The sequence below is a fragment of the Melanerpes formicivorus genome, unplaced genomic scaffold (genome assembly GCF_026170545.1).
Source record: "Melanerpes formicivorus ecotype bairdi unplaced genomic scaffold, bMelFor1.0.p_v2 SCAF_247, whole genome shotgun sequence".
NCBI lineage: Eukaryota > Metazoa > Chordata > Aves > Piciformes > Picidae > Melanerpes > Melanerpes formicivorus.
The window spans coordinates 46,950-191,128 of record NW_027142599.1 but is presented as its reverse complement, the minus strand read 5'-3'; the positions used below and the strand labels follow the sequence as shown (position 1 = coordinate 191,128).

Sequence of the window (144,179 nt, the reverse complement as noted above, 5' to 3'; positions counted from 1 at the left end):
TCAGCTTGTAAGAAGAATAACTTTAAGCCATTCAACTTGTAAGAAGATGCCTCCTTTAAAATGTTGCATTTTTAGTAAAATAGTGAAAATGTTTTAAATGTCACTGAGAAGTAGGAGACCTTTCTCCTTTTATTCTTTTTGTTCAAAATAAGTGAATAAGAGTAAACTTGTAATGAAAGGAAGGTTTGTAATGTTAAAAACTTCAACCATTTTGTTTGCTCTTATGTACAAGTGTTACTGTAAAGAGAAGCCACCCTAGTAACAGACCTTATTGCTGTCTACAACTTGCTGAAGGGTGGTTGTAGCCAGGTGGGGGTTGGTCTCTTCTCCCAGGCAACCAGCACCAGAACAAGAGGACTCAGTCTCAAGCTTCACCAGGGGAAGTTTAGGCTGGAGATGAGAAGAAAGTTCTTCACTGAGAGAGTTGTTAGCCATTGGAATGTGCTGCCCAGGGAGGTGGTGGAGTCACCATCCCTGGAGGTGCTCAAGAGGGGATTGGCCGTGGTACTTGTGGCCATGGTTTAGTCATGAGGTCTGCGGTGACAGGTTGGACTTGATGATCTTTGAGGTCTCTTCCAACCTTGGTGATTCTGTGATTCTGTGATCTAGAAGCCTTCTATACCAGGGAGAAGCTGGTGTTACCAGTGCCTGCTGTAACTCATACCTCAGACCTGGGGTGTGTGCATGTGTATGCACACACACAAACACAGAGAAGAGAATTTCAATCCTGCAAATATCAAAGCTTACCAAATGGCTCTAGCTGGTGTACAACCATGGTGGTTTGGCTCCGGCTAGGGGCCCACCAAAGCTGCTCTATCAAGCCTTTTCTTAGGAGTATAGGGAAGATGGGAAAATGTAACAAAAGCCAGTATACAATAGAAGCAATTTAATAATAATAATAAGCACAAGCAATAGACTGCATGCAGAAGCAAAAGCAAAGAGAGATGTTATTCTCTACTTCCCATCAGTATGTGGTGGTCGGTCATTCCTGGAAAGGAGAGTTCAGAGGGCTGGAGCACCTCTCCTATGAGGACAGACTGAAGGAGTTGGGGCTGTTCAGTCTGCAGAAGAGAAGGCTCCGAGGTGACCTAATTGTGGCCTTCCAGTATCTGAAGGGGACCTACAGGAAGGCTGGGGAGGGACTTCTCAGGATCTCAGGTAGTGATAGGACTAGGGGGAATGGAATGAAGCTGGAGGTGGGGAGATTCAGGCTAGATGTGAGGAGGAGGTTCTTCACCATGAGAGTGGTGAAGCCCTGGAATGGGTTGTCCAGGGAGGTGGTTGAGGCCCCGTCCCAGGAGGTGTTTAAGAACAGGCTGGATGAGGCTCTGTCCAGCCTGATCTAGTGTGGGATGTCCCTGCCCATGGCAGGGGGGGTGGAACTAGATGATCCTTGTGGTCCCTTCCAACCCTGAATGAAACTATGAAACTATGAAACTACACATAGTGGTTCCTCTGGAGGACAATCGTCATGGATGAATACCCCTAACTTTCTTCTTTCACTTCATTCTTTTATCTGAGCTGATGTCATATGGCATGGAATACTCCTTTAACCAGTTTGGGTCTGCTGGCTCAGCTGTGTCCCCTTCCAAGATCTTGCCGAGCCCTCAGCATACTTTTTGGGGTGGGGGGTGGAAAGCACAGCCTGGATGTTTTTTCAGCAGCAGCCAGAACGCTGGTGTGTTATCAACACTCAGCTACAGTACTGCTAAACACAGCACTAGAAAGATGCTTTGAGGAGAACTGAATCCAGATCAGCCAAACCTAATACAACTAGGTGCACAACTAAGACCAATCTGTCTGGAAAAAGAAATTAAATGAGGACAAAAAGGAGATATTTCTTTCCTACCATATGTGTGCTGTAATTTCATGTCTCCCAGACACTAAAGAGCTATGTATGCAAGTGTGTAGATACACTGTCAAGCGGTGCCAGGGGAAGTCTATACTCGAGGTGAGGAGAAAGTTCTTCACAGAGAGACTTGTTAGCTATTGGAATGTGCTGCCCAGGGAGGCGGTGGAGTCACCGTCCCTGGAGGTGTTCAAGAGAGGAAGGGACGTGGCACTTGGTGCCATGGTCTAGTAGTCAGGAGGTCTTGGGTGACAGGTTGGACTTGATGAACTTTGAGGTCTTTTCCAACCTTATTGATTCTATGATTCTATGATTCAGGCTTCAGTTTAGCTTACTCAGATGAACCTGAAATCAGTTATGTGCTGTTTCTATAGCTCATCATACTTAGTCTGTATCAAAAAGGAAAATCTGGGACTAAACATGACTAAATAAAATTTAAACCTCTGCACCACTATGGCTATCCCAGTCTTAGCTGCACACACCGAAGTCTGATTTCTGCAGTGTAGGAGTTGGACCTCTGTGTATTTTACAGTTTGTGACCATAGCATGTTTCACAATACATTGCTACCGAATCACATCATTTTATTATTTCAGCACCTCTTCACAAAAAGCAAGAAAAAAAATATGAGATCCTGCAGTAGTAACCTACCAAATCTGCATTCCTGAAAACAATGCCTGTAACAGTTCAATTATTCTGTTCTTTCTTAAATCTTCCTGCTGAGAATTTATACTGGATTAAGTATTCAACACCAAAAGATTAAAGATGTATATCCCTGTAGCTACCACTGCACATATCTCCACATAATCACCAGGATTAGCTGTGTGAGGAAGTAGATCAAAGCTTTATTTCCTTGTGGCTATCCAATAATAAAGGCTAAGAATAAACCAAACTCTCATCACTTCTGTGTTATCCCTCCACTACCAGATTAAGACTAAATAAGAATGTGAATAAAGATAAAGCAAGTGTAGAAAGCTGAAGTAATAAAAGGAACCAGAAGGATGGTGATTTACGTAAGGCTTTAAGGGTATATAAAGGAAGACAATATACTGCAAGACCTTTTGGAAGTAGCTGAATAACTATGCACATACTTCTTGTATACAGATCCATGGAGCCTGTGTCCAGGAATTACCAAATCCTCTATTCATTATGATTTGTACTTTGAAAGCAATATTTTATATAAACTATCTGTACCTGATAGGGAGCAAAGTGCTCATTCTAAGAAGCAGCCCCAGGGAGCTCTATTGTTAATGCACAGTAAGCACATAACAATTCAAGCTGGCACATCGCAAAAAGGCAAGTGCACTTTTGATTGGTTTTCTGGACAGTTTGGAGAGTTCTTGCCCAATAAAAAGACATGTATTTGTACATAAGTTCATTAATATCTGTAGTGATGCATGAAAGTAGATGCTATATCTAAGGGCCAAAATCAAGGCATTCAAGGAAGACTGCTAGAATATTCTCCTACTTGGCTTATCTGGGAGTAAATTTTGAGGATCACAGGATGTTAGGGATTGGAAGGGACCTCTGGAGATCTTTGAATCCAACTGCTCTGCCGGAGCAGCATCATAGAATCTAGCACAGGTTGCACAGGAACACATCCAGACAGGTCTTGAAAGTCTCCAGGAAGGAGACTCCACAACCTCTCTGGGGAGCCTGTTCCAGTGCTCTGTGACACTTACAGTAAAGAAGTTCTCACGTTGAGGTGAAACTTCCTGTGATGTAGTTTACATCCATTGCCCCTTGTCCTGTCACAGGGCACAAGTGAGCAGAGGCTGTCCCTTCCTTCCTGATACCCAGCCTTCAGATATGTATATACATTTACTAGATGATGATGATGACTATATTGTTATTAACTATAGAATACATAGAATAGACCAGGTTGGAAGAGACCTTCAAGATCATCGCGTCCAACCCATCAACCAATCCAACCCACCTAAACAACTGACCCATGGCACCAAGCACCCCATCAAGTCTCCTCCTAAGCACCTCCAAAGATGGTGACTCCACCACCTCCCCAGGCAGCCCATTCCAATGGGCAATCACTCTCTCTGTGTAGAATTTCTTCCTAACATCCAGCCTAAACCTCCCCTGGTGCAGCCTGAGACTGTGTCCTCTTGTTCTGGTACTGGGTGCCTGGGAGAAGAGACCAAGATCCGCCTGTCTACAGCCTCCCTTATATACATTTATTACATCAGTGGGTTTTTTCCAAGCTAGAAGAAAGGTAGAACTGTTACAGATATGCATGGTACCTGTCATTTTTAAAAGTCTTAGCTCAGATAAGGCACTTGTACTTTGTATTGCCAGGTAGCTAAAGTTCATGTATATTCTGCCTTTCTTGTGGCCAGTCTTGCAGTCAAAGCCTTCAGGTGAGTGCTGTGCTTCCACTCTGTTTAGTTATCCTGTGGCTAAAAACATTCCTTTTTGTCAGCAAAACCACTGAAAGTCAAGGCTTCTTGTGACTTTGAAAAATCATCTACTCAGTCTGATCCCTATTTCACCCACAAATACCTACCTCAGAGAAGTGTTGTGAAGCTTGATTAATGGTTACAAAGCATTCTGATGTACCTGAAGGACAACACTGTAGAGAAATATTCTAGTACTTTCTTCTGCTAAGAAGAATCCATTTAAATTTCTGTATTTTTAGTAAAGCACATAAAACATAACACATACACAATGTTCAATTAATAGAGGAAAACAATTTGCAATCTACAAATTGAGGATTAGTTTTGTTATTCTATCACTTTCTTGTAGGTTAAGGATTAATTGTAAAACCATAGAGATAAAAGTCCTCCAGGGGCTGGAGAATCCCAAGGGGTGGGCACAGGGTATTGTAATTTATTATTCTATTCACTTTTCCTGTACCCAAATGCAAGGTTCTACATCTGGGTTGTGACAATCCCAAGCACTGATATAGGCTAGACAGCGACTGGCTTGAGAGTAGCCCTTGGGGGGGAGTGAGGTCTAGTATAGGGTCTACTTTGGACCTAGTGTGGGAGACATTTGGCTGGTTGGGGTTATATTTTTCTTGTGCCATTGAATCATAGAATCATATAGACATAGCAGATGCTTAGCTGAGGCATGGATTTGGGCTTGGGGGGAGAGTGGAGGGGGCTAAGCCCAGTTCAATTCTGACTGTGTATATCATTTTGCCTTGGTACCCTTTATATTTGATTTACTTTTGTAAATAGTATTTCTGTTTAACCTCCCATTCTGTGAGAGTGTGGTTATTTACTCCCTTGAGGTAAATTTATTCTGTCCTAAGTCCAGAGCTCTTTCAGCTCAAACCAAGACACACCTAAGTACCCTACTGCTCACTACACCTTATTGCTCTCTACAACTACCTGAAGGGAGGTTGTAGCCAGGTGGGGGTTGGTTTCTTCTCCCAGGCAACCAGCACCAGAACAAGAGGACACAGTCTCAAGCTGTGCCAGGGGAAGTTTAGGCTCGAGGTGAGGAGAAAGTTCTTCACCAAGAGAGAGTCATTAGTCATTGGAATGTGCTGCCCAGGGAGGTGGTGGAGTCACCATCCCTGGAGGTGTTCAAAAAAGGATGGGACATGGCACTAGCATCTTTTCAAAGTTGTAAAGACAAGCTATAAAAGAGACCCACTTAAAACACTTCAAACTGAATATATCCTGTACAGTTAATCTGTTTCTGTCCTGAAGAAAAGTTACCTTTCAGAAACACTATTACATAAGAAACTTTTAAGTGTCTCCTGCAGTGTTTATTTTGTTGATCATATTATGAAAGAAACCTTTGTGATTGGAATTGCTGACGTTAGCTTGTATGGGCAAATTAAAAGAAAACTTTGGTTTTTGTCAAGTAAAATGCTGGTACTTTGCATGTATATTTTTACAGTTGAAAGATTTCAACACTTCCAAAATAGCTAGTGATACAAAAGTCAAAAGTAATTTTTGCTTTGTTTCAATTATAAAGACAATACATTTATTTCTCACCAAGTCCATTAAACCAAGTCCATTTCTTACCAGGTCCATTAAACACCAGACAGAGTTTGATACCTAATCAAAATGCTACAGCTAAGTAACAACAGTAAAATGACTGTGAGGGTGGTAAACATATTTTTTCCCATCTTCCAATACTTTCCCAGTCATGTTCAACATTGTTTTGTTCTTCCAGCTTTTCCACAGTCTCACATTCTAAAATACTAACTTTGCCTTTTCTAAATGAATAATGAAAATCATTATCTTAATAAAATGAAAGCTACTTAATTTATTTTTGTGCCTTGACAAACTTGATAGTAGGAAGTATATTTTGGCTTCATGGTATATTTTTGAACAGTGTAAGTAAGTGCAAACAAAAAAGACTGAGGAATAAATGACAAGTAGAAGAGCAACACACAGAAAACTGCTACTGACATCTTATGCCCAACCTGCCGCCACTGACTGTGGCACAAATTTTATCTTACAAGTGCTCACTAAAAGTTAACAACCTTGTAACAATTAAGGTCGTGGGAGTTGATTAGAGAAGTTCCTCAGAGTAACACTGGTATATGGTTAGCTATGACATGTCAGTGGATTTCTCATCTTCATGGGAACACAGGAATTCTTAGTAAAAAGGTAGGCCAGACTTCTGTGATTCACTGGGACTAGTGAGGCAAACACAAAGGATGAACCACAGATACCTTTAGTTAGTCCAACATGGGTTTTGCTGAATATCATTATTCAGTGATGACTCTTAGCACCAGCAAAATCAAGATTAGACTGCTGTAATTTATTGTATCTAAAATCAGAAACCACCATTACTGTGGAAAGATATTAAAATGAAACTAATTAAAAGACTCAGAGTTAAAACACTCCAAAGAGTGTATCATCACAGTTGTCCCTCCTCAGTATTGTTCTCAGTCATTACAGACTCCGGTTCAGATAAATGTGATCACAGACCTCATTAACTCCATAGCTAAATTAATCTTCACTTGTCCTCAAGATTATAATATATATACCTTGCTCATGTAATTTTTATAGGCTTGAGACCCTCTTGAAAAGACATCCTGAAAAGCACCAGCAAGATCAGTTTGCATAATGCAAACAAAAGAAACGGAAAACAGATGTATAAAATATCAAGACATGTTTTATCTTCATAGAAGGGGGAATGACTCCACACAGGATTTGTAGAAATTCTCTATTGGAATAAAATATGATGAAGTAAATTGCTGAATTAGTTCCCCTAAGTTTCTCCCCATTCTCTTGCCAGCTACCACCACTTGTCATTCGTGTATTACTTCATCTATTTCCAGCTGACTTGTGACGCTAACAAGAACGTGAAAAGAGGAGGGTGTGTTAGCACCATGCGATTATCTAGGTCTTTATGGACTGTGACATGATGTACTACATACCACCAGCAACATCGACCTACAGTCTGAAAACAGATCTGCTGTCTGAAATAGATCTTTTATCACTACAGCTCATTTCATATGAGGTGTACAGATAACCCCTTTTTTATATGTAACGCATCAGAAGCGCCTATATTGCTTTCATATTGCCTGTTCATGCCAATGAAGTGTCAGCTCAGGCAATTTGGGTCTGATCTTCAAGGACTTGAGTATTTGCAATCTATATTGATTCCAGCTGGAGTCCTAGGTGTTCACCACTCCTCCAGCAGTTCCATCAGTGCTAGCAACAATGGCAGTTCTAATGCAGACAAGATGTTTGTCTTTCTATCACCAATGTTTACTATATGGCAATAAATCTATGCAGTGAAGTAGAGCAGCTGCCAAGAGGTTTTGCATTCTTGAGCTGAAGTCACCACTAGCAAGAGTGGAGCTGTGTTCATGTTAGTGTAACGGTGGGAAATCCTGCTAAAAGGTTTGTTGTAGACACGCTTCTCTGTACTATGCCTCTGCTCAATAGATCATTCATGAACACCCAATCCCACCTCCAGAGAGAGAGCAGAGTTGGGTTGTGAGCAGGAAGAGAGGGAGACAAGGCTGAGTTTCTTACTTACAGCTCAGACTCAGAGCTGGTTTATTGTTGTCATGGCTACAGGCTCCACACGCCTCTAGTCCCTGCTTTATGAAAAGAATGATGCAGTGTCTAGCCTTACAGCTGAATATATAAACCAAATTAGTCTACCATGCCTCTACCTGTTTTGTGGCTCACAATGAAAGAAGTAATATATCATGCAATGAGTCTTGCAGCAGTTATATTCTGTAAACACTAAGTCATTACTCTCAGACTTTTTTATTTGCTCTTTAGGGTCCCTTTTCAGCATAATAAGCTGCAGATTTCAGTAAGAAAGCTAATTCAGAAGAGTCCTCTGTGACTTCTCAGAATGTCTGTAGCATATAAGTTAAAAAGTGCATTTCAATTCCCTTTTTGCACTCCATTTATGCATAATTCCACTTGCTAAACAAGAAGAAGAAAGACATGATTAATGTCTATTCCAGAGCTGCAGTATCAGGGTATTACTAGAATCGAACTATTCCTAACATAAATAAAGAAGAGTTATACAGTCCTGCAGGGAACTGTTAACTTTTCCTGAATAGAAAAAGAGCCTCACACAGTCCTATTTCTACTACAAGATCAAGTAAACTTTTAATGACACTGGGGTAAAGCACTGAGGGAAAACATGTCCTGTAATGCCACTGTTGTCAGTGTCATTTATAAGAGGGGGAAGGAAAAAAAAGCTTTAAAAGTGTGGTCTCAGTTGAAAAATAAATATATAAGGGAGGGAAAAAATGGGTATCAGAATAAAAATGTGTAAATCTCAGCATACAGCCTGCATACCAAGGATTTGGAAGAGAAGGTGGCAACAGGAAAAATAACTAGCATAAGGGGTAGGGAAAGTGCAAATTGACTTTAATTTCCACCTTCTTACACATTCTTCTTCTTTTCCCCTCCTAACTTGTAAATTCCACTAGTTTGGAATCTCTATAGGCTCATTTAGACTGTACAATGTCAAAAAAGGGAGGTGTGTGGTCACATAGTTCACCATCATTTTACACCCTATCTCTGTTTAGGAAGATGAACCTTATCCTCACTTACCAGCAAAATTCCATTAAAGCATTCTGGCAGTGCCAGCTGTTAATTACATTTAGAGCCCAGGAAGTTTAAAGGGATCTCAGGGCAGATAAAGAACAGGAAAACAAACAAAGCATGTTAGGTTTTTACAGATCTGAAATATCTCTTTAAAAATAAAGACAGACAGCTTTATTATCTATCAGGGAAAGAACAATGTAACAAAACATAAATTGAACATAGTCCCCCAAATTAAATTCACCTTGGCTACAGCAAGTTTTGACTCATCAATATATCCCCAGTATTTCATGCTACAAAAAGTCCCCCATGATATTTTCTATTTCTTGCTGCTGTGGGGAGGATTGAAAATAAAGAAGTGTGTTCCAAGAGGGCCAATGGCATCCTGGCCTGCATCAGGAACAGTGTGGCCAGCAGGAGCAGGGAGGTCATTCTGCCCCTGTATACTGCACTGGTTAGGCCGCACCTCGAGTACTGTGTCCAGTTCTGGGCCCCTCAGTTTAGGAAGGATGTTGACTTGCTGGAACGAGTCCAGAGAAGAGCAACAAAGTTGGTGAGGGGTTTGGAACACAAGCCCTATGAGGAAAGACTGAGGGAGCTGGGGTTGCTCAGCCTGGAGAAGAGGAGACTCAGGGGTGACCTTATCACTCTCTACAACTACCTGAAGGGAGGTTGTAGACAGGCAGATAATGGTCTCTTCTCCCAGGCAGCCAGTACCAGAACAAGAGGACACAGTCTCAGGCTGTGCCAGGGGAGGTTCAGGTTGGATGTTAGGAAGAAGTTCTATACAGAAAGAGTGATTGCGCTATGGAATGGGCTGCCCGGGGAGGTGGTGGAGTCGCCGTCATTGAAGGTGTTCAGGAGGAGACTTGATGGGGTGCTTGGTGCCATGGGTTAGCTGTTTGGGTGGGTTGGATTGGTTGATGGGCTGGACACGGTGATCTTGAAGGTCTCTTCCAACCTGGTTTGGTTTATTCTAATAAAGGTTATTCTAAAGGTTCAAAATAATGTAACTGTGTGTTGCAGAACATCACTACAATTCTCATCAAGGCTGCTGCATACTCTGCAATCTCTCACTTGAAGGGTTTTAATGACTTGGCCATTTCAGAAAACATTAAGATTGATAAATCAAAAGAAAACTCAAATAATGTTTGTTTGTTTGTTTGTTTGTTTGTTTTTCCTGGGATTATGAAACATTATGAAACATTTCTGCTTCCTAGCTCTGAAGTGACCAGCACCAGAACAAGAGGATGCAGTCTCAAGCTGCACCAGGGGAAGTTTAGGCTTGAGGTGAGGAGAAAGTTCTTCACAGAGAGAGTTGCTGGCATTTGGAATGGGCTGCCCAGGAAGGTGGTGGAATCACAGTCCCTGGAGGTGTTCAAGAGGGGGTTGGATGTGGCACTTGAAGCTATGGGTCAGTCAGTCATGAAGTGTTGGGTGACAGGTTGGTCTTCATGCTCTCTGAGGTCTTTTCCAGCCTTATTGATTCTATGAAAAAGTCAGGTTTACTTTTTGTTCACTTTTGGAGAAGCTTTAGTCACAAAAATTGCTTAAAGCAAAATAGTCACTCAAGGAAGAACATTTAACTAAGACCCTTTATGGCTGTGTACAGCTGCAGCATATTTACTTCTTTAAGAGATGCCTACAGCATCGAAAGAAATTATAAACCCAATGGGAAAATATCCATTATTACCATGAGTTACATTTATGTGTGTTTGAATGGGTGTGAATATTCTCCATTATGTATACATATAATATAGATGCTGACACCTTCTGTAGAAATAAAGAGAAATAAAAGTAACTTTATTTCCACATTTATTGAGTGCCCAGTTTCACATATTACTTGGAAAGAGGCGCTTAGTTCATACACTCTTAACCAGTGTTTTGTGTGTCGCAAGGGTGGGTACTACACAGGACTTTCTGTACAGCCCCTAGGAGACAAGAAATACTTTGTACAATTTATTCAGTGCCTTTTTTCTTTTTTTTTTTAATTGCATGAAACTTCATCATGATGCTTTTAATTATTAGAAATTACATAATCTTATTTAAACAAAATCCAGGGCATTGGGGTGACCTCATTGCCCTCTACAGCTACCTGAAAGGTGGTTATAGCCAGGAAGGGGTTGGTCTCTTCTCCTAGGCAACCAGCACCAGAACAAGGGGACACAGTCTCAAGATGCACCAGGGGAAGTTTAGGCTCGAGGTGAGGAGAAAGTTCTTCACCAAGAGAGTCATTAGTCATTGGAATGGGCTGCCCAGGGAGGTGGTGGAGTTGCCATCCCGAGGTGTTCAAGAGGAGACTGGTCGTGGCACTTGGTGCCATGGTCTAGTCAGAGGTCTGTGGTGACAGGTTGAGACTCGATGATCCTCGAGGTCTCTTCCAACCTTGGAGATACTGTGATACTGTGGAAAGCACTTAGTGAATATAAGCAAACACACAATATATGTTATTGAGGAAAGTGTTTAATCATATGGACAGAGCACAGTGCACAAAATCCTATCTGTGAGGAGTGTGAATCCTGGTATTTGGGCCTTGGAGCAGGAAGTGATTTAGACTCCTAAACAGACAGTGAACTTCCCATTAAAGCTTCTCTTCTTTTGTATACGGTTGATTCGTTTCTTGAAGACCTTATAGTGGCCTTCCAGTATCTGAAGGGGGCCTACAAGAAAGCTGGTGAGGGACTTGTTAGGATGTCATAGAATCATAGAATCAATAAGGTTGGAAAAGACCTCAAAGATCATCAAGTCCAGGTAGTGGCAGGTAGTGACAGGACTAGGAGGAATGGAGCAAAACTAGAAATGGGTAGATTCAGATTGGATGTAAGGAAAAAGTTCTTCACCATGAAGGTGGTGAGACACTGGAACAGGTTGCCCAGGGAGGTGGTAGAAGCCCCATCGCCGGAAGTTTTTAAGGCCAGGCTGGATGTGGCTCTGAACAACCTGATCTAGTGTGATCCCCCATGGCAGGGGGGTTGGAACTGGATGATCCTTGAAGTCCCTTCCAGCCCTGACAATTCTATGATTCTGTGTGTTACAGAATCAGAATCATAGAATGCATTGTACTGGAAGGAACACTCAAAGTCGTCTTGTCCAACCCCCCTGCATTGAGCAGGGACATCTCAAACTAGATCAGGTTGCTCAGGACCTGATCAAGTTTGACCTAGAATGTCTCCAGGGATGGGGTCTGTCCCATATCTCTGGGCAACTTGTTGCACTATTTTAACACCCTCACTGTAAAGAACTTCCTCCTTATGTGTTACCTAAATCTACCCTGCTCCAGTTTAAAAACATTGTCCCTCATCCTATTTCTACATGCTTTTCTAAGTAGTCCTTCCCCAGGTTTTCCGTAGGTCCCCTTCAGATATTGGAACGTAGTTATAAGGTCTTTCTGGGGCCTTCTCTTCTTCAGACTGAACAGTCTCAATTCTCTCAGCCTGTCCTCATAGGAGAAGTGCTCTAGCTCTCTGATCATCTTCATGGCCCCCATCTGGACCTGTTCCAGCAGGCCCATGTCTCTCTTTTGTTGGAAGCTTCAGAGCTGGACACAGTACTCCAAGTGAGGTGTCAGCAGACCAAAGCAGAGGTGCAGAATCCCCTCTCTTGAACTGCTGGCCATGCTTCTTTTGATGCAGTCCAGGATATTTGCCTTCTGGGCTGCAAGTGGGCATTGATGGCTCCCTTGCAGCTTCTCATCCACCAGTACCCCCAAGTCTTTTCTGCAGGGCTGCTCTCAAGCTCATCATCCCCCAGCCTCTATTGATATCAAGGGTTGCCCCAACCCAGGTGAAGGACCTTGCACTTTGCCTGGTTGAACCTCAAGAGGTTCTCCTGAGCCCACTATTATCCTTTTTCATGAAAAATAATGAAATCATAATGACAAATTTAGTAACACACATTTGCCAGCTAAATTTGATATAGATAGTAGGCTGTAACTTGACTTCTTGTCCTGAAGAAAAAAAAATCAGTTTTGTTCTAATGATTCCAAGTGATATTGTGTTTGCTGCCTTTATACTGTAAGCTATTTGTACGTTTAGCTACCACTACTATGGTATATTTAACGTTCAGCTTGCCTGATCTGAGCCACATTTCCTAGGCCTTTAAACATTTTTCTTCTCATTTAGTATCCCAGCTTCCCTCCAGATCACCTGAACACAAGGACTGTCTTTTATGACCAAAGAATTTCACAGAAACTGAGCTCCTTTTAATTTACATTATAAACTCTCAAGCTAATCTTCAAGACTGTCTGAATTTTTTTGTATAACCACCTTTTAAGTATAGGTGATAGTGCTGATGTGCTAATCTAGAATCATAGAATTGTTAGGGTTGGAAGGGACCTCAAGGATCACCTAGTTCCAACCCCCTGTCATGGGCAGGGACGCATCACACTACATCATGTTCCTCAGAGCCACATCCAGCCTGGCCTTAAAAACCTCTAGGGATAGGGCTTCCACCACCTCCTTGGGCAACCTGTCCCAGTATAGTTGTGCTAGGTATGGAAGTAATACTGCTTTTCTCCTTCCACTGCTACCTTGGTTATCTCTTAACTAAAATTCACATAGATCTTTTTTACCATAGTGTGCTTTGAACCCAACAGTCTGCTGGTAGAATGAAATCTATTGCCTAAGTTTCCTGGGAATACACTACAGGAACAGATGAAGATAATGTGGCTGCATATTATGTGATAATGATTATTCTGACATATATTCACCCCAAGGTATAATTGAGCATCTGTTGTTTATTTAGGCAGGACATGTCATTCCTACTTTTAAGATATTTAAGTAGGCAAACATATTGTTCCTTAAAGACTATCAAATAGCGAGAAAAACTAACCAGAGGCACATGGGGTGCCATGGGTTGGCACTGGATGATGTGAAACATGAATTGAGGTGGGAGATGTATTTGATTGTAACGCTCTTCACTGTGGCTGGGGGAAACTTCAACCCACTGCACATTGCCTTAGGAACTAAGGGTCTATATTTAAGGAAGATGTACATTTGGCTTGTATTGGCTTTACCAGTGAAGCCACACTAAAATCAAGTGTTCTGGCCTCTAAGCCTTACTCAGTTCTGCACATATTTAACAATAATGTTGATAAATCACTACTAAAATGCAGTAGATTGTGGAGTGGTATCTCCTCTGTCATATGAAGCCTTAAAATCAGATTTTGATGATTCTCAAAGATACTGTACTTTGTCAAGAAATTATGTGTTGCATGGAGTAAATTATATGATCAATGGTTCTCTTCCATTTTACACAGGAACTCAGACTAAGTGATATGATGGTTCTTTTTTTCACCCAAAAGTACAGGACTCCATGTGAGGTCTCACAAGTGCAGAGCAGAGTGGCAGTCTCACCTCATTTGACCTGCTGCAGCCTAGGATCTACTTGGCTGTGCAGGATGCAAGCACACATTGCCAACTTCTGTCCCCCTTTTCATCCACCAATATGCCCAAATCTTTCTCTACAGGGCTGCTCTTAATCCCTTGGTCCTGTAGTCTGTACTGATACCAGTATTTGCCCTGACACAGGTGCAGGACCTGGCACTTGGCCTTGTTATACCTCCTAAGAGCCACATGGGCTCACTTCTCAAGCTTGTCTAGATACAAATAGAATAGAATAGAATAGAATAGAATAGAATAGAATAGAATAGAATAGAATAGAATAGAATAGAATAGACCAGACCAGACCAGACCAGACCAGACCAGGAGATCCCTCTGGAAGGCCCTCCATTCCTCAGACATGTTAGCTGCATCACTAAGCTTGGTGTCATCTGCAAACTTGATCTCTCTCTCTCTCTGTGTCATTGATGAAGATATTAAATAGTAGTAGTCCCAGTACGGACCCCTGGGGAACACAAATCTCCAACTGGACATTGAACTGTTAACCACTATCCTCTGGATGCCATCATCTTCATCCACTGAAGAATCCATCCATTAAATCTGTGTTTCTCTAATTTAGAGAGAAAGATTTTGTGGGAAATCATGTCAGAGGCCTTACAGAAGTTCAGATAGATGACACCCATAGCTGTTCTCTTATCCACTGTTGCAGTCCTGGTTGCCTCCAGCTCACATGCTTTTGCCCAAAATTCAGTGCTGGAATAAAGCTCCTCACATTAATTATGACGAGTTACAGTTACTTTCACTTCAGTTCTTCACATATGTCAAGCCTTCAAGGGGTCATGTGGGTTTCTGTACTCCCTGGTTTAAGCTGCTACTGTTCTTTGCTTTTTAGAGTTACACTCTTTTTCCAACAGTAATATTGTTAGCATTTTTGGCAAGAGAGGATATGTCTTGTGTCAACTACTCCTCAAAGGTAAATGCTGAATCCTGAGGTTGTCCTCCCTCTCTACTCTGCCCTGGTGAGGCAGCATCTGGAGTATTGTGTACAGTTCTGGGCCCCTCAGTTCAAGAAGGACCTCAGGGAACTGCTTGAAAGACTCCAGAGCAGAGCCACAAAAATGATGAAGAGAGTGGAACATCTTCTTTATGAGGAGAGACTGAGGGAGCTGGGGCTCTTTAGCTTGGAAAAGAGGAGACTAAGGGGTTACCTCATTAATGTTTATCAATACATTAAGAGTGAGTGCCAAGAAGATGGAGTCCGGCTCTGCTTGGTGATGCCCAATGACAGGACAAGGAGCAATGTGTGGAAGCTGAGGCATAGGAAGTTCCATGGAATCATGAGGAAAAACTTTTTTCCCTGTGAGGGTGCCAGAACACTGGAACAGGCTGCCCAGGGGGGTTGTGGAGTCTCCCTCTCTGAAGATATTCAAAATGGGCCTGGATGCATTCCTGTGTGACCTGGTATAGGTGATCCTGCTCTGGCAGGAGGGTTGGACTGGATGATCTTTTGAGATCCCTTCCAGCCCCTAACATTCTGTGATTCTGTGAATCAATACACCACTTCTAAATGAGGAAAAGGGGGCCCACCCTCCAACCCCATACCATGAACAACATTTCCAAAACATCTCCTCAGCTGAGATGTATAAACAAGTGTTGCAAGGAACTTTTTCAGAAGTATGTGCATATTAAATTGTGCATAAACTCCACCTATACGGCACTGCTGTGTTCAGCAAAGGTCCAGTCCTGTAGTCTAAATGCTGTTTGATTGATGTTGCTCCCCCATGAGCCTCCCTCTCACCCAACTTTGAATTTAGCTGTCTGCTAAATCCATTTTCATTCTCACTTCTGTGGCCTTTCCCCTAATCCTTGGGAATAAAGTATTTTCAGACAGATGTAGCTTTTATTTGCTTTCTGATGCTTCTGTTAATAGAAGATACCAAGAGAAGACTATGAGAAAAAGGAAAATATACAGTGATTTTTATCTCAAGGAGAGTATAAATCCCTTTAGAATGACAGGGTTTGCACTTAACATCTATATAACTTTATTCACACGTTAGTTGTTAAAAGTTTTCTTGACACTTGCTCACAAATGTTTCACTTCCCTTGTTCCTTCCATGATGCTCAAAGTAGCCCCAGGCATGGCCATTTGATTGCAAACATCTGGTCTCTGCACAGCTAAGAGAGGAAGCTGAGAAAGCTGTTTTCAGAACCCTTGCAAATATTAAGTATATGTATGAAAGGCAAGAGCAACAAACTCCAAAGACACTGGGGCAGTGGCAACTGCTTGGGAAGCTAGAAGTAATGAAGGACTCTGAGGAAGTTTTCAGATGGCTGGAAAGATTTTCTTGTTTTGTTAGTTAAGAAAAACTGCAAAATTCTTACCACCCCTACAGAGTAAATTGTCAAAACACAGCCATGAGATCAGGGCTGACAATTTATTCGGGCTGAACCATTCACAGTGAAAATGAAGGAACTTCAAGACCACTTTGCTGCTGTGGGCAATAAGAATTATATCAGACTGAAGCCCAGATGAGAGAGAGCTTATTTATTTTGTTCTTTCCACCATTGTTCTTATTCAGCATATTTTGTCACATTGTAAACCATGCACTGATGAAAGCTGTTCAGCGGTGTCTGGCAGAAACTCAAGCATCCATGCATCCAGAGCACTAAACACCTGACTCCTAGTATTTGCTGACACATTGGGTTTTAATGCCTTAGGGCATTTCAACTGCATTTATGGACAGGTAGACAGGCCAAACACTTAATGCAAGCCTGAATACACAGAAGAAAACATTCCTTAAACAGGGAGTCTTCTTTCCCCCCCATCCTCACTGCCTTTTCAAACTCAGTTTTTTTCTACATGGTGACTTGTTGAGAAAATGAAGATTGCCTAAGAGGATCCAGGGAAAAGTTTGTGGGTAATTTAGTTTGGTTTATGGCATTTCAGAAAACACAGAGACCTCATTTCCTCAAACTCTGTAAAAAAGGCAGAACTCCTTAAAACTTCAATGGTATTTTAAGAGCAATTTAAAATTATTATTTAATTTCTATCTTAAAACCCTTTTTTAAAATTATGCTTCAGAACAGTGAAGTCCTTTATCCCTTATGATTTATAGCTTTAAAAGTTAAGCATTCTAAGAGTGTTAGGATTATTGGTTGAAACAGAGCAAACTCTTCTAGAGGTCATCATTACCATGATCTGTAATGTCATAGAACCATAGAATCATAGAATCATAGTATCATAGTATCAGTCAGGGTTGGAAGGGACTACAAGGATCATCTAGTTCCAACCCCCCTGCCATGGGCAGGGACACCCCACACTACATCAGGCTGGCCAGAGCCTCATCCAGCCTGCTCTTAAACACCTCCAGGGACGGGCGCTCGACCACCTCCCTGGACAACCCATTCCAGGGTTTCACCACTCTCATGGTGAAGAACCTCCTCCTCACGTCCAGCCTGAATCTCCCCACCTCCAGCTTCATTCCATTCCCCCTAGTCCTATCATTACCCGAGATCCTGAGAAGTCCCTCCCCAACCTTCCTGTAGGCCCCCTTCAGATACTGGAAGGCCACAATTAGGTCACCTCGGAGCCTTCTCTTCTGCAGACTGAACAGCCCCAACTCCTTCAGTCTGTCCTCATAGGAGAGGTGCTCCAGCCCTCTGATCATCCTCGTGGCCCTTCTCTGGACACATTCCAGCACATCCATATCCCTCTTGTAATAGGGATCATAGAATCATAGAATCAACAAGGTGGGAAAAGACCTCAAAGATCATCAAGTCCAACCGGTCACCACAGACCTCATGACTACAAGACCACAGCACCAAGTGCCACATCCAATCCCCTCTTGAACACCTCCAGGGACAGTGACTCCACCACCTCCCAGGGCAGCCCATTCCAATGTCTAACAACTCTCTCTGTGAAGAACTTTCTCCTCACCTCCAGCCTAAATGTCCCCTGATGCAGCTTGAGACTGTGTCCTCTTGTTCTGGTGCTGGTTGCCTGGGAGAAGAGACCAACCCCCTCCTGTCTACAACCACCTTTCAGGTAGTTGTAGGCAGCAATAAGGTCTCCCCTGAGCCTCCTATTCTCCATGTCACTGCAACAAACCTCAGTTGATAAGTTTGGTTAAGTTTCTGTACATTCCTCTTTGATACAGAGGAAGTGAACAAAAATCATGTCTCTGCTGGCCCAGTTTAATATACCACTTGAAAAAAAAAAATCACCACCAAACTACATTCAATATACAAGCAGGGTAATATGACCTAAATGAATACAATAAAACCCAGTCCAGATAAATAAAAACAGAATTGCCAAGGCTCAGCATGCCTAGACATAGAAGCTGTATGCTCATGCCTCTAGGGAACAGCAAAGAAATTATTTTCAAGTTAAAATTTCATGTTCATGCCAAGACATGGAAGTAAGTCTGGTATTCATATCCAGGACTTAATGAAGAAATTTCCTTCTCTTGTCAGAGAAAACTTGGAGGTCAATATATGTATGAAACTTATAATACTTAGAATAATATACTCAAGATAAGCTCAGCCTCTGCTTAGGATCAGACTAAGTGTCCATTATATGAAAAGTTTAGATCTTGGCAAGTGTCTTTGACAGCCTGGTATATCAGTTTCTTAGTTTTTAGCACTGCTCAAAATCTTACATTTACTGGATATTATGCAAGAACTGAGCTCTTTTGAAACACTTGGCTGAAGCAGCTGAGAAATGCCTGTTAACATTAATAATTATGAGGACCTTAGGTAGTTGCTGTTGACAGTGGTGAGAACTTTCCTGTGCATTCTGCATCTGATGAATTTCTGGAGGGCCAAGAACACCGTGCTCAGCCCTTTCCTCTCATGCATATGGGCAAGGAGAGAGATGGTTGGGGAAAACTGAAGTAATATGTGAATACCAGAACTGAGCTTCATTTGCATTTATTTGTCCATGAAAACAAAACTGACAGCGTTTTCCAGGGTATTTTGGTTGGGGTTTGTTTGTTTCTCTGTTTTTTGGGGGGTGTGTGTGTGTGTGTGTGTGTGTGTGTGTCTATTCCCAAAGCAGGTGATTCCTGGATCCTAAAAGCTGAAAGCTAAAAGCTTTTATTTACATGACTATGACAGATAACTTCAGCTCCTGGCCCAAGCTTAAAATTAGTCTAAATCCTTAATAATGCAAAATGAGGAAGAAGATTTTTGGCATCATTAATTGATTTCATAATTTTCAAAGTGGTTTGTGTTCATTAAGGGGAAAGAGGCAGAGGAATGTAAGAATTAACTGTAGCTTCTGTAGCCAAAATAAGTCAGGGGCTGTAGCCAACAGTCTGCACCACGCATTCCCAGGCATGTTGATCATACTTTCAGAGTGGAAAAACAAAGGTACTGTAATCAAAGAGGAGAAGGTTAAGGAGAAGTGTTTTAGTGAAAACAAGGAAACATGGATGACAACAGGAAGAAAAAGGAGAATGAAGATCCCAGACATTTTGCAGCAAAGAGTAAAAAGAGAAAGATTCCTCCTGTATAAGTCTCTCATTGTTCACTGCTTTCTCAACATCTTCAAATGTATTTGTGTTGTATCAGTTGCCACATGCTTCAGCTCATTTGTCACATTATTGAGTTCTCTTTCATTTGGCCTTGATCAGCCAAGCTCCCTAGTCATAAACTTTCTGACTCAATTTCACACATCATCCTTGTTTTTATAGCGTAGGAACACCAAAGAACAAAAGTCTAAGGTGATAATCCCTGCTCTTCACACTTAACTTCTACATTAAACAAATTTTCTCAGCTCTGAACCTTCCTTTGCCTTCTAGGATATACAAATGTCTGTTCAAAATCTTCACATACTAATGTCCTCCTTAAATGAAGAAATCCCACCTTCATGCCAGAAATTTCCAATCACTGGCAATTTACCACTGAAAGCCTCAGAAGACTTTCAATGCTGGATGTCAAAAAGTAAGAACAGAAAATGCTACTGCTCTGCTTCTGCTCACTGGAGTGAAAGAACTTCATATTAGAGTAAATTGCTCGGTGTGGACATGTATTGACCAGAGAACACAGAACTTTTGTGATTTTTTTGCCCTGTGTTCCTTGTAGCATCAGAATCAAATGAGGAAAAGAGCAGTCAAATGAAATGGATCTCCAGAGATTAAGGCCTCAATACCATTATCTGTATTTCTCTATGAAGATATACACTGCCACATTATCTGCACTCTATGCTGGTTACATCATTTGTAGCCATTGTTTCTAAGACCCATGTTTGCTCTGGACTTCCTGAGTCTTCACAGTAACTCTACAAAGCCTCAACTCTGACCTTGTCACCAACCACTCGTGATGTTAACAGCTGGTTATCATGGAAGTAACAAGCAAACCAGTTTTACCTATGAAGCAGTTTCAGCCTTATATAATCTCTTTTATGTAATTAGATACTTGTTTTCAACCATGGGCAAAGATTAATCTCCTTCCAATGATCTAAAGTAACTGGCATACATAATCCTAAGAGATCAATGAAACTTTGGGCAATTTTGTTTAATTTTAATTTCTTTGTAGATGAATCATTGAAATTACTGATAACAGAACACTTCTACTGAATGACTTGGCAAAACAAAACTTCAAAATCAGATTGGCTTGTCTCAGCATGAAAGGTGGAAAACTGTCAATGCTATGGGTTCAGAAGTATTAGGGTGGATATGGAACACAAAGAGATATGTACTAGAAAAGAGTCAGGATAATTTTTTTCTTACTGACAAACTCTTCAAAACTCTCCCAGGTAATCCTAGAGTTTCAATAAGGTCTATTGATTTAAAGAATGATTCACACTTGGACTGGAAATGAAGGAGCTTTTAAAGTGCAATCACCAAACCCATAAGGTTTATTTCACAATATCTTACCGCTCAACTTTAAAACGAATATAACTCGAATCACAATACAATGATGATTGATGTTTTTCATCAACACCCAATTATCATTCCATCATGGCACAAGACTTTAAAGCAGAGTTGTCTGAGCCAAGTAAAACACAAAGTGAGCATCTGAAAAGCCAGATCTGTGCTCTTACAAAATGACTTACCAAACCTCATTTATTATTTTCTAACGTGTTGGGTCATGTTAATTGCATATGGGTATACAAGGTGAGGCGTATAGTTTAATCTTATACTCAGGTGCTCAGGTAGCTCATTTCACTTGTTATTGAGTAAGAATCATATCTGCAATGAGATTTCAGTTTTGTTTTAAACAGGCCTTGAACTGGAATGCTTTGCAATGGTGAGATCAGTTCTCAGTTTAGTTTTTTTTTTCATTTCACTGGACTTTTCTAAATATTTGATACTGAGAATCCAAAGAGCTACCCACTAATGTAGCTTTCGTGGGTATTTCATGGTCTGACTACCTGAAGGGTGGTTGTAGCCAGGAAGGGGTTGGTCTCTTCTCCCAGGCAACCAGCACCAGAACAAGGGGACACAGTCTCAAGCTGCGCCAGGGGAGGTTTAGACTCGAGGTGAGGAGGAAGTTCTTCACCGAGCGAGTAATTCGTCATTGGAACGGGTTGCCCAGCGAGGTGGTTGAGTCATTGACCCTGGAGGCATTCAAGGGGAGATTGGACGTGGCACTTGGTGTCATGGTCTAGTCATGAGGTCTGTGTTGATAGGTTGGACTTGATGATCCTCGAGGTCCTTTCCAACCTAAGTGATACTGTGATACTGTGATACTGTGACATTTAGACATCCCCTAGCATTAGGGATCCCCTAACAAGTAACAGAGAAAGAGGTATCTCTTGCCGTTTCTCTGCACTGTCTGACATGACCTGACATGATTTTAGGTGGAAATTATGCTCCATAATTCAGAAGCAGGTTGTTTGGGGTTGGGTTTTTTTTCAGCATTACCTAGTAACAGCAGCAAAATGATGGGTGGCTGTGGGAATAGTAGGAAGTGGTTTAAATATGCAAATACTTTAAAAATGCACATGTTAAAGGACACACCACTCATCTATGCAAATTGTTACAATATCTAAGGTTCTGCTTTTCTTTTAACCAAGGTAAGTATTACCTTATTTTCATACTATATGTTATTCATAGGCTTTACTTGGGGCACAGTACATATTTTGTCCTCAAGGACTGTAAAATAGCTAATATACAGTTCACATAATGAACACCTCCCGTTCTACTAAAATGCAGTCACCTCGAGTGGGCATAAAAACAACTGTTTAGTAATGTTCAAAATGATACACACCAATCTTAAAAACAGACACTGTTATAATCACTTAAAAACAACACAAAACAAAAGCAAAAGCAACCCTCTAATGCATGTTAGCTACGTGCAAAATAATAACCAAAGATAGAATGATCTGACACATTTTGCCTGACGCAGCTATTTCAAACAGACAGAATTCTTTTCATTTGTAGAAAGGATTTTGGTTTTATCCTGTAGCTCAAATTTCAGTTCACCTATAGTGTACTTCCTAATCATCAGAACATATTATTATAGCTTCACACCAGACATAGGACACACATCTTCTATTCTTTTCAGATAACAATTGGGGAAGGGGGGACAGGAATCAAACATCACGGTCTCAGGCTGTGCCAGGGGAGGTTCAGGTTGGATGTTAGGAAGAAGTTCTATACAGAGAGAGTGATTGCCCATTGGAATGGGCTGCCCATGAAGGTGGTAGAGTCGCCATCATTGGAGGTTTTCAGGAGGAGACTTGATGGGGTGCTTGGTGCCATGGGTCAGTTATTTAGGTGGGTTGGATTGGTTGATGGGTTGGACGTGATGATCTTGAAGGTCTCTTCCAACCTGGTTTGGTTTATTCTAAATAATGGTTTATTCTAAATACTTCTACACAGAATTCTACAAGAATGTTCCTGAATAACTGCTTGGGTGACATTTTGATTTCAAATCCATGTTGCTTTTGTTTGTGTTGTAATTCCACTATTTTACCTTGAGGAATAAAAGATTAAAGATAACACCTGCTAAATTTGGATTCATGTTTTATGAAAGCTCATGTGAATGCAATATATTTTCCCTTAATGACTTTGAAATTTTCTTCAAGGATTCCTGAAGGCCCTTTAATACCAGTCTGACAGTATAAAGTAGACTTAAAGTGGATGCAAATAGAATATTCATCCCCTTTAAAGACAATTTGCATTGTTTACGCATAGTGTAAATGAGAGACATTTCCCAAACCATTTGTTTACAACAGGACTAATTTTTTTTGTTTTATTTGTTCATAATTGAATTGAAACAAAATTATCCCTAGAAAAGGAAATTTGTTGACATGAAAGAATTCTGTAACCCAGAACTCTAATTTTTATTACTTACCATTTCACATATACATGTGCATTACACCTGAAGGAGGAATTACCTTTGGCTGGGTTTTAGCTTTCCTCTGTAGCCCCAGCTGCTCAGCATGAAAGTGTGAAAGGACTTAAGATACCTTATAAAGATTGCCATGTGGTCTTCAGTATGGTCAGTAGGTTGCTTGGAAGGTCTTCTCTCTCTCATGCCCAAAATGGAAGAAATCATCTAAAAATTCTTGGTAGAAGTGTCACTTGTCCACACTGTGGGTACCTTTATTAGAATAAAAACCTTTATTAGAATAAACCAAACCAGGTTGGAAGAGACCTTCAAGATCATCGTGTCCAACCCATCAACCAATCCAACCCACCCAAACAGCTAACCCATGGCACCAAGCACCCTGTCAAGTCTCCTTCTGAACACCTTCAATGACGGCGACTCCACCACCTCCCCGGGCAACCCATTCCAATGGGCAATCACTCTTTCTGTATAGAACTTCTTCCTAACATCCAACCTGAACCTCCCCTGGCGCAGCCTGAGACTGTGTCCTCTTGTTCTGGTACTGGCTGCCTGGGAGAAGAGACCATCATCAGCCTGTCTACAACCTCCCTTCAGGTAGTTGTAGAGAGTGATAAGGTCACCCCTGAGTCTCCTCTTCTCCAGGCTAAGCAGTCCCAGCTCCCTCAGCCTCTCCTCATAGGGCTTGTGTTCCAAACCCCTCACCAACTTTGTTGCTCTTCTCTGGACTCGTTCCAGCAAGTCAACATCCTTCCTAAACTGAGGGGCCCAAAACTGGACACAGTACTCAAGGTGCGGCCTAACCAGTGCGGTGTACAGGGGCAGAATGACCTCCCTGCTCCTGCTGGCCACACTGTTCCTGATGCAGGCCAGGATGCCATTGGCCCTCTTGGCTGCCTGGGCACACTGCAGGCTCATGTTAAGCCTACCATCAACCAGCACCCCCAGGTCCCTCTCTGCCTGGCTGCTCTCTAGCCACTCTGACCCCAGCCTGTAGCACTGCATGGGGTTGTTGTGGCCAATGTGCAGAACCCGGCATTTGGATGTGTTCAATCTCATGCCGTTGGATTCTGCCCATCTGTCCAGCCTGTCAAGGTCTCTCTGCAGAGCCTCTCTACCCTCATATACATATGCATATGCATGCATAGACACAAAAATTGTCCTGGAGTGCCAACACACCCTTAAGTAATCACTTACCTGTTTGCTTTTGCATGTTGCTGCTTGATTTTGTGTTGATCTTTTGCATGCATTGTTTATAATTTTGTTATGATTTTTAGACCAGAAATGCATAATACTTTGAAAGGTTACTGTAGAAATGTAAGCTTCAGAATAAGGGTTAACAACGTTATGCCAAAGGAAGACACTAGTTGTGTCTTCTGGTATTTCCTATTTTTAAGGATAAGCACAATGGGCATGCTAGAAAAGACATATCTTTATTCAGTATCTTATGAATGAGGAATAAAGTGCTTGTGAAAAATTATCATGATTTAGGCTTTCAGGTCAATACTGACTCTTTAGGTCTTTGAGACCAAAGATGGAGTGACTCTGGAAGGTGTGACTCAATATTCTGGATGATGGTTTTACTTGGCTGCCATGGTAGGATACAAAAAAATATCCCATTACTCATGCTGCAAATGCTTAAATAGCAGTGGATTATTTTTCAGAGTTCATGTTGTATCCCTGATCATGGCCTGTTAATAAAACAATCACTGAAGTGACAAGCCCTTCTTCTGGAGTACTCTGGCTACTGATCACTGCTCTAAGGCAGTGGAATTTTGAATACCAGTGTGATACTATGCTTTAACTTATGAGCAAATACGAAACAGCTAAGTCTTTCCAGCTCATTCCCAGCAGATATGATGGAGAAACAGAATAGAATAGAATAGAATAGAATAGAATAGAATAGAATAGAATAGAATAGAATAGAATAGAATAGAATAGAATAGAATAGAATAGAACAGAACAGAACAGAATAGAATAGACCAGACCAGGTTGGAAGAGACCTTCAAGATCATTGTGTCCAACCTATCATCCAACACCACCCAACCAACTAAACCATGCAACTAACCACCCTATCAAGTCTCCTCCTGAACACCCTCAGCGACGGTGACTCTACCACCTCCCCAGGCAGCCCATTCCAATGGGCAATCACTCTCTCTGTGTAAAACTTCCTCCTAACCTCCAGCCTAAACCTCCCCTGGTGCAGCCTGAGACTGTGTCCTCTTGTTCTGATGCTGGTTGCCTGGGAGAAGAGACCAGAGATCAGGTCATTAATCCCAGCCCTGGCCTAATCATAGGATAGAAGTAGAATCTGCACTCCACAGCAGTACACTTCAGGGATGGCTGTTAAATTTTGCACCACATGAATTCTACTCTCTTTAAAACACTTTGAGAGCAGGTTGTCTGTCTTCTGCCTCTGTCTGTCTCTTCTTGGCTACTCATAGCTATCCCTTAGTTACTTACTGCAGGAGGTTCCTGTACATCCACACTTTCTAACCCTGATTTTTTTCCTGCTCCAGTCAGGAAGAGCTATGTTAGTTTGAGCAAGTTGTATAGTGACTTTTAGACAACATAAATCATTTTGACAGAGGATGTGGTGAGTACTGGTGGAAAAGCAGGTGTGGTCCAGCCAGAACCAGTGTTGTCTCTGTCATGTGCTGGCCCAGATTTCCCAAAATGGAATTTAACCCATGCCTTTTATAAACAAGCAGAGGTTTTTCAACCAGCTTCCTGATTATAAATACAAGGAGAAGGCAAAGAAGGCATAAAAGTGCGTAGTCAGACAAATTCCAGTGACAGCAAGGAAATCAGCAACTCACATATGGTCAGGATGGGTAAATATGTTGAAGAAAAAAAAGAAGAAAACCAAAACCAAAACAAAACCACACCAAAACCAAGAACCAGATATGTAGAGAGGCTCTGCAGAGGGACCTCGACAGGCTGGACAGATGGGCAGAGTCCAACGGCATGAGATTTAACACATCCAAGTGCTGGGTTCTGCACATTGGCCACAACAACCCCATGCAGTGCTACAGGCTGGGGTCAGAGTGGCTGGAGAGCAGCCAGGCAGAGAGGGACCTGGGGGGTACTGGTCGATGGTAGGCTTAACATGAGCCTGCAGTGTGCCCAGGCAGCCAGGAGGGCCAATGGCATCCTGGCCTGCATCAGGAACAGTGTGGCCAGCAGGAGCAGGGAGGTCATTCTGCCCCTGTATACTGCACTGGTTAGGCCACACCTCGAGTACTGTGTCCAGTTCTGGGCCCCTCAGTTTAGGAAGGATGTTGATTGGCTGGAACGAGTCCAGAGAAGGGCAACAAAGTTGGTGAGGGGTTTGGAACACAAGCCCTATGAGGAGAGACTGAGGGAGCTGGGATTGCTTAGCCTGGAGAAGAGGAGACTCAGGGGTGACCTTATCACTCTCTACAACTACCTGAAGGGAGGTTGTAGACAGGCGGATGATGGTCTCTTCTCCCAGGCAGCCAGTACCAGAACAAGAGGACACAGTCTCAGGCTGCGCCAGGGGAGGTTCAGGTTGGATGTTAGGAAGAAGTTCTATACAGAAAGAGTGATTGCCCATTGGAATGGGCTGCCCAAGGAGGTGGTGGAGTGGCCATCATTGGAGGTGTTAAGGAGGAGATTGATGGGGTGCTTGGTGCCATGGTTTAGTTGTTTAGGTGGGTTGGATTGGTTGATGGGTTGGACATGATGATCTTGAAGGTCTCTTCCAACCTGGTTTGGTTTATTCTAATAAAGTTTTATTCTAATAAAGCAGAAAACTGTTAAGTAACAAATTCATAACTGAAGATGTGATACCCATGACAAGAAGATGTCACATTTCACTATTGAAATACTGCCCCACCATTGTATTTACTTTAGTACATAACAGAGGCTTTGTGAGCCAGCTGAAACCTGGAATGAAATTAGTTAGAAAAGCAAATTCTTTTATCTTCTTATCCCTTTAATTCATACAAATTAAGTCAGGCTTTGTTTCAGAGCAATTCAGATAGTAGGTGTAAAAGCCAACTATGTTTTTATCTAAGAAATATTAGGTTTTCCCAAGCTTAAGGATCTCAAGTCATGTATACATCTAGAAAGAGTTATGTTTTCAGATTCAAACAAACAAACAAAAATCTTCATTGTTGTTGATGTAGTTTCTTGGGATTAAGGGTTTTTTTTTTTTCCCTGGGTGTTTGCATGTGTATGTGTTTTTGTTGTTGTTTGGTTTTGGTTTTGTTTTGGACGGTTTGGCTTGGTTGGGTGTGGGGTGATTTTTTCGTGTCATACATCTAATAATGCTACAGAAAACAAACCAAAACACTCCTGTTAAAATGATTGTACAGAATTCAAAGCTTCTTGCAGGGAAAATTCTCTCCTCTGACAGATGCACACAGTCATCCTAGGGCAGAACAAACTCCTCTGAGAAGGCATATAGTTTCAGTAAGACAAAGCTCATCTGGAGAAAGGAAAAAAAGGATAAAAACAGTGAAACTTCTAAGTGACAACTTGTTAGTGGGGAAAATTTGGCTAGAGAACAATTGCTATTCAAGATCCATTGCCCAGCTACTGCTGTGTTGGCCTGACCTGAAAAGGAATGAAACCCAACTTTGAAGCTTTGCTTCATATTCTTTGAAACAGAGGATGTGGGGGACACTGCAAGCACATGAAAAAATTCAATACATGGAGTAAACTGGGCATGCAATTGCATTAAAGAAGGCATCATTAATTTGGCAAAATGCTAGAAAAGGACATACCCTCTTCCTGCCCTACCTAGTTGTTTCCATTTATGTTTTTAAGAAATAAATTTGATGTCACAGTAACAGGAGATGCTCGAAGAAAGTAAAGGAAACAATTGGAAAATAGAAAGTGAGCTTGAACTTAAATTCCACTAATCCTCTCACTGAGCTGTTCAACTTTTCCTTCAGCTGCTGATGGGGGAAAGTGATAACTGCAGGGTTGGGGATTTTCTTCACGTTTAGATGTATTAAATGGCAAATACATAAAGCACAGCCTGGAAAAGAATCCATCAGTTTCTCATAGGGGTTTCATTTTCATCCTTTTGTGAAGTCACCTGGCTATGGGCTAGTCCAGTGTAATAGCAATATTGATTATTAATAATCAGAATCAAAAGACCATGCCAGGCATTCATCCTCTTATCTCAAACTCCAACAAAATATTATTTCCTCATCTCAGGATTGTTTCATCTAATTGCCAATTATGTTAACTATGGCAAAGTGTGGTTATTTTCTTTTTCATGGAAGCCTTTGATACAGCTCCAACTTCCTTAATTTTTAATCCTTGGTTGGAAGAGCAGCACTTTTGGTCCCAAAACTTTTACTTACAAACCCAGAAGTGCTGTACTTGGAGGTAGACTTGCATATGGATTTGGTAATTGAAAAGTGTGGGGTGAGCATACATAATTGGATTTTCAATGCTAAACTCTTTTCCCATCAGCTTGCTCTAGCAAGCAGACACTAAAAATGCACAGAGGGGAGTTTTATAGCCAGTGGAAAGAGATTTCCGTGGTCTTGCTAATGCTCTCCATTGACCATATCATGAGCTTGGTCAGCTTACCTAATCTTGTTAGATTCCTGCTTTTAAAAAAAAACAGCTTGAACACATTTCAGCACTGTCATCTGATGTATATATGGTGGAAAGTCTGGGCCTAAGTTAGTTCTGTAAGTCGCTCTTCGTGGTTGTCTACATCTTTAGAAGGTGAATACTTCTCAGACTCAGTATCCTTGTTTGAAAAGTTCATAAATGTATCTAGAAATGTATTACACAAAAGTGAATTTGGAAATCATTTGATATTGGTAAACAGTTTGGGGGTTTGGTTTGTTTGTTTGTTTCCTCACATCTTTTGGCAGTAGACTGTCCTTGTTGGTCTCTTCTCCCAGGCAACCTGCACCAGAACAAGAGGACACAGTCTCAAACTGCACCAGAAGAGGTTTAGGCTGGATGTTAGGAAGAAGTTCTTCACAGAAAGAGTGATTGATCATTGTAATGGGCTGCTCAGGAAGGTGGTGGAGTCACCATCATTGAAGGTGTTTAGGAAGAGACTGGATGGGGTGCTTGGTTCCATGGTTTAGTTGATTAGTGTTGGATGATAGGATGGACTTCATGATCTCAAAGGTCTTTTCCAACCTGGTCTGGTCTATTCTATTCTATTCTATTCTATTCTATTCTATTCTATTCTATTCTATTCTATTCATCCTATCCTACCCTACCCTACCCTACCCTACCCTATCCTATCCTATCCTATCCTATCCTATCCTATCCTATCCTATCCTATCCTATCCTATCCTGTCCTATCCTATCCTATCCTATCCTATCCTATCCTATCCTATCCTATCCTATCCTATCCTATCCTATCCTATCCTATCCTATCCTAAGATACAATAATGTGAGTGTGTGGGTTCACAGCAAGCACTCCAAGGCACCTGCACCTTTGTATGCACTGATGCTCCCACTGCCACCCATGGTGGCACATGCAAGGATCAAATCAGCTTGTCCCTTCTGGATGTTCCAGCCCATTTTCAGGTGTGAGACGCTCAGTGAGTTGCTGACCTGGATGCTTTATCTTTCAATTCCAGCCTTTGTTGTTCTCTTGATGAATTGCTTACTTAGTGTCTAGAAAAAATAAAGCCATCAATATCAATGATAGTCCTAATGAACTGTGTCAAACTAAAGGATACAGCAGATTAACAATCATTGCATGTCAGAGGCTCATAATTTGATGATTATTACAACATATATTTGTGTCTACAAAAAAATAATGTTGTAATGAATCAGAACAATGAATTAAATTCTGTATATATTCTGTTCTGTGCCTGTCAGAGAATTAACAATAAAGTTACAGAGGGAAAAAAACCCAATATTTTAATTGTTTATGCTAGACAGATGCAAGACAAAACCTAACTTAAACCTCTTTCTGATATGCATGGGGAATGTGTATTTTAAAAGACAGTATATTTGATGTAGAAGACTTGGATTGAACCTTAATTAAAACAAAGTTCATCCAACTAATATTCACAAAAGATCAAGAAAATTCCTTGGCTTTTCCAGGAAGGTTATTTCTTCAATCTGGGAATTAATGCTATCTATACTGTACCAGAAGGCTTTGTAAGCTAGACATGAAATAGTCTTTTATAAATCTAAAGAAATTAGCCCCATTGATGTGATAAATACACTTTTATTTCTGCTGCTGGTGTGATGAAGTAAGTTATCTTCTTTTGCCAACTTCCACTCATTCAGTACACAAAAGTTATTAAATGATTTAAAAGTCAGTCCACATGGTTGTATAGTCACTTTCCAGCCAAATGAAACCAAAGCCTAAAGCATGTATTAGCTCTCTCTCCTGCCACACAGTAATTGGGCTAACCTCTCAAATGAAATTAAATTTAACTTTCTTTTGATGACTCAAGTCTGAAAGGAAATAAGCATACCCATATTTAAAGCTCATATTTACTTTTCCCTTTGTCTTCTGAACAGAGATAGTCTGAAGCTTTGTCCTAGCAATACAGATGCTAATTTTCCTATCTGGGAAATCACCACCTGTGACTCTATCAGACCACACAGAAAACTCCTCTCCTACTTTTCCATTGTTAGCATCGAAGATAAATTTTTGTGAATATTTTCCTTTCTTTCCCTCTTTGACTTTTATACAATTCATATTAGTGAGGTCTTTCCTTCTTAGAACAGAGTACAGAAAAATGCATGAAGGCTGAAATGACAGCAGGAATCTGGGAAAGCTTCTTTATCTCTACAAAATAAATATGTATAAGGTGAGTGCTAGCAAATATGCTAAGAGTTTTCATTAAGGAATCTATAACCTGCAGGTAACAAACCCAAAAATACACCCTTAGAATTTACTCCAGGATATCTCCTTCTGAAATTGCTTTATATTAGCAAGATGTAGATTCATGTCAGCAGTAACATTACTTGCACGTGGAACTGACATTGCACTTTCCCTTCTTGCCAGAGTTCAGCCTGGTCATAATTTTTTTGGCATCTACTGCTCATTTTACCCCAAGCTCCACCTCCTCTTTCCACTACACCCTTCAGATCCACCAGGATAAAATACTAAAGTAAGTAATTTATAACTGGCTAACTTCTGGCTACAGCACTTCTGATGCATCCCAACCCATCCCCATTTCTGTTTTCACTTCCTCGGTCTCCCTTAGCCCTGGAAGAACTGGTTGAAAGTACTGAATCAGAAAACAGTCCGGTGGAGGATCAGCCAAAGACCAGAGCAGGTTAAAAGGAGGTGACAAGAAAAAGTAACGTGAGGGAAAGAAGGTGAGGTTTAAAGAGGATGGCAGGTTCTGGGTGCAGCAGAGGTTGCTGGGGACAGGGGCTTCCTCAGACCACCTGGAGGCATCCAGAAGAGCAGAACATTTGTCCCTAAATCTTGGCAATAATTTCAAGGAGGCCAGAACTGGACTTCAAGTGAACAAGAAACAAGACATACTTAGTGAAAGCTATGATGAATGGACTATGCCAAAGAGGGATTTACATGTCTCAGAGATTTTGAATCCATTTTGTCAGAGATTTCAGCATGGAGCTCTGGAATAAATGGAGGAATCTTCTGCCTGAAGTATTTTTAGCTTTGGACTTCCTCCTAAAGGTAGGGCATAAGCATATGTTTTCTCTTTTCCCCACCTGGAGATTCCTGCCCCAGCCCACCTGTGGCTGATTCAGTCTGTGGGGCAACTCCCTGCCTCACCCTAAGGAAATTCAGCCAAGTTCATGCCAACAATATGCACTATGTGAGCTGCTCTCCTTTGTTGTGCCTGAAGCAAATTAGTGTGTATGTGTTAACAGCCTGAAGAAGAGTAAGGATGAGAGCTGCTGTGAACCAGAACTAGTACCCCTGGACCCAGCAGAAAGTATCTCTCCTTGATTGCAGGTCCCTAAAACAACCCTCTTCTCACAAAGCAAAATAGCAGGATTGTATTACTCCTCTCTTACTCTCTAGTGGAATGATTAAAGTCCTCACCTCAGATGGAGGAGACTGTTTTAATACTTGTCCTGAGCAAAACAACATGCATTCACAACCTTTGGATGTCCAGTTTTCAGATGGCTAAGTATTTCAAAGCAGTATACTTTGTCCTTCCTTCTGCAATGAAATCTAAAGCATGGAAATTCTTACCATCTAGTGATCTTGTCTTCTAGAGGTTGGCATATTCACCCCAGATGTGAAAGATCAAGAGCCTAGGCTCTCTCCACCTCTCCAGTAAGCACTCACACTGTAACTGAAACACAAGTCCCATCCTACTGACCATCCCAAAATGAGTCCTCAGACTGTGACTCTGTTCAGAACAAACACCTCATTGTTTGCTTGCTAAGATAAGCACTCAGCCAGAGAAGGAAATTAACTGCAGGATAATGCTACAACCGCAAAAGTCAAAGGGGTATTGCACCTTCTCATCTCATTTTGAATGAAGAGAAGAAATTAAGATTTGATCTGAGTCTGCTGACTGGATTAGACCCTGCCACCCAGCCAGGCAGAACAATGTTTAGTACATAGATCTCAAATATGTTTGAAACCTAAGACAAAGATGCTCATGTGATGATGTTTTGGCAGCTCTGGGGTATGAACAGTTGCAAACACTTAGATGTAGAAGAAACTTAAGTGATAGCTTCTGCAGAGTTAAGTGACAACCAAGAAGGTACTTTAAGGCTCTGTATTTTTGACTTAGCAAACTTGAAAGGCATTCAGATACCTGAATATATTTTGTATATTGAGGAGAAAATCCGTAAAGTAGCCTTTAGCGGCATCACCTTGGAGGACAGCGGTTGTACAACATCTACCCTCTAGTGCACAGTTTCAGAGAGGTCAAGGTTAAGGGAAGACCTTGCTAATGTAGTCCATCCTGCAGAAGCACTGGCTGCACAGCTCCTGTCTGCCTTGGTCCATCCCCCCTTCAAGGCCAGCACTTGAAGTTGCACTGACCAACACTAATCCCACCCTTTGGAGCTGGAGTTGTGTCTGAGCAGCCTGTTTACTGAATTTCCAGCCCTGGCTTACTTTCTGCTGCCAGGAGTTTGGGGCCTGTTTTCCACCAGTATTCATTAAGTTATCATGCAGAGTGCCAAGTTTCCATCAACCCAGCAAAAACATTCTCAATTCCAAACCCTGTTTTCCCCATGGCAGCACTCTATGCTGTAGACTTTCTGAGCTGTCTTGGCCAGAGAGATAGGTTTATGCAGTTCAATTTTCCTAAGAAGCTGATGGGACCATACACACTTTAATATAGCAGAAGATTGCAGTGGCCACTGAGGCTAGTACTTCCTAAAATCAGAATATGGGGAGGAGGAAGGATATGTGTGTGATGTGTGAAATCCCCAACCTAAAAACATGAGTACATTAAAAGAAAAAATAAAAGGAAGAAAAGTAAATATGTATCAGAGATGGCCAAGGTTTCCAGTTCTATAAATCCAAATCCTAATTCTAACACTGTGAGCCTGAAATCAATTTGCTTTTCATGAGAACTGGTGAATCAAACCTCTTCAGGTCTTACTCAGAGGTGAAACAGGAATCAGTGGCAATAAATGCAGCAAATTAAAATCTTGCCTGGCTGAAGACTGGAGATTTACTTTGGCAAATTGCAGTCCTTCTCCACATATTCTGTGAGTTTGCAGGTATCCAACTCCCAGTACAATTAAGTGAGTCCTTAATTCCTGCCCTCTGAAGTAAACAGAGGTGAAGTCATCAAATCAGATGGGTTCTCAGCTTGCCTCGGCTTAGAGATTGCAATGATGTGACTGGAATGAACTGCATTACTAATAGCTGGGAAAAACTGCTCAGTGGCTACTCAGTGGGACAATGTAGCTGCTCTAAATGAAAAAATAACAGAAAATAACTTCATTCATACTTTTACCTCAGAGAGGAGATCCAGAAACCTGCATCTTATTTCAAATGGCACGGCACACTTAAAGACACATCCACATTTCTGCCAGGAGAGCTGAAATGCTGTTATTACATATGAAGAGCTAACATGTGAAATGGTCTCCACAGTAATGAGAAATTACACAGATTTTTTTAAAGCCTTCCAAAATGGATGTAAGAAACTGCAGAGGAGGAAATCTTTTGTTCCTATTACAAAAACCTGCGGCAGCTTGAAACAGAAACATCCCATCACCTACTAAAAAGCGCTAAACATTTTATAATAGGGAAGAGCATACGCTATTTTTTTTGCACAGGTTATGCCTTGTGAGTTTACCAGAGTTTTTGAAAGGTACTCAAGAGCAGGCAGATGTGGGAAATCCTGGTTATATAGTGAGTGCAGAACTCCAAACTATTTTACAGCACTTCATAGAATTATAGAATCAATAAGGTTGGAAAAGACCTCAGAGATTATCAAGTCCAACCTGTCACCCAACACCTCATGACTACTAAACCATGGCTTCAAGTGCCACATCCAATCCCTTTCTGAACACCTCCAGGGATGGTGACTCCACCACCTCCCTGGGCAGCCCATTCCAACAGCAAACAACTCTTTCTGTGAAGAACTTTCTCCTCACCTCGAGCCTAAACTTCCCCTGGTGCAGCTTGAGACTGTGTCCCCTGTCCTGGTGCTGGTTGCTTGGAAGAAGAGACCAACCCCCTCCTGGCTGCAACCTCCCTTCGGGTAGTTGTAGAGAGCAATGAGGTCTCCCCTGAGCTTCCTCTTCTCCAGGCTAAACAATCCCAGCTCCCTCAGCCTCTCCTTGTAGGACTTGTGCTCGAGGCCTCTCATCAGCCTCGTTGCCCTTCTCTGGACATGTTCAAGAGTCTCAATGTCCTTCTTAAACTGAGGGGCCCCATGAAGCTAAGCTGGCACTGTAGCATGGAAAATTCCTTCAAAACATCAGATCTGATAAAAAAGTAAAAATAAATTCAGATCTGATCTGAAACAAAGGCCAGAAATAACCAGCTGATTGTACAGGAAAAGGACATCCTCAGAATCTGTGCTGTTCAATATACTATTAGTTGTTCAATATATTAATAAGTTATTTAGAAAAGAGAAGATTGTCAGGCAGTGACTTTTGCTGGCAATTCAGAGTAATGAACTGGGTAATGAACTGCCAGGGGAAATGTAATACTCATAAATGCAGGATCACAAACACAATCAGTCCTAAAGAGATCTGTACAGTGGTGGGTTGTAAACTGTTACTACTATAGAAAGAGAAGATGGAGTTACTGAATAAGTCTGTAAAAATCTCTCCATGCTTAGTATTGGTTATGAAGATAAACATAAAAAGTCTTCAAATGGAGACCAGAAGAAAAACTATTCTTATGCTGCTGCTATAAATCTGTGGTAGGTCATAATTTTGATTGTTAATTGCTGTTCTGATGAGATTCATGTCAAAAGAATAGGGTGACACAAAAACAGAGATACAGAGGCAACCATTTTAATCAAAATTCCTGTTTTCCTTCCATGTCAGCAGAGGTTAAGTAGACCAAAACTTGCAAATTTGGTGTAAGTCATTGGTGATAATTGTAAGTGGGAGAAGACAAAACTCAATGGCAACAAATTCAGTTAACAGACACTAGTTTGGAAGCAACGAGGTGAGTATTCGCTGTGTGCAACTACTTAGGTCACAGAATTAACTATGAAAAAAATTATATAAGCCAAAATCTGAAGCGGTTAAAAAGCAACAGGAAAAAAAAAAATCAATCAGGAAAATGGTGCATCCATGGCCTTAAATTACATAGACACAACTGGTAGTTCAGAAAATCTACAGACTGGAGAAGGCTGGAAGAAAAGGCAGAGGAACAGAGCATGATGTGCTGAGGAATCCACCCCTCTTCCCAGGGAGGGACAGCATGCTTCTATCTGAGCCAGTTATGTGCATAATTATATCATGTCAAACCTCTGAGCTTTTGTGGGAAGCCCATACAAAATTATTTCCTCCTGACAGTAAAATCAGTCTGTGAAATCACAAGTGCCTTGAGTGTGGACATTTTCTTCTTGAGCTTCCAATTCAGCCCACATGATGGTAGGCTGAACATGAGCCTGCAGTGTGGCCAGGCAGCCAAGAGGGCCAATGGCATCCTGGCCTGCATCAAGAACAGTGTGGCCAGCAGGAGCAGGGAGGTCATTCTGCCCCTGTACACTGCACTGGTTAGGCCACACCTCGAGTACTGTGTCCAGTTCTGGGCCCCTCAGTTTAGGAAGGATGTTGACTTGCTGGAACGAGTCCAGAGAAGAGCAACAAAGTTGGTGAGGGGTTTGGAACACAAGCCCTATGAGGAGAGGCTGAGGGAGCTGGGGCTGCTTAGCCTGGAGAAGAGGAGACTCAGGGGTGACCTTATCACTCTCTACAACTACCTGAAGGGAGGTTGTAGACAGGCAGATGATGGTCTCTTCTCCAAGGTAGCCAGTACCAGAACAAGAGGACACAGTCTCAGGCTGCACCAGGGGAGGTTCAGGTTGGATGTTAGGAAGAAGTTCTATACAGAAAGAGTGATTGCGCTATGGAATGGGTTGCCCGGGGAGGTGGTGGAGTCGCCGTCATTGAAGGTGTTCAGAAGGAGACTTGATGGGGTGCTTGGTGCCATGGGTTAGCTGTTTGGGTGGGTTGGATTGGTTGATGGGTTGGACACGATGATCTTGAAGGTCTCTTCCAACCTGGTTTGGTTTATTCTAATAAAAGGTTTATTTTTTTATTCTAACATCAGATGAATTTACTTCCAATAAAGGCAGCTGGAATATTTCTAGTTGTTCCAATACAGAGATCATCATTCTTACTTTAGTATTTCCATCAGTCATAGGTCCATAATGCTTTAAATAATACTGAATGGTTTTGAAGATGTGAAACACAGAACTACTCACCGGTAATGTGGCAATAATTTAAAAAATTAATGTAGCTCTGTCACACAAAGGAGAAGATGAGAATTGCTTTTAATTGCTTATAAAAACTAAAATAATCTTACAAGAGACTGACCTCTGAATTGGGTGGTCAAATATGAGCAGTCTTGGATAACAGAGTGAGAAGGAAAACTAAATTGAGCTATCACAGGACATTAGGGGTTGGAAGGGACCTCCAGAGGTCATTTAGTCCAGCTCCCCTGCCAGAGCAGAATCATAGAATCTATTGCAGGTCACAGAGGGAGGTATCCAGACAGGTCTGGAAAGTCTCCAGAGAAGGAGGCTCCACAATTTCTCTGGGGAGCCTGTTCCAGTGTTCTGTGACCCTTAGAGTAAGGAAGTTCTTCCTCAAGTTGAGGTGGAAGATCCTGTGCTGTACTTTACATCCATTGCCCTTTGTCCTATAACAGGACACAAGTGAGAAGAGGCTGTCCCTTCCTTCCTGACACCCAGCCTTCATCTATTTATATACAGTTATTAGATCCCCTCTCAGTCTTCTCTCCAGAAGCTGTGGGAAATATTAGCTGTAATAATGTCTCTTAAATGTTTTAAACACTATTCTCTTCAGATTTCTTGGGCTGGAGGAGCCAGGTGGAGCTACTGGAAGGACTGGGAAGGCTCTCCTTGGAGCTCTTTACAAGTAAGAGACTAAATTCTCATTGATTGCTTTTGGACCAAACACTGTTGACCCATTAGGAATGGATGGGCTTTTCGACAATCAATTTAAAGACAGGGAACTGGAATATGCAAGTGTTTTTGTTTCACTGCTAGTTCTGAGCAACTATTATCATAATATTTTACTACATTGCTTTCTTATTAATAACTGTGGGCAGAACTACAGGGTGCCTCAAATGCTATGACACTTTCTCACCAAAAATTAGCATCACTCTTTTTTATCTGGGAGATTTGCCACTGATTGCTGAGCAGATTACTCTGCTGAGTACATTCTGTACACAAGGAGTGACTTTTACGCTACCAGGCTGCCTAGCAGTATTGCTTCGGTCATATCAGATCTGTGAAGAGGCCATCCCACATGGATACATTCTCACAACTCTGTATAGATGAGACTACAGTATTTCAATGTTAGCTTTCTGTTAAAAGCATCAGACTTGAAGATATACTGAATAACCTCTATTCTATTTCTTACCTAAACATGACTTAATAGCAAAGGAAAAAATCACATAAAATAAAACCTCCCTTCTCATCATTTGAGTGACAACCTCTTACTCTCGGGAGTAGGCTAATACCATTCATGCTGACAGCTGCAAAGTGAAACCTCAATCCAGTCTTATATTCAAGCCCTGTGGCTGCATGCTTATTGTGGACTGAACCTCTCTTAGTATCCCATGAGCCCACCACCACTATGCCAGATTTCCTTGTGCACCCTGGAATCTCATGCTCCAACCAATAAACTGCTGCACACACCAACATCTGAATCATCTGGATTCAGTAAGGTGTCTGTTCACCGAAGCATCGATATAAGGACTTCATGGGTGATGTCAATAGAGATGATCCTTTGAGTTCACAGAAGAAACTTTGTAAGGATTTGGGGAAAGATTTGTTATCTTGTAAAGTCCTTCATGTCCCATTAACAGGAAAAAAATAAAAAAAGAAGAAAAAAAAGATGACTGTCTCAAAATAATGCTCACTGCGACTTCATTTATAGTCTCATGATTAAGAAGATTTAGAACAGAATTAAGCAGGTTGGAAAAGACCTTTGAGATCATCGAGTCCAACCTATCACCCAACACCATCTAATCAATTAAACCAGGGAACCAAGTGTCCCATCCGGTCTCTTCCTAAAAACCTCCAGTGATGGTGACTCTACCACCTCCCTGAGCAGCACATTCCAATGGCAAATCACTCTCTCTATGAAGAATTTCTTCCTAACATCCAGCCTAAACCTCCCCTGGTGCAGCTTGAGACTGTGTCCTCTTGTTCTGGTGCAGGTTGCCTGGGAGAAGAGACCAGAGTAACAGTATGCTTTACTGATCAGTGGGTTTAGATTCAATAGACTTTACTTAGGTCTCTCACATAAGAGAGGGAATTATCCTATGCAAAGTCTTACAGGTCACATGAACTGCCTGGAAGCTGCTAATATTGCTGCACAGTGAATGTAGCCACTACCTTATAACCTCACAGTATTTCTTCGGAGAAATACCAATGCTTCAGCTGAATGCATCATAAGCCAACAAAATGCATGTCAAAGTAGGTAGGAAAACACTTTATGACCCCAGAAAAGACATCTAATTCATCAAAAGTCCTTCTTTGTAGAATCTTATTAAGCATAAAGCTATTTGCAAAGTACTAAATCACACATATTATACAAAGGCATGGTGATTTAGAAGACACTGAGGAATGAGCTAAAACAATAACTGTCATTTGGCAAAACTAATGGGGAATTCAGATTAGGATTTGTGGAATATTCCTGCAGACAGGCCAGGCTGTGAATACAATGTATTACATAAGATAGCAGACATCCAAAAAGCCCATATGAATTTCAGAAGGGCAAACAGAGAAAGAGTGGCCTTGTATTTATGGGGCTGATCAAAAGTTTCTATCGGTTCCTACTGCAGCTGGTTAAACTGTGGTTCCTGGCAGTCCTCTCCATTTCTCTGCTGCATGTTAGAATGGCTCTTTCTGTTCAGACCAGATTCTGACTCGTGTTTATAACCTACTAGCTCTAAAGTTCAGCAGAATTACTGTTCTTTTCCAGGGATCCTAATTTATTGGATTGGCCACAGTGCAGCTTTCATGCTGGAGAGTCTCGCTCCTACTCAGGGGTAAAGAGATACAGAGTAAACAGACCGTAAGACAGTCAACAGCCCGCACACATCTGAAGTTTGCTGTGAGGTGTGCCAGTAGCTGTTAACACAACTTAAGAAACTGTTCTAGTCTGATTCTTTGCCTGTCCTTGACATTCCTCTCCAGCCTGGGCTCCTGTTCCTAGCCTGTCTCTTTAAAAAACATCATATATTTATCTGACTTTGTGAACTAGAGCAACTTTCCCAGAGGGTGGTGCTTTCCCAGACTTGTTTACCTGTTTGAGGAATTTGCATTGAACTCTCTCTCCATTGACCTGGGAATGTAATTCAGCATTGGAAAAATAACCCTTTTGTTCTTCCTCCCCACCCTTCCCCCCTTTCTTTTTTCTGTTTTGGGTTGGGATTTTTTTTTGTTTGGTTGGTTTGCTTTCTGGTTTGGTTTGGCTGTTTGGGAGGTGTGTTTTGCTTTGGGATTGAGTTTTGCTTGTTTGTTTGTTTTAGCATTTACTGCTCTTCCAGTATCTAAGATATCTCAGTATAATTGTTTCTGGATTTCCAAGGCCTCCCCATCTGACACAAGTTATTACTGTTTAGTATAGATGATACAGAAACACTTAAAGGCTGAGGAGAACTGGATGGGAGTTTCAGTTTCACTACCCACTAGTATCTACTCTTTGGCAAGGAAGCAAGCAGTACAGCCAGTGGACTAAATCCATGCATGTATGAAGATCTAAAGCATATCAGAAATCTGAAGAAGGAACAATGTTAAAAGAGATTATATCATTATAGTGAATATACATTTGTAACTAGTGGAGGAAAAGCATAATACTCTTAGTTTTACCACTGATTCTCTTAGATCAAGTCTGAAAAGGTGCCATCTAAAATGTGAAATGTACATCCAAATTTCAGCATAGCCTCAGAAAGAAATATAGTATGTCTTACTTCCCAGAACTGTCTCATGTATAGCTACATAAATTCATTAGGAGCCTCCCTTCTTAGCTTGAAAACTTCCGAGGTATTTACCTCTAGTCTCCCACACATGCTCAGAAGTGGAAAAATGGATGCTTATCTCCTACCTACACCTCTCACTTAATGGGCTACTTGGACTGGCACTTGAACTCAGTTAAAAGTCCCTTGAGAAGACTGAAATGTTAATTGTGGCCAGGACTTAAAATTAACCACATCTGATGCTGTGGCAGCACTGGATGTATAATTGTTTAGTTGCTAGAATATTTACCCAGGAAGTGAGAGAACTAAAATTAAGTTCTTAATTATCCCAAGGGAGTAAACACACATCTCCAGCACACCAATGACTACGTACCATGCAACAGCATAACTTGGAGAAAATCATATCCCCTGGGGAAGTTATGCTACTGGGCAGCTAGAAGTGCCAGGGATAGAAGAAGAGTACATTGGAGGTGTCCCTGCTGCATGTGCCCACACCCCAGTTTGGAAGGGCAGGGCTTGGCATCTAGCACCCACTTCCAACACTACTTTTATGACAGTTTAGTATGAAACACCTACACATTTCAAGGTACAGCTGCATAATACTAGCTATTCCCTGACCACTGTTAGCATCTGATGCAATCACTGTTCATCTCTTCTTAGTAATATGGAAGCAAGGAGACAAAATATCCACTGATTTCAGTGGCAGAGCTCCAATTCCAGTGAGATCAGCTACTCGGCTTAAATGATGGACTCAGACCCACAACATAAGTTAATGGCAAAAGGGAGATTAGAATAGAATTGTAGAATCAGCCAGGTTGGAGAAGACCTCAGAGATCATCAAGTGCAACCTATTACTTATTACCTTACACCTCATGACAAATAAACCATGGATTCAAGAGCCACGTCCAAACCTTTTTGGAACCACCTCCAGGGACAACGACTCCACCACCTCCCTGGGCAGCACATTCCAATGGCCAATTAAACTTTCTGTGAAGAACTTTCTCCTCACCTCGAGCCTAAACTTCCCCTGGTGCAGCTTGAGACTGTGTCCTCTTGTTCTGATGTTGGTAGCCTGGGAGAAGAGACCAACCCCCTCCTGCATACAACCTCCTTTCAGGTAGTTGTAGAGAGCAATAAGGTTTGTGAAATTGGCTGACTTGTGAAATTACATGGTCCAACTCCAACAGAAGGGTTGATGAACACTTTGTGAACCTTCTTGCTGCTCCCCTCACCATCCTTTGCCAGTGTGTGGCCAGGGGGGGGCTCACAGAACAAGAGGACACAGTCTCAAGCTGTGCCAGAGGAAGTTTAGGCTCGAGGTGAGGAGAAAGTTCTTCACTGAGAGAGTCATTAGTCATTGAAATGGGCTGCCCAGTGAGGTGGTGGAGTCACCATCCCTCGAGGTATTCAAGAGGAGACTGGATGAGGCACTTGGTGCCATGGTCTAGTCATGAGGTCTGTGGTGACAGGTTGGACTCGATGATCCTCAAGGTCTCTTCCAACCATAGCAATAATGTGATACTGTGATACATTTCCCTGAGGCACAGCAGATAGATACGAATGTGAATTCTTTCAGACCAAGCTAAAATTAATTAAGTGCTTCCTTTGCAACTGCTATAATCCCCAGGCTGTTATGTAAAAAGATCCTTGACCAGTCAATTACTTTCAGAAGAAATGTGCAAACCCTGCACCACAACTTAAGGGCATGGTTTCAAGTTTCCACTGGAGGGGGAAGGGGAGCAAGTGGCAGATCTCAAACAAACAGAGCCACTTTTGGCACAGATGCATCAAGCATCTCAGAGTATGTAATCTTAATATACATACCCGACTTCTATAATGACCCTGTGAGATCTCTGCACAGCCTACAGGACTTGGGGTTCCATGTGTGGCATCTACTTACCCTGGACAAGAAATTAACTAAGACTTTTGGGTTTCTCTCTAAATTTTGGACTTAGAACGGTCAAGCCTCATAGACAACTACCTACTTTCTTCAGTTTAGCTCTGTCCTCTTCTAGTGGATATTAAACACTGGTATTTTAGGGAATCAAGGCAGAGATAAGAATATAATTCATGGCAACTCCTGTGACGAACTTTTCCACATTTTCACTTTCTGAGAGATAAGGAAGGAGAAGATAAAACATGATGACATGAACTGGCTGTACTATTTGCCATGTAAAATCCTCTAACACAGAGGCCAGCTCAAGGAAGCAGGATGCACCACAATGATTCAGTGATTTGTAGATAGAAAGTCATGCTTAGACATTGTTCAGGAACAGTATATTTTAAAGGCAGGTAGCCTTGGCTGCTTTTTTAATCAGGAAGCTAAAAATAGCAATTTTCTGCTCTTCAAGGTGACTAATGAGAGCCACATCATAATAGAAAAACACACAAGAATCATGTTTTACAAATGGCTTTGCACTGTTGACTTGGAATACGTTGTCTCAATAGCTCTTCATCCTCAGGGTGTTGTTTGATGATACAGTAAAACCACATTAAACATTTTTAGAACCTTGTTCTAAAACCTTCTTGGTCACAAAATTTAAAACAAAATAAAACCCCCTACTTCTACTGTTGCCCAAACTCAATTCACTGCAAATTCATATACTAATAATAACAACAACAATAACAACAACTACCACCTAAAGGGATTTTATGCTGTCAGGCTTCAAGCAGGATCAGGTATTGTCTGTCACCCCACTATAAATTCGTGCCTGATCAAGTAGCATCTTGCTGCACCTGCTGCTGCCAGGAAGCCAGCACAGAAGCAGAAAGTCAACATAATTTGTTTGCTGTGTGCTCTGAGTAATTCAGCATAGATGTGATCATTTGCCCATACCTAATCTATATCATATTTGTATTGCTGGGTCACTTGGTAAAGCAGACTCGGTAAGAGTTATCATGAAGCCAGTATCTTATTTGCCCAGCAAGAGAAGGGAAAGGAAATACAACAGAGTGTAAACAAAACAGAAATTAAATAGAAAACCTGCAGGAGGGTAAGGATGCTAAAGACACCTTTAAGAATATGTGCACTCAGTGAAACTGCACTTAGCACGCATTTGGTGCACATATTCATAGCCACTACCTATAGACAGAGAAGGTCCAAAGACTCAGTCTTGCCATGAGTGGATGTCATGGCTTCCTGAAAGCATGTCTGGCATGGAACTGACTATATGCTGACCCTGAGGATCTTGTCAGAATAGCAACCCAGGCCTTTGCCTTCATGAGTTACCAGTTGGAGAGCACTGTACAAAATGTCTGCATGGTTTGCCCTTCACATGTATGTGTGGTATACATTATTTAGCTAAGTCCAGCTTGAAATAACAACACCACCTTCCTCCCTTGGAGGGGAAAACAAAAGAAAAGGCATAAATGGAGTGGGGAAAAAACCCCAACATTTTCATAGTTATAAACCTTCTGATATTGGTTGTGCACTGGAAGAATTAATGTGTTTCTCTTTATTCTGCGTAGCTGGCTTTTGAAAATGCTTTGAAGCCTTGATCCATTTGTTCTGTCAGTCCCCTTATTTTCACATCAGGCTTCTCACAGTGGTAGCACAGCAACTCATCTCCTTCATCTTCTTCCTCCTCTCTCTCTACACAAACACGTCCCAGGACCTTTCTTATGATCAGGGAAGCCAATGCATTACTCCAGTACTCTAGTGTAGTTTCTAATGTGCAAAACTTGGAAAGTGCCTTAGGCTGGCATGCTGCTGGATCTCTTCCCTTCTAGATGAAGCAAACCAAAATGAGACGAGCTTCAGTGCCCTACTGATGTAGCTTTTGATCACTCCTGCATTCACAGAGAAAAATAATTCTGCACAAAGTTGCTTGTGGCAAAACGAGCAGAGAACATATATTGAAGGGCATTAATGAAGCCAGTAAAAATAACCTACCCAAAGAAAACAGATGTTTTTTTTCCAGCGTGCTGCATTCATTGAGGTTAGTGGTTAAATACAGAAGATTTGTATCAGAGTTTCCACTTAATGGAAGTGTTACTGTTGGTAGGGATTTTGCAAGATCTAATTTTCAGAAAAGCAGCAATCTACCTTATGACACTATTACCTAAAGTTCACAATATCAGGGAGTGTTGATTGTGATACAACATAAATGGCATTCTTGATTTCTTATGTTTTTCTAGGCTGGAAGAGTAATTAATTTCTGGAGGAACAGATATGTCTGCTGTTCCCAGAGCACAAATTGAGTTTATGACCTGAATATGCTGTACATGAAGAAAATAAGCAACCTTATGATCCTATCACATGGTAGATATGATCATTTAAAGGAAATATACAACTGGATGCAGTCGTTAGAGGAAGCCAGATTGAACACAGGAGACAAAGGTAAGGAATCACACAGACTTCTCTTTTAGACTCAGGAATTAGTCACAGGTAATCATAGAATTGTCAGGGTTGGAAGGGACCTCAAGGATCATCTAGTTCAAACCCCCCCGCCATGGGCAGGGACACCTCACACTAGATCAGGTTGCTCAGAGCCACATCCAGCCTGGCCTTAAAAACCTCCGGGAATGGGGCTTCTACCACCTCCCTGAGCAACCTGTTCCAGTGTTTCACCAACCTCATGGTGAAGAACTTCTTCCTAACATGCAATGTGAATCTACCCATTTCCAGTTTTGTTCCATTCCCCCTAGTCCTATTATTACCTGACACCCTCTTGAAGTATTCCTCCCTGCCTGTCAGGTGGAGTTGCTGCCTCCTCATTCCTATCAGCACCACAGCACTTCCTCTCTAGTGCTTCCCACAGAACCAAGCTGTTAACTTGGGCTTCTGTTTAAAGTGCCCTGTTAAAGCCCTTCATTGCCCATACTTTCCTCACTCATATCCTTGCCTTTGTATATTTCTCAGGTTACTGCCTTGACACAGCTCTTGGATATCACCTCTGCTTTCTCTCCTCTCTGCAGAAAAAAATGCCAAGGGGCAATTTGTCTTCAATGGCAATTATTCAATAGCAAGTAAAATTGTGGATTTGAGAAAGGTAACAGCGTAAATAAATAAAATATGTTTTGGCAGGACACCACACAATATTATGAACAATAAACTAGAATGCTATGTAATCAACAGGGCACACTATAAACAGTAGAGAAACCAGCAGGTCTTGAAATGCAACTATAAACACTGAATATTTGTTGAGTGAAGTTCCACATGTACAAACTTTGACCTTAATTTCAATTTACATTTTAATTAATTAATTAATGGGAGGGGAAGACAGGAAATGTAAAAATAAATATCATTATGAGGTTCTTTTGGCACAAATGTGAGAACAGTGGGGGGGAAAATGGCTGATTTACTGCCTTGTTTTATTTTGATTGCTTAGGCAATGATATTACTTCTGTCACGATTCAAAGTAAAGTCATGTGCTTAATCACAAAGACCAACAACTGCTCTCCCAGGGCTAGCAGAGAGGAACCAAGAGGACAGTACTTCTTACTGGATCTGAGCCCCTGGAGGATTAGTCCTCCCAGAGTAATGATGGTACCAAAAAGGATAATGGAGCTCATTGACATAAACAAGTAGATAATGGTTTGAGGTGGGAAGATTCCTCAGCGGTATGCTACAGTTGCATCAGAGCTACCTGACTTGAAGCAGGAATTAATACAGAGCAAATCAGGTGCCTTTGTTATGTATGAGGTCAGATGAGCAGTCCCTTCTGGTATTAAAATATATTAATTTATGTATGGGTGGGAAAAAAAAAATAGCCTCACTAAAGCTTTGTACATCCCAAGAGAATCAGTGGAACATACAAAGAATAGTAATTAAGTTTTTTGTTATTATCCTAACAAGAACATTGCAAATAAATTTCAACAATCTTTCAGATAGCACAAGGTTGAAAACTGTTAAAAATGGCAACTCTTTAAAACTTTGCTTTCCCTTTTCTCCCTCCCCTTCATCAGCACATGGTGAATGCTTGGGGGTTTTGCTTCATTTCTAGTCCTTCCCCACCTCCCCGCTTCTCCCTTTGTTACTCTCAGCAATTCATCCTTTTGAAACCGTTACAGAGTAGTTCAAGGAAAACTGAAGGTCTCGGCTCTGGCAGGCCCTGGCTGGTTCCCCAAGCATTGCTCCAAGCAGTCCTGTCTCTCACCAGCTGCCAAGACCCACACTGGGGAATAGCAGGCAGGCAGCAGCCAGACACCCACAGCCCCAGCAACATTTTCTCCCTCCCCTCTGCACCCTCTCTGCCGGTGGTCGGGGAGAGCTTAGCTTAGGAGCAACTCTTGCAGCCCACCACCACCTGCACTTTTCCCCAAGGAAAAGAAGTCTGGAAGTTTTATGGGGTGAGTCAAAGTAGGCAGAGCAGTTTGGAAAATCTAGACATCTGCATTGCTCTCCTTTGCAGTGAAGTGTTGCACGGCAAGCGCAAATTGTCTTGAACAGAAGACTGTGGAGTGAAATCCAGACTACCTGACTAAAAGATCTACAATTGCTTAGATGATTGTCACAAACCAGCATTCAGTCATGTTCTCAGGGGTTACTAAAAAACTAAACTAAATAAATAAGTATCACAGTGTTGTCTTTATATGGTTTGCTGATATTCACTGTGGAAAGTTTTCTTCAGAGTTGTTCCAGGGAGGAGGGTGAGTGGAATGCAGAGCATACCATCAGACACACTTAGGAGTAGTTTTATCAGCAGCTGGATTATGAATCTGACAGAAAAATCACTCCAATCCTTTCAAATTGCTGTGTAATTAATAAAATACCAGCCATTTAAAAGGAGAAAAGGTATCATAGAAAGAATTTTCTTGAACTAGCACTATCTGGCGTTGAGGAATTTGGAAGGTGTTTTATATGGATTTTTGTGGTTTTTCACTGGGTGGCCAAAGTATACTACATTAATTTTAAGTCTGCACTTGCAGACTGCAGCAGAGTGGAGAGTAAACAATTAGGTTTGTTTGCTCTCTGAATTGTGATACTCTGGGCCCTTTATTAATGCAAAGGAATGTTGATCTTGTTTTACTCTTTGACAGCACCTGCCAAACCAAGATCTCAGATGCTTTACAGCAACTGATCAGTGGAAGCCGTAGATCCTTCCTTCCTCTTTAAGCCAAAATTCCATAATGCTGAAAATCACAGTATCACAGTATCACTTAGGTTGGAAAGGACCTCGAGGATCATCGAGTCCAACCTGACACCGCAGACCCCATGACTAGACCATGGCACCAAGTGCCATGTCCAATCTCCCCTTGAACGCCTCCAGGGTCGATGACTCAACCACCTCCCTGGGCAACCCATTCCAATGCCGAATGACTCGCTCGGTGAAGAACTTCCTCCTCACCTAATGAATGAAACTACTTGATACCTACTATGAAACTACTTGATACCTACTAATGAAAACAAAACAAGCAAACAAACAAATAAACAAAATAATGAAAACAGTCTCACAAAATAAGAATATTTTTCCTATTATTGTCAAGTGTTAGGTATCCTATTTGTATACAAAGGAATAAAATGGTGGAGAAGTTGATAGTCACTGCCAGTTAGCAGCAATGCCACATGTGAAAACTACAACCATTCTAGCAGTAATCACAACAGGACCTGGATTTTAAGAGATGCCCACTACCTAGTAGTAACTCCTGTGCTTCTTCAACTAAATGCCCAAACAAAAACAACAGGAGTAATAGTTCATACAAAAAAGCTGTCTCCTAGCTCCCTTCTTTAGCTTCCAGACAAGGTTCCTCCCAGTCAGAGATTACAAATGGGAAAATGTGGTAAGGAAAAGCTGAGAGAGAGCATATGCTGCTCTAGGCAATGCTAATGAGGAGGCCACTCATTAGCACAGTAGCCTTCCCTGTCATAAATCTGCCCCTGATTTGTTAGTGTTTGCTAATGTGTAGTTTACTGTAATAAATTAGAATAAATTGTACTAGCTAAATTGCTTGTGAAGCTGCAGTCTCCCTTTGAAAGACTGGAGCTGCCTGCTTGGTTTCTTCTGCTCTGCTCTGTGTGGCTCCTTGTGTACCTGGCCCCAGTTCTTGTACTCTGGAGGTCTGAGCAAAACGAAATCACCACCACTGAGTTTCACTTCATGCTGAAATCATGCAAAACCAGGCACTTTGTTTTTAGAGAAGGTAATGAATGAAGTTACCCAAATGTGGTTTCTAAGAAGATTCCAGCCAATATGGGCTGAAATCTGGAGTACGTGGGTTCAGACCAAGCGAGTACCGATCACAAGCACTTCAAGCTCTTTTACCACTGGGTAAATTGCTAATACACATTAGCACTGCCTACCACACAAAATCTACCTGGATGCACAGAAAAATTATGCAGTTGCTCCTTAAACTGTTCCTTTTCTTAGGGTGAAGTTCAACATGGTGGACAATAGCAAAAGGAAAGGAAAAGTATTTTCTGCCACTGGCTACGAATTCTCCTACACCATTGACACTTACGTGATGCACAGGAGCCTGTTCAAGAAGGCAAACAAGAAGAAAATTCTTCTCTTTTTCTTTTTTTTCCCCACAAGTTTGACATGCTGCTGACCCAGAAAGCTGAAAGTTCATTTAAGAAACAACTCACTCAAGTCAGTGATTATGCAAGAGAAGCTGAGGAAGAACTGGACAAAAAGTAAAGCAAAACTGTAAAGCAAAACTGTGCCCTCAAAACTTCTATGCATTATTTAAATAGTTTGTAATCACCAATATCCTTATTTTAAAATCATCAACAGAACCCAGAACAGAATCATAGAACTGTTGAGGTTGGAAGAGGCATTTGAGACAGGTGCGTGGTTTAGTGTTGACCCTTCAGTGATGGGTCGAGGGTTGCTCTGGAAGATTTTTGAGGTCTCTTCCAACTGGATGTATTCTGTGATTCTGGGAGATCATCAAGTCCAGCTGCTCACCTAGAACTCCAATCCTACCAGTACTGCTAAGATACTAGCACTAAAGTATGTCCCTAAGCACCACATTCATGTGTCTTTTAAATACCTCAAGAGATGATGACTTCACCACTTTCCTGGGCAACCTGTTTTCATGTTTGATAACCACTTCTTATTAAGAATTGTTTCTTAATATGTGGCAACACAGAAGCACAGAATGGTTGAGGCTGCAAGGGACCTCTGAAGGTCATCTGGTCCAAACCCTCTGCTTAAGCAGGACCACCTAGAAATAGTTGCACAGGACTGTATTTTCAAGGATGAAGACTTCACAACCTCCTTGGGCAACTTCTGGCAGCGCTTTGTAAACTTCACAGTAAGAAAGTGTTTCCTGGTGTTCAGAGAGGAAACCCCTGATGATTCAGTTTATGATCACTGTATCTTACTGTGTCACTAAGCACCACTGAAAGGAGCCTGAATCCCTCTGCTCTGTACCCTCCCATCAGATACTTGTTCACATTGATGAGAACCCCCTGAACCTTCTCTTCTCCACACTGAACAGTCCCAGCTCTCTCAGCCTTAACCCATGTGAGAGATGATCATAAAATTTGGCAAGGAACATTTTTATTATACCTTCTCCTACGAGGTGAGGTGATGGAAAACTGGATGCAGCATGCATTAAATCTGTCATTTGAGCCTAACTGAGGTGTCTGTGGGACATCTATAGGCTTACGCTCCCTTTATAATAATTTGAAATCTTGTCTATACAATCAATAGTCTGAAGAGTGATTCATCCCACTCTAAATTAACTGTCTAAACCAGGTGAGATGAATCATGCTGTAAAAATTTCTATTTCAATAAAGGAGGCAGAGTGTAGTTACTGATACTGAAGACTAAACTTGGACAAAGTTAGTGTCTCCTGTAGGTTACACAGAACTCTACAGTGGGATTTGTTAAAACTTATGAAAACACAACTGATGTGTGCTTATTCTGCCCAGACAGCATGCAGGGGGGGGATTCTAAGGTGCTGAATTAGTGTCATGGTCCATAAATATAACTTCAAAGCAACCTTTTGAAAAAAATCTGTTCTCAACTACAGAAATCCTCTGTCTTTGACGTAACAGGATTGAAGCAGACTTTATGTTTTAAAAGAAAAGGATTTCTCTGGCAAACAAATTTAGTATAAATGCATTATTATGTGGTTAATGGTAAAACAGTACAAATGTTGGTCTAGATCATAAAGATATTTATACCAGCTGCTGATATAAATCATTTATGAAGTAGGATAGAACACAGGATAATCGTCATTACTGTATCAGATAATGCTCACCTAGCAATGTACTGTAGAGATTTAGTTTTAGTACACTACTGGGGTTTTTTGGTTGGTTGGGGGGGGGGGGGGGGAATTGTTTAATGAATAGTCTCTGGTTAGTCTGAATTTTTGTACTGTTTTTTGCACATGAAAGAAGCCTATATAGTGGAAGAAAGAAAAAAATAATGGATGAGCTTCAGAGGGGCTTTGATAGGACACAGATTCAGCTTCCTTTTAATCATCTGGATATCATCTGCACAATCATCTGCTTCTTCACAAAAGAAAACAAGCACTGGACATTTTTGGCATGAGATTTAAGTTGGCTGGTATTAAATAGCAGCTGCAGACCAAGTCCCTTCATAGTAACCCTCCCCTTCAATAGAGATTCTCATTTTAAATATTTAGGTTTCCACGTTGATGAGACTGTGTATTTCTGGAGACATATTCATGCATTTGTTTATACAAAAAGGGGTTGAGATTAAATTAGGTGTGTTTTATTATTTGAAGACATGTTATGCTTTGCCTGTCAGGAGAAGTTTAGCACTGCAATTAATGTTTCCATTAATTAAACTCAGGAGTCCCGTGCACAGAGTGACAGTGTTTAAGTAAAATATACACTTGCTTTATCACCCATTTAACAGATTTTGCCAGTTCACAGTTCATGCTAATTTTGAATATTAGTGAATTTCTGGTTGATCTTCCTTTAAAACATCATTGCTGTACACATGGGAAAGACATATAAATCTGTATTACTGAAAAAAAACACCAAGAAAGTTTTTCCAGTATTCTCTGGGTGCAGAATATTTGACAGTCTCTGATATGAATCCTGAGTTGCACCTCTAAGCATATCTTTTTTGGTCCTGGAAATAATTCCAAACATCAAAAACTCTGCATTTTGAAATACTGCTGTACACATCTTCTCTTCAAAATACTGCAAATAATACTCACAACATTTTTGCCTGTTTACAAAGGTATAAACCAATATCTATAGGGGAAAATATGCTTTACTGGGAGGTTGTAGCCAGGTGGGGGTTGGTCTCTTCTCCCAGGCAACCAGTACCAGAAGAAGAGGACACGGTTTCAAGCTGCGCCAGGGGAGGTTTAGGTTGGATGTTAGGAAGAAGTTCTTCATAGAAAGAGTGATTGGCCATTGGAATGTGCTGCCCAGGGAGGTGGTGGAGTTGCCATCACTGAAAGTGTTTAGGAAGAGACTGGATGGAGTGCTTGGTGCCATGGTTTAGTTGGTTAGATAGTGTTGGATGATAGGTTGAACTCGATGATCTCAAAGGTCTTTTCTAACCTGGTCAATTCTCGTCTAGTCTAGTCTAGTCTATTCTTTCTATTCTATTCTATTCTATCTGAATTCAGATTTTCAAAATCTTAAGACTCTGAAATGAAGAGAAAAATTATCAGGAAAGGTCAGTGTCTACCAGCTTATGCTACTGTCAGAAAGGTCTTTGACAAGTGGCAACTCTTTAAAACTACGAATAATTCTGTACACATTGAAATGAGAAGTGCTAGATGTCGTGAAAATCAATGCAACAAAATGAATGACTAATCAAAAGGATAAATCCAGCTCATTTTACTCTCTTACATTGGTGTTCCATTAACTGGCTGCAAATTGGGGTCATGCGTTTGTGACGTAAAGTGCTTCTCTGAGGTTGGATCTGGAATAACTAGGAAACAGCTTGTTAAATTTTTCCCTGAGTGAAGAGGGTTGGAATCAAACATTATCTTTCAATATTCAAACAGGGCAGTGGCTGAAATCAAACGGGCTGAAATCAAACAGACTCAAATCAAAATCACAGATTTGTCAGGGTTGGAAGGGACCTGAAAGATCATCCAATTTCAACCCCCCCACCATGGGCAAGGACACCTTCCACTAGATCGGGTTGTTCAGAGCCACCTCCAGCCTGGCTTTAAAAAGATCCAGGTCTGGGGCTTCCACCACCTCCCTGGGCAACCTGTTCCAGTGTCTCCCCACCCTTATGGTGAATGCAGGGGAGCCCACCAACAGCAGCCCGTAAGAAATGCAGAGAGGACGTCTCAAGAGGTTCTGCCTTTCAGAAGCTAACCACAGTATTGCTTTATTGATGAAAGACAAGTACAGATGCATAGTAATGACATTCAGAGTGATAGGGTCACAATGATAGAATAAACCTTTATTAGAATAACCTTTATTAGAATAAACCAAACCAGGTTGGAAGAGACCTTCAAGATCATCGTGTCCAACCCATCAAACCAATCCAACCCACCCAAACAGCTAACCCATGGCACCAAGCACCCCATCAAGTCTCCCCCTGAACACCTCCAATGACGGTGACTCCACCACCTCCCCGGGCAGCACATTCCATAGCACAATCACTCTTTCTGTATAGAACTTCTTCCTAACATCCAACCTGAACCTCCCCTGGTGCAGCCTGAGACTGTGTCCTCTTGTTCTGGTACTGGCTGCCTGGGAGAAGAGACCATCATCCGCCTGTCTGCAACCTCCCTTCAGGTAGTTGTAGAGAGTGATAAGGTCACCCCTGAGTCTCCTCTTCTCCAGGCTGAGCAACCCCAGCTCCCTCAGTCTTTCCTCATAGTGCTTGTGTTCCAAACCCCTCACCAACTTTGTTGCTCTTCTCTGGACTCGTTCCAGCAAGTCAACATCCTTCCTAAACTGAGGGGCCCAGAACTGGACACAGTACTCGAGGGAAAGACAGATTTTAGGAGAGACAAGGGCAAGAGAAATATGGCAGATTGTAGACTAGAAATTAAGGTGGAAAACCAATAAAGAATATAAGGAGAGGTTTGTTTAGGTTTTAGTTAGTTAGTTAGTTTACATTTTTGACATTTTTTTCAGTGGTTTAAGCACTTTACTCTAGTCCACAATACAGAGAGTTCAGAAACACTTGCAATAAGAGTTGACTATCTCATGACTCCTGTGTTGGATGATGTAGAACTAGCTTTAGGTTCTGTATTCTGGTGCAGTTTAAATCTTTCATTGTTAGAGGAAATGATGTGAGTGACACAAGAGCAATTGCAATTACAATACAATTGCAATACAATACAATACAATTGCAATACACTCTGTGTTTCCAAAGCCAGTTTCCAAAAGTATTCATGATTTCATGTTACTCAGCTTTGCCACATATATTTATCTCTTTTTTACTGCTGAAGCTATTAACTGAATAAGCCCACATTAAATTAAAAAGCTGTAAAAGATTAACATATAATTTCTTTTGAAATGCAAGCTTAATTGCATGTGTTTTGACCTAGAGAGGGATTGGTTTGCTTGCCATAACCACACAACGTGGATGTGGTAAGATTGCCACATAAGTGGACTGGGCAAGTGAAGAGAACATTCTAAACGATGAATTTGGTCTCCAATATTAGAAGAGAATAAACCTTTATTAGAATAAACCAAACCAGGTTGGAAGAGACCTTCAAGATCATCGTGTCCAACCCATCAAACAATCCAACCCACACAAACAGCTAACCCATGGCACCAAGCACCCCATCAAGTCTCCTTCTGAACACCTTCAATGACGGCGACTCCACCACCTCCCCGGGCAACCCATTCCAATGGGCAATCACTCTTTCTGTATAGAACTTCTTCCTAACATCCAACCTGAACCTCCCCTGGCGCAGCCTGAGACTGTGTCTTCTTGTTCTGGTACTGGTTGCCTGGGAGAAGAGACCATCATCCGCCTGTCTACAACCTCCCTTCAGGTAGTTGTATTATATTTTGGACCTTTTGTTGTATCAGTGATAGCAATATAGGCTCATCACAGGTACACAGAGAACTGAGCTTATTCCAGGAAAAAATAGTAACAGAGAAATAGATGACCATTTCAGAATATTTGCATATAAATAATTTATTTGATTTTATTTTTTCCCATAGAAATAGTTTAATAATTTTATCACAAAATTCTTTTTCATTCTGCATTTGAATTCTTTTTCGAGGCCAGCGATTTAAGCCTCCCCATTTGAATCAGGAGAAACATAAAAGCACTGTGATTAAAAAAAATGAATTAACTGAGTAGCTATTTACCTTTTTGTCACATAACTCACACAGGACATAACTCAGACTGTATGTAACTTAATCTTCACTGCGACAGATTTTTGCAGACAACAGATTATAAACAGGTGGGTAAACAAACTCAGAATCACACAGAATCACAAAGGTTGGAAGAGATCTCAAAGATCATCAAGTCCAACCTGTCAACACAGACCTCATGATTAAACCATGGCACCAAGTGCTATGTCCAATCCCCTCTTGAACACCTCCAGGGACAGTGACTCCACCACCTCCCTGGGCAGCACATTCCAATAGCTAACAACTCTCTCAGTGAAGAACTTTCTCCTCTCCTTGAGCCTAAACTTCCCCTGGAGCAGCTTGAGACTGTGCCATCTTGTTCTGGTGCTGGTTGCCTGGGAGAAGAGACCAACCCCCTCCTGGCTACAACCACCCTTCAGGGAGTTGTAGAGAGCAATAAGATCTCCCCTGAGCCTCCTCTTCTCCAGGTTAAACAATCCCAGCTCTCTCAGCCTCTCTATGTAAGTAAAGAACCAGATCTTGCTCTAAATTGTACCAGCAGCTCTTTCCCTCCCTTGAAATGCATGGAGTCATCATAGATCTGCACCAGAGAATCTGAAAGTAGGGGTTCTTCCACTGCAAAGCATAAATCAAGCTGTGGTATGAATATGGTAAGTGAGTCAGGCATGTTGATGTGAGCATACGTGCAGGCACAGTGCATAAAGCTGCCACTGCTATGTGTAATATACCCTGACATCATGCTGACAGTGGTGGGAACTAGCAAGGACATTTTTGGAGACCCATGCCTGGATCATACTAAACCAGTGGATATATACACAGACACCTATGTACCTGCACCTCTTTCAGAGAAAGAAGAGAGAGTTCAGGTCACTGAGTTCTCAAGACCATAAACATTTGAGTTTATGAAAAATTATTTGAGGACTCAGAAACCAGGGACTGAATAAATTTATTGTCAGCTGCATGCAAGGGAATGGACTTTATGAGCCAGATGGTCCTTCTTCATTGTATGTTCATTGAATGTGAATAGAGACTAATAAAAGTTATTTGAATAACTCTTTTAAGATGTTATATTAACTGTAACAAATTTAGGCTTCTACTTCCAGTGCTTAGCTTTGAATCCTATCCAAGCTAGATACTTCAAACAGTCAAAAATCATCTCTGTAAACCCTGCTCCAGGGTCTCTTTTTGAATGAAAAATATAACAAATGTCAGACTTTTTATGGTAGAAAAGGCTCTTCCACACCATAACCAAAGACTGTTGACACTAGAATAATTTGGGTTTTTTCTGTTACAAAAGCAGTAGTGGAACAGTTATAATAAATGGACCTCAGATTTTTACCATAAAACTCACTTAGACAAAAGAAAGTGATTAAAATCTTTTTAACTGGACTACTTTAACACACCCCCTGTTGCTATAGCAACTGAATATTTCTATTGGAGAGCAATAGGAAATAGGAAACTACTCCGATAGGGAGAGTCTGGCTACAATGGATTTGCCTAACTCTAGGTATAGCAAACAAAGCAGAACACTATTACACATTGCTCATAAATAGACATGATCTAGTCAAAAAAAAGAAACATAAAAAGGTGAACTTTGCAATTACTTATTACAGAAAAATCTGTGTTCTACATTCACACTACAAGAGCAAGCAGCATGGACCAGATATCTGCAAGCTGATGCTGAGTGAACTTCAGAGGTGTTTATTTCAGACTGTTTCTAATCTAGTCCTGTGGACTGAATGTCTATTAAACAGCTGGAACCTCCCAAGTGAATTCATGGAATATACCTGCAATGTGAACTAAAGCAGAGAAAGTAGGGACAAAAGTGCACTTCTTATGATTGGTGGAAAGCTAGTCAACAAAATCAGTGGGGTATAGGTCTGTGAATCTTTACTTTCTCCCCTGCTTATTGTGGTTGAACTTTGACATGATGAGCATATTGCAACTTTTTTAATGGAAGAAGGCAAATGTCATGTTCTTCATCTCAGAAGGTGTTTTCTAACAGTGTCTAACAGCATTGCTCTGTGTAAGTTTTCCTGTAAAGGTTAACTACTCTCTCAACCATTCTCTTAATTCCACTCAGAATGGTCCTTCTCTTCTTCTATTTCCTGGAAACGCAGTGGTATATAATCTGCTGGTCCTCTGCCTCAGTTAAAATTGCCAGTATGTTAAAAATGATAGGGGGATGTCTCAGAGACAAAAATCTTGACTGCTCAATCTTCTAAACACTTTAGGAAAACATAGGTTAAAGGACCAAAAACATTATCAAAATCACAGCCTGAGACTGAGGCTGGGGGGGAGAAATTGACTTTAAACAAGAAATTCCCAATGCTTTATAAGCTTTGCAGTCAAACCCAGGCTGCCTCACCCAGTGTGTGAGAGCAATGAGACTCTGTAGATTTTTCTAGCTGGAGCTGCCAGCTGTTAAGCAAATATCTTTCTTTCAAACCATTCAGTTTCATTTTGGTTTTAAGTTACATAGGCAAACAGAGCTAAAAGCACACGTTGAAGCAAAGAGGCACTGAAATTCTGCAAAGGAACAAACTAAAAAAGAGGTATTCCATTGTTTCCTCATATTTGCAAAAAAGGAAATCTGACAAATTAAAATGCTTATGATACTTTGAAATTATTCAGTATCTCAGACAGTTTAAATCCTTAAAGATTACTGCACAGAGAAAGACATTTCCACAGGGTTATGCTCTGTCAGTATCAGAAATTCCCCTTTACTAAACAAGTTCAAGTAACAGCTCAGTGTTTCCAAACTTACAAAAACTGTGAAGTGCTACGTTTTCCACAGAGAAAAAGAGACACTGTTTTCTTTTCTGGAGCAAGTCATTTTACATTAAGTGAAACAATAAACCCGGAAAAATATGGGGGGAGGGGAGGGGGAAATTGCCAGTTTCATAGTTTCATAGTTTCATTCAGGGTTGGAAGGGACCACAAGGATCATCTAGTTCCAACCCCCCTGCCATGGGCAGGGACACCCCACACTAGATCAGGCTGGCCAGTGCCTCATCCAGCCGGCTCTTAAACAACTCCATCTGAGAACTACACCTACCCCTCGAGAAAGCAAAGCCCTGGAAACATGTCCTATATGGAAAACAGAATTGTTACTGCTATACATTACACTTTCATGTCACAGAATCACAGAAACATTCAGGTTGGAAAAGACCCTCAGGATCACCAAGTCCAACCCAGAACCATACTCTGCAAGGTTCACCCCTAGACCATATCCTCAAGCACCATATCCAAATGACCTTTAAACACATCCAGGGCTGGAGACTCAAACACCTTCCTGGGCAGCCTATTCCAATGCCTGACCACTCTTTCTGTGAAAAAATCTTTCCTAATGTCCAGTCTAAACCTACCCTGTCACAGCTTGAGGCCGTTCCCTCTTGTTCTATCACTAATTACCTGTGGGAAGAGACCAGCACCAGCCTCTCCAATACGTCCTTTCAGGTAGTCGTAGACAGCAATGAGGTCTCCCCTCAGCTTCCTCTTTTTCAAACTATGGTAAGCTGACACAGTAAAGGTGCTCCTGCCACCTTCCTCTGGAATTAGAAAATATTTCACTGTGTGATTCAAAAGTTTCACTGTGTTTGGGTTTTCTGAGCTTCTGTCAGTGACAGTTCATATACTAGAAGGTGACAGAGAAAGTACCTCTTATAAATACATGTTTTATCTAAGAACAACACATTGTGGACCAGTTTGGAAGTGATGACACTAACAAATATGACTGCTATTGAATTGTATGATTTTTTGATCTATCTGTGAGAAAACCACAATTCATTTCAATCAAGTAGCAAACTTTCCTTCCTCAATTTCCAATCTAGTTATTCCTAGAGAAGAGGCAACAATAAAGGAATGTAAGATGGAGACAGACTGACTGCAAACGTCTTGGCGAGGATGGTGCAATTCCATATTGTGGAAAGCAAAACTCAGTCAGGAAAAACAACCCAAAAAAAGTTTGCATACATTAGAAGTATGAAAACCAGAGCTCAATTGCATCTCAATGCCACATTAAGAATTTAGAAAGCAGCAATGCATCCAGAGATGAGGGCACTGATCAACATAACCCAGGATTGCTAAATCTTTAGGATCTTTAGATCAGTTTCAGAAGACATTGTACATTTTCTGATCTTTCTTGAGAAGAAAAAAAAATGAAGTTTTAATGAAAGGCTTTTAAAGGGGGGGATTTTCAACACAGAGGCTTTGATTGAAGCAAGCATAAAGAAGATAGCAGAGCAGCCATTAGCTGCAAGAGGTAAGCATGGTGTATGAGGTCTGGTTGCTGAACTGCTTATACAAATTTGAGCAGCTGCACCATGAGGGGCTGAGAGGTGTGACTGAATACTCAGTGATCCTGTGGTTAAGACATTCATGGGGTTGTGCAAAGAACTAGTTGTGCAAAGCTCAGGTATGAATGATACTCTTCCATGTTGCTGTGTTACCAGCCAGACTGTTCTGTGGTGGGTCTCTTGCCTTCAATTTTGACCAGACATGTTACCTGGTCAATACATACCAGTTTCTATATTTTGCAGTAAAGTAAGTTTCACTGGAAAATTCCCAAGCAGCTCTCACCAAGAATGAACCCTTGTTTGTCAGGCCAGATGAGCCACCCCAGCACCTGACAACCTTTCCCACACTTTTTGGCAGGTAGTACCTGGTATGAATGCCAATGGGCAGCATCCCAACCCCGGAAGGTGTTCGCTATAAACTGAAGTAGGCATCAAGGGAACTCCCACGGATTGAGACAGCAGCTGGGAACATTCTCATTCCAGGAGGGGAGAGGTCTGGAGAGAAGCAGCCCTTGATCATAACATCAAGCTTCAGCAGATGCCTACACAGGTACTAAGTTAGAAATATTGGGCTGAAAATAAACAGGGGAGAAATATGTTCAGATTCCAGTTAGGCAGTGAAACATGGAAAACCATGAGAGAAGCCCAGTGATATATCTTTTGAGATACTGCAATGACCTATGAGAAATCAATGTACCCTTCAAACAATTAATTATGCAGTGTAAAAGCAGACAGAATGCAAGAATAGATCATAAGCAAAGCGTTCATCCTAATGTACACAATCCTTCCAGGACAGCTGGAACTGCACTTCCTGGAGTAAAATTAGCACCACATGAAAACCCAAGGTCAGGTTTTCTGGAAAGGAATGACTTAGTGGGATTCACAGTCTCATCACCAGAAACCATCACAAAGAAAACATTGTGTGCTGCAAGACTAAGCACAATTCACATTACTGAGATGCTAGTGCTATGCTTCAAGGATTAGGAACAACTCACTAACAGCATTACTAATGGTAGAGATACACATCAAAGCATGCCTTCTGGAGACAAGTATTCTTCCAGCTCTACAAAACAGAATATATATGCAAAATGCAGTATCTTTGTTTCTCTTTTTGAGAGTGTTGAAAATGATAAATAGTGGAAAAGTTCATACTTCAGAGCCAGCCATGTCTCAAGGAGCAAATGCCTCAGGAAGTTAGTCCTTACTATAGACAAAGCTACAAGAAGTTTTGCTTAGAAAGGCAGGGATAAAGCAGTAGCTTTAGAAGACGTGGAAACTAGCTCAAATGCATTCATCATGAGGAGAAAGATGAGCTGAGGGAACAATTATTTCACAAGCAGAAATGTTAAATCAGTAGAATACATAGATCTATGAAAAAAATATTTATGGTCCAGCAATTAACAGAAGCAGGAGATCTGTACTAGACAGTTTCCTTATTAAAAGTTACTGAAAATGACAATATAACACCCAATTCATATTCTGCTTTATAGAAAGTGGGCTGAATGGATGGCAAGACTAAGGTAACAGGCAAAAATGTTGCTTATAAAGCCTGTCAGCTGTTTACTCTGATTGTGTTGGGAATAATAATACCACACTGGACAAGAGTTTCTTATTGCTTCTTTGCACTTCCCTATCATAATTTCTATTCGTGTGCACTGATTCTCAGCTTACATACAAATTCAGGAAGAGACTCTTTTTCTGATCTTTGTAAGGTGTTTAGCCCTAACTTGTCGAGACAAGAAACCTCCATGCCCCGCAGCAGAACACAAGTCAGTCAGTGTCAACTGGGAACTTAAGCACAAATTATCATCTAATAGGTGCTTTGAAAGCAAGTGAAGACAGAGTTGCAAGACATCCTAGAGTGTCACAATAGTTATCAACCCTACAAGGAGAGACCTCAGAAAAGGATGCATCAAAGAACAATGGTTTTGCTTCACACTCTAGCAGAAGAATGAATGACAGAACAAAACAATAATTTTTTAAAAGCAGCAAATTGTAGGGGATGATAATGAAGGAAAGATTCAAGTCCATTGTACTCAGTTCAGCAGACCAGGGTACAGTCCTCAAAGAATGGGAGAATGCAAAAGACAGAGCTGTGCTGCTAACTCTAGTTAGGCCAAGGCCAGGATCTGAACTTAAGGAGGATCTCAGTGGTCTGAGATACTAATTTGATTGTTTTAGCAAGACTTTCAAACATCAGATAACAGTAAACAGCATCAGGTAAGAGCTGGAGGCTACATTAAATAGAATCCAAGCAAGCACATAGAAAAGACTTGTAAAATCATGATGGCATGAAGGGAAAGGATGGTTTTCTAGAACATCTGCATGCTGCTGATGTCTGGCCCTAGCAAGTCAAGAAGGGCTTTCACAGAGAGCATGTGGTAGCTACTAAAGGAACTAGTATATACAGCTCAAATGCAGAGATAGCTTTCATTTTCTTCCAGCTGAGCTGGTCTGGCAAATTTAATGGGGGGGAGGGGGGCGGAATTTTCAATCCCCCACACATCCCTAGAACTGTTTATTAGTTCTTAAGCTGTGGAGACACGTTATGGCAAAGCTGTTCAACCAGTATGTACTGAGTTCATACTAACTCAGTGGAGATATTATAAGCAGTATGTAAACAGGACTGTTTACATTTTCTTTGGAAAAAGGTCAGTATGAAGATGTACATTCTCCAAAACTACCTCCAGTCCAGACCTCATAGCCTGTGTTAGTGATATGAGAGGATTTTCTCTGGGTCTGTCCATTAAATTCTCAAGAGAGTCATGTTGGAGACAGCTAACACTATTCCTTATTCTTCCAGAGGTGAAAACAAATAGTGTGAGAGTTTCTGTTATAAAAACCAGAGTAAATTATTTATATATGTGTTAAGATTTACATTACAGCAAAGCAGATTTACAGCAGCTGAATGAGGAAATCAATGAAGGGAGTGCTGACAGACACAGGAGAACGGTTAAGTCATCACCGGTTTTTCAGATGTTGGCTGCACATGTTTGTCTACAACCATATACTTTAGGAATCTCTGAATCTTTGCTTGCTGAGCTAACTGCTTATAAAATAAGTTCTTAGCATGCTGCTCCAGGCAGTGTGCAGTATGCTCTAGGGAATTCCAGCAATCAAAAACCTAGTGAGGATTTTGATAACAGTAACCTTGGGATTACAAACTGATTTTTAATTTACCATATCTGACTGCTTCAGTGGGCCTGAGCCACTTCTTCGAAGGTGCATCTAAAGTCAGTGGCAGAGCTAGAACTCTTTGATAAGGTCATTCTTATGTGACTCAATAGAAGCTGGATTTACTAGGTCTATAATCTAGAAAATATGTCCTCGCTTATTTTAAGGCAGAGGTAAACCTTCTTTGCCTTTTTTTTCTGAGAGTGACTTTGTCCAGTACATCACTGTACTGATTTATTATACACAGATATTTAGGTAATTACTACACATTTATTACTTACTATTTTATTATGTGTTTATTCTGGAGAAGCAATAGACTATCTGTAATTGGGTTTGCATCTGTTAATGAAGCTCTTTTATAAGATGTTTTATACCTCTGATTTGCCTTGGCTTGAAAATTACCACATTTATTTTGCAGGAAATAAGGAATGTTTAGCTTGAAAGAACAAAAAAAAGAAGTCCTTGTACTTCAGTTACCAAATTTAAACTCAGAAACAGCAAAGGAAATTACTTTTCTCACTTATTTCATTAAGAAGGCAAAAAGTATGTTTGATGGAGGGATTTTGTTCATCTTTGATAAGATTCCTGTCAAATTGCTGTCTCCAAAGCACACAGGCACTAGGCCTGCAATGAGTTCCATCCTTTCAAAAATCTAAGCATTCACCAAAATTCTGTGAAGCAATTCTGTGGCTGGACAGGTGGGCAGAGTTCAACAGCATGAGATTGAACACATCCAAGTGCCGGGTTCTGCACAGTGGCCACAGCAATCCCATGCAGTGCTGCAGGCTGGGGGTCAGAGTGGCTGGAGAGCAGTCAGGAGGAGAGGGACCTGGGGGTACTGGTCGATGGTAGGCTGAACATGAGCCTGCAGTGTGCCCAGGCAGCCAAGAGGGCCAATGGCATCCTGGCCTGCATCAGGAAGAGTGTGGCCAGCAGGAGCAGGGAGGTCATTCTGCCCCTGTACACTGCACTGGTTAGGCTGCACCTCGAGTACTGTGTCCAGTTCTGGGCCCCTCAGTTTAGGAAGGAGGTTGACTTGCTGGAACATGTCCAGAGAAGGGCAACGAAGTTGGTGAGGGGTTTGGAATACAAGCTCTATGAGGAAAGACTGAGGGAGCTGAGGTTGCTTAGCCTGGAGAAGAGAAGACTCAGGGGCGACCTTATTGCTCTCTACAACTATCTGAAGGGAGGTTGTAGACAGGCGGATGTTGGTCTCTTCTCCCAGGCAACCAGCACCAGAGCAAGAGGACACAGTCTCAACCTGTGCCAGGGGAGGTTTAGGTTGGATGTTAGGAAGAAATTCTTCACAGAGAGAGTGATTGCCCATTGGAATGGGCTGCCCAGGGAGGTGGTGGAGTCACCATCACTGGAGGTATTTAGGAGGAGACTTGATGGGGTGCTTGGTGTCATGGGTTAGTTGTTTAGGTGGGTTGGATTGGATGATGGGTTGGACACAATGATCTTGAAGGTCTCTTCCAACGTGGTCTGGTCTATTCTATTCTATTCTATTCTATTCTATTCTATTCTATTCTATTCTATTCTAAATGCACATCTGCCTATTTGCAATTCATCCTCCCGACTCAGAGATTTATAATCTATTTTCTATTTGTTTCCCACGCATCATTCTCTGTCTGATCAATAAGATATTTGGTCATGAAACAAGGAAATAAACTAGTGTGAACTAAAACACAGCCAAGTCCCTGCTGGCACCCTATTGCATTTGAATTGGTGGCTTGCTTTTTGTTGTTATTGTTAAAACATTCTATTACTAAAACTTGGTGTGCTCTTTCTCATTCTTTAAATGTGAAACCTTGTTCCCTTAAACAAGGCCTTCCCCTTTTAGTGATAGAAGGGTGGAAAGTAAAACATTTGATTAATACATTCCTCGTCAATATCCCACCAGCACAAACAGAGATAGGATTGGTTTTCAAATAATCTTTTTCCTCAATAACTCTGACTACAAGTTCCCTTTAAACCTACTAGGGTCAAACTCTTGAAGTTCTCAAATGCAATTGGTTTTATCATGCCTCCTTTCAGTATGCAAATGCAGTTGTTTTCACTCCATTTTGCCCTATTCTTCAAAAGGAAAAAGTTTACAGTGTTTACAAATCCTAAGGGTGACAATCATTGCACTGACTTCAACATTTTCTGCATCAAATTTCCTCGTTTAATTTCCTTTTAGTGTTCTGTAATCCTAAATTAATTTAAAATGTAAATGACATGTAAAGACAAGTGTTAAAAGTTTGTTGTTTTTTTTTTTTACTTTCTCAGGCAATAAACATCCTGAGATTTAACAACAGGACTCATTTGTTTAGTTAAAACCCATCTTTATTACCTCTTTCAGCTAACGCTAAGAGGTACAAACATTTCGCGGCACCGAAAGCTCTTTGGTGCGCTGAGCTGAAAGGAATAAACAGACTTGAAGATGCCAATGATGGGCTGAAAAAAAGTAATTACCAAGGGGCTTTCTCGAAGAATTAGTGTCCTTTAATATGCTGATTAATCAGCTTTTAAATAGTGAAAATCCTTGATTAAATATTTCCAAACACACAGAATGTCTTTAGAGCTTGCAGGTGATAATGGTATTAGAAAAATCCAAAATAATTAATACCTGGTGTGTTTAATAGTACAATTATAGTTATTTTCAGATAGGAAAAAGTTCTTAGTAACACATTTATTGTCTGCCTCTACTGTGTGTATGAACACTTCACTGAGAGGTTTTCTTAACTCTCCCAGAAGCAGGCAGCGAATATCCCATGGAGTTCAATGAACGCAGCTGGGAGCCAACCCGCCCCCGAACGACATCCACATGGATGGCGAAAGACGCTTTGTAACGCCACCCCCTCCACAAAGGCTCTGAATGAAGTTATTGATCGCATTCAGCATCTCAAAGTGCTTCACACTTTGCGAAAGTACGTGTTAATAGGCCTGCTCTTTGGTGCTTCAATTAGTGCTATGCATTGGAAATGGCTCCTGAAAGCTTCTTAAGATTTCTCAGTGGAAGGCAACCTCGAAAAAGCAAATAAATAGCAGATAAATACTTTCTTAAAAGCCCAATTATAATTATTATTATTAACTGGAACGTAAGAATACTCTGCCTCTTTCTTACAAGTAAACACAATTATTTACAAAAGCTTCCTAACTTTTAAGTGGCTTGTAACACCCACATCTTTATACGAATTTAATGAAAGGAAAATGTCAAATGTCCTGTTGGGTTAAACAGGATTAAGCCTTTTGTCTGTGCTGTGTGATAAGCTCATAAGTGCTGTTCCCTGATCTTTCACTTGCACACCTACTTGCGTGTTCATTTTCTTGCCTTCTAAATATTCTCCTGTATTGAAATCCAAATTTCTGCGTACAATTCATTATATAAATTGATTTTTCTGTGATTAATTTCCTTCTTAAGACGTTGCCCTCAATTCTTTATGTGATTTTTGATACAGAAGTAGTCTGCTGGAATTAAAAGATCACTCACACTCCTAAACTATCTCGTGTCCCTGTTTCTAGCATCTCTAGGTTGTATTTATTATTTTCTATCCTCTGTTGTGGTTATAGTTTTTAACAACTATAAATGTACAGAAAATCCTTTTTGCCAATTCTTTGAGACCACAAATCGAAAGACGGAATACAAGACTGGACATCCTACAGTGTCTTTCCAGTCCCTTTGTTGCTCTTTCCCGAAGTTTCAAGCTAAAAAATATGATCTGTGACAGATCAACTTTAAAAAAACAAACAAACAAACAAACAAGAAACAAACTAGATTTCATGATGCAATATATTGAATCACACAGAACAGAATCACAGGACTGTCAGGGTTGGAAGGGTCCTCAAAGATCATCCAGTTTCAATCCCCCTTCCACGGGCAGGGACACCCCATGCTAGATCAGGTTGCTCAGCACACCCTGTTTCATTTCCCACAGTGAACCAAATATGTTCCCAGAATAATTAATGAAATCCATTGCAGCTACCGGACTGTGTTTAAGGTCACTGTTAGACACTACAGCACTGTACTGTACTGTTAACTATGGGTCAGAACATCACCTTTCTAATGGGGAGAAATGCCCAGCCTTTTCTTTCAGTGGAGAAATGCCAGCTTCTTTAAAGCTATGCAATAAAACACCCATTAGCTTCAGTGTTATCCCCCTTAGTTTATGTTTATTTACTGTATGTGTGGCAGTAACACATATTCCAAGATTAGCATCAAAGAGACTCAAAATTGCAGTTGTATAACAATTTGGTGAATTTGAAAGAGTGGCACAAAGGTTCCTCATCTGGGAAGATCTAACGCCTCAGCAGAGAGGGTGTTTCTATCGGCACTGCAAGTCACAGAAGCCTGTGGGGTGCAGCAGGATTTGCAGGTTTTCCTGCCAGGCTGTTGACCCTGAGGCTGCTATAGTCTCAGCTGAAGGCTGCACTAGCTATGCTTGGAACCTACTGTATTCCTGAATACACGAAGAAATGAAGAAATGCATACAGTGAATGAAGTTAAATATTTGTGGAGAAAGTGAAAATGCATATAAACCACATTTGTGTGTATATATATAGATGTGTGTACGAATTTGCATATACAATATAAAAATGTCAGTCTGAGCACTAGCTGCACATAAACCAAATAAGTAAGCAGGATAAAAGTGCATTAAAGAGTTGTAGAATACATGCAAACTTTGTGTCTTTACACAGGTTTCTACAGCACCAGAAATGGAAGACCTTAAAGTACAGGCACTGATGCATGCTGTTTGGTTTGCTTTCAACCACTTTTCAATTTTTGAGCTCCTATACATTTTTTTTTACTGGCATTCTGAATGTCTGAGCTCGTTTTTCTTGTACTGCAGATTCCATGATTATTAATACCAGATCTGCACGTTGCTGGAGTAGATGGAATTGTACATTGATGCAAGATTAGGCAGGATTATGCAATTGCATTCTGTCAAACTGGACAGCATGATTTTTACTGCTACCTTTAGAATCTATTGCTAGCTTTATTTGAGAAACAAATAAATCCATTCTAATCCACCAGAAAGTTAAACTAGAGGGAGACAACATTTGAACCAGCAGTTTTCAAGGACAAAGATACTTGTAAGAAAACATATTGAATGTACTTGATGAGGCAGAGTGAGGTTTTTTAAGCTGAAGGGACTGTGATGCTTCTAAAAAAATGGATTGCTAAAAAGAATGGATTTGCCACCACATTAAATGAGTTTCTTTGGGCCACAGCTTCTGTGATACGTTGTTTTCAGTGGCAACAACAGCTTGAGTTACACCCAGGACCCCTAATGCCTTGCCACATGTCCCATGCTTCATATTATGGCACCTGGCATCATTTGCAGAGCCCAACGACAAACCAAATGAATGAACAGAGCCAGGTTAAAACCAACTCAAGTTAAAAATCATGACCTGGCTTTCTGTAAAGCACCACAAGCAGCTGTGTTCGAAAGTGTGGTAAGGGCAGGTCTGAGCAGGCATTGGATGAGAAAATCTGAAGCTATCACTGCTGAGAAAAAGATTTGAGGAACCATCCAGGAGGATAGTCTGTTTGCACTGCAGTCCTTTATCCTCCCCATCTGAAAAGTTGTCCCTTCATATGGAAAGGTCCTTAGACCACACGCTAAAGGCTGTTCAGGCACATCTGCTTTGCTGTAGGGTAGTGCTAGAGACAGTTTTGGGTCTCTCATGCTTGCAGAACACTTACAGCTGTAATGATTTTCCTAACAACTGCAGTCAGGTCCACTTTGGCAGAAGACTGCATACTCAGATTCCAGTTCATGAAGGAGTCCAGGTCAGGAATGGTTCTTACCATCCCTATCACTGGCTTTCCATTCTGTGTCCAAACCTTCTTCGTAAATACACACTGATGTGCTTTTCTGAATCAGGGCTTTTTGCAACAGTCCATAACAGCTCTGGATACCACTGTATGCCACTAAATAATGATGACAAAAACTAAGGGCTTTAGATTTTTTTGGTAAAATTACTCATTTCTGTGAGATGCTCTAACGTATTTTATAATTGAATATATACTTAATTTGAAAACATCTGTCTAATAAATCAGATAAATAAGTATTTGGAAAGCATTAGAGTAAGTTTAAGAGATTTAAAAGAAGTCAAGAAGCTATGCTTAAAATAAAAAACAAACAACTCTACCACTTGAAGTGTTGATACTTTTTAGAAAACAACATGCATTTAAAAGCCATCTAAAGAGATGATGGGTTTAGTTTTAACTCTGGATTTTCTCTTCTTGTTCATTTTATCTGAACATACTTTATGATTTAATTTTTATTGCACACAAACAGAAAGGGACTTGGGGTTGCTGATTGACAGCCACCTAAACATGAGCCAGCAGTGTGCCCAGGCAGCCAAGAAGGCCAATGGCATCCTAGCCTGCATCAAGAATAGTGTGGCCAGCAGAGGCAGGGAAGTCATTGTGCCCCTGTACTCTGCATTGGTTAGGCCACACCTTGAGTACTGTGTCCAGTTCTAGGCCCTTCAGTTTAAGAAGAACACTGAGACACTTGAATGTGTCCAGAGAAGGGCAACAAGGCTGGGGAGGCCTCAAGCACAAGCCCTACGAGAAGAGGCTGAGGGAGCTGGGATTGTTTAGCCTGGAGAAGAGGAAGCTCAGGGGAGACCTTATTGCTCTCTACAACTCCCTGAAGGGTGGTTGTAGCCAGGAGGGAGTTGGTATCTTCTCCCAGGCAACCAGCACCAGAACAAGAGGACACAGTCTCAAGCTGCACCAGGGGAGGTTTAGGCTCGAGGTGAGGAGAAAGTTCTTCAATGAGAGAGTCGTTCGCCATTGGAATGTGCTGCCCAGAGAGGTGGTGGAGTCACCGTCCCTGGAGGTGCTCAAGAAGGGATTGGACGTGGCACTTGGTGCCATGGTTTAGTCATGAGATCTGTGGTGACAGGTTGGACTTGATGATCTTTGAGGTCTCTTCCAACCTTGGTGATTCTGTGATATGTGTTAAAAAACCACTATTTATAATTCAAGATATCAGTTTATATATGAAGTGAAATATATACAAGGCTAAGTTTTTTTGCTTGATACTGTTTTTAAATTGTATTAGTTTTCTAATAAGATGTAAGTCCAAGGGTTTAACATTGCCCCAGGGAGAACTAACTACAGTCTCTGCAGAGAACATTGCTCATAGCTGAGGTGAAATATCCATCACTGAAAATTCCAGCACTTTTAATTCCATCTCAGTGACATCAGTGAGATAACTGAAACATTGCTCACATGTGGTACTCAGGAAGTGAGTGTATGATTTAATCCAACTTTTAGGAAGGTTATTTTATGCTTATCATTAGCATTTATTTCCTAACAAAAAAATCAGAATGAGAAATATTAGTGTGAATAATGTGGTTACTAGTGGTGGATTATTTTTCTTTCATTATGATTAAAATGTGATGCAATTTTTCAAAGGTTCAGAACTATCATCAAACCTTTTCCTGATTAATTTCTGGGTTTGTTTGGGGTAGGGGGTGTGTGTCTTTTTTTATTCCCCCCCAAAAAACTGGGAAATTTGTTCTGTAGAAATAGCTTAGCCAATCTCATAGAGACTTTTCTGATTATAAATTACTCAAAGGATACCTCACTTATCTAGTGTCTGCAGTACAGTGAAAGCCATGTTTTCTTAATCACTGCTGCCAACCTTGTCCCCATCATGATCAGTTACGTGGTAGCACTATTTTTAATCTTGACACTGTATATGTGGGCCAAGGTATCTAATAATCCATATTGTGGCACTGTGTCCTCTTACCCAGCTAAGATGCGTTAGGATGTTGACGCTGTTGTTGGCATTTCTCTAGAAGACTCTTTTTCTACTGCAGTATAATCTAGAATGCTATTTGCCTTGTAGAAATGCTACAGTATTTCATTCTTTCATCCTATTTATTTCCTTTCCATAAAGTGCAAAAGCAATAGAGAACATAGCTGCAAGGAGAGTCCCTCGAACAGAAGTTTCTTGTTTGGAGATGACAGCAGACAACTAAAAAAGTGGCTTGAGATTCAATACATGAAAGTCTGCACTGTGAATGGAATGAAGCTGGAGGTGGGGAGATTCAGGCTAGATGTGAGGAGGAGGTTCTTCACCATGAGAGTGGTGAAACCCTGGAATGTGTTGTCCAGGGAGGTGGTTGAGGCCCCGTCCCTGGGGGTGTTTAAGAGCAGGCTGGATGAGCCTCTGTCCAGCCTGATCTAGTGTGGGGTGTCCCTGCCCATGGCAGGGGGGTTGGAACTAGATGATCCTTGTGGTCCCTTCCAACCCTGAATGAAACTATGAAACTATGAAACTATAAACCATGAAATATTTCATCTGATAGATTGGAGACTGTAGAGAGAGCAGTGAAAGGAAGCAATGACTGAGAGGAGATTACTAAACTGCAAACCTGGAAGGGAAAGTAACAATGGAAAAACTTCATAACAGGCAACATTTACAGAAATGTGTGCTGAATATTCCCTTAGTTTGCAGAAAACTCACTTGACAAAGTCACTGAGGACCAAGAGAAGTGTCACGGTCATTAGGGAATGGACAAACTCAGTCACCCAGCATTAGGTGGCAGCTAACTGGGCTACCTGAAAGGTGACTGCTGCATTTCAGAGGCTTCCCAAACCATGTTGCTTGAATGTGAGAGATGCAAAAATGACCATAGAGAGTTTTGCTTATATAAGATTCCCCCAAAAGTGTCAGAGCCATGAACCAGATTCGTACCAGTATCACTTGCAGTTTCTATCCAATTCTGTATTAAAAAGATCAATACAAAGAGTATACTGCAGACCATCATTCACTGATCTGGCCAGCTGGTGCACAATGCTGGGGTTTGCTGCAAGTCCTGCTGGGCTGTTGCTGGCACCCATCCCCTTCAGATCAGCAGGCTGTTTGCTGCTCTCTGGTCCAGCCTTCTCTTTGATGCTCCAGATCAGAAAGGGAGATTTTATTGGCAAATTTGGCTATTGCAAGTGCCCACTTGAGCAGCTGCAGAAGTGGTGCAATGTATGTTCAGGCAACTTCTTACTGGGACAGTTCTTGCTTATTTCATATAATGATTGAGAAAGCAATAGTCAGCAGACTGCAGAAAGAGGGGAGCAAGCCCAGATGACACTACAGTTGCCTATGACTCACTGTTTGCCCAATGATGGCAATGGGACAGCTTTGTGCAAAAGTGCTACTTGCTGCAGTGAGATCTGTAAACTGTGTTCTCCTAAGCATCTTACTAACTTGAGCACAAGCCCTATGAGGAGGGGCGAGGGAGCTGGGATTGTTTAGCCTGGAGAAGAGGAAGCTCAGGGGTGACCTCATTGCTCTCTACAACTACCTGAAAGGTGGTTGTAGCCAGGAAGGGGTTGGTCTCCTCTCCCAGGCAACCAGCACCAGAACAAGGGGACACAGTCTCAAGCTGCGCCAGGGGAAGTTTAGGCTGGAGGTGAGGAGAAAGTTCTTCACTGAGAGAGTCATTAGTCATTGGAATGGGCTGCCCAGGGAGGTGGTGGAGTCACCATCCCTGGAGGTGTTCAAGAGGAGATTGAACATGGCACTTGGTGCCATGGTCTAGTCATGGGTCTGTGGCGACAGATTGGACTCGATGATCCTCAAGGTCTCTTCCAACCTTGGCTATACTGTGACACTGTGACACATTACTGTTTGGGAGAACCATTGCTGGGTTCAAGAGAGCATTTGATTCATTTTTCTTGCCACAAAACCTTTACTTATTTTAAAAGATTATTAAAATAAAAAAGACAAGACAAGAAAAGAAAGAAAAAACCCCAAAACCATCACTACCACCAGACCAAAACAACGCCTGGCAAGTGTTTTATTACAGTAGCACCATCCTGAAATTGCATTCACTTATTTTTATTCGAATTTACACCATTTCAACTTGAGTGTTCCTTAATGACACAAAACTAACTTGTTTCTTTTTCTCCCTCTTCCTCTTTTGAAGTTACAGCATTGTAGATGTTGATTGTTTAATTGTGCTTCCAATCACGCACTTAACTTTCCACTTAGCCCCATGCAGGACATGACTTGAAGACATTAACAATCGTCACTAATGTGGATTGCCTTAGGATGTTTAAGTTTATTTGTAATGGAGTCAAACATTCACTGTTTAGATGAATTCTATAAAAGCTGAACACTTTCTGCCCTAGGCAAAGTTTTCAGAAAGAGTTCATATGTTTTTTTTCTGGTTGCAATCAGTGCATTCAAATTATGCATAATTTGGTTTTCATGGTTTCAGCTTTGGATCACACAAAGTCAAGTATAATTACTACCAAAAATAAATTTCTGTATTCACCTTGGGATATTCACTGTGGACTTATGACACACTAGTTGAAGATTCACAATTACTAGGAAATTATTTATTTGGTTGGTTGGTTGGTTGATTGGTTTTTTTACCCCCTCAAACACAACTGAAACTGCAGTGGTTAATCACAGGAATTGAAATACATGGACATGAATTCCTGGGTTATCACAGTCCACTCTCACAAGCCCCGCTCCTCACACTCAGATGACAGGGAAAGTAACACCAAACAAATCTAAAACAAACCTCTAGGCTGAGATAAAGAGAGTTTAATGGGATACATTATACAGTTACATTACCCAAAGCAGAATCATAAGCCAGTGTGTAGTGGGTTGAGAGAGAAGGCCTAGCTTTCCCTCCCCCACAAAGAGAAAAAAAACCACAGCTAACTCAGTCGGAGAAGCTAAAGGGATGCTATATTTACAAGCAATGTGAAAATGCAGGTTATTTATACACAATATATATACAGTATTTACAATATATATACAGAAATATACAGCAAAGGAAAAAAATACAGGAACAAAATTCCCTCCTCCGGACAGAGGAGGGTTCCCCCCCTGTACCCTGCTCTCTCCCCCTACCTCCCTTTTTTCCCAAAAAGGGTTAGAGAGAGAAAAGGCAGTTATTAAGAGAGAAAGGTGTTAGTAGGCCTTATCTGTTATCCAAGGTCAGAACTCTGGCTAGTTGCCCAGAAGCAGACAAGCAGGAAAGGGAGAAGGAAAGGAATGAACTGAGAAAAATTCCAACTGCACTAAAACTTAAAGCTGCGTTCTACCAATCTACCAATGAAATTCATTTAGACCTGTCTTTGTTTACAAAATATTCAGCCAGAGTGTCCCAGCACTGTCCTTTTCTTAAAGGCACAGCCTCAAACAGTCACACAGTGACAAAATGGTGCCCCCCTCACCCAAGCATGCATTAAAAAACAACACCCCAAACTTGGAAACTGAAGCAGCAGCTGGCACAGGATGCCTCTCAGGCTATAATCCAAACTTCAAGCTCCATGATACTTTGCTCTAGGCAGCACTATCATTTTGAAGCCGGCATGGTAGCAGCATGGTATTGAATATCAGCAGCAGATTCAGCCCAATCCATCACTAAACATAGTACCTGTCCAATGGGCAAAAGGAGGATGAAAATCTTTACATGATAAATATTCCATGATGCTGGATGAGATTCTTGTTTACACACACAAAGTGGAGAAGTGAAAAGGGTCTTCTGCATCCAACAGAGTTTTTGTGGGACTCCAGACAGGCACCTATGAGGAAAGACTGAGGGAGCTGGGGTTGCTCAGCCTGGAGAAGAGGAGACTCAGGGGTGATCTTATCACTCTCTACAACTACCTGAAGGGAGGTTGTAGACAGGCGGATGATGGTCGATGGTCTCTTCTCCCAGGCACCCAGTACTAGAACAAGAGGACACAGCCTCAGGCTGCGCCAGGGGAGGTTTAGGTTGGATATTAGGAAGAAGTTCTATACAGAGAGAGTGATTGCCCAGAATGGGCTGCCCAGGGAGGTGGTGGAGTCGCTGTCATTGGAGGTGTTCAGGAGGAGACTTGATGGGGTACTTCGTGCCATGGGTTAGCTGTTTGGGTGGGTTGGATTGGTTGATGGGTTGGACACGATGATCTTGAAGGTCTCTTCCAACCTGGTTTGGTTTATTCTAAAATAAAGGTTATTCTAAACCTAAGGCAAAACCTACTATTTCATATTACAACTTATTTTGTATAAGTAGGCAGCCTCCACAAAAACACATCCTGTTTCACTTTTGTGTTTTAAGCAGGATGGGTCTCACTGGCTCATCTCTCTCTCCAGCGTTAGAGACTTTAGAAAAGACTTTATTAGCCTTAAGATTTCAATTTTTTCAAAATGGATTACACTGGGAAACTTGCAATAGGGAGTGATTATCTTGAGAGGATGAACTCCTCATTTCCTTCTCCCAGAGAGTCTTAAATATCATTTTTAACCAAAAATAAAATTTAACTGAGAAAGGTTAGAAATGGATAGACAGGACATTATTTCTGCTAGTATTCCTACAGGGCCATTTACTGAAAGTGTATAGATGGGCCATTTATTTCTGTCTTACTCTATCAGCACTGAGATGTGTCACAGTATAAGCAACTTTGCTTCTGCATTTAGCTGTTGAACAGTACTTAAGTCGCTTTATGTATCTATGAAAAGTACAAAATGTGAAAGATATACTAGACACAGATGTGGATTACCTGATGACTATAGACAACATGAGAGATTCTTAATTCCCATGGTGGTCTTAAATGGACATCATAATTTAGTAGGTGCAACTGTTCACTCTTTTTGACCTTCTGACAAATCCTGAAGATTTAACTATATATAATATATATTCCAGAGGGACCTTGACAGGCTGGAGAGGTGGGCACAAGCCAACCTCATGAAGTTCAATAAGAGCAAGTGCAGGGTCCTGCATCTGGGTCGAGGCAATCCCAGGCACAAATACAGGCTGGGCAGTGACTGGCTGGAAAGTAGCCCTGAAGAGAGAGACTTGGGGGTGCTGGTGGAAAAAAAGCTCAACATGAGCTCTCAGTGTGCACTTGCAGCCCGCAAAGCCAATCGGATCCTGGGCTGCATCAGGAGAAGTGCGGCTAGCAGGTCGAGGGAGGTGATCCTCCCCCTCTACTCAGCCCTGGTGAGACCCCACCTGGTGTACTGTGTCCAGTTCTGGAGCCCCTATTACAAGAGGGATGTGGAGGTGCTGGAACGTGTCCAGAGAAGGGCCACAAGGATGATCAGAGGGCTGGAGCACCTCTCCTATGAGGGCAGACTGAAGGAGTTGGGGCTGTTCAGTCTGCAGAAGAGAAGGCTCCCAGGTGACCTAATTGTGGCCTTCCAGTATCTGAAAGGGGCCTACAGGAAGGCTGGGGAAGGACTTCTCAAGATCTCAGGTAGTGCTAGGACTAGGGGGAATGGAATGAAGCTGGAGGTGGTGAGATTCAGGCTAGATGTGAGGAGGAGGTTCTTCACCATGAGAGTGGTGAAACCCTGGAATGTGTTGTCCAGGGATGTGGTCGAGGCCCCGTCCCTGGGGGTGTTTAAGAGCAGGCTGGATGAGGCTCTGTCCAGCCTGATCTAGTGTGGGGTGTCCCCTGCCCATGGCAGGGGGGTTGGGACTAGATGATCCTTGTGGTCCCTTCCAACCCTGAATGAAACTATGAAACTATGAAACCATGAAACTATATACAACTATATGTAACTGCCTCTTTTAGTGGCTTGAGATGTCTTTAAGAATTAAGCTAATTTAGATCATTCAAGATGTTAGTTACCAGTGTTATAAATCATGTTCTAATTTTAACTCAGAATAGAAAATTTATACTATCTTAATTTGTTTTTACTTAACTTAGCAAAAGGCAAATTACTGTTAATAATCAGCTAAAACCAGCCTGATTTAAGGTTGACCTTTTGTGGAGCTAGGTTACTTGAAAGCAGTCCCTGATTTCAATGCGTTAATGATATGTAAAAAAAAATCATGCTTAGATTTTGGGTGTGCCTTTTGCCTGAAGTGAATGCATATTTTAAACAACATATGTTTGGACTTGAATCTGTAAAACCATGTTTATCTGATTTAAAATAATCAGAGACTGAAAACAACACCATTAGAGTTAACCTAGAGTATGCCAGTGAAGGGTCTACAGTTCGTTATGCAAGGTCCTTTACTCCACAGCCAACTCACTCAGACTACTACGTTCAGTAGTCTTGTGGAGGACTCTCATTAGCCAAAGAGAGAGCTTGAGGGTCTTGTTTTACAAGAACTTTTCTCAGCAGCTGTGCTTCCCCCTCCTCAACATCATCCCCTCAGGGTGACCTATATTTAAGCTGCCATGGAAAAGGCCTGTCTTTGCGTAACCACTATGAGTAAGCCCTCTTCTGTGTGCAGCTATGTGAAAAACTGGATGAGAGAATTATTACACCTCTTAACTAAAGTAGGCATGTGTGTGTTATTATTTTTGATGGGGTTTCAGTCACGTCAATCCCTTAATCCTGTTGAATATTTATTTACACTAATGCTGATGCCAAACAAGGCTAAGCAGAAACCCCTTGCAACACGTAGAGATAACGGGGCAGAGGAACAAGAGACTCCTCACTTTGATATAAGCTCACTTAGGGCACATATAGACCAGTCAAAACTGTGAAAGAGACATTTATAATTGCTTAGACATAGTTTCAAAGGTACTCTCTCAAGGTAAAACTAATGATGAGGAGAACTCTGGACTGGGGGGTTGCCAAGTGCTTGCAGTCTTCACATCAGCTGCAGAACTGGTCCCTGAGACTTCTGAAGAGAGCAAATTTCCCTGTAGAAAGACAGACTCTCCATCACAGGCACCGAGATACAGCACAGAAGTATTTTAGAATTCACAATATAAAATGTTTTATTATTTTCAGAAAAGATGCTACAAAGACAAATGGATTAATTTTCTGAATTGATTTACCTTGCTTAATTTAAAACAGCTTGATACATTAGTCACACTAAATATGCATTAGGTTTTGCTAAGGGCACAGTGTTCCATGGCTGCATGACTGGCTTTCAAAACTACAAAACCAGAAGTTCTTGCCCTTTCCAACATTTTAATGTCTTTTTCTTTTTCTGCTTTCTTTTCTCAGGTTCTCTGTAGTTCACAAGTGCACGGTGCATATTATTGGCTGCTATGATAAGTTCAAAATGTTGTTTCTGTTTTTTCTTTCCCTTGGATGCTGACAGCTTAATAACTCTGTTGCCACTTACTAGTGAATCACTGCCTTTGACAACACTCAAGATAAGCTCACTTTTCACAGGCAAGAGGCTCTTGGCTGTGCACTCTGGGAATTGTAGTACAAGGTTTAGTCATTTTAAATCCATTTTAATTTTGGTAAGATGCTCAATAATTCAGTGGAGCAACAAAAAGTCTTCCTCTTGAATTTTTGATTACTTTGCAAAAGTAGCAAGTATTTTGCTTCAGTGTGAACACAGCATGCTCAAGTGTCCCTTTGTCTTAGTATAATGGTGTGAAACAACTGGACAGCTAGAACAAATGCTCAAAATTTTGAAACCAAAGGAAGCTTTCCCACTGACTTCAGTGGAAGCAGGAACAAGCTAATGATGGATAGCTCTGAAAATCTGAATTTGGCACTGTCCTACTGACTACTTAGAATGCCTCGGTGTTTCACAGGCTCTGTTGCTCTAATGTCACTAATGTTTTTAAGTCTGCAGAGGGACTGAACAACTATGACACTGGAACACGTTGCCCAGGTAGGTGGTTGGAGCCCAATTCTTGGAGATGTTCAAAGTGGGGCTTGACAGGGCTCTGGACAGCCTGATCTAGTTGAGGATGCCCCTGCTTACTGCAGTGGGTGGTTGGACTAGATGACCTTCAGAAGCCCCTTCCAACCCAGACCATTTTAAGATTCTATGACACGCCAAAACTGCCAGGACTGTTCATTTACAACAAATTAGACAGAGGGAGCTGGGGCTGCTTAGCCTGGAGAGGAGGAGACTCAGGGGTGACCTTATTGCTCTCTACAACTACCTGAAGGGGGGTTGTAAACAGGCAGAGGTTGGTCTCTTCTCCCAGGCAGCCAGCACCAGAACAAGAGGACACAGTCTCAGGCTGCGCCAGGGGAAGTTCAGGCTGGAGGTCAGAAGGAAGTTTTACACAGAGAGAGTGATTGCCCATTGGAATGGGCTGCCCGGGGAGGTGGTGGAGTTGCCGTCACTGGAGGTGTTCAGGAGAACAGACAGGGTGCTTGGTTACATGGGTTAGTTGATTAGGTGGTGTTGGATGATAGGTTGGACGCGATGATCTTGAAGGTCTCTTCCAACCTGGTCTATTCTATTCTATTCTATTCTATTCTATTCTATTCTATTCTATTCTATTCTATTCTATTCTATTCTATTCTATTCTATTCTATTCTGATAACTGGTAAATACAAGGCTTTTTATCCTGTATTTTGCTGCTTTGCTTGCTTGCTTTTTTGTAGGGAAAAAAATAAAAGAAAAAAACCATGGAAACAAAAACTGTGCTCCTGCAGTTAACTTCCTAAAGGAGAACCAGTGATCAATGAAGGACAAGCTGACAAACCACCGCACAGCTGTGCACACCCTTTGCACCTGGAAACAGTCATGCTGACAGTTGCACATGAATATTTGTAGCTACACAAGATTAACCTGCTTGGCTTGCAAATGCATGATTTCTGACTAAAATGCAGTTCTGTTCCTATACTTTAAACGTGGGTTCTGAGATGCACATGGGAACGCAACAGGAACACAGTTTCAGCCATGTAAACTTCGGTATGGGAGCCGTCAGGCTTTTGAGGCTCCAGGTTCCCAGTGTCCAAGACGTCTACAAACTTGCAGGTGAAATGCATCAAGGTGGGAAAGAAAGCACAGCGCCCAGGAGCAGCTTGATGTCTGCTGCTGCCTAGTAAGGGTGTGTGAAGCGTACGGTAACCGAATCCTTTGCAGGGTCCCGGCTTACATATGGAACTTGAACAATAGGTATTTACTTAAATTACATAGATTACCTCAGAGATGTGGAATCTGTATACCCTGCCCACTTCCCTGAACCTCTGGAGCTGGGATCCTGTGGGGAACGTAATGGGCTTAATTACGGTGTCTGGACTAGCCGCGCAGGACCCGGAAGGCAGGAGTTAACCTCACCTCACCTTTTACATGCCAGTGACCCCAGGCTTGGCTGGGAACCTGTTGGGGCCTCTGGAGCAGCTCCTGGATTGCCCCAACTCGCGCGCAGGGAAATCCCGCACGGGCAGGGCCCGGGCGCCTTCGCGCTTCGACTCGCGCGCCGTGAGCGACGCTCAAGGCACCCGGGGCCCGCTGCCCGCTCCCGCCTACCCCAGGAGAGGCCGAGGGCACACACGTGTGCCCGCCCTGCTGCGAGGCCGGCCCTCGGCTGCCCCCCAGGCCGGGCAGCGGGTCCGGGGTGCCACCGCTCTGACCTGGCAGCAGCGGGGCTCGACACCAGCCCACCCGCGCCTCTGCCCACCATGGCTCGCCGCTGAAGCCCGCAGGGCCGGGCCAGCCACCCCCGGCGGCGGCGGGACGGCTGGGGGTTGTGGCTGTCACATGGCAGGGGGAGGGGGCTGCGGCGGGGCGGGCCGCGCTCGGGGCTCCCCCGGCCGGGCAGAGGCGGGTTGAGGCGGAGGAAAGTTTGTGGAGCGGCTGGCGGCCGGCGGCGCTGCGGAGCCCCCCTCTGCCGCTTTCTCCCTTTACTTTTTTTTTTCTACACAATCTCTCCCTCTCCCACTGCCTTCCCACCTTGGCTGCGTCTCCGGGGCATAAGCAGGAGCCGCCACCCGCGCTGAGAGGCAGGAGGTTACGCCGCACCCGGTTCTGTCAGTGAGGGAACAACAGGAACGGGAGCGCGGGCAGCGGCTTCGAGTCCGCCATGCCCCGCCGGCCCCGCGCGGCGCCCGCCGCCCTCCTGGTGCTGCTGCTGCCGCTGCCGCAGCTGCTGCTGCTGGGGGGCCGCGCCGTCGCCGCACGCTGCCCCGCGCCCTGCCGCTGCGCTGGGCACCTCGTTGCCTGCAGCCGCCTGGATCTGAGCCGGCTGCCCGAGCGGCTGCCGCGGGCGGCGGTGCAGTTGTAAGTATCAGGACGATGGGCACCGCGAGGGACTGGGGGGGTCGGCCCGCGCCCGTCCGCCATCTTCTGCCCCTGGGGGCTGAGGTGCCCGGTGGAGGCCGCGGTTCCGTCAGCGGGTGGGCTTTGTGTCGGAAGCGCGGGTTGCGTCGCCGTAGCGAAGCGGGAGGTGCCAGCAGCGAGGTGCGTGGGGCAGGAGGGGACAGCGCCGGGGGCCGGCGGCCGAGCTGTCAGCGGGAGCGGGGGCCGCCGCAGCGGGACAGCATCCTTCGGGCGGGCTGCGGCCCCCGAGGTGGTGGTGATAAGCAGCCGGGCTGAAACCGGCTGCTCAGTATTTTCAGAGACGGAGGAAAAAAGTTTTGATGACTTTCTTGGGAAACTTGTAGTACTAGTCATTGGGTTAATATTGATTCCTGTATCGAGAAATCTGGTCTCGGTTGTCCGAATCGAAATTCCCCGATAGTTGTGCCTTTAATGACTGACTCTCACGGGAGCTTTCCTCGCTCGGTCCTGTGGCATGGGTTCACCGAATCCACAGTAACGCGTCCGTGAAATGCCATCTGTACAGAATTTACTTTCAGTAACAAACTTTTATGGACAAAGCATAAATGACGGGAAATTTCTAAAAGCCTGAAAATAGCTGAGGGACTTTGCACATTTGTTTTTAATCTCTTGTCACTCAAAGATCTTCCATATTACTCGTATTAATTTTCTATTACATTTCCAAACCAGATTGAGATAAGGGCTTTAGAGTAAACAGGAAGACTTTCAATTAGTTGTGGCTAATTCTCTTCAATTGCCTTGTCTGGAGGTCATGCTGCTTTACTCGTGAAATGTGGATGGCTGTATTGACACCATATGGAACTGAACATAGGACTGGCTCTGGGAGTTGAATATTTCCAGGAGTGATACAGGAACGTGTGAGGGAAAGAAACTTTTTTCTTTTTTTTTTTTTCCCCCTTTGGCTTACGTGATTGAAACATACGAATCAAATCCTGGATCTGCTCTGTATTCAACAACTTGTTTTGCTTCCTATTAAATTTCATTCTTTTTGTTACTTTTAAGCTATTTCAGTATTTTTAAACTATTTCTGACAAAACCAAACACTTTCTTGGATGCTAAGCTAACCCTCATGGCTTAGTTTCTTCGCTTTCTTCAGCGCTGTAAAAATCCAGATGTGACAGTATACTAAACACAAAAACAAACTAGGACTTTAATTTTTTGGAGCTGCTTTAGAAAGCATTTGTCATTAGCAGTAATCCAAATTTGTCTTTCTCACTTGTGTTGCTGAGAAGCAGTAAGCCACATTTCAGGGCCTTTGTGTTAGCACAAGGGAGATTTTTCTAATTAGAATTGCCTTGGTAGTGTAAATTGTCCTTATGTAAGTTCACATTCCTTTAAAAGTGTGAGAAAATAAGTTCCACTTGTATAAATAAGCTTTGGTCTGTTGTAAGACACCCTGCTGTGAGTGCTCATTGGACAGCTGTGTCACTCGCTCTTAAACTCACAAAGGTACATCTTTGTAGGTGTCACCAAACCATGTGGTCTGGCTGCTTTTGTGTAAATATTTCTTTTCTTTGTGTCAAATGCCTTAGAAGTTGTCTACTCGTTTTTCCTTCTCCTCTTCTTAATAAGAGAACAAGGAAGAGTGCAAATTGCCTATTGACTCCAGCAACTCCAGTACCTGGAGCTGGGATTGCGCCATCTATAAGATTATCGTGTGTTTCAGTATTACATACACAAAAAAGGTTTGACTAGTCCGGATTATTGTTGCAACAAAATGTGCACTTACAAATTGTAAAATACTGCTTATGATTTTTATTGGTATTATGGTTATTGTGTTTTCCATGGAAGTCCATAGCTGGTATAGCCAAAGGCTAGTAGTTTTAATTGCAGGCTTTCCAATCCTCTTTAAAAAACAAAATCTGTGACACAATGCCTCAATATATGCAGTGGAGATCTTCCAAGCAAGAGCGTGAAAGCTCCTGTGTCCAAGAAAGTCTAGGCTTGCGTTAGGCTTTACAACTTCTTGTGCCCATTTGTCCTCTTGCCCAGATGGAGAGTGGGTCAGCTGAAGTTGTTTTGAAGCTCCGTTTCACGCTTTCATGGCTTTTATGTTTAAATTCCCTGGTGAAACAGAATGATAGCGTCTAACATGGGAGGACTGTGTGATCTCAGAATGGACTAGGAGGGAGATGATGAAAAATGAGCCTGAGTACTCGGTTACATCCCCTTCTTCTTGGTGACAAGTGTGAAGCTACTGCTTTGTATGTAAGTGGCTTCACAAAATGGGGTGTAAACAGTCTATAATTGTTAATTTTACTGTGATTTTAGCAAAAAAATAGAGTCTTCTGTAACCCTGTCTTCATGGAAGATAGCGATCTGAAGCTGATAAGTGTTTGTAATGACTTTGTGTACAAAGTATGAGGTTAGATTTACTTCACTTCAGGATGTGTGTTGTGAGATTGCAAGTATGTGGCTTTGTTTGGACTGGTGTAGCAGAACAGGAGGGGGGAAGAGCATTTGGCTGGTGTCGTCCATGTGTGCAAGCTCTTGGTGGTATTGCTGTACCCCTCTCCTGGTTCACCAAGGAATGCTAGAACTGTCGGTGGGGCAGCAGGGAAAGTCTGAAAGATGGTTTTCACTTGTGTTTGTATTACATCTTTAGTGTTTATATTTTATAAATCCTCTAGTTCTCCACCAGAATTGCCAGAAAAAGGGCCGTATGGTTTTCACAGCTGTTTTTCAATATTTTCCAGACTAAAACTTGAACAAGCTGATTTATGAGTCACTTTGGATCAGTGTCTTAAAACAGCTACAGCCTGGCTTTTTGTTTTTCAGCTCTCCTGATTTCTGCTGAATTAGCAGCTCTATAGGCCCCAGTGGGACTGATTAAGAAGCTGTTGCTGGATTTGCATTTTAAAATTTGACTTGGGGCTCAGGTTTCTGAGTTCTGTGAGGAAGATGATAATTGTGACTTAAGTGTTGTAAATTAACTTAGGGTCTAAAAGATCTAAAATCTGTGAAGAAGCAATCATCTTCTCCCTTAATACATTAGGTCTTCCTTTCAGATTTTTATCACATAAACGCTGATGTTCAGATTTACCTTTCAGCTTTCTAATGCTGAGACCTGTGAGTTATGAAAGATGGTTATAGAAACAATGGAACATAGAAAATAGCTTGTTTCATAAACTGGCTTCTTAAAAGGCCTCACAAAACTGGTATGCTTTTTCAAGTGGAGGCATTTCCACTTAAATGCTTGATCACTTCTATTGGAAATCTGAGGTGAAGAACAGGTAAATTCACTTTTCATTGTAATAAAGGATTTCTTAATATAAATCTGTTTTTTGAAGTTTCAGAGTGCATTCACTGTTACATCTTTTGTGGTTTCTGAAATTCTAATAGCAAGAGTAATCAGGCAATTTTCTCCACACATAATTTGGTTTAAACAGACAAAGAAAATGTATAGTTAATAATTTTAGTGTTTTAATATCATCACTTCTGTGAAGGAAAAATACTGATTCATTTCCAAACCTTTTCCTCGCAGTTGTTTTAAGATAGGTTGAGAAATTCACTGGAATGAAGCTTTGTGACAGGGATGATAGATGTTTGTTTTAAAAATGTCTCAGATCTAGTCCTTATATGTTTTAGAAGGGTCTAACCTTCATTCAGAATATTAGTAAAACCCAAATATTTTAATAACTCATGGTTCACTTCCAACCACTGATTTAGCTTAAAAATAAGCAAAAAAGCCTCACAAGATACGTGTTTCTCATGCCAGTAATATAGTAGTGAAATAACGTTTAATAAAATCTTTATAATTCATATTTTATCCAACAATTGGCAGACCAGCATCAATACAACTATGTGAAAAAGGGGATTCAGTAAAGTCTGGAGGGTTGAGGGTTTTTTTTGTTGCTTTACTTTGAGTCTTTGTTGCAATTTGTGTTTGACAACCTGTAAGTAAACCAAGAATGAGGATTTTGTATGTATGTGTGTTTTTTTTAAGTAGGTGATAGGTGGAAAATATGAGGGTATCTTTAGTGTTAAAAGACAAACACACACACACACACACAAATAATTTGAAATCTAGTGTAAGTTGTTACACTCACGGTTGCCTTGATAGACTCCAGATGGATGTGAGCTTGAGCTCTGAGTGAAAGTGTCTGGCTCCAGTGTGGTGATCATGCACAGCAGTGGTTGTAATTGCAGGATTTTTATAGTTTAAAGACTCTGCCAGATTTTTTTTTTTCCTTAACATGTTATAACTCCAACAGAACAAATCTACTCATGTCTGTTACTGTCTGGTAGGTCCTTTAGGCAAATATGTTTTAAATAAACCTTTTGCAGGGTTCTTAGATGAAATGAAGAAATGCAGGTTTTTAGCACTAACGTTGAAAGACCTTTGTTGAAATAATTACTGATTCCTAAATCTTGTCTGAGGCATGAAGAGCAGTAACATATTAGGCGCTAACAGCCATAACTTCAGTGAATTTTGGCAGTTTATTTGCATAGTTCTTGTAATCCCTGCAGACTAAAACCAAATACTGAGTTAAGTTTAAGGCTAGAAGTTGTCTCTACTCTGTCTAGTGTAAAGGACCAAGTTAGATTCCAGTCTAGATCTCTGTACCAGATTTTTTTTTCCTTTATCTACATTTAAGAATGCAGTGGGAGAGTTTCAGATCTATGCAGCTAACACCTTCAAATGTTATACAAAAGGGACTTTTATCCAGTCTATGATCAGGTGAATTATAGCACTAGATTTTTAAGCAGTGAAAGATGCAGTCACCTAACTTAAGTGTGGTTAATCTCATTTACAGGGGAACTCAAAAATCATAATGATGAAGCTAACACTTGTGGGGTTTTGAGAATGTTAACACTCTATTGGTTTTCTGTCTTTAAGAGGAAAATCTGTAGGTGTTTAGACACCTGGAGGAAGGCACACATGTATACTAGGTGTTTGAGTCCAGAGCTGAGTCACAGAATACATCCCCCATGTGGCCACCTGAAGGTGGTGGAGGGTGTCTTCCTTCTTGGTGTCTTCCCCCAGCCCTCAATGCCCATTTTTGGCACTGGAACATGCCTTCCCCACCTGTGGGTCTGCTTTGTGCACAGTTCTGTGTAGCCCTGGCTTGCCATAGCTCTGCAGTCTGATGAGCCTGATCCACTTGCCTCGCTCAGAGCACATGTTATAACCGAGTACTGGTGCTACTCCTTGTAACACCCTTATGTGCCTGGAGTTATTTTTAATGTTTGGGTTTTATTGTTGTTACCCTTTTTTTAACCACTGACTCCAGGAGAGGACAAAAGGGATGATGGAGTTGTCTTGGTAACATTGAGTAAGAACTGTGTAAAGCACCAAATGATTAGAGGAGTCTAAAATATGGTTTTACCATCCCCATGTGCTGTTGGAGAAGCCTTAGGTGCCAGACTGGGTTGCAGCTTTACACCGGTGTCTAAGAATGTGTAAGGGAGGGTGCAGAGAAACCAGAATTCCCTCTATCTGCAGTTGTTCCCAGCATAGTCACAGAGCAGAACACCTAGCACAGACCTTGAATCTGGCTTGATTTAAGCCATTTCTGGCCTGTGTGCAGCAAGGATATGCTGATCATGAAGTTTCTTCGCTTCCAGAACTGTAGACAGAGAGTATACATATCCATGACACTCAGGCTTGTGTTTGGCATGCTCAGTAGACATGACTGTGCTGAGTCATATCATACAGAAAAAGTAAGGAATCCCACAGTCTTCTCATAGATTCATCTTGAGGTACACTTCATGCCTCTCTGACTTGATGAGTTCCCCAGGCATGTTGGATGTCTGTTCAGTGCTTAATTATCAGGGAGAAATGTGCTGTGAAATGTGAGAAATTTCTTTACCTGATGGTAAGGCAGCTCACTGTTGAAGTATGCTGATGCAACTCTTAATGTGTCTGCATTGCAAACTGGATTTACTATTCCTTAAAAGTAGTGCTGGTTTATTTGCTGACTTGAATAAACTCCATTCACTGAGCACTTCCCACATGGCTGAATCAGTTCAGAGACAGGCTCTAGTATGGAAGCAAGAAGGTGCATGTTGTGATGGGCGAGTGACTAATAAGGCAGGGCCGTGGCTACAAGACTGGTTGTGAATCTGTATCACCTGAGCAGATCTCTATAGACATGTGAGTTTGAGTTTCTGTAGTTAGCTTCTATGTCTTCTTTGTATGGTCATTCTTTTATTTCTGTGATGTTTCTGGTACTTCTGAAGCTACATCAGGAATTTTTAGGGCATTTTATAGTGTTGTCGAATGTTTGAGAGGACATACATGGAAGATGCTTGGTGTCTGTAAGGAAATGTTGCATACTTAGTAACCTGGGTTGTTCTATAGCAAACACTGCAAAGATGCTAACAAGCTTTCTTATAAACTGCCTCAGTGTATGTTTGGCATCTTCCATACAGAGTGGCACAGTCTAGGTGCTTGAGCTACTTCTACAAGTGCAATTAAGTGCAGTATTAAGGCAACTAGTGTACAGAAATCTTTAAGGTCAGAGTAGCGTTAGGCCTTTACGTGTCAGTTTTCTTCTGACATTGTGTGTTCAAGATCCCTATTAAATTTAAGTTATGTAGGAGTGGAATCCTGAATTATGTGAAAGCATGAAAATTATGTGATTTCTGGACAGTCCTCATAGGGTGCTTATGATCTATGCATTGCTTTAAAGAAGCGATAGGCGTAAATAATAGAAATATTATGATTGACTCAAGGAATGAAACTGCAGTGAGCACTGGTTTATGAATTTTCCTTGTAACCAAGAGCTTGCTTTAGCCATATCTTTTGTTGTGAAGGGATGGAGAAGAGGGGTTGATGATAGTGTATGAGTCAAAAGTCTTAATGTTTTTCTTGGGTCTTGCACACATCCCAAAGAACAAATAGAAATTGTTCAGAGGTATAGGACACTGCTGGCATTGATCTGGATATTTACACTTGTTTATACCTTGTGTACTCCATTTCTATTATAATTTTACTAATACAAAACCTCAACTTTTTTATGTACTTGGGAACAAGTGATAACATAATTTGGATAGAAATTGTATTGCTTTACCTGATACTTTACGGCGAAACTGACAGGCTGTTTATTTTTGTAACCTTACAGGGACTTAAGTCACAACAAATTATCTTCAATCAAGACTGGTCTTTTGGATCACCTTCATAGTCTTCAGGAAGTGTAAGTTAATTTATCTTAATTAAAGAAAACCCACAACAACCCAAAGCAAAAACACACCAAAAAAACCAACCCCCCAAAAAGCCCCCAAAATCTGAACCAAAAGAGCCACCCAGTGTTTGTGTATACTAATTGTATAGCTATTTCTCTGAGGATAATTGGTTGAACAACAAATGTGTTTGCTGTTCTAACATTTTACATTAAATAACCCAGATTTTTGTTAATTTTAGGTTGACATTGTTCAGCAGTTTAGCAAGTCCAATATACATATTTCTGTATGTTCATGCATCAAAACTGACTCTCCCTTTTCTAATGTTAATAGGAAGTTGAACAACAATGAACTGGAGATCATTCCAGATCTGGGACCTATCTCTGCAAATATAACTGTTCTGTCTTTGTAAGTATATATTCCTCTTGTCCTTAGTGGAACTAACTCTGCAGGGTTTGTGGAAACATATGCATTGCAGAGATTAAAGTGAAATAATTGGAAATAGAGTAGCTTGTGGTTAAGATGTTGATTATGTCATATTATTTAGCAGGTTGTTTAAAATGTTTATAATTGAGCTTAATCCTGGTAGTTTTTGTGCTTCCTTCAGATACAAAGACTGCCTTAGAATTAATTTATGTTGTGGTAGTGCCCAGAAGCCTCAGCCCTGTCATGCTAGGCATTGCACAAACATTAGTAAACGTTATACAAACTTGTACAATGCAAACTTTAAAACAAGAGTTGCACTCTATCATTATGCATCTTGGCTGAAATCCCACTTGTGTTAAATCATGGCAGAATTCCATTAATTTCACTGGGCAACATGGGGAAATCCCCTTGAGACACAGCTTCAGGACAAGTAGCTAGAAGATGCTTTGCCAATATCTTCAAAACATCTGTCTGAGACAATTTTAATGTATGGCATAATGTTTTTATGGCTGCAGTTAATACATGTGATTGTGACACACACTTATGTCTATGTTCATTGTTTTGTTTGCAAGAAACTGGTAGGTTACTTGAAGTGGCATCTGTAATACAGGTATTAAGTTGTAAAAAGCATATAAGGCTCGTAACCAAAACAGTTGATTCTAAAGGAGACTTTATGCCTGAGGTTTTCACTTGGAATGAGTTTGATTTCACCCCACCCCCCAGTGATCTATTTCCTCTAAAATGTTGGAGAAGCTGTTAACAAAAATAATTACTATCATACTATTAGTTTGAAAAAAGAAAAGGCACGTTTTTCATGTGTGGGATTTGCGTTTTATCAGTGGAAATCTAAAGTGTCTAAAGCTACTAATATGTAGCCCTCTGGCCAAATCTTGCCCTTGAATACAAATTGCAAGTTAACTTTCTTGAAGAAAACTGAAGGATTAAAACAATACAGTTAATTTTGGAAAGCTGTTCAGTTAATTAAATTGATCACTATTCAATTGCTTACATCTGGTGATTTATAGGGGTTTGTTTTTGCTCTAGGCCCAGGTCAGCTAAGTCAGCTGGTGCAGCCGCTGTGTCTGGACTGCTCTGTTTGAATAAGAACTAAGTGACATTTGATACTGATGTGGTTTCTTACAGATCAGAATCAGAAAAGAGTGAAAGAAAAAGCAGATGGTGTCTGACAAATAACTGTTGAATTTCAGCATATCTTCTATTTTGCATTAGTGTTGATGTTAATTTTACACTGGCATAGCATTCTGTAGTTGTAAGCATCTAATTGATTTAAGGCCTTTGTTTGTTTGTTTGTTTTGTTTTTACTACCTTGTTAAGGTTCTTTTTACCATAAGGTTGAAAATACTAACATAACCAAGTGGTTTATGTCTTCCAGCCTTCTGATGAATACAAAACTGAGTATTTGTGTTAGCATCTCCTCTAATACTTCTCATGGAAACTTAACTAGTTTAGATGAATATAAAATCTTCCCTCTGCAGATGTGCAGAGATTTTTGTATTCCTTTGAGCGAATAAATGAAGATCTGTCACTGTTGGATTTGTTGTTCCATATTCTTAGATCACTAGCTTGATTCATCTACTTAGGCGATCAAACATGGGAAAACCTTAGTTAGATCTGTGTTTTGCACTCTAGGTACTGACGCTTGAAAGGAAAGATAAAAAAGGTGTTTCTAAAAGCTGTTACCATGCTACCAATGAAGTGAAAGTCGGCCTGGTTGGGTGCTAGTTTGTTCTTGTTCTAATTTCCATTACTTCTGTGTGGTGTCAGGAGGTAGCTGAATATAAATGTGCTTCAGCTGAGATTTAATACATATTCTATGACCATAGCAGAAATTCCTTGAGATTAATACAGTAGAGACATTTCTTTAAGGAATATGAAGGTTTTTACCTTAACTTACGAATGTCAGTGTGTAGCAATTAAGACAATTTTTGTTCTGTGTAAAAACAGATGTACATAGAGCATAAAATTAGAGAGTAGTATCGTATTGTTCAAAAAACAAAGCATCTTATTTCTTTCTCAGAGGTTTCTCTTTGAAACATGGACTAGACCCATAGAATCATTTGGATTGTGGAAAAGACCTGTAAGATCATAAGAGTCCAACTGTAGACCTAGTGTTGCCAAACCCACCACTAAACCACATCCCTAAGCACCACAAACACACATCTTTTAAATCCCTCCGGGCATGGTGACTCAACCACTTCCTTGGGCAGTCTGTTCCAATGCCTCACAACTCTTTTGGTAAAAGAAAGTTTTCCTAATATCCAATCTGAACCTCCCCTGACACAAATTGAGACCATTTCCTCTCGTCCTTCTTGGGAGAAGAGACCGACCACCACCTTGCTACAACCTTTGCTCAAGTAGCTGTAGAGAACAGTAAGGTCTCTTCTCCTCAGCTTCCTTTTGCTACAGATTGAAAGTTATTTATGTAATGATGTTCAATCTCATTTTACACAGAAGTGCATATATATATATATATGTATGTATAAAGAGGAACAAACATACAGCAGTTGTCTGGCATAAAAATACATGCAATGCAGTGGTATAGATGGACAAAATACTCTAGTGACATATTTTTTTGTAAGTGAAAAAATATGTAAACTTATTTTTACTGTGAATGTTACTTGGAGGTGTTGAATTAAACCTAGTTAATATATCTAAGTCATGTGAGAAGAGCACATGTGGGACAGTTAGAATATAACTCTCAGAACCACTATTCAAAGAATAACTACTTGAAATATCTGTTGAGTTTCTTCAGGATTTTAAACTTCTGTAGAAAGGGAGCTTGTGGAACCTTTCAAAAACAAACCACTGTTTCCTTGTTGAATTTCCTTGTTCTTAGTTTCAAGTACTATCAGAAAAGAGGGTGCTAGTCTTCTGGAATTTGATTTGATTAAATTTCTTACGAGATACACCTACAGTGATTCATTACTGTTGGTTGAAAAGCCAGTTTCAAGGAATGCTGAGAAGGTAGTGCCCTCCTTTCTTGCCAAAAATATGCATTATTGAAGAAATTTCTTGAAAGATTTTCTTTTCCCTTTCTTAATACTTGTACACTCAGCTGTGGAACCTTAGAATTTTACCTGTTCTGCAAAACATTTCTTACTCTGCAAAGGAAATGACACGACTGGTGCATCTACAGGGAATAATAGTGCAAGTATTTCCATACAGCATTGTATGTCTAAATTCTTTAAGCAGTATAAACAAGCATGAGTGGATTATCATGTTAGTGTAGTTTTGATTTCTGGAGCTATCTCATTTCTGGTTAATTGATAGTTATCTAGATTAGATATTTACATACTGTTGATATATGCAATGTAAACATACTCAGAGCAGTAGATGTTCCCAGTCTAATGTCATGGTCTGTCTGTAACATGAAAATGCAATCCTAACATTTTGGTTTTATGGATCCAGTTGAGATCTGAACACCATGGGAGAGAAAAGTGCCAGGCAGGCATACACCTCCCACCATTCTGGGAGAACTTAAGTCTGTGTGAAGGAGTATGCAAGTCCATGCAGCACACTTCCATTACATGGCTGGAGATGAGATGCATCTGTGAATTTATTCATGTGGTGAGAATGTATCTTGTCACGTGGCACAGGAGAGCTTCTGAGCTTGTCGGGAATCTGGAGGCTGCTGTGGACTAAATGGGTGGTACTTTGTGCTACATCTGGTCAGGAAGCCTTAGGTTGTGAAGTTCTGATGGCTTACTTGACACTGACAGATATAATATTTACTGGACAAAACAAAGAGTAGGATTCATCTTCCCTACCCAAAATTTTTGAAAGTTTGACATCTTGAGTTACAAAGTGTAAATCCTCTTCAGGATGAGTGGAGTAGAAAAGACTCCCTCTGAAGTGATTTGTTTTCCTTAAGATACTTCAGTTGGGTTTCCTACTGAAGTGCACCTAGATTATCCATTTTAAACTTCTAGATATCTGAAGTTAGGTTCTTTTTGAAACATCCAGCCTGTGTAGTTGGGCTTGCTTGTCTTAGAGTGATGTTACTTGCAAAGGTCTGATTGCATCTTTCAGCATATTTGTCCGTTTTAAGTCAGTTATTTGACATTGAAATTGCAGGGTGTTCATTTTGTGTAGCTACCCAGTTTCTCTGTCTTCTGTTGGAGAAGGCAGGAAGAGAGCAGAGTGTCAAGGTGCAAAGGGAGAAGTTCAGCCTTATGGCAGAGACTGCCAGCTCTCCAGTCAACACAGTAGCTCTAGTCAGCAGGCCAAAATTCCCCAAGTTCTGGACAAGGTGAGCTTTTGGGGAGAATACTAGATTTAACAATGGATTTCTGTAGATATAAAATGTTCAGTATCTTTTTTGATGATCTGGACGAGGGGATTGAGTCCATCATCAGCAGATTTGCAGATGACACTGCGCTGGGGGCAGGAGTCGATCTGTTAGAGGGTAGGATAACTCTGCAGAGGGACCTTGCCAGGCTGGACAGATGGCAGAGTCCAAGGGCGTGAGATCGAAGAAGTCTGAGTGCCAGGTTCTACACATTGGCCACAACAACCCCATGCAGAGCTACAGGCTGGAGAGCAGCCAGGCAGAAAGGGACCTAGGGGTACTGCTTGATAGTAGGCTGAACATGAGCCAGCAGTGTGCCCAGGGGGCCAAGAAGGCCAATGGCCTGCATTAGGAATAGTGTGGCCAGCAGGAGCAGGGAAGTCATTGTGCCCCTGTATTCAGCACTGGTTAGGCCACACCTTGAGTCCTGTGTCCAGTTCTGGGCCCCTCAGTTTAGGAAAGATGTTGACTTGCTGGAACGAGTCCAGAGAAGGGCAACAAAGCTGGGGAGGGGTCTCAAGCACAAGCCCTATGAGGAGAGGCTGAGGGAGCTGGGATTGCTTAGCCTGGAGAAGAGGAGGCTCAGAGGAGACCTTATTGCTCTCTACAACTACCTGAAGGGAGGTTGTAGCCAGGTGGGAGTTGGTCTCTTCTCCCAGGCAACCAGCACCAGAACAAGAGAACAGAGTCTCAAGCTGCACCTAGGGAGGTTTAGACTGGATATTAGGAAGAAGTTCTTCACAGAAAGAGTGATTGGCCATTGGAATGTGCTGCCCAGGGAGGTGGTGGAGTCACCATCCCTGGAGGTGTTTAAGAAGAGCCTGGATAAGAGACCTATGCTACTTGACTTGCAGAAATTTAAGAAATGCTTAACTGTAGACTCACCATCAGTGCACTGTATGCTTGAGTACTGTGAAAAAGGAAGGCAGAAGTGTCTTTAAAAAGACAGAACAGCTTTGAATATTAAAGTAGCTTGCCTCCCCAACTAAATTTTAACTGTTCTTTTAAGAATGTGTAGAACTAGAATGAGAATTAAAGGTTTCTTATTACCCACATGCAGGATATGTTCTATAGTAGTCATCTTGCTGTCTGTAGTGCCTAGAAAAAACTGTACATACCATAAAGTCTGTAGTGCATATAGTGAAAATAGCATTAGGCTAGCTTTAAATGATGGAATGTTTTAAATAAACCTGTGATTCTACATTTTATAGGCTAGAAATTACTTTATTTAGAAGCACTGGTACATATGGTGCAGACTATTTAGATGAAAATACCCTTGTACCTTATGTTGTATAGACTGATCATGTTAGTCTAGAATGCAAAAGAAAACCCTTGGTCTTACTAAAGCCAGAATGGAAAATGTGAAATTCATGGTGTGGAAATAAAAGGAGCATGGATGATTCACAAGTCCATTATGTTTTTCAAGTTTTACATTAATATGGGGTTTGTATTAGGTTTTCACTTCACTTCTTTCAGAATATGAAATCTCTTCATAAGCGACATAGAGAATATGGAGTGTGCTGCAGGTTTTCCTCTGCTATGCTGAGGGGATTCTCCCACCCCATCTCTATAGGGAGTATTTAAGGCAGTTAAAACAAGGAACTGCATGCCCATTGCCACTATTGAAGAGGTTTCTTGAACTGTGCCTACTTGTTTGTTAGGTGCTGGACTGAATCCACAGGTCACTTTCCTGTAGGCTTTTTACAGCCTTTGGTTTGCAACATCTTCCTGTCAGTGTATGCTGAGTTAAAATGCTTTGCTTATGAAGACACATGTGTTGTTTGTGGATGTTTAAAAAAGGTAAATGAACAAAAATATTATCAAAAAAGATGAATTAGGAAATAAAAACAGGACCAAAAGACTGTAAAGTACCCAGTCTGCAGGGGTGACTGCAGGGGTTACAAGTTTTCATAGTAACCAAATTGTCTCAATGTTAAATACAGATTTCTGAGCAGCTACTACAGAATGATTGCTTGGTTACAATTACTTGATTATTGAACTCAGGCCTTTTGTGTTCAGTTAGGACTTCTGAAAAGCAAAACTAAAAGCTAGAAGTGAACTGTGGTACTGAAAAAGTACAAAATCATCCTCTTCAAAGAAAAAAACAAAAACCACATGAGGAAGGAGCAAAATTACCTAATCCATCAACAGTGATTAAAAAAAAAAAAATCACTCAAACCAAACAAAAACACAGATGATGTTTAAGAAGTTTTTTTGAGGTCCAGGTGATAGCTGAGCTCTGAACAGGAGGCTCTACTTGTTGCTCATGTAACCCATGCAGCTGCAGGGGGGAATTTGTTGGAGAAGAAGATGTGCAAGTTTTAGTGTATGCTAGGCTTCATAAATAAGCTCTGAAATGCTAAGTTATCAGAAGAGCCCAGATTTAGCTTTGTGTCTTCCTATATTAGTTCCTTCCTGCTGCCTTACTTTGTTGCTCATTAATCCTGATTTCAGTCATCAGTAAAATTTCTTCAGTGGACAGCATGCTTCGTTCCAATCTGAATGAAATCCTGTTGATGAAAGACTTGGTTACAATGTGGTTTGCTTCTTGAAATGGATAAAGCATTGTGCTATCAGGCAATGCAGACAGAGCTAACTTCAGTCTAACACAAACCTTTAGAACGTGGAGTTTATTATACTGCAGTGTCTGTATCTTCACTGGTAGGGCTTAAAGGAAATTGTTCATGCTACCTAATTTAAATATGTAATCTGCAAAAGGATTTTCTTTGTAGCTCTTGAAACTAAATAAATTAAATCTTAAGTTACAGTGGTTTATCCATAGATCTTTGGTAAACAAGGTACAGAGCTTGTGAAAAAGTTTTGTGAATTCATCAGTATTTTAGGCAGCTTTATGTTTGTTCCCATTCTCCTTACCAGGAAGATGAAAATAGTTCTACCTTCTTCCTTTGCAGGGGAAGCGAAGAGCATATACTGGTCACTGGTTCTCATTGTGGGTTAAAAAACCCCCAAGTTTGTTGCCAGAAAGATACCTTCAAAAACTTGAGCGTACACTGTTACATCCTAGCTTTGATTACCCAACACACAGCTTAAATGTCTTTCTAACTTTATGCACAAATGTAGTTACTGAAAGAGAAGTGGTAGTTAAGCACTAATACTATTTACAGGGAATTTTTATTCTAGTATTGTATGACCACTTCTGTTTAAAATGTGGGAAAGATAAAAAACATGTTTTGTGATAATTGCTATCCCAGTTCATGTTCCAGAGAAGCAAAATGTTGAGGAATGGCTTGAATTGCAGGGACATGGTTCTATGGAACAGCTGTTTGATCAGAGTGTATAGGCCAGACTCCATCTTACTGTTTACTGCTCACAGTTTAGCTGGTATGCTGATGCAGCAAGGTCACCACAGCCCTGTGACGGTGCTTGCAGTTTCTCATAAGATAGCACCATGTGAAATAGTTACTTACAAGATAGTAGTATGTGAAACAAAGTATATATGTCAAACAAAGACCTACTGAGAAAGGAGGTTGTGAAGTTGCACGTAGGCCTAACCGCAAGTAGGTTGGATAATATGATGTAACCCTGGACTAATAGCTAATAGAATAATGACAAGTATGCATATTTAGCTGCTGAATATACTATATAAGCTGTGTTTTCAAACAATAAAGTTGAAGCCTGATTACCAATCATATTGATTGTCTGCTCGATGCTTCCCACCGCAACAAACCTGCAATTCAAGCCATTCCTCAACAGTAAAATATACATACAGAGAAGTAAAGTATACATACTGAGAAGTAAAATTCAACTAATTGAAGCAAATGTACAAAATAGATAATACATTTATTCCAGCAGGCATTGTGGAAATAGTGATAGTTTGCACTGTGTGGCAGTAACTCAATAAGGAAAGCTCCTGCAAAAGGCCTTCTGTAAAGATAGACGTTTGTTATGAATATGAGCCAGCAGTGTGCCCAGGTGGCCAAGAGGGCCAATGGCATCCTGGCCTGCATTAGGAATAGTGTGGCCAGCAGGAGCAGGGAAGTCATTCTGCCCCTGTACTCTGCATTGGTTAGGCCACACCTTGAGTCCTGTGTCCAGTTCTGGGCCCCTCAGTTTAAGAAGGACATCGAAACACTTGAACGTGTCCAGAGAAGGGCAACAAGGCTGGGGAGAGGCCTTGAGCACAAGCCCTATGAGGAGAGGCTGAGGGAGCTGGGATTGTTTAGCCTGTTGAAGAGAAGGCTCAGGGGAGACCTCATTGCGCTCTACAACTACCTGAAAGGTGGTTGTAGCCGGGAAGGGGTTGGTCTCTTCTCCCAGGCAACCAGCACCAGAACAAGAGGACACAGTCTCAAGCTGCACCAGGGGAGGTTTAGACTCGAGGTGAGGAGAAAGTTCTTCACGAGGGAGTCGTTCATCATTGCAATGTGCTGCCCTGGGAGGTGGTGGAGTCGCTGTCCCTCGAGGTGTTCAAGAGGAGATTGGATGTGGCACTTGGTGCCGTGGTCTAGTCATGGGGTCTGTGTTGATAGGTTGGACTCGATGATCCTCGAGGTCTCTTCCAACCTTAGTTATACTGTGATACTGTGGGTTTTTTTTTTCATAATCCTTGTTTTCAAGGTTATTTGGAATAGGAATAGGTGTGAGAAATCTGCCTCTTTGTCATCACAGAGCAGGCTGGGAGTGGCAGCTGTGTGTAAAATCCAAAAGAGCACTGTCTAAGTTTGCATTTAGAAATCTGCAGTCGCAAGAAAGAAGTTTAGACACAACTCCTGCAAAAGAAAGCTTACATTCAGTCGGAGCGGATGCCTTTCCCTTCTGTGCTTGCCAGAGAAAGTGGTATTGTGTGTTTATAAAGCTAGCATACTAAACTGAAGCCTGGCTCCCAATATTAAGAAATTGTTGGTCAAATATTTTACATCCTTGTCATCCCTTCAGCTACCACTTTATTATGGGAAGGATTAAGATTTGGATACTGCCTGGAAGAGTTTGTTTTGAAGAAGGATTGAAAGAAAGGGTCGAGGAATGCCAGACTGGGCTTCAGGCTGCTTGGAAAAAGTTCTAAAAATGAGTGGTGGTAAGCCATGTGTGACTTGGGCTGAAGTTGTGAGCAAAAAGCTAGAGTGAAGAAACTTACTGGAATTAGTTATTGAAGTCTTTGACATTTGGTGTGGAGACCAAGAGGAAGTAAATGGAAGAATTTGAAAAGTAACCTGTTTTAGTCAGACTTACAGACATGGAAACTAGATTTTTATGGCAGCAATTGAGGCTGAATGATGGGAAAGGGAAGAGCCATGTAGAAACCAAAGTAGTGAGACTGGACAAATGCTTTTGCAATGAGAATGGAAAAGAATGCAAATTTTATGAGCTAATTTGCAGTGGGAAAAAAAGAGGCTTGATTTTTGTGATCAACAGTGTTTAAGAAAAAGATGAATTAGAATAATAATGGCTAAGATAATGAGCATTCTTCCTATGTGGCAAAATGGAAGAATGGTAGGAAATTTTACCAGGGAGGAGGTGTGAAGTGGTAGAGCATACAGTACAAAGAATTAGGGAAGTAGCAATGAAGTTAAGAGGTCAGTATTGGGATTGTATTTTAGGGAAGTGGTAGGTGGTTAATGTGATGGAGCAGTGAAGTTTAATGACTCAGTGTCTTGAGTGTAGTAAAAGTGTAACAGGAGAACACCCCTCAACTTGTTCTACAGTTGACATTAGGAGTGGATCTACATGTGCAATTTGAAGTGCCTAGGCTTTGGTCTCTTCCTTCCAAATGGGAGAGTTTTCTCTGTAGCAATGAAGGATAGTTTTACTTCATGATACTTTTTACTTCATGAATCCTTACAGCAGATTAGGAAGATAATTTTTAACACTGAAGAGCACCGTGCTGGGTTTAATCTAGGTCATACCTATTGTCTAAGATTTTAGCATTAACTGACAGTCACACAGTGCACCAAGTTTGCAGTAGGTTATTCTTGTTGTCAGGACATACTGAACTAGCTATGCCTGCATGGCTTTAGTTGTATTGTTGTTCAAATACAGTGATGAACTTACACATTCACTTGACTGTCACATGCTATGTAACTTGTGATTATTTTGGAAATGCCAGAAAGGGGAATGAGAAGCAGACTCCAGGCTGTCAAGAAGGGAGAAGGAAAGTTTAATTAATTGCACTTTAATTAAATATTGCATACTATGATTGGACTCAGGAAAGAATTGCTATGGAATTATGTGTTTGAAAGTTTGGGTTCACCTGTCTTCTTATTGATGAAAATTCTCATCCCAGAGTTGTTCAATCTTGCATCTTTTCTTTTTTTTTCTTTTGCCAGTTGGTGTTTGGTTTGGGACCATTTGTTCTTAAGTTTTGGGCAGCATATCAGTAGCTTAGAGAGTTCTGAGTTTTCATTTTCTACTTCATGCCTGTATACTACAGAAAGCACAAAAACTAAGAGCAGAAACTTGCTGACATTTGGCTTGCAAGAGCAGTGACAGGCATGGATTGTAGAACGAAGGAGATCTTCAAAAGACAAGGAACTTCTTGCCACCAAGAACATGAGATGCCTATGTGTGAAGGAAGCATCAGACTTGTAGATCTACTAGGAGGACTGGAAGTGAGGCTGAATCCTGGCTCTCTGATATCTTGGAAAAAAACAATTCAATTTGAAATGTTTCTGTAGCTAATGGTTGCAAAGACTGAAAAACTCTGAATGTTCTTAATTAAATATGATTGGATGTCTAATAGTCAGAAGAGCACATAGTCCCATTCATATGAGGAGATTTTTAGTGTAAGAGTAGTGTTCAGCTTGAAACCATAATTACAGTATTTTAAATTATGTACTTCTTCATTACAATATGGGTAATTGTAGTAGTCAAATGAATAGAAAATGGGGAAAATATGGAGTGTTTTTTTTTTCTCTCCTTGTGGGAGTTACTGAGACTTTCAGCAGGAGCACGGAGGTCATTCTGCCCCTGTACACTGCACTGGTTAGGCCGCACCTTGAGTACTGTGCCCAGTTCTGGGCCCCTCAGTTTAGGAAGGAGGTTGACTTGCTGGAACGAGTCCAGAGAAGGGCAACAAAGTTGGTGAGGGGTTTGGAACACAAGCCCTGTGAGGAGAGACTGAGGGAGCTGAGGTTGCTTAGCCTGGAGAAGAGGAGACTCAGGGGTGACCTTATTGCTCTCTACAACTACCTGAAGGGAGGTTGTAGACAGGCAGAGGTTGGTCTCTTCTCCCAGGCAGCCAGTACCAGAACAAGGGGACACAGTCTCAGGCTGCGCCATGGGAGATTTAGGTTGGATGTTAGGAAGAAGTTCTACACAGAGTGTGATTGCCTATTGGAATGGGCTGCCTGGGGAGGTAGTGGTGTCACCATCACTGGAGGTGTTCAGGAGGAGACTTGATGGGGTGCCACGGTTTAGTTGTTTAGGTGGGTTGGATTGGTTAATGGGCTGGACGTGATGATCTTGAAGGTCTCTTCCAACCTGGTGGTTGTTGTTTTTGTTATTCTTATTCTTATTCTTATTCTTATTCTTATTCTTATTCTTATTCTTATTCTTATTCTTATTCTTATTCTTATTCTTATTCTTATTCTTATTCTTATTATTATTATTATCATCATCATCATCATCATCATCATTATCTTTCTGATAAGTGGGTCTTAAAGTTGTCCAGCCTTATCTTAAAAGCCACAAAGCATGTCTCTTCCAGCACTTTCTAAGGAAGTTTATTACAGTCTTCATCTTTCAGCTTTACTGTCAGGTTTGTTTGTTTGTTTTGGTTTGGGTTTGTTTTTTTTTTTTCCTTAAATTTTCTTCCACTCACTGCCTCGATGTCATTGTTTCTTAAAAGTCCGAAGGAGTTTGTGAGGGCAGGACTGGCGGAGTGTATTCCAGGAGTCATATGATGTCAGTGGTTGAATAGAGGGAGGAACAGGTGAAGCAACCACAAAAATTGGAGGAAATGTGAAAAAGGAGGCTGGGAGATACAGTTGCACGTGATGGAGACCACTTGATACATGCTTGGATGTGGGCAGTCACATCTGCTTTTTACGGTACTCTGATATGGCTGCCTTCAAGGCAGCTCAAATTTGGAAGCTGGGTAAACAAACCCAAGATGATCAAACAAAACATGTATGAACACCAGGATCTTGGCTTCAGAGCTGCTCAGAAAGATGTATCAAGCCCCAGCTAGCAGAGTGTGCTTTATTCCTCTTTACATCTCCTCTTAGTCTCCAGCAAGACACTCCACAATTTTATTTGCCTTTTTATACTTCTTGTGACTTAGTTGAAGCATGAGAGATAACATAGTAGTCTAGAATCACACACATGTTAAAATGTTTTGCATCTAACAGAGACACAGTTCTCCAAAACTGTCTTTCTAGACAACTTGGTTTTTACCAGGTAGCTCCACCTCCAGGCTCCTACACCTGTTCCTTGCTAGGATCATGGTATAAGGTAAGACTAAGAGTTTTTTAAAATACAGTAAAGCAAGCTCTACCTGGAAGAAGCAATTATGTTGGAGAAGGAAGTGCAGGAGTATGTTTTCGTGCTGAGATTTTGAGTAAATCAAAAGATGGGACTTTAGGTCTTAGTGTATTTGAGTTGGGGCTTCCATGTTACAGAATCCGAGAATAAAGCTTGCATAAATTTTTCTTTTAGTTAGAAAACATTTTAATTGACAATTTTAAAGAGATACTTATGCTATCTCAGCTATTTCAAATCTGGGATTTTTCAGCATATAAGAACTAGATCCCTAACAAAGTGCATACAAAAGTTGCTGTCCTGCTTTATATCTCCCCGGGGCAAGGGAAGTACAAGTCAGTAAGTCAGATATGTTACAGTTGTTGTTTATAGAGTGAATCTTGAGGTTATGATTGATAGGACTGTTAGAGATGTTTTGGCCTAGTGGTGTGGTTAGTCATGAATGCTGAGATGGATGGCGAAGGTTTCTCATACCCATAACAAAAAGCTGATACTCTGTCCTAAGCTGGTATTTACAGAGGTTATGTAAAAGTACTTCAATCAGTCTGCTGGCACTCTTGAGTTGTTTGGTTTCTCTTTTGCTGCAAGTCAGACTGTAGGCACTCAAACCTTCAAAAGGCATATTCAGATTCATGCAGGTACTTTTGGTGGTTTGATCTGTGTTCCTCAGTACTCCTGCTGCTTTAGAAGTTTAAGGAGGCTACAGTGTGTTGCTGTTCCTTGCACTTGAAGAAATTGTGATCAGATTGCTGCAGGTCCACTTCTGTGAGAACTTGATGCACTGGTTCTCTTGTTGCACAGGTTCTCTGTTGCGCTCATCTCCCCTTGAGGGTCTGTGAAATGAAAACAATATGGTGTGTGCAGCTCCTTTTGTCTGAGCACAGTTAATAACAGCATTTTGCTAGAAAGTTGGAGGCTTTGTTTTGTTTAGTTTTGATTTTGTTGTTGTTGTTGTTTATTTTTCACAGTGAACAAATTTATATGACATTGTGCTGACACAGCTTACTGTTTGGTTCTGCCTTGACAATTGGATAGGCTCACATTTTCAAACACATCCTTCTTGACTAATTTTGATGGTGATTTGGCAGTTATGAGGAAGCTGATACATTGTTTTTATGTGATTTGCTTAAGTGATGATTGGGAAGGAAAATAAAGTTAGAATTAAAGTTTCTCATTTTACCTAAAACTGGGGCTTAAAGTAGAACTGTTTGCATATATTCGAATAGCCATGGGTAATCTCCTTCCAGATGTGAATTATGGTACCTGGATTTTTAAGAGAAAACTGCATGAGAAGGTTGGAGCAATAAGGAGTGAACTTTTCAGGTATTTTTCATTTGAGTAGCAACTACAAATAGGAGTAAATGGGAAGGTGCAGTGAGGGCTGGTTTGATTTTCATTGTGAAATAGACTAGGACTTTGATATATAGCTCTCTTTCAGTGAACAAAAGAAGTTGCTTTCTCCCCACAATATGACCATTCCATCTCCAAACAAGGAAGTATGTTCCCTGCAGCAAAAAAAGCTGTGTTTTTTCGTTTGTTTGTTTTTGTTGTAACCTGCTCTGTGTCAGGTAATTTGCCAGATAGTTTAAGTGCTAATCTGAAGGCTGTTTAAGAGTTCTATTCTGTTCCATTAAGTCCAACTAAACTTTGTAATACAGAGGCTATTATCCTGCCAGTTCTGAAGAATTTCTGTTTTATGGAGCAGTGCTGACACAAAGACAGCACTGTGCAAGCTGTCTCATAACTGAGCACTTTCACACTGCAATTTAGGAGGCGTGCAGTTCAGGAAATTGCTGGCTTTGGCTGGAGCACACTTTTACTGCAAGGAAAATTTTATTCGTCACTCAAGTAATTGGCAGTTTTAATACCTTGTTAGTAATTACCTTATAAACAAACTAATGCATAAAGGCAGGGCTCTGTGACCTGTTATCTAACTCACAGTCTTATTTGGCCAGTGGAACTGACACATGGTGGTGATGTTTGTTGTTTTTTATTAAAGTAATTTGTTTCCATTTATTATAAATACTTTCAGGTAAGAGTTAAAAAAATTGGAGTCTACCTCTACCAGGCAGCCTGAGGAATGAAACATGATACAAGTGCAGCGTTGAAAGGGCTGTAAGATCACTTACCCATTCCTGCATGTGGTCAGAAGGACCATTAATCTAACTTCTGGTTTAGTTTTTGAGTAGGCGTATTTTTTGTCTTGAGCAGTAATCTCTCTGCACCCCTTGAGCATGTGAAAGGTTGTCCATCCTATCCTAAATGTGTGGCTTACTATTTGATAGTAAGAGCAAGTATTTCCAATAAAGGCCCTCCAGAATCAACATTTTTGTTGTTAGTTCCAGTGAAATTGCCTTCTCATGCAATCTCTAGGAACTGGAGAGAGCTTCTGTCCCTTTCTTAAAGGCACAGCCTCAAACGGTCACAATTACTCATCATACCAGGTGCAGAATGTACCACAGCCAGAAGTGACCAAAACTTCCCAAGATAACAAGAATGCTTTTAGGTTACGTTCATTTAATTGGTCATGATCTGGTTTGCCCTATGCAGTATTAGCCCCAAACAAATAACCCCAGTCATATTGCTGATTTGTGTGTAGGATTATGTACTGGGATGGAAAAACTGCTGGGTTGGTGGATGTTAACATGAAATAAGATCTCTGGAAAAAACACATTTCACTGGATGAGAAAAGAGTGTTCCTTATAGTAGGCTGGGATACCCATGTCTTTAAACAGTTGCAGAAGAGCTGGGTGTGATGCTTAGCTGAAATTTTACCAGACATGAAGTCCAGAACCTCTGTAATGAGCTGTAATAAGCAGAAATGCCATTCTTTGTGAAGTCATGAGAAAAATCTATGGGAAGAAATACTAGATCTAATTGCAGAATTACAGAATATCTTTCGGGGTGGGGGGAGGTGGTGGTGCTGTCACTTATCTTTTCTGGCAAAGCTCTGTTTTCTCTGGAAATTGTCTCATTTTCCTGCTATAGGCATTTTCAACAAATGAAACAGTGTCTAGCTACTAGGATGTTAATTTGGTTAAAATAGAGAACAACTCTAATCTCATTTCGTTACAATACTGTGGCATACTGTTAAATTAAAATAAGCAGGTATTTCTACTGTTCAATAATAGATGTTCATTGAGTTTTATATCTTGTTGTAATAGCCATGATTTGCAGTAACTGGGTTATAAGGCAGGTTTTTTTCATCTTGTTTGGGAATGGTTTTAAAGAACTGTTGATGAACACAGAGCATCCTGATTTGTGATTTGGAATGGCTAGAAATGAATGTTATGTCTAGAGAACATATTTATTTGTTTTGTTTAAATAAAAGTTATTTTCAAGCATGGAAATTTAGAAGTAGCTTTCCTCAGTCATGTGTAGTGAACAACTGCTTACACTGGAAATGATAACCTTGACTACTGCCCTTTAATTTCAGAACCAATAACAAGATTGCCAGCATCTTTTCTGAACACCTAAAGCCGTTTCAGAGTCTAGAGACTTTGGACTTGAGCAACAACAACATATCAGAGCTAAGAGTATCATCATTTCCATCATTACAGCTCAAGTATTTGTAAGTAAAACTTAGTATTCCTTCTTTTCTTTCAGGTTGCTTTCGAAAAACATACTATAAACTTAGACTGGCAGCTGTTTGTTAAGGTATTAACATTTTTAATTAGACAGGCATTAAATAGTCATTCCTACTTTTCATCTGTTGAGTTTAACATAGACTCTGATAGCTCAAATACATGAGTTGTTGCAATGAGATGTTTCGGCTCATAAAAGAGAAGGTTGGTATGTTAAGGTGAAGCACATGGATGCGCCTTTTATGTTGCAATTACGTAACAAAAGTAGGTAGTTCCCCATGATGGGGCTAGTGTTGAGTTACACCGAGTTTGGTGGACTGTTTTGAGTCTACCTTAATCCTTATTCACTAATACTGAAATGCCAGAGCTGTCTCCTGAGTGAGAATAAAGTAATGGAGTTGCAATGTGCTGTCTTCTGCCAATAATACACTCCTGCAGAGCAGAACAAAATGTTGGTGGTGAAATAATATTTGACCATGGACTGAGCTGTCAGGAGCTCTTAATTAATATGATAAATTAAATTCAATTTATCAAGGAGTATGCAGTGCAAGAGCTTTGTGTTTCACTACTTGGTATTAAGATTTTATTAAAGAACTGTAAATTTATCCTTCTGGACATTTTTTCAACAGGTACATTAACAGTAACCGAATAACCTCCATGGAGCCTGGTACCTTTGACAATTTGTCTACCACACTTCAAGTATTGAAACTGAACAGGAACAAAATTTCAGCAATCCCTCAAAAGATGTTTAAACTCTCCCATCTGCAGCACCTGTAAGTGCAACCTACAATTGACTAATTGTTTTCAGGTTTTCCAAAGCACTGGCAGCGCTTGAACTGTAGCCCTTAATTTAACCAGAAGCAGAGTGAGACAGACACAAACCCCATATTACTGCAGCCCTTGCTAACTGCAGCTTTGTAGTGAACAAAACTAGTCTTATATATGGGTGAGATGTGAATAGCCTTTGTGTTTAAAATCATGTTTGCCTATTAAAAAAAAGGACAAAAAAAAAACCCCAAAACCCCAGACAAGGCTGGAGAAGGTGTAATAGCAGTATGCCTGTGAGAAACCATTGGAAAAATGCTAAATGAAGTAAACTTACATAGCTCACTACAGCAGTCTCTTATTTATTTTGTGCTTTCATGGAGAAATGGAGGGAATTAATTTGCTTTCAAGTGTGACAATAAGCAGTGTGCTTGAGTAAATAGACATCCATTGATTTTTATTATTTTTTTCCCCTTCCCACTTCTTCCTTAGAGTACAGGAAACTGACGAGATGATGGGCTAGGATTGCACTTTGTCAAATCCTGAATAATTATTTTCCATATTAGATAGCCAAGAATAAAAAAAACTAATGGACTCTTTAAGGTAAACCTTGAGAGTGAAAGTTCATAAGAACAGTGAAGTGTTAGGATGCTTGACCCGTGAAAAGGATGACTGTGTTTTCTTTCTACAAATGCAGGAAGTAGCCTCAGTAGAAGAGTGTGAGAGCAGTCCTGCAAAAACAAACAGAGCATCATTTGTCAGTGAGCTTAACAGACTTTCTGATCTCCAGATTCAGGTGTTGATGATACTGGTGATGTTGGTGATACTCTTGCCTAAAAATGTTTGGTTCATTCCCAATTTAATCGGTAGTCTGACCTAGTTATGTTAAGCAGCCAATCTGTAATGAAGGCAGAGTATTTGTGTTATCTTCTCAAAGGAGTATTTGGAGAAGTAGGGAAGAACTGAAGGCTGATCTTGAGTGTTCTTCACTGTTTGTATGTATTTAGACATAGGAAGAAGAGTAGGGTTCTCTGTCAGTTATCTGTTGTCAGCTAGGGTTTTTATCAGGCTCCAAGAGAGAAAAGCTGAATTCTTACAAGACTTGAGAGTCTTCAAAATAATTGTGGTATAGCTATGAGAAAGCATTATTTAGGCCTTCACTTCCTATGGGGAAGTAAATTTTTGAAGGGAGGGATTCATGAAGGGGCAGATCATCACTTGTATGTAAGCCTTTTCCTAGTATTGTCTAATCTTGTGTCTTTTTATTAGAAACAGCTGATACATAAAATGTTAATTTAACAAATTATGGCTAGTTGAAATTCAGAGTTATAAAAACAGTTAACATTGTTCTCTGTGTGTGCAGGTAGACTTCTCTTTACACATATCTTGGAAATTTGCAAAGCAGCTTGTAGTTGGTGCAGGGTTTGGAGTTAAAAATTACTAAAGCCAGGAAAGTGTTGTGGAGAGCAGGAAAACAAAAAATACTGAGTGCTAATGTCCCTGCAGCTTGCCCTCCAACTAGTTATGCCTTGGAACTCCTTTCCAGGATGCACATAGGTCCCAGCTTCTGACCTACAAGGGGTGGGGTATATGTAGAGGTAGGAAGGTGAGTGCAAAGACCACTGGAGAAAGAGGGAAGGAACTCTTTATAACTAGTTATAGAGAATGGGTGAGCACTGCATAACAAATGCTTGGTCCCAGATTAAGAAGGAAGGAGACCATCCAGAATATTTAATTTTGCCTTGTTAACACAACTAATTTTTTTTTTTCTTTCTGACTGAGTATTAGTTGATATTACAAGTTAACCTGGATGGCTCTACTGCTGGATAAGCACAAAGAACTTGCTTTCACTTGAATTTGCAAACAGGATTAACAATGATATTCTTGGGTACAGTCTTTTAACTCTGAAAACAAAGAAACTGCCAAGTACTTGTCCTCACTATCAAAAAGTTAGAGAACAGTGGTGGCGTGGTTAAACATAGTGTGTTACTGTACAGTGTTTGGTTTTTATTATATCTTGCCTCTGTTGTTTTATGTGCAAGAAATGCATTTAAATAACATTTTGTTTCCAGAGAGGGAAAGTTTTTTGTCATGTGGGTAAACTTACTATACTGTAACTGTGAATTTTATTGGTGCAGGGAGCTGAGTCGCAATAAAATCAAAAAAATAGATGGACTTACTTTCCAAGGACTGCCAGCTTTGAAATCGTTAAAACTGCAGAGAAATGGGGTTACTAGGCTCATGGATGGTGCTTTCTGGGGATTGACCAACATGGAAGTCTTGTAAGTATCGACTTCTTGCTGAAAGATTCTGCTAATAGTGCACAAAATGAGTAGAACTGCCTTGGTAAAATGTAAAGATGTTTTTGAGTTAAGTTGTTCTAATGTGGTTTGAAAAGTAGCAGTCATTGGCAAATGTGTGGGACAGCACATTCAGAATGCATGTGTACAACTGTAAATGTAAACAGAGGCTAGAGCCATCCAGCCAGTATCAGATACGGGCCTGTGGCAAAGCGTGCATGCTGCTGAGTTTCTGATCCTTATGTCTTTTATCTGTTTGTATGTGTTTAAAGGCAGCTGGACCATAACAACTTAACAGAGGTAACCAAAGGCTGGCTTTACGGTTTGCTGATGCTACAGCAGCTCCACCTCAGCCAAAATGCCATCAGCAGGATCAGTCCTGATGCCTGGGAATTTTGCCAAAAACTCAGTGAGCTGTGAGTAGGTTCTTTTCTATTCCAGTTTTGAAAGCTAGGTACATGCCAAAGCATGAGCTTCTTACCACTAATCTGTGAATTTTTCCTAACAAAGTTTCCAATGTGGCTACAATTTTTTTTGTATGTGAGGCAGTTATATTTTGTTGAAAGAAACTGAAGCCAGCCCTGACTGCTTCATTTCACGGTGGCAGTTGTACTAAAGCTGTAACACAGTCATCTTCAGATGAAATACATTAATCCTTCAGTAATTTGTGAACTGTTGGAAGCGATACATAAGCGGTATGATAAAATGCAATGCAGTAGGTTTTGTGATAGCTGTAAGGGGGAAAAAAAATCTTTCTACCTCCCTTGAATTCACCTGGGTTGAACTGAGTAATAAGCACATTGGCATAAACATGAAAATATTTTTTTTGGTCTTGAATTTGCAGAGATTTGACGTTTAATCACTTAGCGAGGTTAGATGATTCAAGCTTCGCTGGCTTAAGTGTGCTGGTTGGACTGTACATTGGAAACAACAAAGTAAATTACATTGCTGATTGTGCCTTCCGGGGGCTTTCCAGTCTACAGATTTTGTAAGTTGACAAACTCCATTTTTAAGGTCAAAAATCTTAAGAAAAACCCTCTGTGTTTACATATTCATTTTTTCCCTTATGCAATATACAAGAATGTTTTGTTAACTTTTCCAGGTCAGCATGTTTTTCTTGCAGTAGATTTTTGTTGTTGGTGGTTTTTTTTTTCTTCAGAGTAGTTTAGAGAGGGAGAATTTGCTCTTTCATTAAGGCTGTGCATAATGAGTGGTGGTAATTATGATATGAACTTGCAGTAGCGTTATTATGGCAAAGGCATGTCTCCATTTGAAGGCAGCAAACAGCACTACTGCCAACAGCTTTAGGGATCTGGATCCTACTTGTGTCTTAATCAACATTTCCCTCATGGTGGAAGTAGGAAGACAAAACTCAAAACTTATTACTATGGATGCTGATGCTTGTCATGACTAGGCAATTGCTTGAAGCATTTGAGCATTTTTTGAAATAGCATTTCTTAAAAGAAGGGGAAGAAAGATGATAAAATAATGTAAATATATTCCACTTCATTGAAATCATCAAGTGGGATAGGGTAGGATAGGATAGGGTAGGGTAGGATAGGATAGGGTAGGGTAGGATAGGATAGGGTAGGGTAGGATAGGATAGGATAGGATAGGATAGGATAGGATAGGATAGGATAGGATAGGATAGGATAGGATAGGATAGGATAGGATAGGATTAACCAGGTTGGAAAAGACCTTTGAGTGAATCAAGTCCAACCTATCATCCAAAACCATCTAATCAACTAAACCACAGCACTAAGTGCCCCATCCAGGCTCTTTTTAAACACCTCCAGTGATGACTCCACCACCTCCCATTCCAATGGGCAATCACTCTTTCTGTGAAGAACTTCTTCCTAACATCCAGCCTAAACCTCCCCTGGCACAGCTTGAGACTGTGTCCTCTTGTTCTGGTGCTGGTTGCCTGGGAGAAGAGACCAACCCCCACCTGGCTACAACCTCCCTTCAGGTAGTTGTAGAGAGCAATAAGGTCTCCTCCGAGCCTCCTCTTCTCTAGGCTAAGCAACCCCAGCTCCGTCAGCCTCTCCTCATAGGGCTTGTGCTCCAAACCCCTCCCCGGCTTTGTTGCCCTTCTCTGGACACACTCCAGCAAGTCAACATCCTTCCTAAACTGAGGGGCCCAGAACTGGACACAGTACTCAAGGTGTGGGCTGACGGACAGAGTGACATCTCTGCTCCTGCTGGCCACACTATTCCTGATACAGGCCAGGATGCCATTGGCCTTCTTGGCCACCTGGGCACACTGCTGGCTCAATAGCATACCATTAAGCCATCTGTTAGCCAGGTGAATGAAATGGTTGCCATCTAGACTTTGAAAAGGTTTCAGACCCTTGACTTCGAGGAGTTTACTCACATACTCATACTTTGGCCATCTAGCAAAGATGCTGTTCAGAGGGAGATAAAGAGAAGTCAGAGACTTGCAAGGTGTGTAGGAGCTGTTAGATTTACCCTGTACCATTCTTCTCACAAGCCTCTCATCTCTTGCTGCTTTGCAGATAAGTAGGCTGGTGGTGTGGGTGTTGTTGTGTGTAATAATTAATAAATCTGTGTTCTGTGTGTGTTAATTATGAACTTCGAAGGGCATGGGTATATTTTGTTTTGAAGGGGCAACAGCTGATCCCTTCCTATGACACTGCTTCTCTTATGATAGTCTTACATCTGAATGCCCTTGTAGCAATTCTTAAAATTGTTGGGTTTGTGATCTTTCTAATTATCAATGGAAAAAAGTACTAATGCCCTTCCCCCCCCCACCAAACAGGGATCTGAAAAACAATGAAATATCATGGACTATTGAAGATATGAATGGTGCCTTCTCTGGCCTAGATAAACTCAGGAAACTGTGAGTATTGCAAATAATATTTATATTTAATCATTCCTTAAAAAAAGTTAGCTGAGATTGCGTGTGTTTCAAGGGACAAGCCCAACACCTAGTGACGACACAGTCTCAAGCTGCACCAGGGGAAGTTCAGGCTCAAGGCAAGGAGAAAGTTCTTCACAGAGAGAGTTGTTAGCCATTGGAATGGGCTGCACAGGGAGGTGGTGAAGTCACTATCCCTGGAGGTGTTCAAGAGGGGATTGGATGTGGCACTTGGTGCCATGGTTTAGTAGTCATGAGGTGTTGGGTGACAGGTTGGACTCGATGATCCTCGAGGTCTTTTCCAACCTTATTGATTCTATGATTCTATGATATGTTTTCCACAGCTGAGATGTTTGGGGTATTTTTTCCCCTTTCTCCCTTACCATTTTGTTCTTTATAAAATGTTTGGTTTATATACAAGAAATTCCAGATTTTTCAAGTCTAACTTATATGAAATATTGTAAATATTAGTACTAGTTGTGCTTATATAAAAGAAATTCCAGATTTTTCAAGTCTAACTTAAATATTAGGACGAGTTGTGCAAACATATATCAAAAAATGACAATTTTCCCATAATAGGAGGTAATAAGGGTGTTACTTGACAAAGGTGTAATGACAGGGATAGTCTGTGATAATGCAATGCAACTTCCAATGGAAGTGGCTTAATTCACAATATCGGTCAGGGTTGGAAGGGACCACAAGGATCATCTAGTTCCAGCAGGGACACCCCACACTAGATCAGGCTGGCCAGAGCCTCATCCAGCCGGGTCTTAAACACCTTCAGGGACGGGGCCTCGACCACCTCCCTGGACAACCCATTCCAGGGTTTCACCACTCTCATGGTGAAGAACTTCCTCCTCACATCCAGCCTGAATCTCCCCACCTCCAGCTTCCATTCCCCCTAGTCCTATCACTACCTGAGATCCTGAGAAGTCCCTCCCCAGCCTTCTTGTAGGCTGCCTTCAGATACTGGAAGGCCACAATTAGGTCACCTGGGAGCCTTCTCTTCTGCAGACTGAACAGCCCCAACTCCTTCAGTCTGTCCTCCTAGGAGAGGTGCTCCAGCCCTCTGATCATCCTCGTGGCCTTTCTCTGGACACGTTCCAGCACCTCCATATCCCTCTTGTAATAGGGGCTCCAGAACTGGAGGCAGTACTCCAGGTGGGGTCTCACCAGAGCTGAGTAGAGGGGGAGAATCACCTCCCTTGACCTGCTGGCCACACTTCTCCTGATGCAGCCCAGGATCTGATTGGCTTTGTGGGCTGCAAGTGCACACTGAGAGCTCATGTTGAGCTTCTTGTCCACCAGCACCCCCAAGTCTCTCTCCTCAGGGCTGCTTTCCAGCCAGTCCCTGCCCAGCCTGGATTTGTGCCTGGGATTGCCTCGACCCAGGTGCAGGACCCTGCACTTGCTCTTGTTGAACCTCATGAGGTTGGCTTGTGCCCACCTCTGCAGCCTGTCAAGGTCCCTCTGGATGGCCTCCCTTCCCTCCAGCATGTCTGCTGCACCACACAGCTTGGTGTCATCAGCAAACTTGCTGAGGGTGCACTCAATGCCACTGTCCATGTCACCCACAAAGATGTTGAACAAGACAGGTCCCAGGACTGATCCCTGAGGGACTCCACTTGTCCCTGGCCTCCACTGGGACATGGAGCCATTGACAGCCACATTACATTAACATTTTCAAGTGCACATCTATGAAATGAAAAGAAATCGATGTGTATACATTTAGAATAATCCATACCAGAACTGTACACATTAAAACATCTTCTAAAGTTAAGTGTAAAAATCTAAGGCTTTAGTCTAGGAGAATAAATGAGTGTCTTTTAGAGGTGAGACATTTTGCTGCATTGAGGAAAATGGAAATGTGAATGTTAGTTGCAGTTTAGAAATTGCTAAAAGTGCAATTGTTCAGCTAAAAAATGGCTTCAATTTTATTAATCATTTTTACATCATGTGCTTACATTTTTCAGGGTGCTCCAAGGAAACAGGATTAGATCCATTACAAAGAAAGCATTTTCTGGTTTGGATGCACTTGAACACCTGTAAGTAGTAGAAGCATTTAACATTTCACATTTAACCCAGCATTGGAAAAAATTACTTTTGATATTGATGCTAATTGAAATAAGACTACTTATGACTTTGAATAAAATACATTTAAAGTGGTCACCACTGTGATTTTGAGAAGGTTGTTTTATTTTGGAAGTATGCTGAAAATGAGTTTTGGAATTAATGCAGAAGTTGTTACATGTTAAGCATTCTATAAACTTCCTTAATCCTTTAGTTTTTGAGCGAAGGGATTTTTGTATATCACTAAAAGAGCGAACTGTTCCTTTAATCTTTAAGTTTATTAATAGCTCAATAATACACTGATCCCCCAGGGATTAGTGCTGGGCCCCGTCCTCTTCAACATCTTCATCGATGATCTGGATGAGGAGGTCGAGTCAGTCATCAGCAAGTTTGCAGATGACACCAAGTTAGGGGCAGATGTTAGTCAGTTAGAGGGTAGAAAGGCTCTGCAGAGGGACCTCGACCGACTGGACAGATGGGCAGAGTCCAATGGGATGGCATTCAACAAGTCCAAGTGCCGAGTGCTGCACTTTGACTACGGCAATCCCATGCAGAGCTACAGGCTGGGGTCAGAGTGGCTGGAGAGCTCTCAAACAGAGAGGGACCTGGGGGTGCTGATCGACAGCCACCTGAATATGAGCCAGCAGTGTGCCCAGGTGGCCAGGAGGGCCAATGGCATCCTGGCCTGCATTAGGAATAGTGTGGCCAGCAGGAGCAGGGAGGTCATTGTGCCCCTGTACTCTGCTTTGGTTAGGCCACACCTTGAGTACTGTGTCCAGTTCTGGGCCCCTCAGTTTAAGAAGGACATCAAAACACTTGAACATGTCCAGAGAAGGGCAACAAGGCTGGGGAGAGGCCTTGAGCACAAGCCCTATGAGGAGAGGCTGAGGGAGCTGGGATATTTTAGCCTGGAGAAGAGGAGGCTCAGGGGTGACCTGATTGCCCTCTACAACTACCTGAAGGGTGGTTGTAGCCAGGAAGGGGTTGGCCTCTTCTCCCAGGCAATCAGCACCAGAACAAGGGGACACAGTCTCAAGCTGTGCCAGGGGAGGTTTAGACTCGAGGTGAGGAGGAAATTCTTCACTGAGCGAGTCATTCGGCATTGGAACGGGCTGCCCAGGGAGGTGGTTGAGTTGTCGTCCCTGGAGGCGTTCAAGGGGAGACGGGACGTGGCACTTGGTGCCATGGTCTAGTCATGGGGTCTGTGTTGATAGGTTGGACTCGATGATCCTTGGGGTCCTTTCCAACCTAGGTTATACTGTGATACATTATATTTAATAAGTTACTCTTTCTTCCTCCCTCTAATGTTATTTTTCTTGTTTTTATTTAGAGATTTAAGTAACAATGCAATTATGTCAGTTCAAGCAAATGCATTTTCACAAATGAAGAAACTCAAAGAATTGTAAGTTTCTGTCTAAAGACATCACCTCTATTAAATATATATCTCCATATAAGTATAAATAAGAGCTTTGTGAGATGCTACCTGATGCAGCGATAAACTCATTATAATCTCTCTCTGAAGTGATGTAAAAAGGGTATGTCAGTGTTTCAAGGTTTTTTGTTTGCACATGTTGGCTGTGTTTAAGTGAGATAGTGTAGGATAGGAGGTGTTCATTTCCTGCTGCATTTGGTGTCTAGAGTCCTTATTTTAAAATGGCTGATCTCTAATAGGTATTAGATAAGGGAGACTTTGATGTAATGTGCTATAAGATCAGCAGTGCTATCACTGAGGTAAAGCTTATTGGACCAGTGAAATACACTGCTGTAATTCTTCTGTAAAGACCTGGTTGTCAGTGCTTGTAATTGAGTCCTTCTATCTGTCCTGTAGTAGTAGCAAAGGGGCAGATCTTCAGAGAAGTCACAAAGCGGTCACTGGGATGAATGTATTTCTCTAGTGGGTTTTTTTTTTCAACTCACACCCTCTTTTTCTGTTGATCAGTGCAGAAAAACACTGCCACTGTTCCCTGTGTTTTGAGCACAGCTGATTTTTCCTCTTGCAATGTCTGCTCTACTCCTATGAATCTTTTCTAGTCACACGTTATCCTGAGCTGCTCTGTGGGTAATCTGTCAACAAACTAAAGAATAACTAAAAGAAGCTGCTCTCATTATGAATAGAAACTGCCAGAGTATTGTTTGGTGCTTTTCATTTGTTGTTCTCCAGTCTCCTTTGAAATATCACCCTAGCAGCTGGCTGTCTACTTCATCTGGTATTATTACAACACATTGGGTGTCAGAGAGAAAGCAGTGAGTAGCTTTGTGTATTTCAGAGAATCATAGGACAGCTCAGATTAGAAGAGACCTCTAACAGTCATCTGGTCCAAACTGTCATGGAAGAGAGAGCCTAGATGAGATTTTCTAGCACCCTGCCCAATTGTGTCTTGACAATTTCCATGCTGAGGACACCAACATGTCTCTGGGGAGCTTGTTCCACCGTATGATTATTTGCACTGTAAAACATTTCTTACACCTAGACAATATTTCATGCATTCAAAGTTCAGTTTGGTGTTACCCATATTCTGGTGTAGCAGCAGCTGCTCTAAAAAGCAACAACCATGCTTCTAGCCCTAATCAAGGATTTTCTGCCTCTTCTCTTCCTTGAGCTGGATCTGGTTGTATTGCTTGATTAGTTTGCTGAACTCACTCAGCCATCTGCAGAGCAATTGCTGGATCCTGGCACAACAGAAGCAGTAGGAGTACAGTGCTGACTGTTAGGGATTGATAAAGATGATTTTAAGAGTGCCCAATTGTGATGGAATGAGAGGCTCAACTGCTCCAGGAGCTACAAGATATCAAACTCTGAACACTTAAATGAAATAATAATTCAAGATATTTTTTTTCATTGAAACACTTTGTAGACACTCAGTATGTTTGAGGAAGATGTAGAGAGATGGTAAAAAGAGCTTTCCCAGAAGTAAGATTATTTAGTATAAATTCCCATCGAGTAATTTTATTCTGAAGCCCTTTGAAAATAACAGGACAGATACTCATTGCATCAGGATAACAAAAAAATGCTGTGGTTTCTCTGCCTCCTAAGAGTAACAAGAATGCCCCTAGAACTTCAGTGAAAGATGATCTATTTCATCTCAATATGAACTGGTGAGCTGACATCCCTAGCTTTTATCCATGCAGTTTTAGTGTGGAAAAAAGAGCACAGAGACACTCTTCATTTTCTTTGAGAAAAAAAATCAAGAGCTGGTATATCTTCACTTACCTTTAAAGCTGTTTCTGTCCCTAAACCCATAAAGTATTTTTACCACCAGGAACAGGTAGGATTTGAGGGGGAATTTCATTACTGACTCTGGTTTTTTAATGCAATTTTCAAGGGCAATTTCTGAGTTTCTGAGTTTTTGGCCAAACTGAGAACTCTTCTTACTTCAGCTTCTAATTCTAGATGCTTCATAGAAAATCCCTTTGCTTTGTTGTTTGGGTGTTTTTTTGTTTTTCCCCCTCTGTGAATGTAGCTATTCACATAAGTTAGGTAAGCTGATAATCAGGTCTGCATTTGTTATTTCAGCACTTGATTATTTTTCATCTCCCCAAACCCCTTTTTAAATGTCTTCCTCAAGATAAATTCTGACTGGAATGGAAATGAAGGAATGAAATTGTCTCTGAACTTTGATGTTAGCTTTTAGAGTACCTCTTTTCTGATCATAGTTTTTTACCCAAAACACTATGAGCATGCCTAAAAGCTTGGACTCATAACAGAAGCTGAGTGTTCAGGATAACGTCTCTGCTTTGTAGAGTGTAGGAGTCACAACAATGTGTCACCACATCTGAGCTAAGTAATATTAGATTCTTTCTCTTGTGATATATGTATTTAACCTACAAATTCGGATTTGTTACTGACATGCTCGTGTTGATCTATATTACAAACAGAAGAAAAACTACAACCAAACAGGCTTTGAACATAACTCTTTTGTCTTAGGCACTTAAACACTTCGAGTCTCTTATGTGACTGCCAGCTGAAGTGGCTGCCACAGTGGATGTCAGAGAACAACTTTCAGAACTTCGTAAATGCCAGTTGTGCCCATCCTCAGCTGTTAAAAGGGAGAAGTATTTTTGCTGTCAGCCTGGATGGGTTTGTTTGTGGTGAGTATAGTCTTTGTTCCGCATTCCCTTGAACAGATCTTGTTGAGTGCTTTGATTTTTGTTATTGTTTCTTTGAAATGTGTTTATTACTCTTAACAAAATAAAAAGGAGTTAGTATTTGCTAACATTTCCTTTTCTGTTCCTAAACTGTGATGTAGATGCTTAAAGCTTGTGGCTTTGTACAGCATGGAGGGTAACGGTTGTCTGACTTCTATTTCATGTAGATTGTGCTTGCATAGTACCTAGCACAGCACACAAGAGAAAGCTCAATAGTCTGTGGTGGTAAATGTGCCTCTGAATATAAAAGATGGACATTGTTTAGGTAACTATCATTTTTCAGTGAGATGTATTTTGGCAAATGTAGGATGCAGTTTTTGGTTTTGATTGTTTTATGAATCATTTTCATACTTTATGTCCCTTGAGCTTATTGCAGAGCTGAGAAATTTGAAGATGAAATAGCCATGGTGACCTCAGCTCTGGCCTTTTTTTATATGTCTTTGTTGTCCACTTCAAAAATTATTTGAACCATGGAAGTTATTACCTGTATGTAAACTCTCTTTTAAAATATCTGTTTCCTATAGTTATGCTGCTGATGCTTTGTATTTCAATGCATCAGAGAGTAAATGCTAGTAAAATATTTGTAATCTTAAGACTCAAGAATTTGAGGTGATAGCATCCACCTTAAAAATGAAATACCTCTGTATGTATGCAGTAGCATTCATTATCACCTATATATGATGTTCTCCATTTGTAGCAAAGGTAAGCATTCAGAGAAAAGATGTGTGTTTCAGTAGTCTGATATGTTGTGGGAACTTTGAAATTAAAAGCTAACTACATTTTTATCTGTCTTTGTTTTACACATATTTTTCTTACTAAAGAAACTTCAAACTTTATATTCCTTGGAGACAAAACAGTAACCATATTTGTCTTAGTAACTTTGCTCACATAACAAATACAACTGCTTAATTTTTAGTGTTGCCACTCAGAGACTTAGACAGACTGGGAAGCTGGGCAAAGAGTAACCTAATGAGATTTAACAAAGAAAAGTGCAGGGTCCTGCATCTGAGAAGGAATAAATTGCATCAGTACAGGTTGGGAGATGATCTGCTGGAGAGCAGCCCTTTGGAGAAGGACCTGGGAGTCCTGGTGGAAAACAGGTTATCCATGGGACAGCGTATGGCCAAGAAGACCAATGGGATCCTGGGGTGCATTAAGAAGAGCGTGTCCAGCAGATCGAAGGAGGTTCTTCTCCCCCTCTACTCTAGTGAGACCTCACCTGGAATATTGCATCCAGTTCTGGGCTCCCCAGCTCCAAGAGGGATTGGGATCTACTTGATCATCAAGGGACTGGAGCTCTGGGAAGGCTGACACCTGAGGCTTTTTAGTCTGGAGAAGAGAAGACTGAGAGGGGATTTAATATGTGTTTATACATATCTGAGGGCTGGGTGTCAGGAAGGGAGGGACAGCCTCTTCGCAGTTGCACAGTGATAGGACAAGGGGGCAACTACAGCATAGGAAGTTCCACCTCAACATGAGGAGGAACTTCTTTACTGTAAGGGTCACAGAGCACTGGAACAGGCTCCCCAGAAAGGTTGTGGAGTCTCCTCTGGAGACTTTCAGGACCTGTCTGGATGCATTCCTGTTTGACCTGCTCCGGGCAAGGGGGTTGGACTTGATGATCTCTGGAGGTCCCTTCCAGCCCCTGACATCCTGTGTTTCAGTGGGAAAGCAGGCACAGAATATAAAATAGTGTACTTCAATGTTGGTTTTGCGCTTCCTATCAGCAATCTAATGTTTAATATAATTATTGTTACACAATGAGTTGATAGTTTATAATCTAGCTACTGCTGAAAAGGAGAAGATGACATAGTGCAGGAAATAAAAATTACTTGATAGCTAAAGGAGTGTATATGAAGTATACAGCCTTATTATGAGGAGCTTATTCTGGAAAGAAACTAAATTGAGGTATTCAAAGGTAACATCTCTTATTAAACCACAGGGGGCTGTAATCTTTGGTTTAGTTGCTGAATGCCATTATTAATTAATAATTGCAAACACTTTAAGACATATTAGCACAAAGGGATGTACAGAGTTGTTACATGTAATATGTAAAGTAATTGTCAAGCAGAAGTAACTAGAATGTCTTGATACAATCAATGTTTCACTGTTTATTGAATCATTAAATTATGCCATCATTGGAGTATACACAACTTTGCCATAGGAGTTTACAATAGCCACTTTTATAGCATTTTTTTAAGAGGAGTTTTAAGTCTAGCCTGAAATTGATTAAACTGATGTATAATTTATATGAGTGTATAAATGCTGAAAGTACTGCCAAATTGCATTTTTGAAAACAGCTTGGAGATGGGAGGGGTTTACCCTAAATTTGTTGAAGACAAGCATGTGTTAGGCAGGAATTCCATATCTGTGAAACTAGAAACACACAAAGTCTTTGCGTGTTGTGCTTCCTGAGATCGTGTCTTTCAAGTTGAAACAAACCATGAGGCATTTCTGCACTGAAGGTAACAGTGGAAGAATAGCAGAACAGATGCTTTTTTGGCATGCATTAATTACTTCAAGTTGACATAGTGATGCTAGAAGAGTACCATCTAAGTGATTAATACCTTATTTAATATTGCATAGTTGTAGAAGCACAGAAGTGTTTATGTTGGAAGAGCCCTTTAAAATCACTGAGTCCAACTGTTAACCTAATGCAAGACAAGTCCACCACTAAGCCATGTCCTTCAACACCAGACCTACATGTCTTTTAAATCCTTCCAGGGATGGTGGCTCAACCACTTCCCTGAGCAGCCTGTTCCAATGCTTGTCAACCCTGTCAGTGAAGAAATGGTTCCTAATATCCAAACTTAACCTGCCCTGGTGCACCTTGAGGACATTTTATCTTGTCCTATTGCTTGTTACTAGGGAGAAGACACTGATCATTGCCTCCCTGTAACCTCCTTTCAGGTAGTTGTAGAGAGTGAGGTGGTCTCCTCTCAGCTTCCTTTTCTTCAGGATCAACAACCCCAGTTCTCTTAGCCACTCTTTGTAAGACTTGTGCTGTAGGCCCTTTAGCAGCTTTGTTGCCCTTTATTGGACATGCTCCAGCACTTCAATTTCTTTCTTGTAATAGTTCAGGCTATCTGCACTTTGCCCCCTCCCCTTCTTCTGGAGGTTCTTCAAGGAAATAACACTTTGACCTTGATATGTTGTTCCTACACAAATGAAATGTAGGGAGGCAAAGGTGCTAGCTTGCTAGGTAAAACCTGACTCTCCACAGTGCAGGTAAGATCTGCACTAAGAAGTATTTGGGGCCCAGGGCTTTTCCTGTATTCCCTATGAAGTTTGGGCCTGTGTGTTTGTCAGGAGTTACAAGACATCTTGAAACCTGGGACTGCACTAAGGCTTTTGCATTGTGGAGACTAAGCACTTGCCCGCTTGTTTTGTGCATTCAATATATGCACAGTTGACAGAATCAGTAGTTCAGAAGGCAGCTAATTCACCAAATGCTAATTTGGAGGTAACTTTCCAACAGTAAAGGCTAGCATCTTTTGAAATCCTTGTGTGTTACCCTGTATAAAGGATCTTTAGCAAAGCTGTGTTTGTAAGGTGGACAAACAGCCCCGGATCACTGGAGGAGTAACTTTTTTATGGGTTTGGGGAAACCCCTTAACTTGCAGTTTCTGATAGTAGAACAACTGTACTTTAAAGAAAGAAAAACTCAGAGCAGCCTGAGGTATTGTAAAGATCACAGAATCACAGAATGTTACGGGCTGGAAGGGACCTTGAAAGATCATCTAATCCAACCCCCCCACCAGAGCAGGATCAGCTAGACCAGATCACACAGGAACACATCCAGGCAGGTTTTGAGTATTTCCAGAGAGGGAGATTCCACAACCCCTCTGGGCAGCCTGTTCCAGTGTTATGTCACCCCCATAGTGAAAATTTTTCCCCTCATGTTTTGATGGAATTTCCTATGCCTCAACTTCCACCCATTGTCCCTTGTCCTGTCATTGGATATCCCCAAGAAAAGCCTGACTCCATCCTTTTAGCACTCACCCTTTACATATTTATAAACATGAACAACGAGGTCATCCCTCAGTCACCTCCTCTCCAAACTAGAGAGACCCAGCTTCATGACTGGCATTCACAACAGTTCTTGTGGATGTCAGGGGTAGATCTCTCCTCCCTGGTGCTGCCGTTGAACAAAATGTACATGCATTCTGCTTTTAAATGTGCTTGCTTTTCAGTAAGAGATGACTTGGCACAATAAACTCACGAGTATAGCCCTAAGACTAAAGTAATTTAAGACAAAAGCATTGTGTATCCTTTTTATAAATACCTGACTCTTTGCTCAGACACATAAAGCAAGGCTTGCAAACTCTAAAAAGATCCTTAAGGCTCACATGTTTTTTCTTTTTCTCTGTGTTGCATTTTCTCCCCTCTGTGCAGATGATTTTCCTAAACCACAGATCACTGTCCAGCCAGAAACCCAGTCAGCAATCAAAGGCTCCAATTTGAGCTTTGTATGTTCGGCAGCCAGCAGCAGCGATTCCCCAATGACTTTTGCATGGAAGAAGGACAATGAATTACTGCAAGATGCTGAAATGGAGAATTACGCCCACCTCCGGGCACAGGGGGGTGAAGTGATGGAGTACACTACCATCCTTCGGCTGCGCAATGTGGAGTTCAGTAATGAAGGGAAATACCAGTGCGTTATTTCAAACCATTTTGGTTCATCCTACTCTGTCAAAGCCAAGCTTACAGTGAACAGTAAGTATTTAGTCAGTTACTTTTTGCTCGCAGACTCAAAGTAGAATGATTTAATCAAGATGTGTAAACATAGTGGGGGTTTTCCCCCCCCCTATTGTTATTATTTGTGTCTTGTAGAAGATCCCTTAATAGACTGAGATTTATCTCTTTCCAAGATTACTATTTGGTTTTACATCTGGCCCCACTCCATTGAACCACAGTATAGTTAAAAAACCAAACAGACCAAATTTGTAGCAAATCTGCCAAAGTCTGTGTAATGATGGAAAAACAACCTTTCCTTCACAGGAGTTAAGAGGTGTATTTTGTTTCAAGGTATTATGAAAGGTCATGTAGGAGGCTGTTAGCAGAAATGAGGTTTTGATGGCAGTCTCACATTTCACAACTGCCTCTCTTTCTCTTTGCTGGTTGCTGATAAATTTAGGTTGTATGCTTCACCAGCATTTTTGAGACCAAGAAGAATGTTAAGAAAATGTTGTGAAAGAAATTAAAAGTGTGTGTTTCACTTACTCATTTGGTATCACTAACTTTTTTTTCCTCTTAGTGCTGCCTTCATTTACAAAGATCCCCATGGACTTAACCATCCGTGCTGGGGCAATGGCACGTTTGGAATGTGCTGCAGTTGGGCATCCTGTCCCACAGATTGCTTGGCAGAAAGATGGTGGAACAGATTTTCCTGCAGCACGCAAGAGGCGCATGCATGTCATGCCTGAAGACGACGTCTTCTTTATTGTTGATGTGAAGATCGAGGACACAGGCGTTTATAGCTGCACAGCCCAAAACACTGCCGGCAGCATTTCGGCTAACGCGACCTTAACAGTGCTAGGTAAGATGCTGGCAATTCTTAATGGCATAATCTCCTCGAAGAGCAAAACTGGTATAGAATCATAGAATGGTCTGGGTTGGAAGGGTCCTCTGAAGGTCACCTAGTCCAACTCCCTCTGCAGTAAGCAGAGGCATCCTCAACTAGATCAGGCTGCCCAGAGCCCTGTTGAGCCTCACTTTGAATATCTCCAGGGATGGGGCCCCAACCAACTTCCCTGGGCAACCTGTTCCAGTGTTCCATCACCCTCATGGTAAAGCACCTCTTCCTGATATCCAATCTAAATCTGCTCTTCTCTCATTTGAAGCCATTGTCCCTTGTCCTGTAACTGTTGTAGATGGAAAATATCTACTCCAGCACATCATCGCTATTATGATGCAAAAACAATGAAAGTTAGTTGTGTCTCACTGTGTGTACATAATGTCTGATATGTGAGAATGGAAAAAGGGGCTGCTAGTTTTGCTTAGAGACGGGAGATTTTTAACTTATAATTTTCTGACATTTTGTTAACTCTTTTTATTTTAGTTCTCTGCAATCTTGACCTATGATTTGGCCTTTTTACCTTCTAAGGTATTCAAGCATCTAGGTCTGATCGATTGACAAGTAAACAGTAGGCTCGGAGTTCAAATTCCTTGAGTGTGTTTTTTTTCTGAGAATGAGAGTAAGCTTCATTAGGCTTTACTGATGCATTTAATTTAGTTTTTCCTCTTGAGCTGTGAAGGAAAAGGACATGTTCTCATTCTTTCAGGGTCATTTAAAATATAAGGCTTATTTTTTCTTCTTTCAGAAACCCCATCATTTTTGCGGCCGTTGCTGGATCGAACTGTAACAAAAGGTGAAACTGCAGTCTTGCAGTGTATCGCTGGTGGTAGCCCACCACCCCGGCTCAACTGGACCAAGGATGACAGTTCCCTCGTGGTAACAGAAAGGCATTTCTTTGCTGCAGGCAATCAGTTACTAATTATTGTGGATACAGATGTGGAAGATGCTGGAAAATACACTTGTGAAATGTCTAATACACTTGGAACGGAACGGGGCAACATCCGCCTTAACGTAATTCCTACTCCCACCTGTGATTCTCCTCAAAACAATGTTCCATCGCTTGATGATGATGGATGGGCCACAGTTGGCATTGTGATCATAGCTGTGGTTTGCTGTGTGGTGGGCACTTCCTTGGTGTGGGTGGTCATCATCTACCACACCAGAAGGAGAAATGAAGATTGCAGCATCACAAATACAGGTGTGTAAACTGAAGGTTTACCTTGGAAAGGGAAAAAGAAAAGGTTTATGGTTCCTGCATTATTGCAGGAACATTTGTGTGCTTTGACTCAGAGTTTGAAGGATGAATTACTTGTTACCTTCAGCAGTTTGCTGACAAGTTAAAAAATTCTAATGCGAATTCTGAGGTGTGCTGATGCCTTTTGTGTGTGTTTTGCACCCCCACAGATGAAACAAATTTGCCTGCTGACATCCCAAGTTACCTGTCATCCCAGGGCACACTGGCTGAAAGGCAGGATGGATATGGTTCATCTGAAAATGGCAGTCATCATCAGTTCCTCACATCTTCCATGGGGGGGTATTTTTTGCAGCAGAGAGACAGTAATGGTATGTGTAAAATATTAAGCAGACTTTCCCTGTTGGTTGAGTAGCCACAGTTTGGCTATTGTCTTTCTGACTAATAGAAATAACACTAAAGAAATGTCTTCAGTGCAGTTTAAGAGAGGATGTTAAATTTACTGCTTCAACAAGATAGTAACAGAGACTTGGTTCTGTTCACTCAAATAGCATTGTGGCTTTAAGTCATTAAGTTTGTCTCTACTTTCAAGGGTAAGTTTAAGCTGATGGGCACATTTCTAAACCAAGAGTATCCAAAAGGAATTAGGGTAGCATTTCTTCCTCTGTTAGGACATGAAAAGGATGCTTTTAATAGAATGTAGGCATGAGTGGTAATACTGGTGTAACTTCAGTATAATACAACTGATGGAGCTTCTCTGCTAGAACAGTTATTAGGATCAGAGTCAATAAAGCTTACTGCAAGTTAAAAGCTTCCATATTTAGCATTTATACATCTGGCCCCTGAGAATCCAGAACATTCCTGGACTAGGTAGGAAAAGGCATGTTGCTCTGGGAAGGAATTGTGGCTGAGGTACTGTCAGGAGTTGGGGCAAATGAGAAGGGAGCAGCTGGCGAGATAGTTCTGCATTGTAGGGTAGTGGGAGGAGCAGCTTCTTCATGAGGCAAGTACCACAGACCATGTCCACAGCTTTCAAGAACTGTTGAGCTGAAAGTCAGTATAGCTGTTAGGGCAGCCCGTAATTCCCTCAGATTCTGCCACCTTGGGTCTGTCTCATTAGCACTCAGTGCTCCAAAAGGTGGCTCTGTGACAGAGCATGAGTCTAGCTTCCAGTGCTTTAGAGGGAGGAATTCCCTAGATCTGGTTCCTGGGATTGAGTTTGTTCTGTAACCTAGAGACTGTATAATGAAGCAGCGTGACTCATGCTCTGTCAGGCTAATTAACTGAACACTTGCTAGAATTAGAATCTTCATCAAAAGGTTAAACTCGAAGTACACTGTGAAATTTTGTTGGAACAGATTAAGTTCTTAAAAGAACAAAACTTACTTGGGAAACTAGAAGATGAAGTTTAAGAAAAGACCATACACTGACATGTCAGTTTTATTTTTAAGGCATTTGCCATCTAGATAACAGCAGTGAAACAGACTTGGAGGGTGTTGCAGATCCATTCCTCTGCCACTATCTGGGGACTTCAGGGACCGTGTACTTAAAAGGAAACACATACGGCTCTGAGGCCTTTGAAGCCTACAATGCAAGTAAGTCAGGGGTAGGATGGGGAATTCATTATATGATCTTGTGCTATCACAGATGTGTATAAAACCAATTTTTCATTTTCTGTAGGTTGCAACCCTGACCAAGAACAAAGAACAGCATGCCTGGACCCCTATGAGTCTGGATATTTAAAGAAAAAGGAATGCTATCAATACTCACCTCCACTGGAAGATCCCTTTGACCAGTGTGTTAGCATTATTGGGATGCAGGCAGCAAATAGCAAATTGATTAACTCCATTTATACTCAGAATGAAGGAAGTGGACTGAAAAGCAAAAGTCTGAACTCAGACACGTTTGATTTAAACAGATGTTTGGAACCCTCATCTGTTATCAGTAACAGCACTTTCATGGGTATGTTCTAGCTATTGGTTTTTATTCAAGCTTCTGGTATCCTTACTGCCTCATTTTCTACTTCCAGCACTAAGCCAAACTGATTTCTCAGCTTTTTATTTCCCAGTCTTTGACTAGGTAATTCTGTGGTCGTTTTTAGATGCTCATACAGAGAGAGTTGTGAAAAAAAAATTATTGAATGCAATTTTGCAAAGGCTTCTTTTTGCAAGTGTCTGTGAATTTAGTAAGATAATGTGGCATGTGGAATACAAATACTTTAGAAATGAGGAGAGGAGAGAGAGAAAGTATCTGGCAAAAGGCTTTGTGAGTTCTTGACATTTTGCCTGTGTTCTTGTCTTTTTGCTTTCTTCCCCTCTCTCCTTCCTAATTTGTGGTGCTGCAGTATCTAATTTTTTAAGGCTCACCAAACTGACCTGTGCACATAGGCTTGCTGTCTCTTCTCTGCAGTGCAGTTGGATGCCCCAGAACTCAGGGTGCTCTCTGGTCCTCCTGTGAGCCCTCTTCTGTTCCTCTGGAATCCTGACTTCTAAGAACCATTAGATACAATGTCCCAAGTATTTGAAGTTCAGGAACAGAAGAGCGATTACAGTAAAACTGTATGATGAGCATATTTAGATCACCTGGAGATTTTGGACATGGACCCGATGGAGTGTGTTCAGAGGAGCACCACAAAAATCATCAGAGGGCTTGAGCACCTCTCTGGTGAAGACAGGCTAAGAGAGCTGGGATTGTTCATCGTGGAGAAGGGAAGGCTCTGGGGAGACCTTATAGTGGCCATCCAGTACCTGAAGGGGGCCTACAAGAAAGTTGGTGAGGGGCAATTTACAAGGGCAGGTAGCACTAGGACAAGGGGCAATGGTTTTAAACTAGTGAAGGGTAAGTTTTGATTGGCCATTAAGAAGTTCTTTACTATGAGGATGGTAGAACAGATTGCCCGTGGAGGCCCCATCCCTGGAGACATTCAAGGTCAGGCTTGATGGTGCCCTGAGCAACCTGATCTGATTGGGAATGTCTCTAGATGACCTCTAAAGGTCCATCCCCACCAGTGCACTCTGATGTCATCAGTGTTGTGGTTCTCATCTTTTAATATAGCAGGCAGATTTCCATAAATATTCAGATACTTACTTAAGTACACCATAACAAACTTCAGGTATACCAAAAGTCTTGCCTGGCAGGCAAAAGGTGTGCAGGGTTCCAGGATGGCTCAGGGCAGGTGGGGAGAGTTGTTCAACTCCAGTGTGTGAAGATATATAACATGGTGAGCCAGAACTGTTTACCCTTCAAAGCAAGGCACTGTGGAAAAAATGCTCTACCCCTCTTTTGTACTTCTTTCCTCATGATTTATATGACAAAATGTTGCTGAAGTTTTAATTCAGACTTCACAGTTTTGATCCAGATTTCAGGGAGAGGTAGGGGGAAGGAAAAGAGTATTGCTTCACCTTTGAAGCTACCTAAAATGCTTTTGTCCCTGTGATATCTGAGCACCAAGTGCAGCCCTCTTATGGATTATTTCCTGGCTGGTGTGTCAGCATAGTTGATGAAGGTCTGGGCCTACTCATTCTGCAAGGGAACCTGGGGAAATGTGCATCACTGGGCTCTTTGTTCTCAGGGGATGAGGAGGGAGGTACAAGCTATGAAGTTTTCCCCCTGCAAAAGCCAGATGTTTGGACTGCAAAAACATTGCAGATCTGTGCCCTGACATCTTACAGAAGCCCTGGGACTAGAGGGCCTCCTGGCTGTTTGCCACTATTTCTGTGGTGGGGCTGTGCAGATAGGGCTTTATCACCTGCAGAAAGTAGTTCTACTGTATGGGGGGGTACTGAGGAGTTAAGGCAGCGTCAAGGACTCATATTCCCCTTCCTGCCCTAAAATCTATGCAGAGCTACATTCTGAGCTATTACCCCACCCACCTTCATTCCCTTGAATGATTCATAATAATTAGTCCTCTTCACTCAAAGAATCTATGGTTAGATCTTAAAGATGGTGGCTGTGGAAGAAGTCTTACAGATCTCTTAAGTTGTGGATTCACTTCTTTAGCATCATTATCTTCAAATTGAACCCCACTTTTGCCTCTGCCATCACAATGAAGATGAAAGCTGGAATTACCATCACGAGATGCATAAGCCTGAAAGTTCACTAATGGGATTTTATTTTGTTTTAGACAGGATTTGTTGGTAGGTTAGAGGAACATCTTTCCATATTGTGATAGGAATAAAACTGCTTTGTAAATCATTAATGCAAATACAGACCTTGTCCAAATCCGTTTTTAGTAACTCCTCAGATTACAGTTTTGCTTCAAACTTCTAGCAATTAAGCAAAACTAGAAGCAAAAGCTAGAAGCAAAAGCTAGGATTTTGGGTGCAATATCTATTAATGATTGTAGTGTTATCAATAAAAACTGAGGACTTCAAAATCTGCCTGTGGCACGTTGTCCTCTGAAAATAAGTCTTTTGATTGTCACAGACACTGTGACTTGCTATGGCCAAATCTTCCTTCAGTGAAAAAAGCAAAGGCCCATCCTGCAGCTTGTCAATGGTGAAGTGAGAGGCACAATAATTATTGTCTGGCTAGTAAAGCCTAATTATTAGTAAATGTTCTGCTGAAATGCCAAATTCTCTTTTGTCATATGTTTTTCCCTATGTGGAAAGACTGAGGGAGCTGGGATTGCTAAGCCTAGAAAAGAGGAGACTCAGGGGTGACCTTATCACTCTCTACAACTACCTGAAGGGAGGTTGTAGACAGGCAGATGATGGTCTCTTCTCCCAGGCAGCCAGTACCAGAACAAGAGGACATCACAGTCTCAGGCTGTGCCAGGGGAGGTTTAGGTTGGATGTTAGGAAGAAGTTCTATACAGAGAGAGTGATTGCCCATTGGAATGGGCTGCCCGGGGAGGTGCTGGAGTCGCCATCATTGGAGGTTTTCAAGAGGAGACTTGATGGGGTGCTTGGTGCCATGGGTTAGCTGTTTGGGTGGGTTGGATTGGTTGATGGGTTGGACACGATGATCTTGAAGGTCCCTTCCAACCTGGTTTGGTTTATTCTGAAATGAAATATTCTGTTTATTCTGAAAGATCAGAGGGCATGGCCTGAAGCTGTGCCGGGGAGGTTTAGGTTGGACGTTATGAATCACTTCCTTGGGGAAAGGGGAATCAGACACTGGAATGGACTGCCCAGGGAAGTGGTGGAAAGTGGAATCAGACACTAGGAGGAATACCAGGGAGGTGGTGGAGTTGCCATCCCTGAAGGTGTTTAAGGCAAGACTGGATGTGGCGCTCAGTGACATGGTCTGCTTGCTGTGATGGTGCTGGGTCATAGGCTGGACTTGATGATCTTGGAGGTCTATTCCAGTCTTGGTGATTCTGTGAGTCTGTGATTATACTGAAATCATGTGACTGTTCTAGCCAATTGTAAGCAAAGGGATCTACAGGTATGAATGGAAAATTTGGCTAGTGGGACCTGTTATCAATGGGAGATAGCAACCAGCAAAAGATTCCCCGGTGGGAAGATGTGGTGTGGCCCTATGCATGTTGTGGTTGCTTATGTGTGTCTTGTCACCACCCAGTATCCTGAGCCAACCCTGGGCAGTGGGGGAGGCCGTTCTAAGATTCAAAAACTTTCTTGGAGTAAATAAAACTGAACTGATGCCAAGCAGCTGATGAGTTGGGTTTATTAGATTGTACTGGAACAGGGAAAACGGGGAGAAAGAGGAAAGGAAAAAACACAGAGAGAATTAAGTAAAAGGAAAAGAAAGATATCATCACCCTTGGTTCCCACAAGGTCTCATGGGCATAGTCCAAGTTCTTGATGGCGGGTGTACATTCTTTCAGTGTCTTCTGTGGTAGATGCAAAGCCTAGACACCGGAAGCTGTGGTCCTTTTATGCCCCTTTGGCAGTGGGGCAGCCTCTCCAAGTCATAGAGGTATGCACGAATGCGGTGTGCACATTGGCCTTTCAGTGGCGCTGTTGCAGTGGTTTTAAAATAATGAAAGAGGGAATTCCCTCTGCCACAGCAATGTTCTCTTATCGATGTTAAGCCGTTCTGACAGCACGGCAGCTCTCCTGGAGAGATATTAAGCCTATCAAAACCACCACTCTTGTCTATTCAGACCAGGTAATGTCACACCTTGTTTGAGACAATAGAGTAATTAGGGGCTATCAGCCCTGCCCTGCGACATGCATTGTTTTAAGACAATAGAGTCATTAGACTCTGACATGTGTTTGTTATTTTTGCTGAGCTGCACAGCAGATTTCGTGTGTCATTCATTCACTGAAGAACAAAACAAAGAGACTGTTGTGACTTTTGCATTAGAATGTGTCTTGTGATATGTTTGCAGTTTGATCTGTGTGCCCCCTTCCCCCCCTCATCACCCTCCTCAAATTAAAATGGGCATGGGAGTAGTCTAAAAACAAATGAAAGAAGTTGTGTGTGGCTGTGCATTTAATTTGGAAACCTTTTTAATGTCAGGCGGCAGAATCTTGCCTTGTGCTTGTGATCACACAGATGTTTTCTTTTAGGGGTAAAATAACAGTTAAGTAAAATCACACTTTGGTGAACTGCAGAGGGGATCTGGACAGGCTGGATTGATGGGCTGAGGTCAGTTGGGTGAGGTTTAGCAAGGCCAAGTGCTGGGTCCTGCACTTGGGTCACAACAACCTCATGCAACGCTGCAGGCATGGGGCAGAGTGGCTAGAAAGCTGCCCAGCAGAAAAGGACCTTGGGGTGCTGGTTGACAGCTGGCTGAATATGAGCCTGCAGTGTGCCCAGGTGGCCAAGAAGGCCAACTGCATCCTGGCCTGTATCAGGAATAGTGTGGCCAATGGGAGTACAGAGGCAGCACCTTGAGTACTGTCTTCTGTTTTGGGCACCGCAGCACAAGGGCCTGCAGAACAAGTCTTGAGGAGAGGCTGAGGGAACTGGATTTTTTAGTCTGGAGAAGAGGAGGCTGAGGGGAGACCTTACAGCTCTCTACAGCTGTCTGAAAGGAGGTTGGAGTGAGGTGAGGGTCAGTCGTTTGTCCTAAGTAACTAGCAATAGGACAAGGGGAAGTGGCCTCATGTTATGCCAGGGGAAGTTTAGATTGGATACTAGAAAGAATTTCTTTACTGAGAGAGCAGTTGACACTGGAACAGGGTGCCCAGAGGAGATGGTGGAGTCGCTGTCCCTGGAGGTGTTTGAAAAAAAGGTGTAGATGTGGCACTTCAGAAGAAGCTTTAGTGAGCATGGTTGGGTTGACAGTTGGACTTGATGATCTTAGAGTTCTTTTTCAGCCTTAATGATTCTATGAACTTTTGCTTGCATTTTAATGTGCAGCCCCGAGTGAGACAAGACAGTTAGCCTAAGTATTTCTGTACATTTGCTGTCTTTCAGGAACATTTGGAAAGCCTTTATGGAGGCCTCGGCTGGACTCTCTTTCAAGCTGTAGACAGCCAGCAAATCACCCACCAAAACCCTCCTCTAATAATCCTCACGCCTCACTGATCTTCAGTGCGGAGGCAGATGAAGATGGAAAGGAAAGGACAGTTTCCAAAGGAGAAGATAGCGTTTATACTTACAAACAATCCTTTGAAAACTTTAGGACTTCTACTTTCCAATCCTATGATTTGGATACATAGCTCCTTTTGGACCTGCCATTGATTGCTGGAACCAAAGAAACACTTTGCATACTACTACCTCAGCGTGGAGTTCTATTTAACAAGTGATTAAGGCGAAGAAGAAGGGAAGAAGGCAAGCACATGATGCCATGAACTCAGAACAAATAAAGGCCTTTTGTTTTGGTTTGTTTTGTTTTAAATGCAAATAAAACACAATTGCCAGAACACCCTTATGTTTTAATACAGGGAAAACATTCCTTCTGAAAATACTTTCTTTTATGCAAATAATATCTTTTGTAAATGAATGGTGTAAATAATACAGCCTATGTATTTCTATGTCAGACTTCATTTTATTGAAATGAGTAATAAACCTTCTAATTTTGTACTGTTACTTGTACCTTTTTACGAATGGCAACTCCGTGCTGTTTGCAGGTATCATGCATCTGATTTGCACATGACTTTTAATAAACTATGCTGCCTTGTGGTCTCAGACCAACATTAGTGTATGAGGCACGAGCAATGTGGATTGTTTTTGTAGATAGCGTTGCCTTCTGTTACGTGTTCCCACCTCCATTTGGCTAAAACTTGTCTCTTTAGATTTACTGTGTTCAAGAAGTTCAACTTCTGAGAGTGGCTGTGGTCCTGCCATGACCAGTGGTAAAGTGAATTGATGCAATTTGTGCCAAAGTAAGTATGCAAATCTTCCCCTTTGTGCATTCCTCCTGTCAGACGTTTCCATTCACACATCAGTGTGCAAATTGTGTGTGTGCTTCTGGTGGAGGACATGCACAGGAAGTGCAAAATCTATGTCAAGCTATTTAGTAGAAGAAGAAAAAAAGGTACTGGATATCTGCCTGGTAGCACCACTCTTTTCCAAGTGGCTGAATGTTAAGTGTTTGCCAAATATGCAGTGCATGCCCAAGTCTTTGCTTTCCCATAGCCTTTCTCCCTCTTTCTTTTCTTTTTTTTTTGCTTCTGCAGCCAGTTCCACACCCAGCATGAGAAGGCAATCCAAGTACAAGATAATGTTTTCTTTACATTTTAACTCATGCTTCTGCTCTTTACTCAGCTCTCCTTTTCTGTTTATAGATGAGATCTGTGCTTTGTTCAGTTGCTCAGTCAAGTTGAGCAATTTGTAATTCTTGCTGGAGTAGATTTGCAGTAATGAGCCCAGTGCCTTTAACTATAGTAAGTCAGAGAACAAGGGTAGTTAAAACTAAGTGAAAACACTCTAGTTTGTTTTTCTGAATACAGATGCCTCCTATTCTAAAAAGGTGTGAATCCTGTGGTCATCACTGCATTAAAACAGCAAGACTCCAAAATGGTTAATATTACAGGACATCACCTTTTAAAATCTGCCTACTTTGAAGGTGCAAGCTTGCATGGTTGCCAAATTGCTTCTTTTAAACTAAATTAAAAGCAGCTGTTAGAGTAGGCCATCGCAGACATCGTGGCTAAAGCCAGAGCAATGGTTTAGCTGCCTGGTGTAGCTGAGCTAAGGGCTTTTTGTTGTTTGTAAGCCAGAAACCTGGTGCCCACATTGCGATGCAATTTCCCTTTAATTTGGGCACCAGCATTAGACACAGGAAGTTAATCCATTCTTAGTCACTGGTGGTCTAAGTGTAGAGAATGGATTTAGCGTGCTTCAGTTGATCATATTGCCAGATTTTCTGACTCTCATTGTTAATTTGTCTCTATTGCTGCCAGATGTGCTCGTGTGGTGGCAGACGCTGATATGGGTATTTGATTATAATTAACTGCATTTTGAAAGAGATTAATTTTTCCAGGGTTAAACACAAAGCTGTAAGTCAACGAGACAAGAAGTCTTAAATTATGTTTAGTCAATGCCTCTCCTTTTTCTCTCCCTCCCCCCGCAAGTGACTTTGGTGTATTTAGGAAGAAGAGTTGGGGGCTTTGGTAACTTGTGTTTGGAACTGCACATTGTTTTTTGATCAAAACCCCCCAAAGTTTAAAAGAAAACAACCCACATCTTTCATTTCAGAGCTAATATTTATCCTTAAAGGTCCATCATGAAAAATAAACTTCCAGTTTGTTTTCTGTAGTAAGGGAAGTTTGGGAATGGTAGCAATGTAATTTTATTCACAGTATCACAGTATTGCTAAGGTTGGAAGAGACCTCGAGGATCATCAAGTCCAGCCTGTCACCACAGACCTCATGACTAGACCATGGCACCAAGTGCCACGTCCAATCTCCTCTTGAACACCTCCAGGGATTGTGACTCCACCATCTCCCTGGGCAGCACATTCCAATGACTAATGACTCTCTCAGTGAAGGACTTTCTCTTCACCTCAAGCCTAAACTTCCCCTGGTGCAGCTTGACACTGTGTTCTCTTGTTCTCCTTCTGATTGCCTGGGAGAATCAGCCTGTAGCCCCCTCCTGGCTACAGCCACCTTTCAGGTAGTTGTAGAGGGCAATGAGGTCACCCCTGAGCCTCCTCTTCTCCAGGCTAAACAATCCCAGCTTCCTCAGCTTCTCCTCATAGGGCCTGTGCTCAAGGCTTTTTCACCTCCTCTCTTTAAGTGCTCTTTTTTTGATTCACTGTTGAAGAGTATAACGTTCCTAATCTTCCAAGGACAGGGATCTCAATACTCAAGTAAATGTTCAGGGTCAGTGACTGAATTTTAAGTGCTCCCCGTCAAGTTTCATTTAGTATCCTAAAAATACAAAAGACTTAAAAATGTGATGCTTTAAATATCCAGAAATGGAAATGAGTGCTCCTGAGTCCGAGTTTTGATGTAGTAAGTTGATTGTACTTAAATACAGTGGCAATCTGTAACTGCAAGATACTTGCAATATCTTAATAGTTCTTTTTAAGACCACAAAAGTAACCAAACATCTGGTTTACAGGCTTGGAAGTTACTTGCCTTTCTTCCCACCCCCCACTTCTTTTCCCTCTGAAGATCCAGACGTCAGGGAGCTGGTAGCTTGATATTTACACAGCTGAAAGCTAAATCATAAGTCGATGTGATGGGGAAATAAATTGCAGCTAAGACTGGGTAAAGCTTGCCCTGCATCTTAGAGGCTTAGAATGAGACACAAGTGTTGCTGAATGCCAGAAGAGAGATTTTGCAGTTTTATGACCAGCATCAGCTGGAATCTTGTCCTGGACTCAGTTGAAAATTGTAAAAGGTAATTCAAAGGCAGCACTCTCTTAAGGCTTCACACAACAAAATGTTTTGCCTGATGAACTCAATGCAAACCGTTGCTGAGGTACAGTTTCTGCGAGCTCTAAATAATGATTTTAATATTTTTGAAAGAAAAAAATGAGTTAGTTGGTTACCAGAATCTCAAGGAGGATTTCCTAACCGAATAACCTAAATGCGTGCCTGAGATGACACTGGGGGATACCTGTGTAGTTTCCTAATTGAAAACTGTTAGTTACCTTAGTAGCCCTACAGAAGTTTGTGAACAAATAGAATTCTATTCAGTATCAGTAAGGTTGGAAGAGACCTCAAAGATCATCGAGTCCAACCTGTCACCACGGACCACATGACTAGAGTAGGGAGGACACTACTGCCCACTGCAGGTTTGAACTCACAACCTTCCCATTAAGAGTCTTATGCACTACCAACGGAGCCACAGCACAGCACTATTCTGTACTTCACTGGAAATGGATCTTGACAGTGCCACAGTGGCAAAGAGTTAAGCCCAAATTTTCTGCAGTAGAATATTGCTGCTTTTCTAACTGAGGACTCATTAGTATAACCAAATTTTTCTTCTTTCAGTCTAGGGGACTCTTGAACACTTAGGTCTTACTCCTTCAACTGCTTCAAAGAAGCTTAAAACTAAGACTTAAGATTCAAGATGCATTAAACTCACAGAGATTTATCCTGCCAAGGCAGGAGCATAATTGGGGATTGTGTTTCTTTTCTAGTGTAAATGCAAGCAGAATTTTTTCTTTCTGCTTGCAAGACTTCTCATTGCAGATGTGACACATCTCAGGGAATTACATTTTCTCAGTTAAGTCTTCCTTATTTTCTCACTTTATGTACTGCTTTGTCATAGAGAACGCCTGACTAGATGGATTCTGGTTTAGCAGCAGTGTGAAATTATTAAGAAAAAGTGAGGGGAGGAAGCCAGTGTATAACAAGGTGCAAATCTTGAACACAAGGTTTTACTTGGATGGAGAGCTTTCCAGATGCCTTCCTTTATCACACTTTAAGGAAGTGTTACAGCAGGGAATAAAAGCCACAGTCACAGAACCACAAAATTGTCAGGGTTGGAAAGAACCTCAAGGATCATCTAGTTCCCAGCCCCCTGCCATAGGCAGGGACACCTCACGCTAGATAGGTTGCCCAGAGTCTGTCCTTAAAAACCTCCAGGGATGGATGAGGCAGTTAGTGCCATGGTTTAGTTGATTAGAGGGTGTTGGGTGATAGGTTGGGCTCGACGATCTGAAATGCCTTTTCCAACCTGGTTAATTCTGTATTCTGTCCACCACCTCCCTGGGCAACCTGTTCCAGTGTCTCACCACCCTTATGGTGAAGAACTTCTTCCTAATGTCTAATCCAAATCCACCCTTCCCTAGCTTGGATCCATTCCCCCTAGTCCTATCACTACCTGACACCCTAAAAAGCCCCTCACCAGCTTTCTTATAGGCCTCCTTCAGATACTGGAAGGCCACAAGAAGGTCTCCTCAGAGCCTTCTCCAAACTGAACAATCCCAACTCTCTCAGCCTGTCCTCATAGGTGAGGTGCTCCAGCCCTCTCAATATGTCTTTGGTCACTTACATGTAGCACAAAAGTACTTCACATGGTTGTTGTGCCTAAGTATGAGGGGTCAGGATTCCACTAAAATAATGTGTACATCCTATCACTTAACCAAAAGGCACAGGTGGCCTCTCCCCTCTCTTATGGCTTTTCTCATAGCTCAATACTGCTCCCATGTCCTTTGGGGACCCTCTTTGATAACCCACACTACTCTGCTTCCAGTTTCTTTGCTCGCCCTGTCCATGTAGTTACAGGCTAGAACAAATGCATTCAGTACACAGAGCACAGTGTAGTCCACAGCAAGAAGTCAGTAGTAGTTGTGTGTTGGAGGAGGGGGGAAGTGTGTGGAGACAGTCTAGCCACAGGTTTAGTAAGCTCTTGGTATGTGTATGAAGTAAGTGCATAACTGAGGAGAGAGAGAAAATATTTATAAGAAAATACATGCTTTCCCATACTTTTCTCAACCTTTTTATGTATTTAGTTCCTCTTATCCTCTCTGCACTGAAATGCACCAAAGAGCATGTCAGTGGGAGAGTTATGTCTTACTGCATACAAAATCTCCTTTTCTGGTACACAAGAAACAAGATGCGTTTGTTATTCTGTGTTTGTGTTCAAGACTAAATACTGCTGGTGCAGAGCATAGTTTCCCAGAGTCTTGTGGTCCATGGGGTGCACTGTATCAGCATGCCTGTGATCAATGTGACTCAAGAATGCCATGGCACAGTAGGACCTGAGAGTGAAGTTGGTAGTAATTTAAGTTCACTGCTTGTAAACAGAAAATTTAGGCTCTGTGACTTGAATCCAGGATTTTACTTCCCTCGCAACAGAGAACAGAAGCATAAATTACTCAAGATTATGGACTACTGATAGCACTTCAGCTGACCACTTTTCCTTAATCATCCATACAGTGCCTTTCAAGTGACTTTCTTACACCTGTTCAGCTCGACTACTGACCATGGGCTGTTCACCAAGGAATGGAATACATGAGTTTCCAATCTGAATACCTCTATATGCTACGTCCTGAAATGAATTCTGACTAATTTTAAACCCTGCAAATGTCAAATATCACGGTATTGGAAACAAGGTTTTATTTAGTTGACCAAGGTAATAAGATCCCTTGAATATAAGACAGGCTTTGAGATTTTGTAGGCTATGACTGAAAGGCTTGTGTGCAGCATGGTCTAAAGACCCTCTCACTTGCTTTAGTAATGCACACCCCACGTAACAGCCAGCAATTCCTTTATGGATATGCATGGGGAAGCTGAGACTTATGATTTGGGTCCATTGCTGGATAATCAAAGTTCAGGTATTTATTACACAGCCATTTGAAATAACATCTTCTTGAATGGTGAGGCTTCATCTTTTGAGGCAAAATGATGCAAGCCTACATCAGTATCTGTCCAGTTAAAAAGCCAGTTTTTGGCACTGATCCTGCTGTCCAGCCTATTTATTTCAGCAACCTACTGAAAATCAATATGGTAATGAAGGAACTGATGTTAGTGTCCTAAAGTTTTGTTTACGCTGCTGTCTTCCATTTTGCTTTGCTAAAACACAGATTAGGGCTCTGCTCTCTTCATCTACAAATGGTGGGGTTTCATGCTGATTTTCTTAGATGTTCTTGCCAGCACTTGACAGCAGTATGTGATTCTGTGCTGCTGCTAAATGTGCTGCTGTGCCACATGGAAAGGAAGTAGTCAGAGCTGCCATAAATCAGAGCTACAGAGATACTGTAATGTGAATGCAAGGGAGAAATGCAGGAGTTCCAGTTATATCATAAAGTGGTTTTGAATAACCATACTGTTCCAAAGTAGCATGTTGCAACTTTTACTCTCTTGTAACACAGTTCATAGAACCATAGAATGTTTCCAGTTGGAAGGGACCTTTAAACAACATGGATGTGAGGGCGATCTGGCTGCGACATCTGTCACCCCATTGATCGCCAGGGTTGATACTGTGATACAGTCCAACCTCATCTACAATGAGGACAGACACCTTTAACTAGATCAAGTGGCTCAGAGGCCTATCCACTCTGGCTGAAATGTTTCCAGAGATAGGGCATCTACCAACATTCTGGGTAATGGGTTCCACTGTTTCACCACTTTCCTTGTGAATAACGTCTTCCTTGTCTAGTCTAAATCTGCCATCTTTTAGTGTAAAACCGTTACGCTTTGTCCTGTCACAACAGGTCCCACTAAAAAGTCTGTGTCTTTCTTTTAAGTCCCCTTTTAAGTATTGAAAGGCTGCAATAATGTCTTCTTGGAGCTATCACTAAGCTAAACAATGCCAACTATCTCATACTTTCCTCATAGGAGAGGTGTGCCATCCCTCTGATATTTGGCCATCCCTCTGGACCCACTACAAGAAGTCTGTATCTTTCCTGTGCTGAGGACTCCAGAACTGGACACTACTCCAGGTAAGGTCTTGCCAGAGCACAGTAGGGCAGCAGAATCACCTTCCTCAACCTGCTAGCCATGGTTCTTTGATGCAGCCCAGACTTTTGATGCCTGTGAATGCACTTTGTTGGCTCATGTGCAGCTTTTCATCCACCAGTACCCTCAAGTCCACAGGGCTACTCTCAATCCCTTCATCCCCCAGCCAGTATTGATATTGAGGATTGCCCTGATACATGTGCAAGATCTCGTGCTTGGCCTTGTTGAACCATACTGCTTTCACAGAAACCCAGTTCTCCAATGAGCTCATCAAGATGTTCAAGCTGCTACTTTATCAGTCTTTGAAGGGAGCAGCTGTGCCATTTTCTGCAGAATGCAGTGTACATTGGAGCTGGAGGTACATGGTGAGACACTTCTCTGATTCTCAGTCTGCGTATGGCAGAAGTGTTACTGACGAAGAGCCCTCAAAGAGGCAGGGAGAACTGCCTCTGAAGACATAAGCACATTTGCCCCAGAAATGTTAGATGAGTTTTTGAAACAGCTTTCATTGTTCTTCTAGACTCTAGAAATAAACAGAAAGGCTTGTTTCTCCATTTGGTGTCAGGGGTTCCCTCCCTCTGCTCATGATCTGCCTTACCACATGCAGAAAGATTTTTGCAGACTATTGGCTAACACAGTCAAAATCCTGGGAGCTCACACACAAAAATGTATGATCCACTGGTACCATGTAGTAGCTGTAACCTATCTCCAAATGAGGCATTTGTTCAGTGGTGTGAAGCTGTGGCTTACTAGCACAGCAATGAAGAAGCTGCTATTTGAGTTAAGTAGCAGAAGACACAGGCTCATGAAGCTGAAACTAGCTATTCTCTTGGCTTAAATGAAAGTGTACTTGTACTCCTACCTGCTCTGGGCATATATGCCAGCAGCATTAAGAAAGCATCAGTGCCACAGCAGCCAACTGCCCAGAGCCCGGCTTCTGCCACACTCTGATCTTATTCTTTAGTAGTGTAAACTTCTCTTTCCATTAACCTTCCCTTGGGAAAGGGGAAACATGGCCCCATCGTAATTAGCTTACACAGCTTTCCATGTAAACTGAAGAATGGAAAGTGTCAGGAGCGCTCGCAGCAACCTTGTAGGTATTTGCTGGAAGGAGGAAAAAGTTAATCTGCTTTTGGCAAGGGGACAAAACCTATGTGTAAAAGACCAAGAATGAATTAAGTTTCACATAACTGTGACCACACAGTAGGTGAAATAGTAAAATGGTGGTGACGATGGAAAATATGACTAATCAGAAAGGTGGATTAACTTAATGAATAAATTCATGCTTTAAATGTAAATGGAGGGTCTTAAGTGCCTCGTTTTAAAAAGCCTGCTTGTTTATTGTTCTCTGTCCTTTCACCTACCAGCACATTACAGCAGCTTCATCTGAAACAGCATTTTCCCCCAAAATAGGTTTAAACAAAAACAAATAAACAAAAAAGACAAAACCAGAAGGAAGCTCCGTGGTGCTGAGCCACTGAACTCATTCTACTAAATTGCTTAAATCAGAATATACAAAGAATTCTGAGAAAACAGAAATGCTTTGACTTTTCACCTTGAAGTTGCTTGTTGTTTCAAATACATTTTCATTTCCATTTTTAAATTCTCATTTTTTTTCCATGCAGAACTAGGATAAAGTCTGCAGAGCCCTTTGGGTTATCAGGGCAACACAGACCAGGTTCAGAGGCTGGTGTGGGCAGAGATGGGCTTGTTCTCTCCCCACCACACAACCCGCTTCCCAAAATCCATTTGATCATTTGACAGGCCCCTGCAGATTTATTGTCATTGCTGCCAGAGTATATTTCTCTTCCTGATTTCTCTTAGCAGTTCTGACTCAACAAGTTTCTACACTCAAAAAGAGTCAGGCTTAACATTTTTCTGTGTGATTTGAAATATTCTGCTGTTGCTGCACTTTGAGAATTACACAAAGCTGCACTTTCTACATAACCCGAAGTGGTTTGCTTCTGAGCAAGCACTGAGTGGGCTCTGCAGAATTACCACTGTGTGTACTGCAGGCAGGGTAACTGCTGCCACAGCCCTGCTCTTGGGATGACTCCTAAGGCAGAGATAGAACAGAACAGAACAGAACAGAAAAGAATAGAATAGAATAGAATAGAATAGAATAGAATAGAATAGAATAGAATAGAATAGAATAGAATAGAATAGAATAGACCAGACCAGACCAGGTTGGAAGAGACCTTCAAGATCATCGCGTCCAACCTATCATCCAACACCACCCAACCAACTAAACCAATGTAACCAAGCACCCTGTCAAGTCTCCTCCTGAACAGCTCCAGCAACGGTGACTCCACCACCTCCCCAGGCAGCCCATTCCAATGGGCAATCACACTCTCTGTGTAAAACTTCCTCCTGACCTCCAGCCTGAACCTCCCCTGGTGCAGCCTGAGACTGTGTCCTCATGTTCTGGTACTGGTTGCCTGGGAGAAGAGACCAACCTCTGCCTGTCTACAACCCCCCTTCAGGTAGTTGTAGAAAGTAATAAAGTCACCCCTGAGTCTCCTCTTCTCCAGGCTAAGATGCCCAGCTCCAGCAGATTCCAAACAGCACCTCAAATCATCACTCCAGTCCAACTGAAGTGAAAAATCAAAGGCTGCATTACATAGTCATCTCTCAAATAAGGGAGCTGAGGAAACTTCTTAAAGCCTATAATGTTTGACCAACCAAGGAAACTTTTAAAACAACCCAGCAATGTAGACTGTGCTGTGTTGAATGTTGCATGATGGAAATCATGTTCAGCATTCCCAATGATGGTGGAGTCGCCATCATTGGAGGTGTTCAGGAGGAGACTCGATGGGGTACTTGGTGCCATGGGTTAGCTGTTTGGGTGGGTTGGATTGGTTGATGGGTTGGACACGATGATCTTGAAGGTCTCTTCCAACCTGGTTTGGTTTATTCTAATAAAGGTTTTATTCTAATAAATATCACCAGCTACCTTCTCTGCTTTCTCTGATGTTTTACTGTCCTTCAAGGAAATATTTGATAAGCAAACTGAAAAGCAAGATAGGGTGCATGCAAATGATGACAAGGTGGACCTGAGAAAGGCATTCCTACCTCTTTTCTTCACTCAAACCTTTCCAGCTCTTTGATAGTGTTGGACCTCTTTTCTCCTCACAAAACATTTCCCAATAGAAAAGTAGGAATTTGCTCACATGGTTCACAGTAATTAAAAAGTAACTATTACATAAATCTGTGTTTGGGTTTGGTTTTGGTTGGTCTTGGTTGGTTGGGATTTTTTTGTTTATTTGGGGGTTTTGTTGTTGTTGTTGTCTTTTTAAATGTGGTCTTTCACAAAGGAGTTTTGAGCTTATGTGGGTTTCCTGTTTAACCTTCATACTTTCATCAGGAAAGGGGAAAAAAAAAGGAAGAAGAAAAGAAAGAAAGAAAGAGGTCTGCTTTTTTAGGGCCAGGTGGTTTATATGGCTAAGCTACAACATGCCAGGAAAGGCTGTTGTTATTCTCCAGTATGAAAACTAATGCACTTCCCCCCTCCTTTCTAGCACACAAGCATATATAAAACATACAACCTTTAAGCATGTTGTTTATTTCTGTGTTTTCTGTTTGCCAACCTCCCACTACCCTTAGTGGATTCAAAAGTGGACGCTGGTTTCCTCCTCCAATATTCTTGCAGATGTTGCTTTAAATCAATTACAGGTCTGACACAGCACTTGGCTGCCTGACAAATTCACCATAATAACACTGCTCAGTAAAACCTGGAATTTCTGAGGTACTGCTTGTAACTTTTTCAGTGCTGTTGTAAATTCCCAGCCATGTCGGTGCAGGTGGAAACAGAGTCATAAATGATGAATGTGTGTATGTGAGCACATGCACACGTGTGCATAGAGGCTGGGGAGTAGAGGTTGCATGTGCTTATTCTTCCTAAACACTTCCCTAGATGCTTCACAGCTTCCATTATTTAATTCAGCTACTTGAAGCAAATAGAAAAAAAAACCCACTTCATTAAAATCAAAATAATCTGATTTTAAAAGTTTTAGAGAAAGAATGTGCAGGTTCAAATTGAAGCAAATAGGCTGTTGCTGATGCAGGTACAAGCCAGCCCTGTTAAGCCATGCCAAGCTTCACAGCAGCATCCCAGATAATGATGAATGCCATTGCAGTTACCCACCATGAGTTTCTGCTCCTTAGAGGGTTAAGCCAAGCTGTGCCTCGTCTTCTAGAGAAATCAGCAGTCAGCTGGAACGCTGTGCTGGCGGTTCATAGCTGGACAAGAATAGAAATGTGCCTAATAGCAACACCTTTGCTTTTGTGTTTCCTTGTGCAACCGATGCCAAGAGGCAAAATATTCCGGTATTTCCTTTTTCCTTTTGTTCCTAGGCCATTTCAAAGTATGGTCATATTTAACAATACAGTGAATCTGACTATAAAGGTTCATGCTGACAAGGTGGCCTCGATCCAGTCTGCCTGGCTCATGATGATGCTTCTGCCATTCCTGCAGGAACTGGACATTGCCTAAACATGTGCTAAACATCATAAGGATTTAGACCATCATTCCACAGAAAAATAGTTTCTGAGTGCTTCCTTTGAGTCCATAGGAGTAGGACTACTCAGGAGTTGCCACACAACAACCAAGGGCAAAACATTTAGAGGTATCTTAGAAAGAATTCAATGAGCTGGTTCTGCTGACCTACTGAGAGGAAAGCTGGGCTCTGGAACACTGATTTTATGAATATTGCCTCTTCTTACAATCAATGCTAGGAATTACTACTGCTAAACAACCAAATAATAAGCTCAGCCTAAGAATTTTTTTCTTATCTATTATTTCAGTCACCAATAGACCAGCACCAGAACAAGGGGGGACAGTCTCAAGCTGCACAGGGGAGGTTTAGACTTGAGGTGAGGAGGAAGTTCTTCACCGAGCGAGTCGTTCGGCATTGGAACGGGTTGCCCAGGGAGGTGGTTGAGTCATCGTCCCTGGAGGCGTTCAAGGGGAGATTGGATGTGGCACTTGGTGCCATGGTCTAGTCATGGGGTCTGTGTTGATAGGTTGGACTCGATGATCCTCGAGGTCCTTTCCAACCTAAGTTATACTGTGATACCGTGATATGATTCAGAACAAAACACCAAATTACTGGACACAATAATACGGTCCACAGATACAGTGACTAACATTGAGCTGCACATAAAATTGGCATTAAAAGAGTGATTAGTTTCACAGTCACAGGCGTTGTAAACAAAGAGTACTAAAACTAAAGATGAGTGCTTGGCATTATTGATGTCTTCGATCTTTCTGTCATTAGCTGCTTGAAAGCAAGCAATTTCCTAAACCTGGAGATGTGTGCATGTTGTATTTGCACTTATGTTTATTTCAGGTAGTCTACTAGTAATATATATCAGGATCATCAACTGACAAAGACTGTTAGACTTCAAAATGTGCAGGATCTATCAGTGAACTTAACTGGAAGACTAAATAGTATGTATTCTGTTTCCCCCCCCTGCTATCTAGTCATTTATGGTTATCAATATTTGTACCAGCATTTACCAAACAGAACACGCTTAATCCTAAATCCTCTCATCCATCAAAGTACCTAATTTGAGGGGAAAATTATAATTCTATTCTCAGCAGACTTCAAAATTAGCTTACTTTGAAAAAATAAAATATTATTACCCTGCAATTTCCAAAATGCTGTACTAAAAAAAATAGGTCCTGTACAACTTCAAACAATTGATCCTAAAGCTGAGCAAAAACAGTATAACAAAAACAGTATAACTGCCCTCAAGCTGTAAAGTAGTAGCTCCTTGTTCCTAGTCCCTCTTTTTTGTCAGTGCCAAGAAACCATATGGGTATAGATCCCAATTGGCAAGGCTCTTGCCTTGGACCTCCAGCTTGCACAGAGTAAAAACGGGCTAAAATATGGATGTCAAGTGGTGCAGTGGCTTGATTAGTTTTGTCATGAGCTTAGGGTAGGAAGACTTAATAAATGCAGAAGGAAGCAAAGCTAGGAAAAGACTGATGAGGGAAGAGTATGTGTC

The 144,179-nt window shown here is 41.5% G+C and overlaps 1 protein-coding gene across 1 annotated transcript; it reads left to right on the top strand.

Moving 5' to 3' along the window:
* The first annotated feature begins 80,096 nt into the window (after positions 1 to 80,096).
* LRIG3 (leucine rich repeats and immunoglobulin like domains 3) lies at positions 80,097 to 131,394 on the top strand. Its single transcript, XM_068169943.1, has 19 exons — positions 80,097 to 80,587; positions 87,715 to 87,786; positions 88,106 to 88,180; positions 104,380 to 104,514; positions 105,157 to 105,300; positions 107,431 to 107,574; positions 107,865 to 108,008; positions 108,437 to 108,580; positions 110,372 to 110,452; positions 112,444 to 112,515; positions 113,871 to 113,942; positions 116,466 to 116,629; positions 121,082 to 121,402; positions 121,944 to 122,225; positions 123,010 to 123,462; positions 123,669 to 123,827; positions 124,908 to 125,051; positions 125,137 to 125,418; positions 130,786 to 131,394. The coding sequence occupies exons 1-19, from the start codon at positions 80,391 to 80,393 to the stop codon at positions 131,028 to 131,030; spliced, it is 3,330 nt and encodes a 1,109-aa protein (XP_068026044.1). The 5' UTR covers positions 80,097 to 80,390; the 3' UTR covers positions 131,031 to 131,394.
* Positions 131,395 to 144,179: the final 12,785 nt, after the last annotated feature.

Bases quoted from the DNA above. Each gene is read 5' to 3' on its own strand.
- LRIG3 (XM_068169943.1), top strand. From the start codon at position 80,391: ATGCCCCGCCGGCCCCGCGCGGCGCCCGCCGCCCTCCTGGTGCTGCTG. The intron at 122,226-123,009 runs GTAAGATGCTGG...TTCTTCTTTCAG, and splicing joins CGCGACCTTAACAGTGCTAG to AAACCCCATCATTTTTGCGG. The intron at 125,419-130,785 runs GTATGTTCTAGC...GCTGTCTTTCAG, and splicing joins CAGTAACAGCACTTTCATGG to GAACATTTGGAAAGCCTTTA.